The sequence below is a fragment of the Malaya genurostris genome, chromosome 2, assembly GCF_030247185.1.
Source record: "Malaya genurostris strain Urasoe2022 chromosome 2, Malgen_1.1, whole genome shotgun sequence".
NCBI lineage: Eukaryota > Metazoa > Arthropoda > Insecta > Diptera > Culicidae > Malaya > Malaya genurostris.
In genome coordinates this window covers 258,135,816-258,262,001 of record NC_080571.1, presented here as the reverse complement: position 1 = coordinate 258,262,001, position 126,186 = coordinate 258,135,816, and the positions used below count along the sequence as shown (strand labels likewise).

Here is a 126,186-nt window from a genome sequence, read left to right as displayed (position 1 = left end):
AAAGAAGAAGAAGAAGACAAATTGACAATTCAGTCCGCATCTTCTCACTCAATTCCGACTAATTTCCGAATCAACCGGTTGTAGGCGAAATTCATTCGGAATCGGTTGTTGCACTGGAGTTGGAAATGATTCGGAATTCATTATGATTTCCACATGAAATTCCGAATGAAAATTTCTCGCCGATTCGGAATTGATTCGGAATCCATTCGGATCTGATAATGTGGGTAATTGCCAAGCGGTTTCCACGTGTATCACTCAACTCTTTGCATAAAATGATACACGGAACTTTCGACTTTCAAACAGTCCGAATGAACCGGAATGATTCCGAATGAACCGGTTCGCCTACAACCGGTTGATTCGGAATTCATTCGGAATTGAGTGAGAAGATGCGGACTGAATTGTCAATTCGTCTTCTTCTTCTTCTTCTTCTTTCCTGATTTTGCACGTTTTCGTGCTGACTTTCAGTTTATTTTTAAATGAAAACATTACATAACTGATTATACACATTGAAATCTTAACATGAGAACTAAGTGTGGAATCTGTTCAAACCAAAGTATTGTTATCTTTTTATAGGTATTTGTCCAACTTTTAATTTGTAAGTTTGAATATGAGGTTTAATACATTTGAAATATATCTACAGTTTCGTTGATAAAATTTAAGTTTTATAACTATAGATTTCAATATGATTTCATTTAAATTTAATTTGAAGTGATTTGCACTTGGAATTTAAGTGTCGAGTCATATGCGGCAAAATTAAGTGTAAAACACTTCTGTATAACGTGTCGATTTTTATCAGTGTACTAATAAACTCATGTCATTCCAAAATAATTTTCTCTAATCTCATTTAATCCCAACTAGTCTAGATAAGTTTGGGTAATTTAAAACTAATCCAACCTAGTTTTTCCTAATCTTGTTTGAAGTGTATCTGTCATTCGAGCTCCCACGCAGAGATGCCATTTATACAGATGCGCATACAGATTTAATACAGAGTACAGATTTTATACAGATTTCTCAATTAAATACAGATTTATGCAGATGATGATGAACGCTGAAATACATTTATATCATAATTTGAAACCAATTTGAACTGATGTTCAAGGAAGTCATGGCGTCATGAAACGTTATTGTCAGACTGAAAAGTTGTATGACCTGACTTGACGTTGCGTATTGGGCGTTTGAATTCCATGTTTGAATTCCAAGTCATCATTTTCAAACGAAAAAAGTATATGAATTTACAATTCAATTGTGATTGATAACAAAAACAATTAAATTTCGGCGTTGAATGCAATGTTGCAAATATTCTTCGTGTAACTAATTCATTCACGCATCCTTGCTGTGATTATACTGCCTTCGAATATGTCAGTCTCGAACAACGTTGAACCAGGGTTGCCACATATACAGATTAATCTGCATTTTACAGATTTTTCAGATAAATTTGTGACCAAGATTCTGTATATGCAGATTACAGATTTTTGGCAAAAAATACAGATTTGTACAGATTTTTGATAGCGTGGATTAAAAATTGCTTATGCTTTCAAAAATTGCTTCTGATAAGATGAAAAGATGGCCATAACGTAAGGTAGTAAAGAAGAAAGATTACTAATTGATCAATCAGATTAAGTTTCACTTTCAGATTGGATTTTGAAAGTTTTTCGTCAAATCATTATTTCGAAAGACTCCAACGCAAAAACAACTTCCAGCGTTTTTTCAACTACAAAATCATAAAATTCAGACTAAGAAAAGTTTTGGTTTCTTTAAATTTGGGTTCTAAAGACTTTTTCATTACGTTGTGCTTCGATTTCTTAGCACTTTTATATACAGATTTTCAATACAGGTTTTTGAGCTCCCGATACAGATTTACAGATTTTTCTTCTGAAAAATGCAGATTTAAATGTGGCAACCCTGCGTTGAACTATTCACTGCTCGAAAGAGAGAAGGGTGCAAAAGGAATAAGCAATAATCGTAGAGAACCCGAATATACTAATCCATTCTTCGCTGCTGGTACACATCGTGCATGTTCGTTTTATACATTCGTTTGTCATTCGTTCATTTATTTTATTCTTCGAATTGGTTCGAATAGCGTCACGGCGAATATCGTTGGTTTCCATTCTTCGCGAAGCATTCTTCATCTAATAAATTCATCATATCTCGTTGGGTAGCAGTAATAGGAGAATGCTTGAATATGGTTCATCATTCACACATAAGACTATGGTAATAGTGCGGGGGGAAACATCTTAATTTGCATGTTTCAAAGACAGCACGAACGATCATCGCGAATTAGGTTTGGCGATGATCGCTGTATGAATATTCGTTCGATATTCGCGTTAAGTCACTCGGGGGTATGTCCAATGCGAATAGCAACTGCAAGGAATAGATATTCGTGCAAGTAACGAAGCAGCGTCGGCTTCGTTCGCGCCCGAATACACGGACAAGTCCGAATACCAGAACGATTATCGAACAAATGCGAAGGAAAGCGAGCGATGATCATAGACATTCGTTGTATTTTTGATATTCGAGCAACATTGGTTGAATGTTCTTGTCAGTGCGGCAAGGACTTACGATATAAAGGAATGCTCCTTGCATCTGCCATTCTATAACAATAATCTAATGGAATAACATCTTTAAACATCATTTTATTTCCGAAATTTCCTTTCATTAGTGAATACAGATAAATACAGATTTTTTATACAAATCAATACAGATTTTCTATGAAAATATCTGGCATCTTTGCTCCCACGTTTACAGCTTCACTCAAAATAATAATCATATTATAGTTACGTGAAAAGTTATGTGAATATTTTTCACCCTACTTTTCACGTAGGTTTTAATGGACTGGCATTTAAAAGCTGTTTAATGCATAATCCAGTAAATGTTACGTGTTCCATAGGTAAAATGTAATGTACTGTTCATATCACATTTATCTATCAGTTCATATCAAATTTAGATACCAGAAAATTACTATTTTATATATTGGTTGAAGTCAAAAGGGAGATTTCAGATTTTGATATAAATCTATGAAATGAAAAATGCCATGAAATATAAAACATTTATTTCAGAAAATTGTCATATAATTCCAATGGCTTAAAAAGCAACTAATAACGTCGTGGTATCTCAAATCGACAAGCCTCCAGAAATCGTTTTTGTTGTCACTGCCATCCAACCGAAGCCGAAGTCGAGATCCAAGAACTCCCACAACACTACCGATGCAGGTTGAAGTCGCATTACATGGTTCCAGTGTCTCTAACTTCATACCGACGGCCTGTTTGAAGCATTCGGCAGGAGCGGGTAAACTTCCGGACTCACGCAGGCACTCGGTCCAGTTGAACACATGGAAACTTTCATACTGGAATGGTCCGGTCGATGGAGTAAAAAATTGTAATTAAATAACTTTTCTCGCAAATATTTACACTACTTACACTTCGAGGGCCACTGCTCGCCATTTTCAAAATCGAGTTTTTCACACTGGAAATTCACGTAGATTGTTTGACGTTTGGTCAATTCACGCAAAGCTTATGTGATGACTCTATTCATTTTAGGGGATGTTCGTATAACATTCATTTTCGTCACGTAAAATATTCAATTTGACATTTGAAACCATTCTACGTGATTTTTCAAGTGAATCGAACGTGAATTTTTATTTGAGTGTTAGTATGTCAAAATAATGCTTTTCCAGATCTCGGCTAAACTTCACTAATCCCATTCTAATCCAGCGAGATCCCTGCTAAACTTTTTTACTCCCGGTAAAACTTGATTGAGTTCAGACAAAGTTTAGAGTGATTTGCCCCTTGATTTCCAGTATTAAAAGGTTAGGAAAACATTTACAATAAAGAAAATAAATAGTTTCGCCCTTCTTTACTAGTAATTAAAGTATCGCCTTGGTATCGCCCTATTTGTTGGCATGGAACACGGATGGCGAAACTTACGTAAACAAATGGAATGATAGTCTCGCCTTTTATATTTCTTTGTATTACACAGATTGAGATTTTTGTAGAATTCGAATTTTTAGGCAAATTTGTAGGATTTTGAAGCATTTATTGGTAGGTGAGAGAAACTCGATTTGTTTACTTTTATAAGATTGCCCTACTTTGAAAAACGGCTGAACCGACGACACGACCAGATACTCAGAAGAAAAATTGGAATAAAAAATGTCCGAGAGCGATTTACCACCAGTTACCACAAATATAGCGACTCCTTGATAATGATGAAAATAATCTTCTTGAGCAACACTGTTGTGGTTGTTACGAGTTTGTTACCATAGTGCAAATAAACAAAAACAAATGGAAAAGTTATATATTCAGGGCTTGACGTAATCCAATAATTTATTGTGACGATTCATTATCAAATATTTTGATGAAATCTGGCAACCCTGCAAGCAGCTGATCGGTGTTGACAAACGAGGGGAAACCAACTAGTAAATAACTTTTACGTAACACAAGGGGTGTACCGATAGTAAATAGTTCGCGCAGTACAATATAGGTGGAACTAGTGCATCACTAAAAATGATTTTTATAATAATTAACTCATACTGTCATGTCTGTTAGTCTGTGGAACTGTTATCAACCTCGCCAGTCCTTGGCATTGTGTATGCTCAACATGTGAATCAAATATTAGTAATATTGAGGAAATAAAATGTTATATTAATAAAAACGAAGTTAGTTACGCGTTCTACTCAGTTTTCGAGTAACTGAGAATGTTTTATTTGAATCAAGATAACGAAGGCAAACGATGCTACTCTTGAACTGCAACGAATTTTCAACTAATTTTTTTTTATTTCTGGAAACTATATAAATATACAAATAATTGATCCCAATTTGTTCATATGCTATCTTCTGTAAAGTTTTTCGATGATTGCTCTCGTGCAACATTTACAATGGTGCTTATTGAAACAATCATAATTTAAAATTATGAATACGTCCAGTATATCCAATATGTCATTTTGAAAGAGAACGCTTTAAAATCTTCAAACATAAGTGTTCTCCGGTGCTTATGTACATATTTTTAAATATCTGAAGCATATGAAGAACATGCAATAACTTCTTATCTTCGAATTTTCCAGTTCGGTTCAGTCGTGACATCCCAATAATCAACTGACGATGTTTGTCTACGATAATCACTACCTTTTCTCTCAGTATTGTCCTCAGTTTTATGAACTATTGTTCAAACATTAAATCATTTTATTTTGTCTGTTGAACGTTCATGGTTTATCTCAACAATACTATTCTTCGAATTTCGACAAAATTAATTTGATTTGATAATAAACACCAGTTTCTACGGTGCAGGTTTTACGAACTATTGTTCAAACATTAAATCATTTTATTTTGTCTGTTGAACGTTCATGGTTTATCTCAACAAAACTATTCTTCGAATTTCGACAAAATTAATTTGATTTGATAATAAACACCAGTTTCTACGGTGCAGGTTGTGATGCCATAAGTTAGTAGTGCCATTTTTCTCGGAAAGTCTCCCGGTGGAAAGCTTTTTTTTATCGCCAGACAAGACTAGTTCCCGTAGTTCTCCGTTGATAAATTCAAATTTCTGTAGGAAAAATTCAATTTCCGTAGATTTTGTCTACGGATCCGTAGGTCCGTAGAATATCTTCGAATCCGTAGATCTACGGAAATTTCCGTAGATCTGACATCGCTGTGCAGGTAACTGTTAATAGAAGAAGAGTTGTTCATTCTTAGTTGCCAGTTTTTAATATTTTTCGAACGAGTTACTAGCGTCCCTTATACGAGCATTATTTTTGTCATTTTTAATCATAACTAAGTAATGATGTATTTATTTCAAATTTGATAGAAATCTCGTCATAACTGCACCATTACACGTTCATTAAAATGATATTATTTTTTAGTAATGACATTTTTAATGACTCGTGTAAGGACCGCTGGGGGGTAGTTAAATTTGCCTAACAAAAACCAAAGACATCATATTAACAAGATATCCATTTCTCACATTTCCCGAACAAGTTATTGACAACATCCTTTTTGCAAGCATGGCGCCCTCAGGCGAGTTCGCATCGCATCTCGTACATTGAAGCAGGGGAGAGAAGTGTCAAATTCGTGCGCGTCAAAATAGCAGCACTGCGCACCCATACAATTGACATGATATGTTGAATGTGATACCGTGCGATGGCGTTGCAGAACTGAAGATTGGTTTCGCTACAAGCTGACAGCACAGACTAACAGACATGACAGTATGAGTAATTTCTTATATAAAATAATTTTTCGTGATGCACTAGTTCCACCTATATTGTACTGCGCGAACTATTTACTATCTGTACACCCCTTGTGTTATGTAAAAGTTTTTTTACAAGTTGGTTTCCCCTCGTTTGTCAACACCGATCAGCTGCTTGCAGGGATGCCTGATTTCATCAAAATATTTGAAAATAAATCGTCACAATAAATTATTGGATTATGTTGATAATATATTTAACTTTTTCGCGACGTTGGAAGGTAATCATTTATTTGACTCATCGTTGTTCATCTAGACTATTTTTTATTGTGTTGGTAGTTTTCAACCGAAATTAAGTGGCGGCAGACCAGAAGCAAGTAAATATTGTAACAAAGCGGGTTCGATTTTGTATTGTGTTGGAGGATGAGAAGTAGGCAAAATTATGTACATAGTTTTGGCAATATGTATTAAATCTGTATCCTGCATGAAATTCGCATGGACGTATCCAAATCAATACATTACAGGTAATTCCGTATAAATGGCAACTCTGTTAGTAAATGAAAAAAATCAACACAGTCTAGATGACAGACAGGATGTTTTTGATAGGATAACGTAGCGCCATCATGACACATGTGAGTACTGTCCCAAATAAAGGAATATTCAAAATGACCGTTAAAATGATTGAAGAATCTAATTTGAGTGTCCTGTCTGTTAGTCTGTGCTGACAGGGTCTGCAAAAACTCAAAATAGTTACACACTTATTTTACTTCATAAGCTGCCCTTACACGAGACAATATTATTGTCAATACAAGGAGTATTGACAATACTTTTGATCGTGTAGTGGAAACTTCATTAGTGGCCCTTACACGATCATTAAAAGTGTCATTCCTAAGTAATGACACTTCTGCTCAAACGCTCGTCATTACTGCATTACTGTACATCATTACTTTTTAGCATTACACGTTCATTATTAATGATGAGTATTTGTAACTACTCCAGCAATAGCAATATTTTTATTTTCGTTTAGCTGAAAATAAATTTGATTTGCCATTGAAACGTTAAGGTTAATGAAATATTAACAATTTAAATCTACACTTTGTCATTTTTTCGCGTATAGTTCTAAAGATATTCATCACTTCCACAAAAAAAATAAGAAGAAGAAATAATGTTGGTAATAGCGGCCCTTACACGATCATTAAAAGTGTCATTACTAAGTAATGACACTTCTGCTCAAACGCTCGTCATTACTGCATTACTGTACATCATTACTTTTTAGCATTACACGTTCATTATTAATGATGAGTATTTGTAACTACTCCAGCAATAGCAATAGCAATATTTTTATTTTCGTTTAGCTGAAAATAAATTTGATTTGCCATTGAAACGTTAAGGTTAATGAAATATTAACAATTTAAATCTACACTTTGTCATTTTTTCGCGTATAGTTCTAAAGATATTCAGCACTTCCACAAAAAAAAATAAGAAGAAGAAATAATGTTGGTAATGATGGAAAATCCGGAATTCCATCATTACTCGTGTCATTACTGAACTCGTAGACCTTACACGTTCATTAAAAGTGCCATTACTTTTTAGTAATGACACTTTTAATGATCGTGTAAGGGCCGCTAATGATGGAAAATCCACAATCCCATCATTACTGAACTCGTAGACCTTACACGATCATTAAAAGTGCCATTCCTTTTTAGTAATGACACTTTTAATGATCATGTAAGGGCCGCTATTGGATTGACGAAAATATTGTCAAGAAATCAAAACTGCTCATCAATCCGATAATACTTTCTCTACAGAGAGGAAACTGCCAAATATGTGCAATGAACTCATCTCTCAATATTTCAATGTTCATTTGCAATATTTGAAGCTCCAAACGCTTGATTTTCTCGAAAAATGCGGACTCAAGTTACCAAGTCAATTGGATTGACGGTATTGACAATACTTTGGATTGACAATAATATTGTCACGTGTAAGGGCTGCTATATATACGACATCGGAAGATTTTTTTCAGCAGGGCACATAATTCAATAGGGTAAAATTTAAATAACCTAGATTAAGCTCTTCACTGTTGTGCGTGGAATTAAAGTTCTTGTTAAAACGTGAAATAAATAAGGCGATCCGGTGGATACTTCGATTTTTAATTTTTCAGTTTTTTCGATAAATGTGGTACTACTTGTCACAAGCTATATACATACATTGAAAATGGCTAGAAATAAGGTATTTCATTGAGATTCGTTGTCATATGAATCATTGTAGTTTATTTTAGGAGGCTTGCATGATAATACTTGATATAGGAGCAGACACTTCAATTAAGAGCGGTAAAAATGACCAAACATTCTTTGAAAGAGCTAAACACTGTGTTTCGAAGATAATTCAAAGAAAGGTAAATGTCTTTTGTGATTATAAGTGATGGATTATCTAATATGTTGACCAATTTTCGTTCAATCTAATAATAAATCGAACACTTTCTATTTAGATATTTAGTAAACCTAATGATGAAGTAGGTCTAGTTTTGATGGGTACTGAGCAGACCAATAATCAATTAAATATCGAACATGGAGGCTATGGTAACATTTCAGAAGCTTTCGAGCTTGCACCAAGTAACTGGCAGATGCTCAGAATTATGGATAAACAAATCCCTCATCCCTCGAAAGTCAATGCGGATTGGTTTGACGCCTTAGTAGTTGCGATGAACTACTTGAAAATCGGTGCACAGTAGTTATCATCAAGTGTTGTACCATAAATATAACAATAATTGGAATATTCTATTTCAGAGCGAAAAAGTTTGCTTCGTTAAAAATTATACTTGTATCTAAACTTTCAGTATTTTCACATATAGATCAAGAGCAGGTTGAGTCTGTCGCAAAAAAACTAACTGACATGCCTTGTGATTTAAATATCATAAATGACACCGTTGTACACCATTCCGAAGCCAACAATGAAGCGGAAGATAATGTATTATTTAATACACAAGCTGTATTCAGTGAACATCAGAAAACCAACGAACAACGTTCTAACGAAAAACTTATTGCTGATATTGTGTCCCAATCAAACGGTGCTCTTTGTAATATTGATTGTGCAGAACTGCTTTTGGTACATTTTGAGAAAAAGGCAACAACTGCGATTCCATGGAATAGCATACTTTCAATTGGAACTAAGATACAAATTAGCATTTCCGCATTCTTGATGATTACCGAGGAGAAGGGATTGGGTTCATTCAAAACAGAAAGTGTCGATCCTAACGTTTCCGTGAAATTGAAAACCGATTATTTCAAAAATGATAAACCCTATGAGCCTGAATACGATAACTTAATTAAAGGCTACATGTATGGGACCACCGTTGTGCCATACGACAGTGAAATGGATATGGATTACAAGTCGGGTGAACAGAGATTATCTTGTTTGGGATTCACTGCGGCGGAAAATATATTAGAAGAGTATTTATGTGGAGATGGAACATACGTAGTAGTATCCAAGGATGAATGCACAGCATCTGAGGCAAAATTAACTGCTTTAGTAAAAGCCATGATCGAACTGGAGGTAGTCATGATAGCTACTAGGGTATATAGACGTGATACTCGCCCGAAAATAAATGTTTTGATGCCAACTTACCGTAGAAGCTATCCCTGCTTAATAATGCTGGAATTATGTTTTCAAGGTTAGTGCTAAAATTGATAGAAGCTGGGTTAATAATCTTTAAATTATTTAAATGTTGTATTTGAGAAATTTCTTTTCTATCAAATAAATAAAGCATATTTTCAGAGGAGCTTGCTCTATTGAAATTTCCACCTTTACTTTCCAATAAATACAAGCCCACGGAGGAGCAGTACAATGCTGTCGACAAATTAATTGATTCGATGGATCTGATGGATGCACTGGAGAATGACGGAGAAAGTAAAGAAGGGTTTGCATTGAACGAAACTTTGAATCCTATACACCAGCATGTGTATAGATCAGTAGCACATCGAGCACTGTATCCTAAAGCTCCTCTCCCTGCTATGGATGAAGAACTTAAGGAGCTGATAAGTGTTCCGCCAAAAATACGTGACAGATCAAAGGCTTATTTAGAAGAAGTGAAACATTTGTTCCCTCTAAAACAAAACCAAAATAACGCACGCCTCAAGTGGTTACAGCGTGCTGCTAAAATAAATATCCAAAGCGATGCTTCGACTCATAGTTCATCACTGATCGATTTGGGCGATGAATTGGATGATCAAAGGACAATTGTAGAAGTAGGTACCGTTACTCCAGCCGAAGATTTTGCTTTACTGCTAAAACGTGGAGAGAAGCTTGCAACTTTATGCACACAAATTCAGAATGTCATATCGGATTTAGTATTCAAATCAATGTCTATTCAGCAAGAGAAAGTAGCTATGGCTTTGATGATGTATCGAGAAGAAGCAAAAATTCTTGGTCCCTATCGATATAATAACTGGATTGTAGAATTCAAGAAGAGCTTGCTTGCTCGCAACAAACATGCGTTTTGGGAACAGGTTATAGTAATGGAACGATTCGGATTGATTGACTTTACCGAAAGCGAGGCGAGCACAGTAACTTCAGAAGAAGTCGAAGAGTTTTACAGTATTCAAGTGGCAAGCAAAGCCAGTACTTCAGGCGACAATGCAGATTATGTCGATGCTGACGAACTTTTTGCGAACATGTAGAAATAATCATAATAAATGTTGATTTTTTAGTTCGTTTTGTTGTTTGTTTTTCGGTTAATCAAGTAATCGAATAATTACTATCATTCTTGTTAACGCCCGTATCGACCATTCGACGAATACATACTTTCGAACGAATCCGAATAAGCTCGAATCGCGAAAAACTCAAAGATATTTTCTAAAAAAAACTCTGTGACTGATAAAATCACTTTCGAGATTTTAATTCATGAAACAACTATCAACAAAACTCTGAACCTCGAAATTTACATGTGATTTTTTGTGTCAGCGAAACTTGATGACGAAAGAAATAATCGAAAGAGAGAAGAGTCTGATGATATTTAGATATTTCTACGTTTTACACACTTAAAACCATTTCTTGAGCTCGGCATAATAAAATGCCGAAACTGATCAGCAACACGTAAATTTGCTGATTGCTCAGTAATCAATACGCATGATTCTGAACTTCGTTAAATGCATTCACTGATATTTCGGTAAAATGCTTCACTTTGCCGAAATTTGGCATAATTGCTTCCTGAATTTATCAGTAAACAACAGAAATGCCGACATCAGCAGAGACGTTTGCCGAGATTTTGGAATAAGCGCTAGCTGTTGCCGAGATTCAGTACAACAGCTGTCATTTATTGCCGCGTAACATTTTTTCTTTGCATTGCGCGATTATTTTCTGATGAAATTCTCTAGTGAAAAAATGGATAAGTGTGGAACCACTTGCAAGTAAAAATATTGAATAAATGACTTGAATGTTTCGCTTTATAAAAAGTGACTTTATCAGAGCACTCGCGATTATAAGGGAAAACACCCAACTCAGAGCTCAAAGCGTCCTTGAGACAAAACTTTGGGGGATATGCGAAAAAATAACCCAATGCATGGAATAATTCAATGGATCAAAGTAAGTTTATTTGAACAATACCGCATATGCATCATTAAATATTGAAAATTTTTGTAAACCAGAAATCAATATATATATATATATATATATATATATATATATATATATATATATATATATATATATATATATATATATATATATATATATATATATATATATATACCCAATGCATGGGGTATATATATATATATATATATATATATATATATATATATATATATATATATATATATATATATATATATATATATATATATATATATATATATATATATATATATATATATATATATATATATATATATATATAATATATATATATATATATATATATTCATATTTCCAGCTCGACTCAAGGCATCCGGAACCGCCGCTGATGGTAGTGATGTCTGAGGAATTTGGCGAAGGAGACTGCTCATTAGTTTGGTGGATGTAATAATTCCCATAGGACCGGAAATACTGTCAGCATTTAAAACTCTGCATGGTTTTTACAGTATTCGGTATCAAATGCGAGCCTTCCGACAAATTTTTTTTTAATTTTTTTGTATACTACATGCTGGAAACAAAATTGTAAGCCTCCTTTAAATGTTTATAAAATGAATTTTTGATCCTAAATGGCGTGTTTATAATGTTGAGAAATCACAAACAAAATTAACCGACTAGATTTTTTATTAATTTATTTTTTCATATTTTCGTTTTATTGGATTGCCGAATATTCAGTGAACGTTTCACTGAGCAAACAGTTAATCTTATGCTGACGATTTCGGCAATATTTGACGTTTGTCAAATTCGAGGGTGCCGAGACGTTCAGTAATTTTATTTTTGCCGAGATGATTGCTGATTACTCGGCTGTGCGAATCTCGGCATATTTTGCCGAGACTCAGCTATAAAATTTAAGTGTGTAGTTCGACACCGAAGTGATTCGTGCAAGATTTAATTAGGTACAGTATACGTCAGAAAATAATGAGACGCAAACATTTTTTATTTCATTGGGACATAGTATCTTTATTATCAACTTTAAACATAACCCATATTAGCATAAAATGTTCGTAGAATATTCAGCTTCATCTTCACTCAATATGTCCGCCATTTGGATTTATGACCGCTTCTAGACGACTGAAGCTTTTGCAAACTTTGGCAATGTAATCTGATGACATTTCTCTCCAATGCTTTGTTATGGAGGTCCGTAGAGATATCAAATTCATGTGAAGATGTTCACATACGCGTGCTTCAATATTCGCCCATCCACTGAAATCCAGAGGACTTAAGTCAGGCGAGCTAGCTGGCCACATATCTTCGGACCAGAATTGGGGCATGTTTTCCCTCAACCACATTTGTGTTTTCTTTGACGTGTGTGCAGGGGCCCCGTCTTACTGGAACACAATATTTGCATCCTTGTCGTAGGTAGATGCAATCCAAGACAAAACATGAACTTAAGAATTCCAGTGTTCACTTTCAGGCCTTTTTGGATAAAAACGGGGTCCATTTTTTGGCCATCGGAAGCAATTAATCAAAACAGCATCACCCCTGCTAGATGCGTGGTCCAAAAGGTGAATTTAATGTTATCAGGTACATCAGATGTTTTGTTCGAACTTATATACCGGCTGGTGCAACTATTGAACACGCTGTCGACAGTAAACAGCTTCTCATCCAAAAAGAGAATGACGGTAGACCTCTTCTTCAGATTACTGCCTTAATTCTGTCAGTAATCAAATGTCTTTTATCTCAAGCTCTAGATTTTCTTTTAAGTCATATTTCACATCTCTTCTAACCATTGCTTCTGATACATTAGCCTACTTTGTCATTTTTCTCATGCTCCGAACGAGATTTCGAATTACTTTCATTTTAATGGATTGTATCAACCCTGGCGTTCTCACAGATCGCTTCCGACTACTTCCAGGTTTACTTGGGAGTCCAAATGACGCCTTGACACGAAATACAGCTCTTGCACATTTTACAAAAGCCATGATATCTGAAACTGACTTCTGGGCGTGAAGTATTCTAAGGATGCCATTCTTGTACATTTTTAAAAAAATCTTCCTTAATAAAAACAAATTCAAATATACCAATCTGTTGGTAAAAAATAACTGACCCCTGGAGCAAAATTTTTTAAATCTAGGTTGAGTGGTAAGGTAGTATTAGCACAGACTAACAGACAGGACACTCAAATTAGATTCTTCAATCATTTTAACGGTCATTTCGAATATTCCTTTATTTGGGACAGTACTCACATGTGTCATGATGGCGCCACGTTACCCTATCAGAAACATCCTGTCTGTCATCTAGACTGTGTTTTATTTTTTCATTTACCAACAGAGTTGCCATTCATACATAATTACCTGTAATGTATTGATTTGTATACGTCCATGCGAATTTCATGCAGGATACAGATTTAATACATATTGCCAAAACTACACTGAGCAAAATACCATAGTAGTTTTTGGGAGCTTTCATCACACCTGCTAATAAGATGTGATGTGCTGAATCCCATGGTAATTAATAATTTCGAACGACTAGTCGAGCTTCGATCTCAAACAAAATTCATGACAGTATATTTTAACCATATGTCACAGGAAATCAACCCTTCAAGATATATTCCTATCCGTGTCAGCCTCCTAAATGTACCTGACTCAACTTTATTTTTCGACACATCCATGCAGCGCGAAGTGCGTGGAATCCCGGACCACCTACGCTCTATGGAAATCCCAAAAATATTTTCAAGTAAGTTCAGGCATATTAACTCTGAGAAAATGTTTTACACGGACGGATCGCGAATGGAAGAAGCGACAGGGTTTGGTATGTTCAACAATAATGTTTCGGCCTCATTCAAGCTTCAAGAACCTGCATCTGTTTATATAGCAGAGTTAGCAGCAGTTCATTATAGCTTGAATGTAATCGTCACATTATCTCCAAACCATTATTTCCTCTTCACAGATAGTCTGAGTGCAATTGAAGCCATTCGCTCAAACGCTGCTGGCAAAAATGAACCGTTTTTCTTGGGTAAAATAAAACAGTGTCTGAACGACATATTGAATAATAATTATCTAATCACAATAGTTTGGGTTCCGGCTCATTGCTCCATTCCAGGCAATGAAAGAGCCGATATTTTAGCCAAACGTGGTGCTATTGAGGGTGAAATTTATGAGAGACCGATTGCTTTCAACGAATTCTATAGCGCGTCTCGCCAAAGAACACTTGCCAGCTGGCAAGCTTCTTGGGATAAAGATGATCTGGGTCGGTGGATGCACTCAATTATTCCTAAAATATCGACAAAGGCATGGTTCAGGGGACTGGATGTGAGTAGAGATTTCATTCGTGTGATGTCCAGACTCATGTCCAATCACTACACGTTAGATGCACATCTCCTTCGAATTGGACTTTCCGAGACTAATCATTGTGCTTGCGGCGAAGGTTACCGCGATATTGACCATGTTGTTTGGACATGCGTGGAGTTTCGTGATGTCAGATCTCAACTAATAAATTCCTTGCGTACCCAAGGTAGACTATCCAATGTCCCAGTTCGCGACATTCTTGCTTGTCGTGACCTTCCATACATGAAACTTCTTTATCATTTCATTAAATCCATTGGAGTTCCAATTTAAATTTTATTTTATGTTAAACTGTTTTCTCTTCCATGAGTTCAACCAATAGCCAACTATAGGATATTGAATATAAGTGGTGAACTGATACAAACAATCCTGAAATAGTTATAAGATCATGTACAAAATAAATGTATTTTATTTAATGTAATTTAAAATAGCAACTCGCTTGATAAAAACAGTGCTAAGATTAACTAATGAGTACCAACATACTAATATGATATTCGAAATGTATTAGGTTTAAACTACTATGTATTGTGGATGCCACGGCGAAGAAAAACTTATGTATATTGCCTATGAAATAAACGTATTTATGAAAAAAAAAAAAAAAATACCATAGTAACCGTAGCCTGTTTTCCATCGTCATTTCAACTATATGCTTAAATAGTAGCAACAATCATGATATATGACTATTCACCATCTGTATTGTATAAATTACTAGACAACAAAGACTACGACTTGACTAAACTATTTGTATTAATGACTTTTCTGGCATAGTCATCCTGACAATGGTAGTCATCTCAAATATAAGAACAAATAGTTAAAATCACAATTTCTAGTAAGGTGAAATTGCTCTCGAGCCTTGATATATGAGGAGCTAAATAGTTATCGCTACCATGTAAATATGTTCACAATATAATAATGTTACCATAAATAGATACATGGTTTAAAAGACGATTATGAAGTTTGAAAACACTATTCATGTAGTCCATATCAACAGAATTTATGTAGGAAGCACATTATCGTATAGTGTTTTTCAACCTACTATGTATTACATTTGTGCTGACTATACAAATTGTCAATGAACGGGTGTACTGTTATTGTCACATACAGTTACAATTTAGCAGAAAATTTCGAACATGGGTAACACATCAGTGATGGATTTGAACAAAATATTCTATATTGTGACTGTGTACTTTGGTAGGTCTTGCAGGTAGGTAAAGTTTGTAGCCTTACTAGTTTCCGTCGTTGAAATTTAATTTTTCAACAATTTTCCGGCAACGGTTATGTTTTCCAGTGAAATCAACATCTCGTATACAGTTTATTATTCATTATCGGTCACTGTAGAAACAACATCAAGCGATTGATGAAAAGGAAGATTATCATTTGATTCCCGGATTCAATTCGCTCGAATCCGACGGAAAATCGCAGGTGGGCATCGAGGTTTGCATCTGGACTTGGCTAATAATTTCTTTCCTGCTGCCAATTCCTGCTTCAGGAAAAACTCCACCGGACAGAGCCTTGGATCAACTGATGCTATCAAGCAATGCTAAGCAATATTTCACCAGGTATATTATCATTTGATTTGATGCGAAAATAAAATAGAGTTTAATGAAATTATTTTGTTGTTCTTATTTTAGAATTTTAATTCATAAAACTTTTCAACATTAGCTCATGTTTTGCTGATCTTCAGCATTGTTGAATCAAAATCACTAGAAGTGAAATGTCAAAAATACCATGACTCTGGTTATAGCAAAAACTACAATGTAAAAAAAATATTCGGTCATGGTTAGGCTAACCATCTCAATCGTATTAGTTATTCATACAATACACTGTTCAATATTACTATTCTAGAGCCGATACCATTCATAGTAAACATGAACTTGACTATTGTTGAAATCATCTGATTTCATAGTCGGCTGAAAACCACTATACGCTCATGGTCAAGTTGGCCCTCTATATAGTAACAGTTACCATACTATTTTTCTGAGTGTATATACAGAATTATGCCTACTTCTCATCCTCCAACGCAATACAAAATCGAACCCGTTTTGTTACAATATTTACTTGCTTCTGGTCTGCCGCCACTTAATTTCGGGTGAAAACTACCAACACAATAAAACTAGTCTAGATGAACAACGTTGAGTCAAATAAATGGTTACCTTCCAACATCGCGAAAAAGTTAAATATATTATCAACGTTATTCAATAATTTATTGTGACGATTCATTTTCAAATATTTTGATGAAATCAGGCATCCCTGCAAGCAGCTGATTGGTGTTGACAAACGAAGGGAAACCAACTAGTAAAAAAAACTTGTACATAACACAAGGGGTGTACAGATAGTAAATAGTTCGCGCAGTACAATATAGGTGGAACTAGCACAGACTAACAGACAGGACACTCAAATTTGATTCTTCAATCATTTTAACGGTCATTTCGAATATTCCATTATTTGGGACAGTACTCACATGTGTCATGATGGCGCCACGTTACCCTATCAAAAACATCATGTCTGTCATCTAGACTGTCTTTATTTTTTTCATTTACCAACAGAGTTGCCATTCATACAGAATTACCTGTAATGTATTGATTTGTATACGTCCATGCGAATTTCATGCAGGATACAGATTTAATACATATTGCCAAAGATAAACTGAAGATTACAATGTTCCATACGTTTCATTGAAAAATGTTGGGTCAGTAATCGTGAACCAGTTGGTTCAGTAATAATGTAATTTTATTGACCCTCCGTTAACAAGCGTCGACTAGTTCCGACAAAATGCCATGGAAACAATACAAGTTAGAAAGGAAGCACACATATGTTTACATTCAGCATATAATGATTTCTTGCCACAACTGATGCTTCATGGGATGAGGCTATAACAAACTAAATAAATTCTAGACAATGGTTCTAAGTAGTTTTCACTTTCTTATTCTAAGAATCACTGATATAAAGCGAAATTTCTCAATATCGTTCATACTGTAACTTGATATTTTTCCAAAGATAAACAATCATTGTCATAGTTACGACGCATCTAGTGATCAGACACTTGTTGTTTTGCTTCAAAATACTCAAATTGACAGTGAACCGAGCTCATCGAGGGGTCCTATTCAAATGATACCTAAGAAATCGCAGACTACTCTATCTTGAGTTTATCTTTGATATTGCCTAAACTATATACATAATTGCGCCTACTTCTCATCCTCCAACTCAACAAAAAATCGAACCCGTTTTGTTACAATATTTACTTGCTTCTGGTCTGCCGCCACTTAATTTCGGGTGAAAACTACCAACACAATAAAAAATAGTCTAGATGAACAAATTTGAGTCGAATAAATGGTTACCCTCCAACATCAAGAAAAAGTTAAATATATTATCAACGTAATCCAATAAATCATTGTGACGATTCATTTTCAAATATTTTGATGAAATCAGGCATCCCTGCAAGCAGCTGATCGGTGTTGACAAACGAGGGGAAACCAACTAGTAAAAAAACTTTTACATAACACAAGGGGTGTACAGATAGTAAATAGTTCGCGCAGTACAATATAGGTGGAACTAGTGCATCACGAAAAATAATTTTTATTAGAATTTACTCATACTGTCATGTCTGTTAGTCTGTGAAACTAGTGCATCACGAAAAATTATTTTTATAAGAATTTACTCATACTGTCATGTCTGTTAGTCTGTGGTATTAGTGAGAGTTTCCAAACTTTTTGACGCATACTGTATATTTAGAAACGTATTTCTTGCATTCAAAAATACTAACAAACTTTGAAATATTTTTTTACACCCGATTTTGGTAGTACTCGGGATTTTTACTTACCTTACCTAACAGCTATAGTCCTGGAGTGTCCTTTGCTGGATCAAGAATACGTTTCCATATAAATCGGTCCATGGCTGCTCGTTGCCAGCCCCTCAAGCCACGGATGCTTCGGAGATCATCCTCCACTCCTCTTCTTCGTGTCCCAGTCGGATTAGATTCAAGAACTATTTTCACTAGTGATGGGCAATACGGCTCATTTCAATGAGCGGCTCTGAACCGAACGCTCTTTCGTAAGAGCCGGTTCAATTGAACGGCTCATTGGCTCTTTTTCAATAAACGTCAATGTGGAGAAACGGTTCGAGAGAGTGAGTGTGAGAGCCATGGAAATGCATTAGCGGTATGTGCGATTTAATATTGTGTTTCACAACTGGAGGTGTCCGTGTGCGAGAAAGCGGGATATTGGAATAAATAAGTTGAAATTCCATTTGGAAAAAAATCTATTTTTCTTCTCCTATTACGACAGAATTCTTTGAAAATTCACTGCTGAATAAATGTTCCTATGTATTTTTGACAGCTTCATTAGAAAACATCATCGTTTAACCACAACGCAAACAAATTTGGGCGTACACAGGTACACAGATTTTCCAAGTTGAAAAGCAGATTTTAAAATGGCAACTCTGCTTGAGAGCCGCGGTTCAATTTTGAAGAGCCGTGGTTCGTTCGCTCATTGCTACGATTCGGTTCAAATGAACGGCTCGTGAGCGCTCGCCCATCTCTAATTTTCACTGGGCTTTCGTCCAATTTCCTTAATACATGCCCAGCCCATCGTAGACGTCTGATTTTAGCTGTCCGTACCTACCGGCCTACCTGACTGTCCGTATCCGGCCTGAGCATGTCGCCGATGACGAGTTTTACATCCCGCCATGGACAGCTGTGCAATATTCTTAATTAGGTAGCTTCCAAATTTTGATTAAATATTGCACATAAATCTTTTTGCAATAACGAACTTTATTGTTTGGGTCCATGGCATAATGATGATTTTATTAAACCATGAATCCACACACCTCTTAGAGCAAATTCAGCAGCTAGAAGTTCTATATGGAAGATCTATAATAGAGCAGAAACTGGAACAAACGTATACCCGGCAAGCCGTTCAAGTTTTATTTATTCGACCAGTTCTGTCAAATTTAAAACGGTCTACGATGCCGTTCTATCACAGACTAACAGACATGACAGTATGAGTAATTTCTTATAAAAATAATTTTTCGTGATGCACTAGTTCCACCTATATTGTACTGCGCGAACTATTTACTATCTGTACACCCCTTGTGTTATGTAAAAGTTTTTTTACAAGTTGGTTTCCCCTCGTTTGTCAACACCGATCAGCTGCTTGCAGGGATGCCTGATTTCATCAAAATATTTGAAAATAAATCGTCACAATAAATTATTGGATTATGTTGATAATATATTTAACTTTTTCGCAACGTTGGAAGGTAATCATTTATTTGACTCATCGTTGTTCATCTAGACTATTTTTTATTGTGTTGGTAGTTTTCAACCGAAATTAAGTGGCGGCAGACCAGAAGCAAGTAAATATTGTAACAAGGCGGGTTCGATTTTGTATTGTGTTGGAGGATGAGAAGTAGGCAAAATTATGTACATAGTTTTGGCAATATGTATTAAATCTGTATCCTGCATGAAATTCGCATGGACGTATACAAATCAATACATTACAGGCAATTCTGTATGAATGGCAACTCTGTTGGTAAATGAAAAAAATAAACACAGTCTAGATGACAGACAGGATGTTTTTGATAGGATAACGTAGCGCCATCATGACACATGTGAGTACTGTCCCAAATGAAGGAATATTCATAATGACCGCTAAAATGATTGAAGAATCAAATTTGAGTGTCCTGTCTGTTAGTCTGTGGTTCTATTATTTTGTATATTTGAAACATGAGTGAAACACTGCTGGGGCTGCAGTTTTTCTTGTTATAAAATTCAGGTTTAAATTTTGTAACTGACCTAAATTATGCATATATATATATATATATATATATATATATATATATATATATATATATATATATATATATATATATATATATATATATATATATATATATATATATTTATATATATATATATATATATATATATATATATATATATATATATATATATATATATATATATATATATATATATATATATATATATATATATATATATATATATATATATATATATATATATATATATATATATATATGTATATATGGATGAGAATTCAGGAGATACATCATCCATCCATCCAGGCGAAAATTTTACGGTTCGGGCCCATGGATAGATCATTTTCGGCGTAAAATGAAGGCATTAAATTTATTCCATATATTTCAAGAATTGACATCACGATTTCCCGCTACCAAAGAGATAGTAAGAGTCCATAAAGACAAGATCCGCGTTGTAGTTGATTCCTTAAAGCAGGCTAACGAGATTGTTGTTTGTTAATTATTTACCCGCGAATATCGCGTATGTATTCCTTCGAAAAACGGAATTATCACCGAAGCGGGTCTTTAAGTTAGAGTTGCTTGAGCATGGAGTTGAACGTTTTAAAAACTCTATGCTTGAGGGAGTAAGGATACTCGAGTGCAAGCAATTGTACTCAGCATCTTTCGAAGAAGGAAACAAAACTTATCGACCATCAGATTCGTTTCGAGTGACATTCGCTGGATCTGCCTTGCCTAGCCATGTCCACATCGACAAGAGTCATGACGGTATATTTTAACCACATGTCACAGGAAATCAACCCTTCAAGATATATTCCTATCCGTGACAGCCTCATAAATGTCCCTGACTCAACTTTATTTTTCGACACATCCATGCAGCGCGAAGTGCGTGGAATCCCGGAACACCTACGCTCGTTGGAAATCCCAAAAATATTTACAAGTAAGTTCAGGCATATTGACTCTGAGAAAATGTAATACACTGACGGATCACGAATTGAAGATGCTACTGAGTTTGGTATATTCAACAACTATGCTGAGTTAGCAGCAGTTCATTATAGTTTGAGAGTAATCGTCACATTATCTCCAAACCAATATTTTCTCTTCACAGGTAGTCTGAGTACAATTGAAGCCATTTGCTCAAATGCTGCTGGCAAAAATGAACCTTTTTTTGGGCAAAATAAAACAGTGTCTGAACGACATATTGAATAATAATTAACAAATCACAATAGTTTGGGTCCCGGCTCATTGCTCCATTCCTGGCAATGAAAGAGCCGATATTTTAGCCAAACGTGGTGCTATTGAGGGTGAAATTTATGAGTGACCGATTGCTTCCAACGAATTCTATAGCGCGTTGGGATAAAGATGATCTGGGTCGGTGGATGCACTCAATTATTCCTAAAATATCGACAAAGGCATAATTCAAGGGACTGGATGTGAGTAGGGATTTCATTCGTGTGATATCCAGACTCATGTCCAATCACTACACTTCGAATTGGACTTTCCGAAACTAATCATTGTGCTTGTGGCGAAGGCTATCGCGATATTGATCATGTCGTTTGGACATGCGTGGAGTATCGTGATGTCAGATCTCAACTATTAAATTCCTTGCGTACCCAAGGTAGACTATCGAATGTCCCAGTTCGAGACATTCTTGCTTGTCGTGACCTTTCTTACATGAAACATCTTTATCATTTCATAAAGACAATTGAAGTTTCAATTTAATAATTGACCCTTTTGAGGGTTAGTTCTGACTCCTACTGCGTCCATTAGTTCATCCAATAGCAGAATTTGATTAAAAATGATGTGCTGATAAAAACAAACTCAAAATAGGTTACGAAATCAACAACAAAATGTATAAAAATTTCAGCTTATTTTACAATTTATAGCAGTTAATCGTTTGGTTCAAATAATGTTCTTAAGCAGATTTAATACTAAATAACGAAATACCTAATATGATATTTAAAAAATAAGAGGAATAGGTTTTATTAAACTCAAATCGTTGTGACTATATTAGTATTATATTAGAATCCTATGTAAAAGTGATCCTACGGCGAAGAAAAACTTATGTAAATTACCTTAAGAAATAAACGTATTTATGGAAAAAAAAAAAACAGTTTTTCTTAGAATCCCAACATAAACTGTTGAAATTCGGTGGAAATTAACAAAACGGCCTACCTTAGTCAGCATCATCCATTCCTCTAGCTGGAGTGTAGTGAAATGGCTTAAGTCGACTAAATTTTACACTAACACATTCATAAAATGAGCGAATATTCAATGACATTTATAATGTCACTGTCAATCGGGTTGATCGAGCAGCCGACTCAGGCTAAAATTCTAGCACCGAACCGATCGAGCACTGAAAAATCATGCAGTCGAGTAAGAACCCACTTAGAAAAAAACGTTCAACGGTGGTCCTTCATTGGTCCAATACGTTGGATCATTGGTCCAATGAAAGTCCAATCAATCGTTCAACGGGAGGCCAACACGGGACCTTCATTTGCCGATTTTGAAACAGACCGTTGAACCGAATGCCATTTTTTTCGTTCAACAAACCCGGCAGACAGAGGTCCATTGTTGAGCCATTTTTAACATGAGAAGTTGGAGCCCCGTTGGACTAGTTTTACTACAGAATTTCTGAAGTTTTTTCCACTTATTTGTTTAAACTAACAATACATACCTACACAATACTTCTACTTCACGTAGAATAACAACAAATTTTCTTTCTATGTGAAGGTAACACTTAATTTTCACACTATTTTTGCAAGAGAAAAAACAACAACAAACCGTTCCAGCAAATTGAACGAATATTTCGTGCAATATATCGTTCAACAAGCGATCAAAAATCAACAAAATTGAACGGCCTGCTGAGAGGGATATGTCGTTCAACAAACCAACAAAATTGAACGGCCTGCTGAGAGGGAATTCATTGCGCATTCCGTCATTTCGATAATATCCCTCTCAGCAGACCGTTCAATTTTGTTGGTCTTTGAGCGCTTGTTGAACGACATATTGCACGAAATATTCGTTCAATTTGCTGAAACGGTTTGTTGTTGTTTTTTCTCTTGCAAAAATAGTGTGAAAATTAAGTGTTACCTTTACATAGAAAGAAAATTTGTTGTTATTCTACGTGAAGTAGAAGTATTGTGCAGGTATGTAGTGTTAGTTTAAACAAATAAGTGGAAAAAACTTCAGAAATTCTGCAGTAAAACTAGTCCAACGGGGTCCAACTCCTCATGTTAAAAATGGTTCAACAATGGACCTCTGTCTGCCGGGTTTGTTGAACGGAAAAAATGGCATTCTGTTCAACGGTCTGTTTCAAAATCGGTAAACGAAGGTTCCTTGTTGGCCTCCCGTTGAACGATTGATTGGACTTTCATTAGACCAATGATCCAACGTATTGGACCAATGAAAGACCACCGTTGAACTTTTTTTTTCTAAGTGGAGTGGGAGCCAGCCTTGTGCCGGTTGCCAGAATTTCTCACAAGCGGGCGGGAGGGCATGAGTACACACTAAATTATTTTTGCTGAGTTTCAGAAAAAATTGGTAAAGTTTGCCAAGCTGGAATTTCAGCAACTACATCCATCAAAAACTATAAACTGACGTTCCAGCCACTTAAATTAAAGTTTGTTAGGTGAGCCATAGTATATTAAGTGTAGAAAATATCTTCTTTTCGGCGAACCAATGCAGACATTAATGACAGCAATATTTCAGCAATTACGAAGTAAATTATAAACGCCTAGGCATTCATTGCTTATTACTGTATTTACAGTAAACAATTTTTACAGAATTAGTTACTGCATATCGTTTTGCTAAAACATAATTAGAAAATTTGGAGTGTAGTGAACCATTACATCTTCCTTCCCAGCATGGAAACGTATAACAACAAGATCCAGTTTCAAGTAAATTTTTTTCAATAAGTAAAATCGGCAATGTTAAGCTTACCAGTTGATTAACTGAAGTTGAAATTTCTTGCGATTAAAGAAAAAACAACAGAGTCGAAGAAACATGATGGAGTTTTTGATGGTGTAGTTCCTTCTAACTTCATTGTGGATCACAAATACTTCAGGGACAGACTGAACTAATTCAATAAAACCTTCTTTCGTTTTCCAAGATTGAATATTTCTGGAGTAAAGTTTTTATAAGTTGAACAAAGAATCATCGAAGCCGCTGAAGTTTTACATAGCAATAATTCAAAATGTACAAAACCACACATGAATATAATTGTATAATTACTGAGTATGTTGTTATGGAGACATATTGATAAGTAATTTTAAGATAGGTGCTAAATAAATAAGTTAACAAGGATTGAAAAAAAAACATGCCTATGATGTTAATTAGCATTCATTGAATAAATGCTCCTATTGCTAGTGATATATTCTAAACTAGACGATTTCAAAGTGGAAGGGAAAACAAATCAGCATTTGCAGAGTAAAGTATATCGCCATCCTTCAACATTGATATTTGTAAAAGTCAAAATGAGTTTCATTAAATTGTTTTCTGAGACTACATTTTATTTTATATTTAGAGCAACTTAAACCCTGATTCGAATCATACGTGTCATCTTTTTCACTCTGGCGAAGTAGGAAATAATTAAAACATTCAAGCTGATAACAAATACTATCAAATAGAATATCCCTAATACGTCATATTCGCATGACTTACTCATAGCTTTTCAAACATGCAGCCAGTCTGTGGTAGTGTTGTACCGAAACTGGAACTCCATCGTCAGTTGCGCTAAGAATTGATAGAAACCTAAACAATCAAGTCACGAAAATGTAAGAGCGCAGATAACGATGATAACAGATTAAATCTATAGGTTTTTAAAATATCTGTCGTGAAAGTATAACCAGTCAATCAGTTTGTTGAGTTCTGTGTGACAGGAATAACTAGTAAAAATTGAATTGGTTCCTTTCAATTCAATGATGGGAATGTCCCCGAAAACATTTTCAAGTATCAGTTGTTTCATTGAAGTACAATAAGCAGATGGATACTCTTGGATAGTCGTGTTAGTAATGATAACATATCAAAATAAATTTTGTGGACGCACCTCAAAATTCGATTCAAGGTGAGGATTATGATAACACTTTGTTGTACAAATTGTAATTTTAAGCCGCAATGCCACTTTGTCACCATACAACATCGCATATTATGTGTTATAGACATATGAATTACAGTGTTGTTTTGGCGAGGTTTACATTGCGTTTTAACTTCTATTTGGATTTGAATTATTGTGCGAATTCAATGAATGTTCGCCTCATGGTATCGATTCTTAGACAATGCTTGCACATAGATTTCATTCTATTATTGCTGCTCATAATTTAGCGAAAAGACCTTAGCGTTACTCAACTAAACTGTTTGCTATTGTCATTTGAATGTAAATTAACTAATTCTAGTATATTCAACCCGTGTTCAATGGTTCAATGTGTAGGGCACTTGTCTTACAAGCCAATCGTCGTATGTTCGAGCTTCGACCTAGAAGGATTCTTAGTGCCAGTAGGACTAGCCATGTAATGGCTCTGCACGCTAAGAATCAGCTGCGAAGCCTGTTGAAACAGAAGGCAAAATTCCACAATAGAAATGTAATACCAAGACCTTTTTACTACGCTGAGTTTTTTTACGCGGCTGTTTTCTTTAAAATTCTTCTCAATCTGAACGTTTCATGCATTTCTAAGATTATTGGCATACAAAATTGTTTCTGCAGTTTTGCAGTTTTTTTGCGTGAGTTTCCGATGTTACTTGGATTTCCGAAGTTACGCGGATTTCCGATGTTCTGTGGGTACGTATCTCCTCGTAAAAAGAAACTTCAGTGTATTTGCATTTTAAATTGATTGAAATGTGAAAATTTAAAGTATGTTATAAAATTTGTGTTCTTAATTAAAACCTTAAATACCTTTAAGTTTCAAGTTCAGCATTCCAACAATGCTCCGCTGAGTACTTATTTTCGAATATTAAATGCTTCTTAATGTATTGTCTTGGTATTAATGCAGTGTGTGTGCATATTTTTTTATAATTGTGAAATCAAAGATTATTTCTAGAAGTCCGAGTTTAATGATGAATTCGGTTGATTTGTAATATTTTAGTTGATTTCGTCAAGCTTTATTCATACAATTCCTATATCATCGCTCGATCGTTAGAAAGTAACGCGAACAAAAAAATAAATATTGCAGATTCACCTGACAATTTAACTCACTTGCATCGAGGGCATTACCATACTGATGTATTACATTCGAGAACGGCTCTCATTGAATCTTCCCGAGAGAAACACTTCAGGTGTATCTAGTACACATGGAACAGATGCGAATAAGAAATCAATCGCCTTTCAGAACACACCGTCGTCAGAAGGAAACAAATTGGATGAAACGGAGTTGTCAGAAGTATCAGTCTCTCCGGCAACGTCAGCATTTCCTGGATCGGGAACTCCGCAATCTACTTATACAACACCTTTTCAAAGTCCCGTGGCTTCTGATAAGTGGTATCCACATAGTCAAGCAGTTCTTCCCCAACAGACGACAAATACAGTTGTTCGAATTGATAAGAGCACGCCTTCACCATCAGGTGTCTTTACTATCGATCATGGACAATTTAGCGGTTATCCACATGGATTTCCAACACATGCTTCGGGTGGGTACTTGAATCACTCGTTCACCAATGACAATGGCAACAATGTACAGAATTCTGGGGTTCCTAATCAACCACAGTAAGTAAAATCAGTATTTTATCTTTTCGATTTTTTGGTACCGTTTTCATATCATATACCTAGCTCACATTTTTTTGTTTCATATTCTGCTCTCTTCTCTCACTTCCATATATGTATGAAGTACATTTTTTGTTTCTGACCAATTTCACGGGTTCGTTAGTTGTTGTTTACATTTTCATTAGGTTTCAACCCTTTATACGGGTTGTTTTACCCGATTCTAGATTATAAATGAATTATGTATCGATCTGTCCCGGGTTGGCAGTTCAACGCATAGGATGCTAGTCTTACAAGCCAGTTGTCGTATGTTCGAGCCCCGACCTGGAAGGTTTCTTAGTGTCAGTAGGATCCATAGTACTAGCCATGCAATGATTCTGTACACTAAGAATCGGCTACGAAGTCTGTTGAAACAGAAAGGCCAAATTCCACCAAAGGAATGTAATGCCAAGACTTTTTTGTATCGATCTACGTCAAAGAACGGATTTTTTTTTAATGAAAATGCTTTTATTTGGCTCATTGCGGTTAGCTTAACGTGACCGTTGGTCTTGTTGTTAGAGAGAGATGGAAGGGAAGCCATATTAAGGAGCGGCTTACTCTCCTAGGATTAGTAAAGGAGTATCGGGAGGGTGGGACCTGATCTAACTTGTCAACAAGTAAATCTTGTCATTAGGTATTCATATTTATGGCACAGCTTGTTTTTGCTTTTCCCGGATGGGGTTTCCATGTTCTTCCGGTTGTGGTGCAGTAGTGGTTGACCAGGACTGTAGGACATTGATGGCGTTTTCTGCAGTCCGAGGAATCGTTCATCGTATGCCATACCGTTCCGTAGAAAAAAAGGATGAGTTGGTACAGTTGGCTGTAGAAGGAAGAGAGAAAGAGGGCACTAGATTTGCACGTCTATGGCTTTGAAGAAGTTATAAAGGCAGGTCCTGTAAAGAGGATCTCGAGTCGCCAAAACGTCACGGACTGGAATATAAGGTGGTCTACCTATGAGATAGGATTTGGATAGCATTACTGATCTCAGGTGCTCGATAGCTGATATATTAGTATTTAAAATGAGAATGTTCGGTAGTTCGGCTGTTCTAAACTCGCCGAAAAATGAAAAAAAAAAATGCCGAATGAAGTTTAGTGTGTACGAATCAGAGCTGCTAAATGTCACTATCAACGAGCAACTTTGCACGACGAAGATTGGAAAGTTTATGTCACTGGACTGCTGCCAACCAGGCTCTACCAATCATCATATATTGAGTATCTGAGAGCCGATCCGTCATAACTTAAATTCTCTTGATATTATGCTCACCAGGACGCTCATTGATTGCCGATGCGATTGATATTATCTTTATTTCTCCTATCACTGTTTCATTACGATGTGACTAAATATTAATCTAGCAGCATAAACATTGAATTATATCCATGTATACCAATAAACTCCGAAATCCGATGACTTTTTACAAAAAACAATTAACTTTATCAATTTATGTTTATGTTAGTACCCTCATGGATTTTTTTTACTTCAACAGGGAATAGGAGAATGAGAGAGAGAGAACAAAATGCGTCACCTGTCACTGTGTGTGCGACGAAAATTGTAACCACACATTTAAATTGGATAATCGATCTCAGCTGTTCAAACTTCGGTAGCTGATTTTTTCAGTAAAAATAACATTTAATTGCAATGGTACTTTAACGTACTTCTGCCAACAAATGATAATATGTGCTGATATATTAGTAAAATGAGAATGTTCGGTTGTTTTAAACTCGTCTAAAGATGAAAACAATACCGAATAAAGTTTAGTGTGCCGTATACACTCAGTCGTTTGGCATGTCTATAGGATGCAGCCCTCCCCAATGCGACATCACCACAATAATTGAAATTATACTAGTTTTAAGTAAATAATTATTTAAAATTAGAAAATTAAATTAAATAAACTCCAAAAAATCAAATCACCCCGGTTTTAATCATTAATCGTTTTCTTAGATTTCACCCAATTTTCTTACAATTTCAAATTTTCTGCATATGAAATACCAGCTATCTCAGTACTATTTAAATAAACTCGGAATAAATGGTTTAAAATAATCGAGAAAGTAGAAAACAACGAAAATAAATGATTGTTAAGACGTTGTGCCACAGTATAATTACAAAGTTCCAAGTAGCGTTAAACTTTATGTCTGTGTAGGGATTCAAGTTGCTGTACACGAGATCTTAATTTACTAACGAGTCGAAGACGAGATCGAAATGCGTGAAAATATTTCAGTGTTGTGGCTTCACATAGTTTAGCGTGAACAGCTAATCTCATTTATCGCTTCTGTATAAATTGCCAGATATTTAATCAAGGAACGAAAGAGTCTCATATATATTGGTGTTGTTTAACTAGTGGTGACTCACATTCAAGTGGCGTTTGTCTGAACTGATAAAACCTCAGTAGAGGCATTTAGTTATCGACCGATTAGTTTACATCGAGGAATCCCTAAGTGATTCATTTAGGTTGATATAATATTAGAACATAGCCCTATAGCAACGAAAATTGTAAATCTAAGAGAAAATTCAGCAGCTGCAAGATTCATATGGGTGGTCTGTAATATAACTGAAACTGAAACAAACGTATCCCAGCAAGCCGTTTTAGTTTTATTTATTCGAACTGTTCTACTGTCAAATTTAAAACTGGTGTACGCTGCCGTTCTTTTTTTTTCTATGTTTGAAACACAGATAAAACGCAGCTGGGCCTGCCAGTTTATTTTGTTATAAATTCTAGATTTAAATTTTAAAACTGACATAAATTATGCATCTAGAACTAGAACACTCCTGAACATGCCCTAAGAGCAAATTCAGCAGCTGCAAGATTCATATGGGTTATGCCCCGTTTACACTTCTGCTGGCTGCCAGCATGCTGGTGTCAGTGTACTGCCCTCTTAGGAAAAAACGTTCAACTGTGGTCCAATGATCCAAAGTATTAGACCAACGAAGGACCACCGTTGAACGTTTTTTTCCTCAGAGGGCAGTACACTGACACCAGCATGCTGGCAGCCAGCAGAAGTGTAAACGGGGCATTAGAGTGACTATAATCAGAGTGGCGACAGCTGTTCGTTTGGAATGACAGCTACCAGTTCCAAACGAGCAAACGACCTGTAAAATCAATGTAAAGCTAATGGAATGTTTTTAATTGTTGCCAGCATTACGGATGAGATGTCGTCACTCTGGTTATAGGCACTCTAATATGGGTGGTCTATAATGTAAATGAAACTGAAACAAACGTATCCCCAGCAATCCGTTTTAGTTTTATTTATTCGACCAGTTCTACTGTCAAATTTAAAACTGGTATACACTGCCGTTCTATTTTTTCTATATTTGAAACACAGATAAAACGCTACTGGGGCTGCCAGTTTATTTTGTTATAATTTCTAGATTTAAATTTTAAAACTGACATAAATTATGCATCTAGAACTAGAACACTCCTGAATATGCCCTAACTGTAAGCTTTTCGAAAAGTAAAGCCTCGCACGTGGCTCAAATTTACATTACAATACACAGTACACCACTGTTTGTACACTTTGATGTTATTTGAGCCAATCGCGTTGATATATTTGAAGATCTTCGACTAGAGCATGCTAATCGCAACGCTGAGATCTAGTTCTATTTTTCAAAGCCGGCGAACGACCGTAACTAGGTTAAAGCCGGGTGTAAATAAACGATATAAATTAATTAAAATTATTTTGTTTCTGATTTGAAACATCATCATTGTCACAACACCAATATATTTAAAGAAACATATAGAAAATATTTGAAATCTTTGCGGTCAGATCATCAAGCTCGAGTTTTATTTTGAACAGTTTTAAGTTAGTTAGCTGTTTATTTTAGCCCGGTTTCAATTTATCGGTCATTTACCGGGTGAACAGTTTTAAATTATGCAATAGTCTGTCATTTTAGAACAAATATTTATCACAGCGTTGCGAATAACCTTATAAATTTGAGCTGGACTTTCCAGCGAATTGCCTGTTAGTGCTGCAGTGGTAGTTGTGCATTTTATAACTATTAATCGGAAACGGAATCACCCAGAGCGGTACACTTCTTACCTGTAAGGTTGTTCGTGGTGAAATGTGCAAAGCAATTCTGTTACAGCTCGCTTGACCTGGTGCAATGATGTCTACCGCAATTTGTCATGGCATACTATACATTAGTTATTATAAACTCGTTTGCACCCACACATCCACCCTCTTCTCAAAAAAAAAATGAAATACTAGTTCTCTTAGCTTTACTTCTAATAAATCAAAATAAAAACAAATAAATAAATCTTATAGGTCGATATACGAGAACTTATGTCAGAGAAGGAATAACGTTTCAGTGTAATCATACAGTTTCACTCAAGTTTTCAGATTTTTCGCAATGCACAGATTTTTTTTTTAACCTTTGGCATCCCTGGGTGTATCGAGTGGTATATCGCTCGGATCCACGATGTAGAATTAACACTGCACACTTCGAAAAAATCCTGTGATTTTATATTTTATCAAATGCACATAAATGGAGCAATTTTACGTGCAAGAACATTCAATATTATACCTAAAATTCCATGACATGAAATTCATTGAAATAAAAAGAAGGTTATGATTGCGACCGCTGTGACTTGAACTGAGAATAATCGGATTACAAAGTACGTCCATTGATCGACTGAGCAACAGAAGAACACATCTGTATTCATACAGTCTAACCCGCTAGCCGAATGCACACTACAATCAAACTAGTAAAATATTAAGCCATTATTTGGAGGCCGCAGAACAAGCCCAAGCTGGTCGTATTTTCAAGACAGCATGATCCCGCGCAGCTTCAGCTTCATATGATGGGAAGAATTATCCAACAGGTTTTGACTTTCAAATACCTCGGAGTGTGGTTTGATTCCAAATGCACGTGGGGAGGACACATTAGGTATCTGATAACAAAATGCCAACAAAAAGTATATTTTCTTCGAAAAAAAACAGGATTTTGGTGGGGTGCTCATCCGCAAGATCTAATAAAATTGTATCAAACAACGATACTTTCAGTGATGGAATATGGATGCGTTTGTTTTCGTTCCCCTGCAAACTCTCATATTATCAAACTTGAGCGAATTCAGTACCGTTGTTTGCGAATTGCCTTAGGCTGGATGCATTCGACACATACAATGAGTCTTGAAGTTCTGGCGGGAGTTCTTCCATTGAAAGATCGTTTTTAGGAGCTTTCATCGCGACTGCTAATAGCATGTGAGGTACTGAATCCCTTAGTTATTAATAACTTCGAAAGGCTAGTTGAGTTTCAATCTAAAACAAAATTCATGACAGTATATTTTATCCATATGTTACAGGAAATCGACTCTTCAAGATATATTCCTATCCGTCACAGCCTCCTAAATGTCCCTGACTCAACTTAATTTTTCGACACATCCATGCAGCGTGGAATTCCGGAACACCTACGCTCGATGGAAATCCCAAAAATATTTTCAAGTAAGTTCAGTCCTATTGACTCTGAGAAAATGTTTTACACGGACGGATCGCGAATTGAAAAAGCAACAGGGTTTGGTATGTTCAACAATAATGTTTCGGCCTCATTTAGGCTTCAAGAACCTGCATCTGTTATACAGCAGAGTTAGCAGCAGTTCATTATAGTTTGAGTGTAATCGTCACATTATCTCCAAACCATTATTTTCTTTTCACAGATAGTCTGAGTGCAATTGAAGCCATTCGCTCAAACGCTGCTGGCAAAAATGAATCATTTTTCTTGGGCAAAATAAAACAGTGTCTGAACGACATATTGAATAATAATTATCAAATCACTTTAGTTTTGGCTCCCGGTTCATTGTTCCATTCTAGGCAATGAAAGAGTTTGTCCAAACGTGGTGCTTTTGAGGGTGAAACTCATGAGAGACCAATTGCTTTCAACGAATTATATAGCGCGTCCCGCCAAAGAACACTTGCCAGCAAGCTTCTTGGGATATAGATTATCTGGGTCGGTGGATGCACTCAATTATTCCTAAAATATCGACAAAGGCATGGTTCAGGGGACTGAATGTGAGTAGAGACTTCATTCGTGTGATATCCAGACTCATGTCCAATCACTACACATCTCCTTCGAATTGGACTTTCCTAGACTAATCATTGTGCTTATGGCGAAGGTTATCGCGATATTGATCATGTCGTTTGGACATGCGTGGAGTATCGTGATGTCAGATCTCAACTAATAAATTTCTTGCGTACCCAAGGTAGACTATCCAATGTCCCAGTAATAGTAAATCGCTTGATAAAAACATACTAATATGATATTCGAAATGTATTACGTTTAAAGTACTATGTATTGTGGATGCCACGGCGAAGAAAAACTTAAGCATATTGCCTATTAAATAAACGTACTTATGGAAAAAAAATTAAGCCATTACAAATGAAATTTCCCAGGTCTTTATGAGTACACCTGTAAAATACATTTTTTTTTTGTGTGTGGTGTATCATGATGGCGAAGCGAAACTCCTACATTATTTGTTTGTACATTTTCTAAATCATTGTCAACATGTTTCCGAGTTCGATTTCACTACCTGAAGCATAACATGCTCAAATTGCACGGCGTTACTGAAATCGTTGACTCCTCGTCAGTCTGATCAACAGATGCGTCAAATGTCGTCTGATTCTCTGCATTGCTCGTACCGCTGACCCATCGGACATATTTTCCGTTATTCTCCATATATCTTGCTTTTAACACTTTTTTTTGTGGTCTGGAATTGCACGCAAAAATATGCGCGTAAGATTACTTACGAAGCAAATGTGCGCGATCTCAAAATCCGCTTTGCAATGCACGATTATTCAAAATCCGCTCATTAATTTTCTTTTTTTTTTTCATTTGCACGGCCACGTAGCCTGCTTCCTTTATGCGCGACGTTTTCGGTTCGCTCGTTTATATTTAAATATTTGCGCGACCTTCCAGATCCGCTATGTGATGCGCGATTTTATGAATCCGCCTTTTTCAATTAAAAAAATCGTCAACATTTTTTGAAATGTATTTTAATGCGCGACCTTCTTGGTCCGCTTTGATGCGCGACCTTCCTGGTCCGCTTTGATGCGCGACCTTCCTGGTCCGCTTATGATGCGCGACCATAATGATCCGCTTGTTCCAGTTATTTTCAACGTTACGTAATCTCCACCGACGCTTCTTTTTTTTTTCATTTGAAAATGAAAATCTTTGTGCCAAATATTTGAATAATTTTCTGTTGCTTTAGGTGATTCCGTTTCCGTTTTGAATAACTATGCTATTTGAATTGCAACTCCTGGCAGGATCGCCATTGTGCATTTTATAACTATTAATCGGAAACGGAATCACCCAGAGCGGTACACTTCTTACCTGTAAGGTTGTTCGTGGTGAAATGTGCAAAGCAATTCTGTTACAGCTCGCTTGACCTGGTGCAATGATGTCTACCGCAATTTGTCATGGCATACTATACATTAGTTATTATAAACTCGTTTGCACCCACACAGTAGTATTCCTTAATTCCACATATATTCTGTTATAATGCAAGTTCTAAAGCCACATGTAATCGCTTGAATATGATTGAATATTTTCAGAAAAAGATTTAAAATGTTCACTGTAATAGGTTAGCAGGTTCAAGGAAAAACTATAGTCTTTGTAAAGAAAAGTTATATGTGAAAAAATTTTCGCAGAAGATCAGTTTAATGATAATTTCGTTCAGTATTTTTATATTTGAATGTAATAGTTTTGCAATTTATGAAACGTTTCCTATGAGATAATTTTACCTGACCGCCATCTAAGTTGCAATATTTGAAGCACTCTTTGGATCAGCATTGAATTTTACATAGGCTGCTATGGGGAACTCATATAATTTCAATTGTGTTGTAGAATTTTAGGATGTGTTAAAAAAACTGTTCATTTGAAAATGAAATAAAATTATTTTTCTTTTAAAACTAGAACCGTAGCTAACTCCTAACCGGGGAAATCGAGTCTCGTCTCTGCGATAACATTTTCGCGGTTTTCATTACATAATTGCATTCACATGTCAGTTTTCCAATTTGTTTTCCCGTTAGATACTGATCATATTTAAAACAAGCTCAAGACAGCTCTACGCCCTAATAAACACTAAAACACAAATCGTTATTTTTCTTTTGTTTCGTGTAATCATTTTTGATTTTATAAGATGATATGTTGACAAATTTCAAGATCCGTTTTTTCGGTTCGGTTGAGGTGGAAAATGATTTTTCTCGCACTAAAATTAACTTTTCGCTTGAACAAATGACGTTGTAAATTTGGAAATTTGTATTCCTTTGCATTTTGACAGATAAACTTGCAATCATCATCCTCGCACACGTACGCTTCTAGAAGTGAAACACAACGTTTGATTGCCCATAACCACAATAACTTAAACTAGGGTAAAATAAAACATTATAATTGATCATAATATGAGAAAAAACTAGAGTAAAAATCAGATATTGCTTGGCAAAAAATCGGAAATAATTTCACCTAGTGTATTAATAAGATTGTACGATTAATTTTTTGGCTATTCATTTATACATATATTAACCTATTAGAGGTGTTTCAATATAATGCCGAATAAAAATCGGAAAAATTTGTCTACTATAATTGTTCAGCATTTAAAAAAATTTAATTTAATCCTCGTTGAAATTAAACAGTGTGCTATTATTCACGTTACGTAGAATATTAACCTTTTATGAACTAATGACAGAATATATTTGAATATATTTTAGATAGTACACCTAAACCTCCATTTACGAACCTTATATATGTATGTATGTATGTATGCTTACACACTCACCCGTCTGCATATATGTGTATATATTTATACATATAAATGATCGCTTTTACTTCACCAATATTTATATGTATTAAGAAATACAAATCCTTGCTCACATGCGTACGTATAAGAATACAAATATACTTATATAAAGTACGTAAATGGAGGTTTGGGTGTACATATATATTTCGATCATCTACAACCTACTATTTCAGAGTTATCCGTGAGCAGTATTGGAGCTGGTCTTGCAGATGTAGACGTCAATTCAGCCACCGTGAAAAAGTACTACTTTTGATCATAGGCTTTCTTTTACTAATTGTTGGCGGGCTAGGCGCTTATCTTGGTATATCAAACAATTCGAATCCGCTTCATGGTGAGTACAAATCGGGAGAGTAATAAGACAGTTGAATGAATATTTGCGGAAGCACGCAATAATTACATATGAATAATCTACTGAAACCGTAAGAGTTTGTGTAATTTGCAATATTCAAAACAAAGGCGTGGCTTTATTCTACTTATTAGCATTTATTTTCCAAACGACTGAAAATTTTGGTAACGAACAATTTCTCTTCCATACTTTATATCGCTATTGTTTTGGAGATATGTTTTGGAAATATGGACCCAGCTGGTTTATTTTCGTCGTATTAACGAAAATTGAAAACCTGTGCTAGACATAAGAGAGGACGAGGTAAAATGCACACATTCGGAAAAATTGGCATAAAAGCATCACACCAAGCATTTTTGGAAAGCTTGTATAGTAAGAGAAAAATGAATCTAGAGAAATAAAATAAATAATTAAGTAGTATTGCTGGCTTCATTAAGCGATGAGACTTTACGTGATGTTGAAAAAAAACGAGACTGCAAAGGACACGAAGTGATTGAAATTCAACAACTTACCATATATTTTGAATATTGAAAAATATCATTCATAAACTTTTCATAAATGTCATTCGGTAGTCAACAACACATCCAAAACTAACCCAGTTCTAATCCCAACTACTATACAGCTCCAATAGTATTTTGTTTGTGCAAAATGTCTGGAGAATTGATTCCATGTATTGAATTTCCATCACGCTCGTTTACTCCAATTTCCATGTGAATACGGGATTGTTTTCAAGTTTATCTATATTACAAAAAACCAAGCAACTTAATATAGTTTAATTTGATAATTTGAATGATCACATAATACTTACCCAATATTTTTCTATGGTAGAATTTTTGAATAATATAACATAATAGTATAATATAATGTTATACAATATAATATAATATAATATAATATAATATAATATAATATAATATAATATAATATAATATAATATAATATAATATAATATAACATAATATAATATAATATAATATAATATAATATAATATAATATAGTATAATATTGCTATTAAAAAACTACAAGGGACGCGGATGAAGTGAGCTCACCACCACCCTATGATTTCTTAGCAGAAATAGTGGTCAAAAACTACAAAATCGAACTAACTCACTTATCACCGCAACTAATGGCGCAACCGATTTATTCAAACGTAGATTGAAACAAAAGTGCGGTACTGGAATTAAAAGGTGATGAGTGTTTGAAATTTCAAGCTGTCGTATCGTGCGGCAATGCAAAATAATGAAACATTCTTCTAACTTGGGCCCAAAATTTCCAACTTGGTCATGTTAGTTGCTATTCAAACGAACCCAATTCTGATATACCGGTCTCTGGAATCTGGTTCCGGAAGTACCGGATATCGTGGCCAAAAACTCCAAAACTGGACACACTCACTTTTCTCTGTGACGGCTCAACCGATTTTTATGAACAAAAGCCTTAAATAAAAGGCCAGTTTATCTACTCGTTCACAATCGAACAAACTTCAATAAGCAGTTTCTTTTAAGAATACCACAGTAATATTGCTGAAAATACAAGTTACATGAGAAAGGCACCATCACTTGGTGGTTTAAAACAGTTTTTTTATTTGGGAAATTTGTTTCAAAATTATCATTATTTTGTTTATTCTACCCCGGCTTTATTTCAACATTTATTCTATATTCTAGGTGGAATTTTATCGCCTGGTGTTTTGAGTTACAAAACCGGAGAGTGAACACAATTTCGACTCGTATATATAGCACAATGACTAATCTGTGAAAGTGTGAACGACTGTAAATACAATTTTAATGCAATGTTTTAGTAAGAATGTACATATATAAAATAATTGTTGATGTCTAGTTTTGTAATGAAGTTTATTTTTCAATAAATCGCAAAATCCTTGTAGAGATTTTACATTTCATGTTGTTACTATGCTTTAACAAATAATCTTTCGGGCACTGTACAGTGGGTAACATCCGAGTATATGATACCCGAAACCATGTATTTTACACATTTTCAATTCATCAAATTTCTGGGAATTTTGATGACAATACTATTCTTGAGTTTTTCAGCAAGTAATGTAGTAATGTCACAAACAGGCTCGAAAAAAATATTTCAAAATCCTGTGTAAATCAAATTTGCTATACGTTGGAAACACTACTGCCACCTACTCAACCATTCGTCGTGATCTTTTAATACCTTCCATTACGTTTCAGAGTGATAACAAAATTCTTTTGCTTGTTTTGGAAGTATTCCAACTACAACAACATGAACACTTCTCACACAATTTCCCTAAATGTAAAAGACAACTTTATTTCCATGTCGCATGAATCACAAGTGAATTCGATCGAAATAACACAAAAATAAACTTGTCATTTTAACCAATAGTAAAACAAAAATTTAGCGTTGAATGTGAATGCTGCATCGAAAATAGCGTCGATCCCGGTGACATCTGCAAAAGTTCGTTACACTGAATGAGAAGATTTTACTCATAGTTCATATGTGAGCCCAGGGCTGCCGAAAGGGGAGAGGAAAAGGAAGGAATCCCTCTCGGACCTGGACTTTTCAGGGAGCATGGAGATTCGAAGCTTCAAAATTGTTATTTCATTCTTCATAATAAAACAAAATATCAAAAATCGAAACAAAAATTTGTCTTGCGAATTATTTTGTTAAAATATAGTTTTTAAAAATCCTTTGATATGATGATATTCCCATCCTCACAATTTTTTTAAATTCTCATGTTCAGGGGCCCGTGATATTGCAGTCCCTCGGGCGCGATTATTCTATCGGCGGCCCTGTGTGAGCCTGGAGATCTGTTTTCTGTGGCAATGTTCATTAACTTTACTCGTTTAGTGCCTTTCGAAAGTTAGATTGATTCTTTTTGGCTTCACATTTTGCACGACCTTTGATACACTCAGGTAAAATATAGATGGAATTTGATAACGTAAGGTTTTTACCCACAAGAATATCGTATGCGAATCATAAGACCGCCTTATGAAGTCACGAAAATTGGAATTCCAATAAAAAAGCCTTATAAAATTTCTTCAGTTTCTCTTTGTTTATTTTTTCTTTCACGATTTACCGAACTGATTTTATATTTGACGCTTTACTCTTCGCAAAACTTTCAAGGTAAAACTACAATCTTTCGATTTATATTGGAAATATTAGATAATTTGCAATAATGGCTCCGTAATAATCAAAAGAGAAAGTAAACAAAGAGAGGCTCTCATTTACAGTTAGGCCCTTTTGTCGTGGGACTATCGAATTGATTGGCGATGGTCGCACCTGCGGTTGTACCATTGCAATTACCTTTATCCTCAGAAAATCTGCAAAATAAGAGTCCGAATATGTTTCCGAAAGTAGTTATTGGCAGCCTTGGGAACCAAACGATGTCTAGGATCGCCCGTATTTCAGTTAGCCGCGTGAATCCACTGATAAGAATATATCTTTTTCATTCAGCTAATAACTCATATAAATTATTTTTGCGTAAAAATAATCCTGATAGTTCCCACAAAAATTTAAAAAAAAATCATATACAATACTTACTGTATCCCAGTAAGCAGCCAAAATGTCCACCTGAAGTACTCCACCTAAGACATAATCAGAGTTACCATATTCACAGATTTTTCTCTAAAACCATAGATCTTTTGTCTATTTATTATTCTGTGTCACAGAACACAAAATTCACAGATTTCTACAGATTTTTATGAATATTTCATAAAAATGGTAGATTTTCAAAATGTTTTTCGCAGATTTTCACAGATTACGCTAAAACTGTACTGCCCATACTCGCATATCAGTCCCAAATCGATTTTCGCCAATATCGTGTTAGCTATCTCCCACATTATCAGATCCGAATGGATTCCGAATCAATTCCGAGAAATTTTCATTCGGAATTTCATGTGGAAATCATAATGAATTCCGAATCAATTCCAACTCCAGTGCAACAACCGATTCCGAATGAACCGGTTCGCCTACAACCGGTTGATTCGGAAATCATTCGGAATTGAGTGAGAAGATGCGGACTGAATTGTCAATTCGTCTTCTTCTTCTTCTTTCCTGATTTTGCACGTTTTCGTGCTGATTTTCAGTTTATTTTTAAACGAAAACATTATATAACTGAATATACAAATTTAAAACTTCATTCAGTAATAGCCGTTCAACCGAGAAGGTTGTGTATAGAAGCGTACAGTTTAATAACGCTGGTTGGTTTACACGCGTTAAATACGACAACGGTTGAACTACAGGTAGAAACCTGTTGGCAGCAGCCGTTAAAACGTATAGTCGTGCTGCATAAGAGAGCCCTAGTGCTGGGCCAAGCTGGTGAAGGAAACAACAAAGGGCGTTTCCCAAACTCTACCCAGGCCGCAATATACAGCCACAAGTGCTGAGCAGGAGAGTGCAAAGGCACATCGAAGAGGAAGAGTGCAAAGGCACATAGAAGCAGGAGAGTGCAAAGGCACACCGGTGCGAAGGCACTTCGGTGCAGAAGCATATCGGTGCGGAGCACTAGGAAGAAGGAGACAAGACAACTCGGTCTTTCCACTGCCATACAACACGCAGGTATACACCGGTGACCTGCGCTGGTTACAGCTGGCGAAGACGAAAGCAAATCGGAATTCGAGTGGTGCTGGATGTCAGGTAGCAGTAGCATCACATCATATTCTATCGCTACAGTGAGCTTCAGCATTGTATCAACGTCCAGATACATCCAACAAGAACATCTAGAGCAACGAGGATCTACACGGCAGTGCAACGGAGATAGACAACAATTTAAGGTAGAAGGTTTTTCTTTTCCTTTTGATTGAGTACTGTGTAGTGTTGGTTTCAAATTTTATTTTAAAGTTTTGTTAAAAATTTTAATGTAATGGATGAATCCATGGACGTAAATCCTAGCATGAATCCGATACCCCCACGAACGAAAAAATATCAGGAGAGCTCTTCTGGGCCTTGGATAGTCTTTTTTAGACGTATATCAAAGCCATTAAACATTTTTCAAATTAATAAAGGTTTGACATCACGATACTCTTCAATCAAAGAGATCATAAAAGTAAATAACGATAAAATTCGTGTTGTGGTAAATAATTTGAAACACGCGAATGATATTGTCTCTTCGGAACATTTCAATAAAGAGTATAAAGTTTACATACCCTCCAAAGGTGTCGAAATTGACGGTGTTGTTACCGAAGCGAGTCTTTCGGTAGATGATTTACTCAAGCATGGTGTTGGTCGTTTCAAGAACTCTATGCTTGAGGGTGTGAAAATACTGGAGTGCAAACAACTGTACTCAGTAGTTCATGAAGAGGAAAAAAAAGTTTATCGCCCATCAGACTCGTTTCGAGTGACATTTGCCGGGTCTGCGTTGCCGTCCCATGTCTATGTCGATAAAATTCGCCTCCCTGTTCGGCTTTTTGTTCCAAATGTAATGAATTGTACGAACTGCAAAAAATTCGGCCACACAGCTACTTACTGTAGTAATAAACCAAAATGTATTAAGTGTGAAGGGCCTCATAAAGATAATGATTGCAACAAGGAAATTGAAAAATGTATTTATTGTGGGAATAGTCCTCATGATGATATTTCAGTATGCACTGCATTTAAAGTGCACAAAGACAAAATTAAGCTTTCTTTAAAAGCACGGTCTAAGCGCACATATGCAGAAATGCTTAAAACGGTCATTGATGTCCCCCCTTTGGAAACCGAAAACGGGTTTTCAAATCTAGAGGAACCAGAGGACTCTGACTCTGACGAAAATAGTGAAGGTAATTCGTTTATCACTACCCAAGGGTCAGTTAAGAGAAAGAAGTCTTCCTCCAAATTACCAAAAAAGACACCTAAAATTTCATCTTCAAAAAAAGATCCCCGTGTTAAACAAAAAAAGTCAAAACCAAAGACTGTGCCTCCTGGTTTGTCAAATTCACAAACCAATCCAGGATCTAGTACAGAAAAAGATAATAATCCAGTGGGCTCCATTTCACAGCCACCAACAGGATTACTGAAGTTTTCGGAAATTGTTGAATGGATTTTCTCAGCATTCAATATATCTGAACCCTTAAAGACCCTCATAATGGCATTCCTTCCAATAGCTAGAACCTTTTTGAAGCAAATATCAGCTCAATGGCCAATTGTCTCAGGTTTTGTATCTTTTGATGGATAATTTATCACCCGTCGCAAATGATACAATCACTGTCCTGCAGTGGAATTGTCGAAGCATCATGCCAAAACTTGATTCATTTAAAATATTATTGCATTGTCAAAAATGTGATGTATTTGCTTTATGCGAAACATGGCTTACTTCAAACATAGCTTTAAATTTTAATGATTTTAACATTATACGTCTCGATAGAGACTCTCCGTATGGTGGAGTGCTTTTGGGAATTAAGAAATGCTATTCCTTTTATAGATTAAACATCCCTTCAACTTCTAGTATAGAAGTTGTTGCTTGCCAAATAAACATTAAAGGCAAAGATATTTGCATAGCTTCGGTTTATATTCCTCCAAAAGCACAAGTTGGACAGCAACAGCTTAATGAAATGGTTGAAGCCCTTCCTGCACCACGATTGATTCTGGGGGATTTAAATTCGCACGGTATTATGTGGGGTTCCGTTTACAATGATAGCAGATCATCTTTAATACAAAACATTTGTGACAATTTTAGCATGACGGTATTAAATATGGGTAGCATGACACGGATCCCAAGACCTCCGGCACGCCCAAGTGCATTAGATCTATCTCTTTGCTCAACATCAATTCGACTAGATTGCACCTGGAAAATACTGCCTGATTTACACGGTAGCGATCATTTACCAATCATCATCTCAATTAGCAGTAGCAATTGCATTGCTACTTCCGCTAGTATTCCATATGATTTGACAAAAAATATCGACTGGATTAAATACCAAAGTAGTATCTCTAGTATTTTGAATTCAATGGAAGAGCTCCCTCCACTTGAAGAATATGACTTCCTCATTTGTTCGATTCTGGAGGCAGCAGAACAATCCCAAACTAAACGCTTTCCTGGGCCAACGACTAACAGAAGGCCTCCCAACCCCTGGTGGGACAAAGAGTGCTCAGAGGCTAAACTCGCAAAACAAAATGCTTGCAAGACGTTTCTAAAACGGGGAGGAGGAACTCCTCAGAATTTTGAAAAACTTATGGTTTTAGAAACCAAGTACAAGAGCATACTTCGAGCCAAAAAATGTAGCTATTGGAGACATTTTGTCGAAGGTTTGTCAAGAGATACCTCAATGAGCACTCTTTGGAACACGGCCAGACGAATGAGGAATCGTAACGTGGGCAATGAGAGTGATGAATACTCGAACCGATGGATATTTGACTTTGCTAGGAAAGTTTGCCCAGATTCTGTTCCTACGCAGAGCATTATACGGGAATCTCCTCCAAATAATGGTTTTATTAATAACCCATTTTCAATGATGGAATTTTCTATAGCACTCTTGTCTTGTAACAATAACGCTCCAGGGTTGGACAGAATTAAATTCAACTTGGTGAAGAATCTGCCCAACCTCGCAAAAAGACGTTTGTTGGAATTGTTCAACAAGTTTCTTGAGCAAAATATTGTTCCACCTGACTGGAGACAAGTGAAAGTTATCGCCATTCAAAAACCGGGGAAACCAGCTTCCAATCACAACTCATATAGACCCATTGCGATGTTGTCCTGCATCAGAAAATTGTTCGAAAAAATTATTCTACGACGTCACGACACTTGGGTCGAGACGAACGGTTTGTTGTCAGATACTCAGTTTGGCTTCCGTAGAAATAAAGGGACGAATGATTGCCTTGCATTACTTTCGTCTGACATCCAAATTGCCTTCGCTCAAAAGCAACAAATGGCATCTGTATTTTTAGACATTAAAGGAGCATTTGATTCAGTTTCCATTGATGTTCTTTCAGACAAGCTTCACCAAAATGGACTCCCAGCGGTTATAAATAATTATTTGCACAACCTTTTGTCAGAGAAACACATGCATTTTTCACATGGCGATTTGGCAACACTCAGAAATAGTTACATGGGTCTCCCGCAAGGCTCATGCCTCAGTCCGCTCCTCTATAATTTTTACGTAAATGACATTGACAGCTGTCTAGTAACCCCATGTACACTAAGACAATTGGCAGATGATGGCGTGGTTTCAGTTACTGGACCCAAAGCTATTGATCTGCATAAACCATTGCAAGATACCTTAGATAACTTGTCCGATTGGGCTGTTCATCTTGGTATCGAATTCTCTGCGGAGAAAACAGAGTTAGTCGTCTTTTCAAGAAAGCATGATCCCGCGCAGCTTCAGCTCCATATGATGGGAAGAATGATCCAACAGGTTTTAACTTTTAAATACCTCGGGGTGTGGTTCGATTCCAAATGCACGTGGGGAGGACACATTAGGTTTCTGATAACAAAATGCCAACAAAGAGTAAATTTTCTTCGAACAATAACAGGATCTTGGTGGGGTGCTCATCCGGAAGATCTAATAAAATTGTATCAGACAACGATACTTTCAGTGATGGAATATGGATGCGTTTGCTTTCGTTCCGCTGCAAACTCTCATATTATCAAACTGGAGCGAATTCAGTATCGTTGTTTGCGAATTGCTTTAGGGTGCATGCATTCGACACATACAATGAGTCTTGAAGTTCTGGCGGGAGTTCTCCCATTAAAAGATCGATTTTGGGAGCTTTCATCACGCCTGCTAATAAGATGTGAGGTGCTGAATCCCATGGTAATTAATAATTTCGAACGACTAGTCGAGCTTCGATCTCAAACAAAATTCATGACAGTATATTTTAACCATATGTCACAGGAAATCAACCCTTCAAGATATATTCCTATCCGTGTCAGCCTCCTAAATGTCCCTGACTCAACTTTATTTTTCGATACATCCATGCAGCGCGAAGTGCGTGGAATCCCGGATCATCTACGTTCGACGGAAATCCCAAAAATATTTTCAAGTAAGTTCAGGCATATTGACTCTGAGAAAATGTTTTACACGGACGGATCGCGAATTGAAGAAGCGACAGGGTTTGGTATGTTCAACAATAATGTTTCGGCCTCATTTAGGCTTCAAGAACCTGCATCTGTTTATATAGCAGAGCTAGCAGCAGTTCATTATAGTTTGAGTGTAATCGTCACATTAATTCCAAACCATTATTTCCTCTTCACAGATAGTCTGAGTGCAATTGAAGCCATTCGCTCAAACATGACTGGCAAGACTGAACCGTTTTTCCTGGGCAAAATAAAACAGTGCCTGAACGACATATTGAACAATAATTATCTAATCACTATAGTCTGGGTCCCGGCTCATTGCTCCATTCCTGGCAAAGAAAGAGCCGATATTTTAGCCAAACGTGGTGCTATTGAGGGTGAAATTTATGAGAGACCAATTGCTTTCAACGAATTCTATAGCTCGTCTCGCCAAAGAACACTTGCCAGCTGGCAAGCTTCTTGGGATAAAGATGATCTGGGTCGGTGGATGCACTCAATTATTCCGAAAATATCGACAAAGGCATGGTTCAGGGGTCTGGATGTGAGTAGAGATTTCATTCGTGTGATGTCCAGACTCATGTCCAATCACTACACGTTAGATGCACATCTCCTTCGAATTGGGCTCTCCGAGACTAATCATTGTGCTTGTGGCGAAGGTTATCGAGATATTGATCATGTCGTTTGGACATGCGTGGAGTATCGTGATGTCAGATCTCAACTAATAAATTCTTTGCGTACCCAAGGTAGACTATCCAATATCCCAGTTCGAGACATTCTTGCTTGTCGTGACCTTTCATACATGAAACTTATTTATCATTTCATAAAGAAAACTGGAGTTTCAATTTAATAAAGGCCCCTTTCAAGACTTAGTTCTGATCCCAGCTGCGTCCATGAGTTCAACCAATAGCTAAATTAGAATAAAAATAATGTAATGATACAAACAAACTCGAAACAGTTTATGAAATTATTAACAAAATGTCTGAAAATAACAGCTTATTTTATAATTTATAGAAGTTAATCGTTTGGTTCAAATAATATTTCCGAGTAGATTTCATAATTAATGACGAGTTACCTAAGATGATATTTAAGTAATAAGAGAATATGTTTTAATAAATGCAAAACGTTGTGACTATGTTAGAATTAAATTAGGATAAGAATATTATGTAAAAGTGATGCTACGGCGAAGAAAAACTTATGTAAACTGCCTTAAGAAATAAACGTATTTATGAAAAAAAAAACAAATTTAAAACTTCATGTTTTTCGGATATATAGAACTAGTAAATAACCAGTTCTTCTTAGAATCCCAATATAAACTATTGAAATTCGCTGGAAATTAACAAAACGTCCTACCTTAGTCAGCATCATCCATTCCTCTAGCTGGAGTGTAGTGAAATGGCTTAAGTCGCTTAAATTTCACACTAACACGTTCATAAAATGAGCGAATATTCAATGACATTTATAATGTCACTGTCAATCAGGTTGATCGAGCAGCCAACTCAGGCGAAAATTCTAGCACTGAACCGATCGAGCACTGAAAAATCATGCAGTCGAGTAAGAATTCATTACGCATTCCGTCATTTCGATAATGTGGGCTATTCTGTTCTTAATACACTCTCAAAAATTGCAATAAGAGTTGAGGGTTTGTTCAAAAAAATGTGAAAAAAATATCAACTCATGTCTGTCCCATATGCAAAGTACCCGCATATCAGTCCCATTCAGTGCAAATTTCAATAATTTCATTTGTTGCAATATTGGAATAGCAAAGGTGTATTACAGATATTTCATGTAAAAATACCATGATTTAGCGTTAGGTAGCACAAAAAATAAAACAACTCGGAAATAAAATGTTGATCGTCGTTTTCTCGACATGCTGATTTTCCATATGGGACTGATATGCAAGTATGGGCAGTGTAAAGCCGATTCAAAACGTTTCTGCCAGTTTTGTAAGGCAAGGGAATTCGGCAGAAACAAAACCGATAATAATCGCTAGGCGAAATTCTTTGCCGGCAACGGTTGTTGCGATGATATCAGTATTTCTCGTGAAAATTGGAATGTCATTACTTATGTCGTTTTCGCTTGAGAAAACTGAAACTGACCCAGGGTAGTTTCATCGAATAAACTCTTTTCGCGAAACTGAGTTGGGTTCACACTTAGGAAAGGGGGTGTGAGCAAACTCAGGCTGTGAACCATTTCACGGTTAATTTTAACTTTTGGTTAAAATCTGACACTCGAACGGGTAATATAATGTTGTCAAAATAACCCTTCTCGAGAGCATGGTTATTTTTGACAGATCGATGGTTATTTTCCGACACTAAAAAAAATGTTGCAATGTTAATTCTAATATTAATTCCATTGGAAAATAAACCCAAATATCTTTTCATCCGTCAAATTATGAAATGAGCCGCTATTTTTGTTAAATTTAACTACTCGACACAAAATAACCACTCAAGTGTTAAATTTCAACCAAAAGTTAAAATTAACCGCGAAATGGTTCACAGCCTCAATGTACAAAATCAGATTCGAAACTGACTCGATCGAGCTCACGTCAACTTACGTTGAAACTAGGTTAGAAACATGCTTCAAACAGTCCCACATTATCGAAATGACGGAATGCGCAATGAATTCTTACTCGACTGCATGATTTTTCATTGCTCGATCGGTTCAGTGCTAGAATTTCCGCCTGAGTTGGCTGCTCGATCAACCCGATTGACAGTGACATTACCCTCTTAGAAAAAAAGGTTCAACGGTGATCCATCGTTGGTCCAATACGTTGGATCATTGGTCCAATGAAAGTCCAATTAATCGTTCAACGGGAGGCCAACACGGGACCTTCGTTTGTCGATTTTGAAACAGACCGTTGAACCGAATGTCATTTTTTTCGTTCAACAAACCCGGCAGGCAGAGGTCCATCGTTGAGCCATTTATAATATGAGGAGTTGGAGCACCGTTGGACTAGTTTTACTGGAGAATGTCTGAAGCTTTTTCCACTTATTTTTTAAAACTAACAATACATACCAGTACAATACTTCTACTTCACGTAGAATAACAACAAATCTTCTTTCAATATGAAGTTAACATCTAATTTTCTCACTTTTTTTTGCAAGAGGAAAAACCACAACAAGCCGATCCAGCAAACTGAACGAATATTTCGTGCAATATGTCGTTCAATGAACGCTCAACGACCAACAAAATATAATCGCATACTGAGTGGGTATAAATATCATTGAATATTCGCTCATTTTATGAATGTGTTAGTGTAAAATTTAGGCGCCTTAAGCCATTTCACTACATTCCAGCTAGAGGAATGGATGATGCTGACTAAGGTAGGCCATTTGGTAATTTCCAGCGAATTTCAACAGTTTATGTTGGAATTCTAAGAATAACTGGTTATTTACTAGTTCTGTATATCCGAAAAACATGAAGATTCAAATTTGTATATTCAGTTATGTAATGTTTTCATTTAAAAATAAACTGAAAATCAGCACGAAATTCCGAATCAACTGGTTGTAGGCGAAATTCATTCGGAATCGGTTGTTGTACTGGAGTTGGAATTAATTCGGAATTCCACATGGAATTCCGAATGAAAATTTCTCGCCGATTCGGATCTGATAATGTGGGGTTTTTGTTCGATTTCAAAAGCCTTTGAATTAGCCTTTCTGACAGCTCATTTACACCACAAATTGAGATTGATTTGTTTTCATTCATAATTCTCGGTTAATTTTTCAAAAGGGCGTAAAAGCAAGTGGCAGTTTCTCTTTAATCTCTCTCTCTTTTGATTATTGTGATGTGATTAAAAAGATTTTCTTTGATATCACTATTCTGTTTGAAAGTCGAAAGTTTCGGGTATCATTTCATGCAAAGAGTTGAGTGATAAACGTGGAAACCGCTTGGTAAATAATAGAAGAGAAAGTAAACAAAGAGAAACTGTCACTTGCTTATACGCCCTTTCGAAAAATTAAAAGAGAGATTTTCTGCACAGCTTTTAAAAATGACACAGATTTCTGAAAATAATCACAGATTTTCACAGATTCTTGAATAAATCACAGATTTTTGAAATCGAGCACAGTGTAGCACCAAAAAGTACAGAGCGGTTGAGGAAAAAGGTACACAGCGTGTTGGTAGTGAGACCAGTTATTTTTTGCTCATCAATTTGATTTCGATCTGCAATTAAGGATGTCGTATTATCGATCGATTAATCGAGTAATCGATTAATAACCCAGATAATCGAGTAATATTTAATCGATTAACTTAAAACTAATATTCGATTATTGAGCTAATCGAATAATTAAGAAAATCCCATAGTAATAATCGAATGAATAATCGAGTAATCGAATAATAACCCGGATAATCGAATAAATTTCAATCTATTAGTTTCAAAATTATACTCGATTACTAAATAATCGAGTAATCCGAAATTTCCGACATCCCTATCTGCAATTATGGTACAGGAAACGGGGCACAGATTTTCACAGACACACTGAGAAAAGAACCATAGTAACCGCAACCTGTTTTTCATTGTCATTTCAACTATACGCTAAAATAGTAGCAAAGAGCATGATATATGACTATTCACCATCTGTATTGTATAAATTACTAGACAACAAAGACTACGACTTGGCTAAACTATTTGTATTTATGACATTTCTGGCATGGTCATACTGACAATGGTAGTCATCTCAAATATAAAAACAAATAGTTAAACTCACAATTTCTAGTAAGGTGAAATTGCTCTTGAGCCTTGATATATGAGAAGCGAAATAGTTATTGCTACCATGTGAATATGTTCACAGTATAATAATGTTACCATAAATAGATACATGGTTTGATAGACGATTATGAAGTTTGAAAACACTATTCATGTAGTCCATATCAACAGAATTTATGTAGTAATCACATTATCGTGATTTTTTTGTTTTTTAACCGACTATGTATTTCATTTGTGCTGACTATACAAATTGTCAATAAACGAATGTTCTATGTTATTGTCACATAAAGTTACAATACAGCAGACAATTTCGTAACACATCAGTGAATGATTTGAAAAAAAAATTTATATTGTGACTTATATTGTGCAATTTGGAAGGTCTTGCAGGTGAGTAAATTTTGTATCCTTACTAGTTTCCGTCGTTGAAATTAAATTTTTCAACAATTTTGCCGGTAATGGCTGTTTTCTAGTGAAATCGACGTCCTGTATAATTTTTATTATTCGTTATCGGTCGCTGTAGAAACAACATCAAGCGATTGATTAAAAACGACGAACATCATCCGATTCCCGGATTCAAATCGCTCGAATCCGACGGAAAAAATAACAATATATGGCAGGTGGGTATTGAGGTTTGTTTCTGGACTTGGCTATTAATTTCTTCCATTTCTTCTTCAGGAAAAACTTCACCGAACAGAGCCTGGGATCAACAGTTGCAACCAAGCAATGCTGCTCCGTGTCTACGTTGATAATCAATATTTCACCAGGCACATCATCATAATAAAATTGTAATAATTGCAAAAATAAAATAGAATTCAATGAAACTATTTTGTTGTTCTTGTTCTAGAATTCAAATTCATAAAACTTTTTAACATTAGCTCATGTTTTGCTGATCTTCAGCATTGTTGAATCAACCACTGCCTTCAGTTTCGAAATAACTAGAAGTGAAATGTCAAAAATACCATGGCTCTGGTTATAGCGAAAACCACAATGTAAATAAAGATTCGGTCATGGTTAGCCTAACCATCTCAATCGTATTAGTTATTCATACAATATACTGTTCAATATTACTATTCTAGAGCCGATACCATTCATAGTAAACATGAACTTGTCTATTGTTGAAATCATCTGACTTAATAGTCGGCTGAAAACCACTATACTCGCATGGTCAGGTTGGTCCTCTATATAGTAACTGTTACCATAATATTTTTCTGAGTGCAGGTTTTTGACTTGATCGCAGACTTTTTGTAAAAATTACCTGGCATCCCTGAACTCAAGTATATTTTTATAACCGTGTTCGTCGAGCCGCAGGGATGTCAGGTTCACAGATTACACAGATCTTGAATAAATCACAGATTTTCACAGATTTTGGAAATCGTGCACAGTTTAGCACCAAAAAGTACAGAACGGTCGAGGAAAACGGTACAGAGCGTGTGGGTAGTGAGAATTTTTTTTGCTCACTAAATTGAATTCGATCTGCTATTATGGTACGGAAAATGTAGTGAGGCCTTTTTTTTTTGCTCACCAAATTAATTTTGAACTGCTATTGGGGTACGGAAAACGGTCACAGATTTTCACAGACAGGTTTTGGGTTTGATCACAGATTTTTGAAAAAATGACCTGGCATCCTTGCGTCGAGCTGGGCGCGAATTTTACTGTTGTTGAAATAGTTGATTATACTATTCGATTTAAGAATAAATATTATAAGCGTAGTTTTACAAACCATATTTATTCTCCAAAAATTGACGTATTCTGCAATCAAAGCGCTGAGAATAGATTTCAGTGTGTTAAATATGGCACCTCGCCGTAAACGTGGTTCTTCAAAAACGGAGGTAAGTGTCGAACGAATATATGTTGAATGCCTGTAACAATATTTTGTTATTCCTTGAATAAAACCAATGTTTAATTTAAATCAATGGAATTTCACGAATCCGTAAATTGAAATTTCAACTTAGTATGCATGTTGATTGGGCTTGGTGGCTTCACTCAACTTGGAATCAATTCCCACCAATTCAGTATATTTCAATGTATAAATTCGGTTCGTAGGATTTCATTCTACCTACGGAAACTAAAATATATTTTGTACAGGCATACGACTTATCGCGTATTGAATGAAATGAAATATTGATTAATATTTTTACTAGGTTCCTGTTCCCATCAAGAAAATTTCGAAGGATCCAGAACTCGACAACAAATTGGATAAACCACCTACAGATAGTTTGAATGAGAATGGACCTATTATTTTCATTGAACATTGCAAATCATGACAAGTGTTTAAGCGCAAGGCAACACAGATCCACGCAGAACTGTGTCAGCTTGTGCCAGAACAATCACTTGGGTTAGTGTTAAATGAAAATGGTAAACCACGCCGAGGGGCATTTGAAATCGCTGTTGCCAAAGCTAGAAACACAGAACAAGTGCTCGTGTGGTCTGGCCTGCCGAAAGGTCCGCCACGCAAGGACAAGTTTCCGGATGCGAAAAAACTGCTCTCGGATGTTCTGAAAGTCATAGAATAAAAGTGGCATATACTGGATAGCGTCGATTATGGGTTTTACTTATAATTTATTTCAAGTTCTGCTGTATGAAAATGCGGGGAGAAACCGACATCGGATTTCTGTGTTTGAAGTGTGCAGAACAGAAATTGGTTATAAGTGATTTCAAAAGAGATTTGTCCTATTGCCTTTATCTTTTTAATTAATAAACAAAGAAATTTTGAACACCGCGTTATATTTGATGAAAATGACACTACCGGAGTACGTAATCTTTGGGATAATCCATAATGTTGGGGAAATTTTTAACTAGTTCTGCGTCCATATGATCTAACCGCGAAGGTACCCGCCTTGGTTGCCGTATTTGATTTGTAACGTTCTCTAGTATTTCTTTTGGAACGTTCTCATCTTTGAAAAGATGAAGTCTTTGCATGGTGTAGCGACGCTGGAGGTTTCCATGCATGGATCGGTATACTGCTTTTTTCATTATCTGTAAGGAAAATATATCAATATTGATTGATATCATTGATAGACATTTCAACGTACAATAGTTGGATCCTTTTGATGTAATTCCCAAGCCAACGTCCAGCTCGCACCACCTGCGTAGCCGGTATGGTGAAAATATGCTCGTTTCTTCCATTCGTCTCCAGGCAATGCAATCTCCGCAGTGTTAATCAATACCACATGGTCGCCGCAATCATCTGTGTAAAATTAAAATTTTATGACCCTAACTTTGATACCTTTGGTAACACTCAAAACTGCCTCACTTACTCATTGGATGATAAATAGGTTTGTGAAGACCCATGAGATGTTTTCGAATTAAACTGGCTGATTCAAAAGGATTTTGCCATGCACAATCATAGATATGCCAAGTACGAGCGAATGTTGCCCATTGCTAAAACAATGAAGAATAAATTATGTAATCTATTAAACTATGTTTACATTTACATACTTGAACGCGCTTTACTGCAGACATCGATTGAAATGAAAAATTGATAATGTAAAAATGTTCACTGTATGTGTACAGTTCACGACGAATCAATGCTTTTAAATATTAAACCCGAATTCTACCATGAATTTCTGTTTGCATCGGAGATGACAGGTGAAACTTTCGAATATCTTCACATCCTTCACATAGTCTGAGTTCAGACAGGGTTGCAAAAGTCTGTAAATCCGACAAAATGTCTGCGGGCAAAGGATGCCAGGTCATTTTTTCAAAAGTCTGCGTTCGAGCCAAAAACAGTCTTCAAAATCTGTGTGCACAGTTTTCCACTATCTGAAAGAAAACGCCAGCCGCATTTTAAATGAAACTTCATTCAATGCGATAAATAACTGAGAATCCCGACTATTGAATGATAGAACAATTTGTATGATCATATGATCATTATTCATATAAAGTTTTACTCAAGGTTTCACTTCCTTTATGTGTGGTTTCCATCCAGATGTTATAAAGCTGTCAGTTACTTTTGAAATGTTAGTGAACTGTGTGTTAATCGTCATGAATCAGACTGAATGTATATTACCTAGAGTGACTATAATCAGAGTGGCGACAGCTGTTCGTTTGGAATGACAGCTCCCAGTTCCAAACGAGCAAACGACCTGTCAATTCAATGTAAAGCTAATGGAATGTTTTGAATTGTTGCCAAAATTACGGATGAGATGTCGTCACTCTGGTTATAGGCACTCTAATATTACCAATTGTCATTTTAATCTTTCAGAAGAGTTTATTCCTAGAAATAAATTATGGAACAGTTCGAATAATTTTATGTTGAACAATGAAGGAGTTTTATACACGTTTCTTCGTATCCTCTTCCACTATTTATATGAATGGCAAAAAAATATGGAATTGTATTATAATTGTATGAATGTTCTATTGATTCGAAATTAATATCGTATTCCCGTTACAAAAATCATTTCATGCAAGCAGTATTTTTATTTTGCAATTTTGCATACAATCGAACACACACGAACTTTTTTCTCCCTAAAGTTTAATGAAGCTTTGATTATCAGGGCGTTTTCTTCACATTATAAAATATTTTTGTCCGTATGTTGCATGACAGCTTCAGATGAGCTTGATAATTTTATAATTGTAAGTATGTCATCTATAATCATACCAAACATTGAATAACTTGTAAGAAAACCCAATAACAGAGTGTAAACAAATGCGTTTATTTTAACCGGAGTTGTTTGAAGTTTTTTTCGATACGTATTGTGGTGGCGATATGAAATTGATTTTTCAGTGATTAAGAATTGTGTCAGAGTAATTTGGTGAGTATTCATTGAAGTGAGAGTCTTAGAGTTCATGTGGTTATAGTGCAATTTCAACTTTAGACAAACAATTATTGCGGGAAATTTTGTTTTGCTAAGATTGTATATTGCACATTGATGTACTAAATTCAGAATCTTCTAGAATCATATCCATATACCGGATAATTGACATTCTATTTGTATCTATCAGTATCATTTATTTTGTTTGAACGGATTTCATGTCAAAGAATTTTCCAACCACATAATATTACATGTTCTTGGACATTAATAATAAGCGTTTTTCGAAGTGTGTAGTTTTTGGCTTGACATGACAAAGTACATTGAATTGAAATTTTATTTCACTTGATTCGACCATCTCCATTATCACCAGTGTAGTGTAGTTACAATGAATCTTATTGATTTTTTTTCGGTTAAGTAGCATATATGAAAACTTATTAATTTATTATTTTCACTGCCATGACGTGAGAAGGTAAGATTCTTGAGACATTATCAACTATTCCACCAATTGTCTTTCTGTTATTTCAGTCAGGGGCGAAATACGAAGAAATTTACTTTGAGGCCGCATACAGCCAATTATTAGAAGTTTATCGATAAATAATACGACCAATGTTGGGACATGTTTTTCAGTTCGAAACTTATTTCATAGAAAAATAGCTCACTCGGTAATTCCAATGTGTGTAAGTGGATTTTCATAGATTTGATTATACATCATTCAATTATTATAAACCGTTCTATCAACAGCAAAAATACGGATCAAAACTCTAAAAAACTATCGAAATTTCAAGAGTGCCCAAATGATTAGAAGCAATAGCCTACCTGATGAATCGGGTGATAGTGCTGATCGGTTCAAAATATGTATATATTTTAATTATAATAACACGTATGTGAAAATTAACGAAATTAAAGTTTGAATAAATTTAATTTTACTCTTGCTATTTTAAAGAAATTGTTTTCATCTTCAATAATCAGTATTCTTTTTTTGATATAAAATACTTATTTTATTAAAATATATGTTAAATATTCAAATCTATTAATGGAAAACAAATTGCAGCTTCAACCAGTTCAATTCATTAAAGTAAACCTGTTATTTTTATAACTATTTCAACGAAATAAATTGAAGCTGCCCAATATATTCGCACAATATTTTACAGTATGTGTGAAAAAAACTACGTACAAATATTTGCGTTCAGGCATAAAGTTTTCAATAATACAAATGGCAATTATCATTAAATTTTGTTTGGCATCCTTCGATTCTAATCCGAAAAGACTCTTACAAATACTCTTAACATATTGTCCCAATGTTTGTGAATCTTAGTATGAATAGAAATTCTTTCCGTCATCTTGGTTGACGAAAATGTGTGGGACATTAATTGTCAAAATTGTTTCATCAAATCTGATCTTTTCGGCCTTTGTTAGGAACACTTATATATCAATTAATTCATTTTGTAAAATGTGGAACCTATTTAGACATTTTAAAAATTTCTAATTCATACTCATTAAATACAATTTCAAAAAGATTTTTCTGTATATGAAATGTATCGAAATTGAACTGGAGCAAAATCAGAGCTTTTAAATGTAGATCATTTGCATATTAAATTATTTTCTTTTCTAGCTGCATAATTTCAATCTTTATTTATCCTAATAGGATGCGCATTATAAAGACTACATAATACAAAAACTCAATGAAAATCGAAACGATTGGTGTAGATAAAATTCATTCGGTTTATGGTATGCGATTACATGTACGAACATCATACGCACTACAAAATGAATAGTATTTCCTATATGGCTGCTGTGATGATTAATTTTGAAACGAAAATCATCTACATTTTGGATTCATTCAATTTATAAGTGTATGTGCTTCAAACAAATTTTCAATGATATTCATACAAATCAATTTGTTTTTGACAGAGGGGAGATTGAATGGCCGACTTATTAAAACCATCTGAAAATCGTTATGGGGATCGGATGAAGCAAAAACCATTCAGCTTGTGGCCGGTAAATTCTTACATATAATAGCTGATCGGAGTCATTCCGGTTAGCAAAAAAAATCAACCGCTCTGTCGGATTCATTTTATCACAGTTCTCCCTAGCAAATAGAAGATTTTTTGGGGCTCATTATCAGCCTGTGGTCGATTTCAGAAATCTGTGAAAACCTGTGTCATTTTCAAAATCTGTGCAGAAAAATGGAAATCTTTTAAACACAATCTATGAACCTGGCATCTCTGCTCTGGCTTTCATTTCTCTATATACAGTATGAAAAACTAAACCAGAGATGCCATTTATACAGATTTATCTGTATTATACAGATTTTTACATGCGCATACAGAATACAGATTTGATCTTTCAACATCATTTTATTGTTAAAATTTTATTTTGTTAGCGAATACAGATAAATACAGATTTTTTATAGAGAGTAATTCAGATTTCCTATGAAAATATCTGGGATCTCTGATACAGTATGAAACACTAAACCAGAGATTTATAGATTTACATTATACAGATTTTTACATACGCATATAGAAAAGATTTGATACAGATTTTCTTAATTTAATACGAATTTCCCAAGAAGTAGAATAAAAACTTTTTCGTATGAGCAATCTATTAGTATTTGATTGCAGTGACGAGAAGCAAAGTCTTGGTCTCATTGAATCTACCATTCTACAGCCATAATGTGTTGGAATAACATCTTTTAACATCATTTTATTTATAGAGAGTAATACAGATTTCCTATGAAAATATCTGGCATCTCTACACTAAACTGTTTCGGTGAGCAAAAAAACGGCTCGGCCATTTCAAAAGTCTCGGTTGATTTTTCATTAGGACGTATAAGCAAGTGACAGTTTCTCTTTAAACACTCTCTCTTTCGATTATTGTGATGTGATTAAAAAGATTTTCTTTGATATCATTATTCTGTTTGAAAGTCGAAAGTTCTGGGTATCATTTCATTCAAAGAGTTGAGTGATAAACGTGGATACCGCTTGGTAATTAATAGAAGAGAAAGTAAACAAAGAGAAACTGTCACTTGCTTATACGCTCTTTTGAAAAATTAATCGAGAAGTTTGTAAATTTTGCACTACACTGAAGATCATTTTTACCTATTTTTTAGGGGAAATCGCTCATTATCGAGCTCTTCTATAAGTTACCCAAAATTAGGTCGTTATTTACATTTACCTAAAATTGGGTAGGTTTTGACTCAAAATTAGGTAGCGGCTGGTAAGAGTGTATATAAGAAATCTGCAGATTTGCAGACAAACAACCCAAGTAACAATTCGAATGCCTTATGGTTTTGATTATAATTTATAAGAGTTATGTAATTGATTATTCAATCACTACTTGTTTTATAACAACTATAATAAGTGTCGCTTTTGACAAGTAATATCATAGTTTTTAAAGCTTCTATAAAACCTTTTACCTAGACTAACAACTGGACTAAAAATAAATCAATTTGTACTAGAATAAAACCATGCAACGTTAGTTAATATTTCTTTAAAAATTTTTCTTTAAAGCATTATTGTCAGTAAAATTCTTTGTGTGTGCGCGTGATCATTGAATGACAGTTTCACTCAGAGCAAATTTGAGGGTTCTAAAGTACATTTATGACACTCTTGTTGTGGGCTATTTGATTCATTGCTTCTTAGATTAAGTCAGACCCTGTCAGCTTGGAGCGATTTCAATCTTTAGTTCAGCAACGCCATCGCACGGCATCACATTCAACATATCATGTCAATTGTATGGGTGCGCAGTGCTGCTGTTTTGGCGCGCACGAATTTTACATTTCTCTCCCCTACTTCTATGCGGACTCGTCTAAGGGCACCACGCTCGCAAAAAAGGATGTTGACAATGATTTGTTCAGGAAATGTGAGAGCTGGATATCTTGTTAATATGATGTCTTCGATTAAGTGTAATTAAGTGTTTTGGCGCGCACGAATTTTACATTTCTCTCCCCTACTTCTATGCGGACTCGTCTAAGGGTACCACGCTCGCAAAAAAGGATGTTGACAATGATTTGTTCAGGAAATGTGAGAGCTGGATATCTTGTTAATATGATGTCTTCGATTAAGTGTAATTTGCATTAAAGAAAATTTCATGGCCGCCATTATGATGTTCTTTGCCGTAGCCTTTATTGACATCAAATAAACTTCGAAATGCAAAAACGAGGAAGTATGATGAACTTTTATAATTCATTTTCAGAACGTATGCACAAGTTTTATCGCCACGAAATAGTATTGTACAATAAAGACGATGAATCAAAGAGAATAATTTTCATAAATCATGGAGACTTTCGCAAAAACCGTATTTATTTCTAGGCGATTAGTTATAATTCTTATTTTCATCCATACATTCACGATAAAAATAAAAGCGCATGAAGTTTTTACGTTCGGTGAAAACCTCAAACTTGTAAATAAAATCCAATAAATTCTTACTGATTGCGTTCAAAGCAGACATGACACACATATAGTCAAGAAAAAGATTATCAAAACGACAGTTTATTCATAGCGGAATTCATTCCATCCAAATAAATTTAATGTTGATCTTAAAGCTGGTTTCAAAATTTTCTTGAATTTGGAGTTTTAACGCAGGTTTATGCTGATTCTTCACTTTGCTTCATAAGCATGCTCTTATAGAGGTTTTCAGTTGGCTTTCGTGGAGTTTAAAGTTTTAATGCAAGATTCGTTATGTAGCATTTGCTCAGGCCATGAGTTCTCTCGCATTTATTCATACCATAGAGTAAGCGTTGAGTTTTCAAACATTTGAGTGAAAAAATACTTCTAGCAGTTCAATGCGTTTTCTTTATCGGAATATTCTTATCGAGTTTGAGGATGCAAGAATACGTCGTTTTTCATTGCCGTTTCTAAATCTGGTTTTTGAAACCATAAATCATCAATCATAGATGTTTTCATTAGAAATTTTGTGGTTTGAATTATGTTAAGTGAGAAGTACAACATAAGGATATAAACATCGTTCAATTTCGATTCTAAACCGGTCAAAAGGAAACGGTTTTGAATCACTCTTCTGGGCTTTCCATTAAAAATAAAGAAGAATGAATATGTATAAACACATTTACGAATGAGAATGTCTTTATTTTGAGTGCAAGGAACTCAAGTTTTGAGTTAAACTCACTCATTTTTTGAAAAAAAATATTTTTTCCATATTTTGAGTAAATAACACTCAATTTTTGAAAGCTTTATCTCTTAACTAACAAATGAGTAGATAGGTGGTAACTCAAGTTTAGAGTACGTGCACTTTTTGTGAACTTGAGTGGTGTGTCACTCAATTTTTAGTTATGTTGAATGAGGGTGTGGAATAACTCTACTATGGAGTAACTTCTTAGTTACTCAAATTTGAGTTCTTCCACTGTGAACGATGTTTGGGTAAAATTTACTTCGATTTATTTATTTTAGTTTGACGTAAAGCCACCATAACTAAGTTCAGTTTTTGCAATGACTGAGCGGAAACATATATTGGAGAAGCCAAATGAAAGAAAAACTAACAGTGTTGGGTCTATTTCGGCTGTATGAGATAACACCAAGTGACTTCTCTTCCTACTCTGATCTGACAGTTCGGTTATGCCAATTGGTTTAAATGAACGTAACTATCGATTTATCGTCATATCGGCAGGGTTGCCGGACCTTTGGCTGCGTCTACAAACAGAAAAGATGAATTTTTGGAGAAAGATACGCTCAGAGACAGGACTCGAACCTGCGTTCTTATGCATTCCGTGCATACGCGCTACCATTTCGCCACTCTTGGTGAGCATGGAGCCTCAGGCGATTCCGCATCGAAACTAGTACATATAAGTAGGGGAGAGAAATGTCAAATTCGTGCGCACCAAAATAGCAGTACTGTGCACCCATACAATTGACATGATATGTTGAATGTGATGCCGTACGATGGCGTTGCTGAACTGAAGTTTGATTTCGTTCCAAGCTGACAGGGTCTGGTGAAACCCAAATTCGATTATATTTACAATTTTTTTCTCTGCGTGCATGCAGACAACAAAATTTGATTCGTTCGGAAGAAAAAGTCTGGCATCATCTATGTTTGACAAAAATAAGTTCCTGTTGCTTATTAACATCTCGTCTTCGATTCGTTAGTAATTTAAGATCTCGTGCATAACAACTGGAAGACTCGCACAGACGTATAGTTTGATCACAGACTAGCAGACATGACAGTATGAGTAAATTTTTGTAAAAATATTTTTTCGTGGTGTACTAGTTCCATCTATCTTGTACTGCGCGAACTATTTACCATCGGTACACTCCTTGTGTTATGTAAAAGTTTTTTTACTAGTTGGGTTCCCCTCGTTTGTCAACACCGATCAGATGCTTGCAGGGATGACTGATTTCATCATAATATTTGAAAATGAATCGTCATAAGAAATAATTGGAATACGTAGATAATATATTTAACTTTTGTAGCGATGTTTGATGGTAACCATTTATTTTTCTCAACGTTGTTCATCTAGACTAATTTTCAATGTGTTGGTAATTTTCACCCGAAATTAAGTGGCGGCAGACAAGAATCAAGTAAATATTGTAACAAAACGGTTCGATTCTGTATTGCGTTGGAGGATGAGAAGTTGGCACAAGTATATAGTTTTGGCAATATGTATTAAATCTGTATCCTGCATGAAATTCGCATGGACGTATACGAATCAATACATTACTGATAATTCTATATAAATGGCAACTCTGTTGGTAAATGAAAAAAAAAATAAACACAGTCTAGATGACAGACAGGATGTTTTTGATAGGGTAACGTGGCGCCATCATGACATATGCGAGTACTGTCCCAACTAAAGGAATATTCGAAATGACCTTTAAAATGATTAAGAATCCAATTTGAGTGTCCTGTCTGGTAGTCTGTGGTTTGATCTACTTGAGCGAAACTTTGTAATTATACTGTAGCGCCATGTCTTTACAGGCATTTATTTTCGTTGCTTTCTACTTATTTGACGATTTTGAATCATTTGCTCCGAGTTTATTCAGATAAAACTGAAAAGATTGCGTTTCATATGCAGAAAATTTGAAAATCTGGCAAATGATCTGGTTTGTTCAACACGCTCTTTGAACATAACTCATGGTTTGAGTTGCGATTACTCAAAGACATTATATTAACAAGATATCCTGCTCTCACATTTCTCGAACAAATCATTGGCAACATCCTTTTTTGCGAACATGTCGCCCTCAGGTGAGTCCGCATCGAATCTCATACATAGAAGTAGGGGAGAGAAATGTCAAATTCGTGCGCGCCAAAATAGCAGGGCTGCACACCCATATAATTGACATGATATGTTGAATGTGATGCCGTGCGATGGCGTTGCTGAACTGAAGATTGATGTCGCTCCAAGCTGACAGGGTCTGGATTACTCAAATTCATAAACTGGAACAATATGTCAAAATTTGAGTATGGATTTGAGTAAAATAAACTCGTTGCCATAAGTTCTCTCGCATTTATTCATACATTAGAGTAAGCGTTGAGTTTTTAAACATTTGAGTGAAAAAAATGCTTCTTGCAGTTCAGTGCATTTTCATTCTCGGAATATTCTTATCGAAATAAGGAATGCAAGAATACCTCGTTTTCCATTGCCGTTTCTAGATCTGGTTTTAAAAACATGAATCAACGTCAATCATAGATGTTTTGTGGTTTCAATTATGCTTAGTGAACAGCGCAACATAAGGATATCAAAAGGAAACGGTTTTGAATCACTATTTTGTGCATTCAAAAGCAAGAAGAATAACTTTGTATATGAAAATTAACGAAAAAAAATTTCTTCATTTTGAGAGCAAGGAACTCAAATTTTGAGTTGAACTTACTCAAATTTTGAACAAAATATTTTTTTCTTATTTTGAGTAAAAATTACTCAAGTTTTGACAATTTCGTCCCTTAACGCAAAAATGAGTAGATAGGTGATAACTGAAGTTTAGAGTACATGCACTTTTTATGAATATGAGTGACGTGTCACTCAATTTTGAGTTTTGTTCAATGAGAGTGAAGTGTCTGTCGAAATGAGAAAAATCTGGCAAATGCTAGATCAATCTGGAACATTGGCAACTCTGCCCGAAATTTAGGTAAGAAGTATACTCAAAACTAGGTAGTTCTGCGGTTCCGTGTAGAGAACGCATTTCTCGGTTAATTTTTCAAAAGGGCGTATAAGCAAGTGACAGTTTCTCTATGTTTACTTTCTCTTCTATTAATTACCAAGCGGTTTCCACGTTAATCATTCAACTCTTTGCATGAAATGATACCCGAAACTTTCGACTTTCAAACAGAATAGTGATATCAAGGAAAATCTTTTTAATCACATCACAATAATCGAAAGAGAGAGTGATTAAAGAGGAACTGTCACTTGCTTATACGCCCTTTTGAAAAATTACTCGCGATTTCAGGGAAACCAGGATTACAGATTTGTGTGTCTAATAACACAGTTTCTAAAAATTTGTGATCGGCAGCTTTTCACTGCTTTTTAAGTGGTTTGAAGACAATAGAAATTTGTACAAAAATTTGCCAATATTTTTAATCGTCGCTTCCATTACTTATCTCTAATTACTTACAAAATTTACTACTTTCTTGGTAGCATTGATCGATGATATTTGAAAATTTGATCTGGCACCTCTGAAATTATTATTTTGATTTAAAAAAAAAATAAGATGAATCAGCTTAGTTTCGACCTGTTGCAGTGGTAAGTTCGCGGATTTTCAGGAAGTCTCCCGGAACATTGATAAATTTCCCTCTGGTTAGTTACAATATTGAATGTGGTATCGTATATACATTATTACTAGATTACATGTTCCAGGCTCTGTTGAAAATATGTGTGCAAATTATGTTGTTATATTGAAGTTTAACAGGACACTTTATCAAATTAGACTAAATTAATGTTCAACATTTCAGATTAGTATATTTTACAGGAAATCAAGAAGAATATATAAAACTAATCGTATGTTTGATAGAAGAAGGAATAAAGGTTTTTATATATACATACTGTCCATAAAAACATTTGCTACTTATACCGCCTACGGTAGATTCAATTTTGATGATATCATCAACTTTGTTTCAGGTTAGCGTCGAACAGATTTTATGAAGATAGTTCACACAACTGCATTTATTATCTTAATTAGTGCCTAATTTGGTGCCACTATATTTATATCTACTATTTCGCCACTAATTTCATCAGATTGTAACATACATAGATACCAGTATTTCTGTGTGCTATTTGCATCCTTCACCAGTGTATCGCTTCTAAGTCTTTTTCATAGCACAAATATTTTCAAAGAAACCAGGGGAACGTGCTATTTGCGCCATTTTGTTCTCATTTTCTTAAACCTTAAATTTTGACATTTTATTTTGTCTCGATTTATCTCTTCTGTTATCAGTTTGAATTGTTCTATTATGTGTGTTTTTTTTCATATGGATTAGATAGGACTTTGTGTGGGTTAAAACATCATTCATCAGTGTCTACAATCAAAAGTAATACACCATTAAAATGCGTTTGAGTCCGATAGATCCTTGTTCGTATTCAAATGCCCGTAAGTTCGGTCGATAAAATCTTATATATTGCCTATCTTAAGTACTATTGATTCGTTTTTTGTTACCTAGACGAGCTGATTATTCATCACGTTGAACTCGATTGGAAAATTGATTTTGAGAAATCAACAATCTCGGGAAAAGTTTTACTATATTTCAAAACTCTGAAAGATGACGTCGAGGAAATCGTAAGCTTTTACTGAAACGAATGTAGTAGTGCATGCATACATTTTCTGTTTTTCAGTTTCTAGACTCTAGTGAACTGAATATCTTATCCGTACTAGCTAAAACGTCGGCTGGGGAGATACCTTTGAATTGGGATATTGGAGCGCATGTTGAAAATCTTGGCTCGAAGCTTACAGTGTACTTGCCCACGAAGACAACCGGTGAACTGATTGTAGAAATTCAATACGAGACAGACCCTAACGCAAGCGCTCTCCAATGGCTAACAGCGGAACAAACGTGTGGGAAGCAGTATTCGTATTTGTTCAGCCAATGTCAAGCGATTCATGCTCGATCAATAATTCCTTGTCAGGATACACCTGCCGTAAAATTTACATACAAGGCAACTGTAAGAAAAAATTTTCATCTCTTAAGTTTTATTTTCTGATCACCATGTTTCGCAGGTCCACCACCCGCCGTACTTAGTCGGTTTGATGAGTGCGGTTAAAAAGAATTCGGATCCTGGGGTTTCGTGTTTCGAACAAACGATTCCAATTCCAAGCTATTTACTGGCAATTGTAGTAGGGGCACTTGTGGAAAAACCAATAGGACCGATGTAAGTTATTGTAAACCGGGAGTCAGCAAACATTTCGTATAATTTGAGTTTGTTTTTGTATTATTGGGGAACTTGCAAGAATTGGAATGTGACAAATTTGTATATATATAGTGAATACTTTTAGCTCCAGCGTTTGGGCGGAAGAAGAACAAATTGATGAGGCGGCCGAAGAATTTTCTCAGACGGCAGATTTTATTGCCAAAGCTGAAGAAATATGTGGACCGTACGTTTGGGGTCGTTATGATTTATTGGTAATGCCTCCGAGCTTTCCATTCGGTGGAATGGAGAATCCGTGTCTAACATTTGTGACACCGACTCTCTTGGCTGGTGACAAATCATTGGCTACTGTCGTGGCACATGAAATCGCTCACAGCTGGACCGGAAATTTGGTGACCAATAGAAACTTCGAACATTTCTGGTTGAATGAAGGATTTACGGTGTTTGTTGAGGGAAAAATCGTTGGTCGATTGTTTGGCAGTGCATCGCGAGACTTCCACGCTTTACATGGATTAAGTGAGCTAACGGATTGCGTAAGCAACGGTCCACGGATTGTATACTTTGATTATATGGAGCAGTTTATTTTCAATTGTAGATTAAAACACAACTTGCAAACACTCCTGAACTGACGAAATTAATAGTGGATCTAAGTGATTGCAGTCCCGATGATGCCTTTTCAACAGTGCCTTATATGAAAGGCTCCACTTTTTTACGATATCTCGAAGATCATTTTGGTGGTCCAAGCAAGTTCGAACCTTTCTTCAGATCTTACTTGGATAAATTTAAGTATCAATCTGTTTTAACCACCCACTTCAAGAAGGATTTATACGAATGGTTCCGTGGCGATCCAGCAAATGAAGTCTTATTGGATCGTATCGATTGGGATAAATGGCTCTTCGAACAGGGTATGCCACCCGTGATTCCAAAGTAAGTATATATTATTCACTATATTAAAAAAAAATTAACATTTACTAATTACAGCTACAATCGCTCTTTACTGGACACCTGTAAAAAGCATGCTGATTTATGGGCCGAGAATGAGCTTGAAAACGTCAAGTCATCGCCAATACTCACAGAAAAAATGACCAGCATTCAAACCATCGAGTTCTTAGCTCAACTTTTGGAGAAGAAACGAATTGTAGATTTGACTCAGGAAAAGATTGAACTTTTGGGTCAAACATATGGTCTACAAGCAACCAGAAATGCTGAACTGCGCTTCAGATTTGTTCGGTTATATATTCGTGGAAGATTGATTGACAAAATGGACTATATTCTGAGCTTTTTGAATAGCAATTTCCGCATGAAATTCGTTCGACCAATCTACAAGGAACTAGCCGGCTGGCCCGAAGCCAGACCAATTGCTATTGCAAACTATTATAAGGTTAAAGATCAAATGATGTCAGTTTGCGCGTATGGCGTTTCGAAAGATCTAGACATTTGAATTTTCTTTTGTATATTAATAAACTACATCGAACTTGTTAAATAAGAATTGATTTTCTAGAAAGATTTGCATTTGGACGCTGTTGTGGATCGCGTGGAATATTCATTTGAATATCATCTATGTGTTCCTTAGAGCGCCAATCCAGAAAAATTAGGGTGCCTCCAATCGCAAGAAGAAGGGCTCCAATGATGGTCAGTGGCTGAAATAAACGTAAAGCTTGAACAGGTATTGTAAACATTTTAAAGTGATTTTCCAGATTGCCATCGTTCATAGTATACTACAACTATAATAAAAGACATCGTTCCATGTGTGTTTGAGTCTATAATGCTCTTTAAATACAAAATTTACCTCAGGAACACGATCGATAGGAAGTTTTTTGTTTGTACATTTCGTCATCGTGATAATTGACACGATCAGCATCAGTAAGAAAACTGTATAGGCAAACGTTATCTCTGCTATGTGTTGTACATTAATGGAAGTACGTGATTTTATCACACCCAATGCATATATAGTGTATGATAGCATTGCTAAAATTGCACTTGCGGTTGTCGAAATTATGTACGTATCAGCCCTGTTAGGAAGTTAAAATGTTTCATAAAAATCATAAGCTTTAAACGAAAAATGTACCAGAATTGTGATTCTGTACAGTCACCGTAAGTAACGAATATCAGTCCTCCGATGATCATGCATAGCTTTTTGCGAAGAAGCGAGTAGAATACATTAGTTTTAATATGTTTTCAATAAACAGTTTTTTTACATACAAGTGAGATTATCTTCAAAATTCCTGGCGGAGATAATATAAACCCTGCACCACTTAGCATATCTGAGCTAAGATTTTTAATAGTGCACAGAGCAATAACTTAGTGCCAGCGCAGAAAATGTTGCATTTTCTCAGTTGAACAATTTTCACCAAACTGAGTAGATATTTCATTTGGTTCGACGTTTGCTGATTTTAAGTTATTGATATTTCTGAAATAGATAATGGAACATGTTGTCCAGAATCAGAGATAAGCATGAAGGTTGCTTCATTTATGTTATATATGACGAATTGTCATTCTTTGAAATAATTCATACAAATGTGCAGTAGGAGTGGGAATTACATCTTTTTCTTTTGAAATCAGCGATATATTATAAGCACTATTTTTGATTCTTTGAGAAATTTTTTGAAGAATTACATATTGTAACTATGAAATTCAGTGTTATTTTCATTGCAAACAATTTTTTTATTTCTTATCTTTTATTACATATAATATTATTTGTATTCAGTTATAAAAATTGATCGCACCTTATGCCATGCATACGCTTTATCGCTGTTTGAATCCGTATTTTTTCCTCTCGTAGAAAAGATCTGTTTTTGAGCTACCTAGATTCACAATTTTTGGACAACCGTCTCTCTACAAACAAATACTGTTAATTAATCTCTCTATAAAAGAAAGTTTACTTTTATAGAAACTCTACTTACATCTTTCTCTTGAATAGTGCATTCTTTACAGTAGTAAGCGTCAGAAACACCCGGCCCGCCGCAGATTACGCATCGTCCTTGATAGGAACCGTAATTGCATTCATCGCATATGCGTACCAGTGTACATGGTCGTACATAGGAATCACAAATAACGCATTTTCCGTCGCATTTCTCGCAGAGTCGACCTATAGCTATTCAAACAAGCAGAAATTATTTGAACTGGTTCTGAACCCTAGGCGTACTTACCCACGCCCGGCTGCTTTCGGCAGAAAATCAAATCCGGATGATGCTTAGCCATTACTTGAATATGTTCTGTTCAGAATATTCTTATGTCAAATCTGATTGATTTGAGCTCTAATCAATTGCAAATAGAATAAACAATTGCAGTACATAGACTAAACGTCGAATCGAACGAAAGCTACCAGACGATACTTTTAGGAAGCAGCGATGCCAGATAGTAGTAACGTTATTTCCGTAAATTAGCATTTTTCTCGGAAGCTCTCGCAGAAACCTTTTTTTGTTCGCCAGACAAAACTAGTTTTCTTAGTTTTCCGTTGATAAAATCAATTTTCCGTAGAAAAAAATCTAATTTCCGTAGATTTTGTCTACGGATCCGTTGGTCCGCAGAAAATTTTCGGATCCGTTGATTTCCGTAGATCTGACACCGCTGCTAAGAAGTGAAGCAACTCGATCAAATCAAAAAAAATTCTCGGGTAATTTTTCAAAAGGGTGTATAAGCAAGTGACAGTTTCTCTTTAATCACTCTCTCTTTCGATTATTGTGATGTGATTAAAAAGATATCACTATTCTGTTTGAAAGTCGAAAGTTTCGGGTATCATTTCATGCAAAGAGTTGAGTGATAAACGTGGAAACCGCTTGGTATATAATAGAAGAGAAAGTAAACAAAGTGAAACTGTCACTTGCTTAACCTAGCATTTAATGGTAACCTCTATACGCTTAAAAATAATTACTTAAAAATAAGCAAGATTTTACTCATATTCAGAAGATATGAGTAAATCCGTAGCTACTCAAAAATTGATTGACATATCGTTTGCTCGTTTGGAACTGGAGGCTGTCATTCCAAACGAACAGCTGTCGTCACTCTGGTTATAGGCACTTTAATTATAACAGGACCTCTACGGTCTCCATGCCACAAATCATTTTCTAGAATAAGAAATCCAGAGCTTCTCTTTTTAAATCAATTTTTACCAATTTACTTGTATTCATAATTTCCCTTCATTTTTCGTATATTTCGTTTTATTTTATGAACTATTTATATTTTCTCGATTATTATAATTATTAAGAACCTTATATTGTTGCTCAAAATCCATGCCATGGCTCGATCAAAATAACTTAAATAGTCACTTAAAGTTGCTCATGATAATTAATGGTAGCCAAGGACGCCAGTTATCTTTTTTCAAAAGCTGTGGATTGTGGTAAATTTATGTCGATGTCTGTATGCCATAAACAGAGATTGTGTGCAAAATAAGTCCAGACAATTTCAATCGTCCTGTCGGGATACATTGCCATTGGGTTTTTCCTAGCAAATAGAAGACTTTTGGAGGGTTACTGTCAGTCTGTTATCGCTTTCGGAAATCTGTGGGAATCTATGAAACACAGATTAATATGTGAACCTGACATCTCTGATGGTAGTAGCTGAGGAGTTACTCATGTTCAGGATTATAGCACATTTCCGAATATTAGTAAGATCTTATTCACTTTGGATTAACTCTTTCTGAGCGTGTTTACGCAAACATCATATTAGAGATGCCAGATATTTTCATAGAAAATCTGTATTGATTCGTATAAAATATCTGTATTTATCCGTATTCGCTAATAAAATGAAATTTCTACAATACAATTATGTTAAAAGGTGTTATTCCAATAGATTATGGTTATAGAGTGGTAGATTAAATTTCATATCTTATATTATATTCATCGACGAAATTTTATAGTTTTTTACTATCAACAACAATTGAATTATGGTGCCATATACTTGTCTAATTTGAAAATGTTCACTTCATAAGTTGAGATGTTTTTCCAAAACCCAATATGCAACGTCGAGTCAGGTAATACAACTGTCAGTCTGGCAATAATGTTTCATGATGCCAAGATTTGTCTAACTTTTAAGTTCAATTTAGTTACAAATTTTAATATAAATGGATTTCAGTGTTCTTCATTAAATATCTGCAAAAAATATATATTTTAAAAAGTGATTTTTACGTTGATTCCTAAACGTTTATCTCGTCATTGCAATCAAATACTAATAGATAGCTCAAATACTAAGAAAAAGTTTAATTTTTTCCTTAATACTTTTGGTGAAATCTGTATAAATCTGTATTAAATTTAAGAAATCTGTAAGAAATTTGTACTCTGTATTAAATCTGTATGCGGATGTAAAAATCTGTATAATACAGATAAATCTGTATAAATGGCATCTCTGCATCATATGTACTATATTTTGTAAACGTGTTGAAAAATTTAAGAATAGGGATGTCGGAAATTTCGAATTACTCGATTATTTAATAATCGAGTATTATTTAGAAACTAATCGATTGAAATTTATTCGATTATCTGGGTTGTTAATCGATTACTCGATTAGTCATTCGATTATTACTATTGAGCAATTTGACGTCTCAGTTACTCACACCAATGCAGAGTGCGCAGATCTATTCATATACGAAATTAGAATGTGTGCGAACCGAAGTCAAAGTTTGTTGTGGGTTGAATTTTACACTGAGGTAAAACATTTTAGACTCATAATCATACACTGCGAAAAATGCATATAGAATCTCATAAGCTATGAACTAATTAACCAAGTAGAAGACAGTTCCATTACATTATTATGATATAGAGTTTCATGAACGATTTTATGTCTTTCTCAACTGTTATCTTGGCATTGCAGTGTTTTTTATTGCATATATGTCTTCAATAATTGACACGATGCGGCTCGACAAAATTCACTGGGTTATTCGACATACTCACACTAGCATTAACCTTTCAACTGCTGAGAATAGCCACACCAACACATTCGCACGTGGATTGGACTATGGGAGTTTTTTAATTCGATAGTCCCACGACAAAAGGGCCTAACTGCAAATGAGAGCCTCTCTTTGTTTACTTTCTCTTTTGATTATTACGGAGCCATTATTGCAAATTCTCTAAAGTTTTCAATATAAATCTAAAGCTTGTAGTTTTACCTTGAAAGATTTGCGAAGAGTAAAGCGTCAAATATAAAATTAGTTCGGTAAATCGTGGAAGAAAAAGTAAACAAAGAAAAACTGTCATTTGCAGTTAGGCCCTTTTGTCGTGGGACGGTCGAATTACTCGATTAGCTCAATAATCGAATATTAGTGTTAAGCTAATCGATTAAATATTACTCGATTATCTGGGTTATTAATCGATTACTCGATTAATCGATTGATATTACGACATCTCTATTTAAGAAGCAAACAAACGTCAAATTCATTTGTTTTGTTTGTTGAAAAGTCGTATTTAAAAAATTTTGTATAATTTTTCATTGTTTTTTATTCAATGCAATAGAATAGTACTGCAAAACTTTTGATTGCGTAATGGCGGAATCAATAGAAAACGTTACATCAATCACGTCAGCTTCTACAGCAACGACTTCCGATTCGACATTATTGTCGTCTGAATCTCACAACAATGGCGACGAAAATAAACAGGGTCATTCACAAGAGAAAACTGATACAGAGATCGGTAATTATTACATGAAAATATTTTCTGTCAAACACTCATTGAAAGATTGATTTTTGATTTTACTTCCAGCAATAAAACTTGAGTGTCCTGTGTGCTTACAAACATGCATTCATCCTGCCAGACTTCCCTGTGGCCACATCTTCTGTTTTCTTTGCGTCAAAGTAAGTAATTATTGATAATTGTAAGATAGAATGATGAAAATTTGTGTAATACTAGGGAGTTGCCTTCAAAAATCGTCGCTGTGCAATGTGCCGTCGAGACATTCCTACGAGTTATCTGGAGCATCCTCATCTTGTGAACGGGTTAGTAGAAGTAGAAAAGGCAGCAAAAGCTAGTGATGGAACCGAATACCAATGGTATTACGAGGGACGAAATGGTTGGTGGCAGTACGACGAACGAACCAGTCAGGAACTGGAAGAATTCTACCAGAAAAAGGAACGCTTTTGTAAAATCATGGTGGCAGGATTTCTGTACGTTGTAGACTTTGAGCACAAATGTCAAATTCGGCAGAACGATCCATCAAGAATACGCCGTGTCAAAAGAGATTTGACGACAATTCCGAAGAAAGGTGTGGCTGGGTTACGTTTGGAAACAAACGATCTCACGTCTGGAGCTGCATCTAGTTCCAATTTGGATGGTACTTTGAGCTCGGATGATTTGCAAGCTGAAACAAACTTATTACAAATGCATAGAAATATTGTAGTCGAGGAAGCAGAAGAAGAAGAGACAGAAGAGGAAATTCGTCGGATCAATTTGGATGGTAGTTTCAGTAGCGACTCTTATAATGACATCAACAGATCCACTGTCAATGGTCTTGTGCAAAGCCATGATGTGGAATTAGCCGAAACGATCACTCATCTTAGTTCCTTGACGTTAGACAGACAACGGTTGAACCAGTCAATGGAAGAACCGATTACTATTAGAAGAAACATGCGTGATCTATTTCCACTGAGTGATAGCGATGATGATAACGAGGACAACAACCATGCTGTACTTTAATTGATCTTCACTTTTAATTTGCTTGAGAGCATTACTTCTATGCGTATTGAATTTGCACGGAAAAGTTCAGATTGGATTTGCTGAACTCAAATAAAATTTAGTGTGATGTAACAAGTGTTGCGAGTTTTTTCATCAGAGAAAAAACTGCATATTTACTCAATATGATCTATCTTTTGATAAATATCTCTATAAGCAATGAATATCATTATTTGTTGGTTAGCTTTTGGTTTGAAGGAGGATATGAATTCTAACATGTTCAATGACCTTTATATTTTTCATTGCAATATAAGCGTTAGAAATGAGCGCATATGAAGAGGGTTATTGCATGAACAGATAATCAGCCTGGTTTTTCGAACGACTACAATAGAATAGACGTACAATAAGAAAAACGTATGTCTAATACGACTTGTTATACAATTCAGTATGCTTTATTTACTAAGAATTAGTCTAAAAACAATAAATTTCGAGCAAATTAATTACAAAATCTAAGTCGAAATAAAGAGTTTTAATTCATTTTTGTTGAAGCCTTTTTAACTGATTAATGAAGCCAACATTTGGTTGCACACAAGGCCTTTTATGTTTGATTAATTCTAGGGCTTGTGAGAAACTGTAACCGTGATTCATCATAAGATATCCGATTACGATCGATGTGGATCGTGACACTCCAGCATTGCAGTGAACCAATATTTTGCCGCCCGTAACGCGACATTTTTCAATGAAATTGTTGGTTCGCTTTAGTACTATAGATAAATCTGTTTCAGGTAAGTCTAAACATTCTATAAATTTAGTTTCGATACCGTTGCAATTTTCCAATGGAGGCGTGTCGATACCAACACTAAGGATGTAATTGATTTCATATTTTTCAAGTACGTCTGGCCGAACGCAGTCTTGCGAACCTAGGTACAGAAATTGGCTCATAATACAAGCGGGTACTTGATCAGGACTATAGTCAACAACGTATCCCAGTTGTGCAGGTGCAACACGTTCCAATTCACCTTGGAAAATTTTTCGACTGCCATCACTGTAAGTAACGGTGGTTTCAGTTGGTTGTAATGCTTGTTTGCTTTGTCGAAGTTGGTCTAGGAAGCTCATCTAGGGGTATTGTTAAATCCGCTGGATCGTACTCAACCTGGCACAAATAAAGTGCATATGCCGGCACTACTTGCGATTGTTCACACCATGAATGTGACGATGGAACTGTTAGCATTTCATATGCATCTCGTTCTGTTATACGTCCTTCTGCTACCGCTATCCAGGCACCTACCATACGACGAACCTGAAAAGATAAGTGGAAAAACATGAAACTGTTTAGAATCGATTTTTTGTTAGACTAGTTGCTCTTATATGTGCTTCGATGCTTGTACCTGTTTGTACAAAAAAGATCGCCCTTTAATTCGAATATCCCAATAATCGTAAAAATGTTCCACTAAATCTCGATTAAATGACAATGTCATGCATGTTCCACGCTCCACTGTGATAGACTGAATACTTCTTAGGGTATGTGATGGTTCTAGCTGTTTTGGATTCCCCTTTGAAATCGCCATAAATGTTCTGAAATCGTGATACCCTACGAATATACTTGCCACACGTTTCAGTTTTTCAATATCGAAGTGTGGATGGCTGAAATTCAGAAGACTAATTTCATACTTGACTTATAAATATCATACTTAATTACGCAATAAAATAGCACCGGTCATTTTCTTCGATCGGTAAAAAACGATTGAAAGGATGTGCGTCAGGTTTATCACAAAACTGTGGCTTCAGCACGCCCAATCGATAGATATATGTACGTGATTTAGCATGTAATCGCGCACTGAAGGACTTTGGAACTAATCGGGTGCTAAGTATCCTAACTGGAAGAGCCTGTGATTTGAATGATCTGTTTAACTGCCGCGTAATTGTATCCTCGCTATACAGTTGCCCATTATGTCGTTCTAGGTCAACGTGGATAGCGTTATGAAGTGCGTGGACACCGGCATCAGTCCTGAGAAACATTGCAATAATCAGTAGTTGAACTAACACTTTTATAACTCTAATAAGTAGATGTACTGATATACATTTCAATGAATATCTATAATTAAGTGTACATATTATGAAGAAACAGGGAGCAGTCTCAAAATTCAAGAGGCGGCAATTGTAAATGTATTTTAACCGGAAATCTCAGTAATCTCTTTCGATAATGAAAAACTATTTACCGACTAGATATCTTTATCTTAAAATCGTTGATTGGATGCAGTTTTTTTAATGCAATTTCAAGAGCGCCTTCTACAGTGTGGGGGTCTTCTATCACGCTTCCTTTCAATTGACTTTTTTGAATGCCTCTGCAAAGAAGCAATTAAATATAAAAGGAATATCTAGGTGATTCTATATATCTACCTGAACTGAGTTCCAATATACGATAAATTTATTAAGTAACGATTCATTGATAAATTTTAATACTATATACCTAAGAAAAGACGGAACAGCTGGCTTCTTAGTCTTATTTTGTTTGCTTTCCATGAGCCCTGCTAGGGATGTCGTAATATCGATCGATTAATCGAGTTTGAAACTAATATTCGATTATCAAACTTATCGAATAATTTTAAAAAGTCAGCAACAATAATCGAATAATTAATTGAGTAATCGATGAAAAATCCAGATAATCGATTAAAATATAATCGAATAGTTTGAAAATTATACTCGAATAATGCATAATCGAGTAATTCGAAAATTCTGACATCCCTATGCCCTGCTGAATAGTTGACTGCTACCCGCATAGCGTTTTGGTTACATGGGCAGCCATGGCCATCAGACGGCTACCAAAATTGATTCAGTGACGGTTGTCAAATCCAATTTGACAAAACAAAGTCGCCTGTATCTAATGTCGTTTTCGTTTTTAAATTGCACTACACTGGAGTAGCGAAAGCTGCACTGAAACCGTTCGTTTTTGCAAATTGCACTACACCAGTGCTACACTTTTTCTGCACCGATACCACTGGTGTAGCACTCATCAAAAGTTTGGTGTAGCTCTGTGCAATGGAATCGTTTATTGTAGTCAATGGTTACTGTTTATGTTTTTGTCATTTTTGTTCGTTTATTCATGCCTCAGTGTAGCACTGCACCGGTGTAGTGCAAATTAAAAACGAAAACGCCATAAGTTAGCCGAGCGTTTTCATCTTTTCACCTTTGCTGAAAATGTCAAAGATTTCAATGTGGAAAAATCCTCCCGCATACGCATGGCTGCCAGATGGCTGACTAAACGCTGCCAGCTGGAAAAATATGGCTGGCAGACATTCTGGTGACCGACTGCCTCACCGCTGCCAGCTATACAACTCAAACGATACAACTGTATCTACCAGGACTTTTCCACAATGAAATGTTTGACGTTTTCAGCGAAGGTGAGAAGATGAAAACGCTCGGCTAACTTAGATACAGGCGACTTTGTTTTGTCAAATTGGATTTAACAACCGTCACTGAATCATGTGGCCATGGCTGCACAGGTAGTCAAAACGCTATGTAGGCTGGTGCGGATACGGTTGTATCGTTTGAGTTGTATATCTGGCGGCGGTGAGGCAGTCGGTCACCAGAATGTCTGCCAGCCATATTTTACCAGCTGGCAGCGTTGAGTCAGTCATCTGGCAGCCATGCGTATGCGAGTAAGAGAAGACAAGACAGCTCGCGTTACGAGCTTGGCAACAGGGATGTCAGGACGTATTTTCAAAAATCTTTGCCAAAATCAAACCAAAAAACTGTATGTGCGAAATCTGTTCACGTTTTCCGTTACATAATAGCTGATTTAAAATCTGTGCAGAAAATTGAAAATCTGTGCAATACAGATTATAATATGTTCACACTATCAGAAAATAAAATGTTTTAACGAAAGTAATATAATTTCATAACCCAACCGACGACACGACCTGTCACTCGTCTATCAAAACTGTATCGCAAATTTAACTACCCCTCAGTAACTGGCAACAAAGGCCAACAATTGTTGATTTAAAATAACAGTTATTTTAGTGTCCAATGTTATCATATGACGATACAAGTTTCGTGTGTGGATGACTAAATTGCATATGATTGAAAAAAAAAAGTATTTGCATTTATGATTGGGTGTATTGTGCATTGTCATTGTAAACGCATCGTGAAGGCGACTCATCTTTACTTCTCAGATCCGAATCCGATGGAGAACAATCGAATATCGCATTGGAACTGGTGGGTGTCTAGCGGACATTATCGTAGGCTTGCCGGTAATGCAAAACCATATCCTAGTGCAGATGCAACTGGAATTATCTGCTCAACATCATCTGACCAGCTCTCGCAATTATATGCTTTCAAAATCAAATGCGAAATTAATTCTAAGACTTCCTACTGGGACCCACAAAATTTGAGCCTATTAGTTCTGACAATGATAACCCCCTGTTCCACTCTACCAGCGGACGTGAATGCCCCACAAGCAGAAGGTTGGTCTGATGCGATAAAACATCACAGTGATTCTACATCTAACTCTGATTATTCTAGAAAGTGCATTTAACTTTGACCCACGCGTCGTAGTTAGTTACAAAACGATTCACTCGCCACTGCAGCATGGAGCATTGCACACATCAACACAACACTGGCAAGGACTGGTCCTCAATCAACATCACCAGTCCCTTTGGAAGCTAGTGATATGATTTGGACAAGAGTAAAAACTACAAAGATGTCGGTACAGTAGCCGGAAGCGATCCACACCTCAGCATGGTCTCCATGATGATCAATATCTCGTCGATGCGCGAGCAGCTATCGCAACACAATGACATTATTTCAATACTTACATCCCGAATTGGAAGTGTTCACTTTGTATAATTAATGAAAAATAGACATTGATACAACTTTTTCTTTGTTCTTGTACTGAAATTTAAATTCCATTTCTTGTGAAAATTCATCCGATTTAATTGCTAGACATTTCTAGGTAACAGGAATTTTTATTTCATTAAAATCGCCATCAGAGAATACTCTCATCAGGCGGGGAGGTCGTTTTCGTCTCGTACTCTTGGTGCAAGTCTTTTTCGAAAAAATATTCATTGTTGCAACATACAATTGATTTTCCGTAAATTTGTAGAGATTAAACAATCATTTTGCCCTGAAAGAAAAAGTTTCAGAACCGATTCGTCGTTAGTATGATACCATTTTATTATTTACCTGCAGCAAACCCATGTTCTGTTCCGCAAACTGTTTGTTTATTTGTATTGGGAATCCTTGGTAACTAGTTCGACACAACTAAACAGTGTTGTTCGAAAATATAGTTTTTATCAAATACGAGGGATCGTCAATTTTTGGTAACTGATGGTAAATCATCAATGAACACTTTTCGAACCATTTTTTGTTCAGAGTGTCTGGTCGTGTCGTCGACCCCACTTAGAAAAAAACGTTCAACGGTGGTCCTTCATTGGTCCAATACGTTGGATCATTGGTCCAATGAAAGTCCAATCGATCGTTCAACGGGAGGCCAACACGGGACCTTCGTTTGCCGATTTTGAAACAGACCGTTGAACCGAATGCCATTTTTTTCGTTCAACAAACGCGGCAGATAGAGGTCCATTGTTGAGCCATTTTTAACATGAGGAGTTGGAGCCCCGTTGGACTAGTTTTACTGAAGAATTTCTGAAGTTTTTTCCACTTATTTGTTTAAACTAACACTACATACCTGCACAATACTGCACAATAGAATAACAACAAATTTTCTTTCTATGTAAAGGTAACACTTAGTTTTCACACTATTTTTGTAAGAGAAAAAACAACAACAAACCGTTCCAGCAAATTTAACGAATGTTTCGTGCAATATGTCGTTCAACAAGCGCTCAAAAATCAACAAAATTGAACGGCCTGCTGAGAGGGACCTAACTGTTCACACACGGATTACGTTATACACATGACATACTGATTGTTATTGAAATTGATTAGAAAAAAAGTGGCAACATGTCTATGTCTTAGAAAATAAGCACTTGTGCTGCGTTTTCTTTATTAATCAACGATTTAGTGCTCCACCTTTTCTTCTGTTTGAAGCGTGATCTGATGAGAAAAAGAAAAACGTAAATGTCCCGGGTTGGCGGCTCAATGCATAGGGTGCTGGTCTTACAAACCAGTTGTCGTATGTTCGAGCCCCGACCTTAAAGGATTCGTAGTGTCAGTAGAATCGCAGCAACAGCCATGTAATGGTTCTGTTCACTCTGAATCGACTGCGAAGTCTGTTGAAACAGAAGGTCAAATTCCACTACAGGAATGTAAAACCAAGGCTTTGCTTTTTACATTGGCAACATTCGAAAGATTAGAAATAAACAGTTGCTTCTTCTACGGACGGACCGCCTGAATCGTACATTATGCTCATCGTATTTCATAGTGTCTGCAGCAAGATTAGTAAAAATGATCAAAGACAATTTCAACTCAAAATAAACTAAATTTTGATATCAACTTGTTGGTAAACAAACTACCGCCATTGTTGTTGTGCAGATAGCTCAATTATTTTTGTCTTTTTCGAGTGTTTTTGATCGTTCTGTTTTCGCTTTTTGCTCATATTCGATACACGGACTTGCCGTTTTTGATCTAGTTTTGGAGTGCAGTGCTTAGAAAGTGTTATTGAGCAGTTTCACCGCCGTTAGAAATTCAGTTATCGAGTAGTATTATTGATCATAGATAACGCATCAATAAGATATCTCGTTTTGCGCGTCATATTTACCGTTCGTAGCGCCTACTGTGTTTCAATGTCGGCTGGCTCAAATTCGAGTGCTATGGCTGATGCATGCGATCGTTGTGCGAAAACCGTCAAACCTGACGAGGATTTTATCTCTTGCTCAGGGTTTTGCCATCATGTTGTCCATATGAAATGTGGAAAATTAAATAAGCCTTTCTTGAAGGTACTAGCCGATAGTCCCAATTTGCTTTGGATGTGCGATGAATGCTGTAAATTAATGAAGCTAGTTCGTTTTCGGGAAACGATCTCATCACTAGGATGCGCAATTTCAGCTGTCTCCGAAAAAATGGAATCGGTCTGTGCTGAGCTGAAAGCCGAAATCACGAAAAACAGTCAGCAAATATCGCGCCTTACTCGAAAAGTTTCCGTTTCGACTCCGAGGCGTAATAGTGATAGCGATGTAAAAATCAACGACGTTTCTCGTCCTGCTGCAAAGCGTCGTCGCGAAGAAGGATCGGAATCAACTTATTCACTTATTTGCGGGCGGAAACCAGTTGAAAATTGCAGCATTTCTACGGTTCCAACGTCTTCCTCTCTGGTATGGATATATTTGTCTCGGTTTCATCCCAGCGTCACCAAGCAAATGGTCGAACAACTAACAAGAGACGGTCTTCAGTGCAACGAAGAGGTTAAGGTTGTCCCATTGGTGAAAAAAGGAATTGACGTCAATAGTATGAATTTCATTTCCTTCAAAGTCGGGGTACTACCCCAATATCGCGACGCTGCACTCGATCCCGATACGTGGCCTCAAGGTGTCCTTTTCCGCGAGTTTGAGGACAATCGCAACAAAAACATTTGGTGCCCACCGATCGATGTTTCACCACCAACACCCGAAGAGCCTACCATTCCAGAATCGTCTCCCGGTACTTCGTCGCAGGCTTTATTGAATACACCCGACTTATGATCATGTGATGATGTGAGAAAGCTGGGACGCGCTGAAGTTGGTGCTATGGAAGCTCTCGTAACCCCCATCACAGTCGAGCCACTGCCGCCAGCGTTCTCCAGCCGTCCCGGTCCTGTGTGTGGGTGTGCTACGAGAGTCTTCCAAACGCCTTCTCAAGGCAAGTATTGTTTTGTATCGTCGCCTTCTAGTGTTCACCCGCTTCGCACTTCCAGAAGTCAGCATCCTGAATTCATTCAACAGCCGTCTTGCTCTAGCGCAGAGCATAACGCATCGATTTATGCCACACCGGGAAACACCAAAATTCGCATTCTGGAAGCTCCTGATACGTCCCCCACAGTAGAGCTTCCGCAGTCTGCGTTCATCAGTCGTCCCGATCCTGTGCGCGGTGGCGTGGAAGGAGTCTTCCAAACAACAACAAACGGCAATCATACATCCAATTTGCACATCTACTACCAAAATGTAGGCGGCATAAGCACGTGTATTGACGATTATCGGCTAGCATGTGCGGACGATTGTTACGACATCATCGCTCTCTCTGAAACGTGGCTTAACGGAAATACGTTATCCGTTCTAGGGTACGGATCTAATTACGAAGTCTTCCGTACTGATCGTAGCATTCGTAACAGTCCCAAGAGCATAGGAGGTGGAGTACTTATTGCGGTACATCGTCGTCTGAAGGCTCAGCTGGTTGAAAACACACCAGGATTTTGTATCGAGCAGGTATGGGTGCGCATAAAACTACTTGATTTCTCACTTTTCGTTTGTGCGATTTATCTTCCTCCGGACCGTTGTCGTGACTTACAGCTTATTAATGCACACATTGAGTCGTTGAACGAAATTTCGTCTGCTCAAGCGCTGCCCATTGACGAAATCATGATTGTCGGTGATTTCAACTTTCCCGGCTTACATTGGTGTGCCACTGCCGATGGATTTTCGTTTGCTGACCCCGTATTATCTACATTCCATATTGGGATTACCACTCTGCTCGACGGGTACAATCTTAATTTGTTACGACAGTTAAATAATGTCGTTAATGAGAACGGCCGAATGCTCGACCTCTGCTTTTCCAGCAAATCTGACGTCGCACCCAGGATCAGTGCTGCAACATTTCCTCTTGTCAAATCTGTTCGACATCATCCTCCGCTGCATATTATTCTCGAGACTAAACGTTTGTCCAGCAACTGTGACGCACTTGCCATCATCAGCTATAATTTTAAAAGAGCCGACTATACTAGCATGACTGATTTCCTATCGAACATCGACTGGGATGAAATTCTTGACAACGATGATGTCAACGCCGCTGTTCAGACCTTTTGTAATGTTTTGATGTATGCGATTGATTACTTCGTACCAAAACGGTCCAGACGAAATTCTCGGAATCCGCCGTGGCAAACTGTCGAATTAAGACATTTGAAAACTTCCAAAAGAGCTGCTCTGAAACAATACTCCAAACATGGTGGATATGTTCTGCGAAATCGTTATGTGAAGATAAATCAGATATACAAAAAAACCGCGAAGCGTTGCCATGCACGTTATTTAAATAATATACAACGTACAATGAAATCTAACCCGAGAGCTTTCTGGAAGCATGTTAATGAGCAAAGGAAAGAATTCGGTTTGCCATCACAAATGCAATTCGGAGATCGTATTGGTTCGTCTACTCAAGAAATTTGCCAGCTGTTCTCGGAAAGGTTCGCAAGTGTTTTCTCTTGCGATTTTCTATCTCCGCAGGAAATAGCACGCGCCGCGAATAATGTTCCTGTATCCAATTATGCTTTGCACTAGACGTCAATATAGACGAGGAATCGATACAAACGGCAATCGTTGGTATGAAGGCTTCCACCTCTGCAGGCCCAGACGCCATACCAGCAGTCATCTTAAAGAAATGTTCAACCGGGTTAATTGCCCCCCTTTGCCGTTTATTTAATATGTCACTAGCTACGGGAGTATTCCCCAACTTATGGAAAGCTTCATTCATGTTTCCGGTCTACAAGAAAGGAGACAAAAGAGATATAAACAACTACCGTGGTATAACTTGTATAAGCGCTATCCCCAAGCTGTTCGAAAAAGTAATACTGACTCCAATTTTCAATCATTGCAAGCAGTATATCGATGATTCCCAACATGGGTTTATGCCTAAGCGCTCCACAACCACCAATCTATTATCCTTTACATCTTACGTGACCAACGCCATGTCAAATGGTTTTCAGACGGACGTAATCTATACCGATCTTTCCCTCGCCTTCGATAAAATTAACCATGACATCACAATAGCAAAACTGGATCGACTTGGTTTTGGTACAAACGTCCTTCGATGGATACAATCATATCTCAGGAATCGTCATCTTGTGGTTAAAATTGATGATTGTACTTCGGAAGAATTTGTTGCAACATCTGGAATTCCGCAGGGGAGCCATCTCGGCCCTTTGATCTTCTTGCTTTACTTTAACGACGTTAATTTTTCTCTGGAAGGACCGCGCATATCTTTTGCAGATGACCTCAAGATCTACCGTGTTATTCGCACCTTAGAGGATGCGACGTTTCTTCAGCGACAATTGGCAATCTTTTCGGATTGGTGCAAATTGAATCACATGACCGTTAATCCAGAAAAATGCTCGATCATAACGTTTACGAGAAAAAAAGTACCTTTGAAATTCGAATACTTTATTGAGCGATTCATGATTGGTAGATCGACGTGCATCAAGGACCTCGGCGTTTTTCTTGACGAGCAGTTAACATTCAGGCAACACACCAACTACATTGTGGCTAAAGCTTCTCGCTGCCTTGGATTCGTGATGAGAATGGCTAAGCATTTTACGGATGTTTACTGCTTGAAATCCCTATACTGTTCACTCGTTCGCTCTACTCTGGAATATTGTTCAGCTGTTTGGAACCCTCACTACCTCAATGGCGTTAATAGAATCGAGTCGATTCAACGTAGATTCGTTCGATTCGCTCTTCGCCGTTTACCTTGGACCAATCCTCATCAACTACCGAGCTATGAAAGTCGCGGATTGCTAATCGGTCTAGACACACTGCAAATAAGACGGGAGCTATCGCGTGCTTTAATGATAGCAGACGCTTTGACTGATAGAATCGACTGCCCCACTTTGCTCCGTGAAATCAACATCAATGTTCGTCCTCGAGCTCTCCGCAATAACGCTTTTCTTCGACTTCCTTTACGCCGCACTAACTACGGGATAAACGGTGTGATTATCGGCTTACAACGGTCATTCAATCGAGTGTCATCTGAGTTCGACTTCAATCTTTCACGGCATAAAACAAGGACCAAATTCTTACATAGTATTAGAATTAATCATTAGGACCACATCGTGTCTGTTGATTTTACAATAAATAAATAAATCAAAGAAATTGAACAATGCAATAATTGTTTTCGTATTCTGAAATTATATCACAGACTAACAGACATAACAGTATGAGTAAATTCTTATAAAAAATAATTTTTCGTGATGCACTAGCTCCACCTATATTGTACTGCGCGAACTATTTACTATCTGTACACCCCTTGTGTTATATAAAATTTTTATTACTAGTTGGTTTCCCCTCGTTTGTCAACACCGATCAGCTCGTAACAATAAATTATTGGATTACGTTGATAATATATTTAACTTTTTCGCGATGTTGGAAGGTAACCATTTATTTGACTCAACGTTGTTCATCTACACTCAAATAAAAATTCACGTTCGATTTACTTGAAAAATCACGTAAAATGGTTTCAAATGTCAAATTGAATATTTTACGTGACGGAAATGAATGTTATACGAACACCCCCTAAAATGAATACAATCATCACATAAGGTTTACGTGAATTGACCAAACGTCAAACAATCTACGTGAATTTCAGGTGTGAAAAACTCGATTTTGAAAATGGCGAGCAATGGCCCTCAAAGTGTAAGTACACTCAAATAAAAATTCACGTTCGATTTACTTGAAAAATCACGTAAAATGGTTTCAAATGTCAAATTGAATATTTTACGTGACGGAAATGAATGTTATACGAACACCCCCTAAAATGAATACAATCATCACATAAGGTTTACGTGAATTGACCAAACGTCAAACAATCTACGTGAATTTCAGGTGTGAAAAACTCGATTTTGAAAATGGCGAGCAATGGCCCTCAAAGTGTAAGTACACTCAAATAAAAATTCACGTTCGATTTACTTGAAAAATCACGTAAAATGGTTTCAAATGTCAAATTGAATATTTTACGTGACGGAAATGAATGTTATACGAACACCCCCTAAAATGAATACAATCATCACATAAGGTTTACGTGAATTGACCAAACGTCAAACAATCTACGTGAATTTCAGGTGTGAAAAACTCGATTTTGAAAATGGCGAGCAATGGCCCTCAAAGTGTAAGTAGTGTAAATATTTGCGAGAAATGTTATTTAATTACAATTGTTTACTACATCTACCGGACCATTCCAGTATGAAAGTTTCCATGTGTTCGACTGGACCGAGTGCTTGCGTGAGTTGGGAAGTTTGAGGCTCCTTCCGAATGCTTCAAACACTGGAGAACTGGAACCATGTATTTCGACTTCAACCTGCATCGGTAGTGTTGTGTGAGTTCTCGTATCTCGACTTCGGCTTCGGTTGGATGACAGTGACAACACGATTTATTAAGGCTTTCCGATTCGAGATCCCACGTTATTAGTTGCTTTTTATTTTCAGCCATTAAAATTCTATGCTAATTTTCTGAAATAAATGTTTTATTTTTCATTTCCTAGATTTATATAAGAATCTGAAATTTCCCTTTTGACTTTAACCAATATATAAAATTATAATTCTCTGGTATCTAAATTTGATATGAACTGATAGGTAAATGTGATATGAACAGTATATTACATCTTACCTATGAAACAGGTAACTCTTACTGGATTATACATTGAACAGCTTTTAAATGCCAGTCCATTAAAACCTACGTGAAAAGTAGGGTGGAAAATATTCACATAACTTTTCACGTAACTATAACATGATTATTATTTTGAGTGTAGACTATTTTTTATTGTGTTGGTAGTTTTCACCCGAGATTAAGTGGCGGCAGATTAGAAGCAAGTAAATATTGTAACAAAACGGGTTCAATTTTGTCTTGCGTTGGAGGATGAGAAATAGGCACAATTATGTATATAGTTTTGGCAATATGTATTAAATCTGTATCCTGCATGAAATTCGCATGGACGTATAGGGTAACAGAGGTATTTTGGCCACTTCATATATTTTGGCCCACCTAACAAACTTTATCGATTTTATCGGATTTTATCCATGTTAAGTACCCCATGTTGCATCAATTTGATTACCTATCAATATTAAATTACCTATTGCGGGAGGGTTTTTCAAAGATATCACAACATTTGGTGGATATTTGTACAAAGTGGGCCAAAATAAAATCAATCCTAAAGTGGGCCAAAATACCTCTGTTACCCTACAAATCAATACATTACAGGTAATTCTGTATGAATGGCAACTCTGTTGGTAAATGAAAAAAATAAACACAGTCTAGATGACAGACAGGATGTTTTTGATAGGGTAACGTGGCGCCATCATGACACATGTGAGTACTGTCCCAAATAAAGGAATATTCGAAATGACCGTTAAAATGATTGAAGAATCTAATTTGAGTGTCCTGTCTGTTAGTCTGTGATTATATCATCCAATCTTTTCAAATGTAACCTTTTCTATTCAATTATTAATACATTCGACACAACGCTTTTAAAGAATCCACTAAAACTTTTCAACCATTAATGAGTTAAATTTTAACAATTTTATTTGCGAAATAGGGTATTATTGATACTCATTAATGAGTAGTTTCATTTAACGTGTAGAGAAATTAAGCCGCCATTTTGTCGGATTTACAGACTTTTGCAAACCTTACGTGAAGATATTTAAAAGTTTTATTTGGCATCTCTGTATGTTTGTCAACTTTTCACATGTGGTTTGGTGAGACAAATGCAGTTGCATCGAGTTCCAAAAATTGTATAGTTGCTGAAATGTTATTAAATTCAAATATAAAATATAATTGATAAACATTTGGAATATTTGTACTCCTGACAGGTATACTTTTTAAGATATAAAAATTTTGAAAGTTTCATTTAAAGATCATCTTACCAGGCATCAATGATGGACACGATCAAAGTTGGCGAATATCTTGTTATCAAGCGGCAAAAATACACCAAATTGCAGAAATTTACCGGTTTGGATACCGTGGTGCATCTAGGGAAGGACCAGATAGAATTGCGTTGTGCTGCAGGGCAACATTATCACACAACATTTCAATTAATCGCAAAGGAAGGTAGAAATAAACGACTCTTCATATTGGATCCTGTGCCAACTGCTTCGGAGATACGAAATTTGAAAGAACTGCTAATAAAGGAAAGTGGCGTGGATAATAGAAATATTGTAGATAATCGAACCACACAAAATTTATCAACGGAGGAAATTCTAAAATTACGAGAGGAATGTGAGTCTTCCTCGGAGGTAATCGGAAAATTGGTAGAGAATTCGAAAAGTTTTGCGACGAAAACTGAATATTCGCAAGAAAAGTATTTAAAACGGAAGGAGAAGAAATATTTTGAATATGTTCAAATTAAACGACCGTCGATTAGACTTATTGCCGACATTTATTGGCGATTGGATGCTGATAAAATTATGGCAGTTCGGTTTGATACACTCTCTCAGATTATTTCCTACAGTGGAGCGTGTGGATTAGGTAGATTTTTGCTTTATGAGTCTGGCACAAATGGTTTACTTCCTGCAGCATTTCTAAATGCTCTTGGATCCAATACAGAGGCAAAACTTGTTCACATGCACCCAGGAAACGTAGCTCAAAAGCAGGCCATTCAAGCGATGAACTTTACATCTGAGCATTTGGCCAGATGTATTTCTGTCAATATTTATTCGGTGTTGAGACATTATTATCAGGAAGGAGAAAAGGAAACAGGCGAAAAAGACGACACACGTGTTATCAAAGTAGAAAACAACGAAAATGAAACAGAATTCGGTGCCGGCGATAAACGGAAAATTGATTCTGCCGAAGACATTGGTCCAGATGCGAAGCATCCCAAAATCGCCAACAATAAGAAACAGCTATGGGAATTGGAAAACGAGAATGCTTGCGAAATAATGAGGGAAAAGTTTGATTCGTTGGTTGTTATCGCCAAAGAACATCCCTACAACATCATTAAATCATTACTTCCGTTCGTGAAGTCCGGCAGACCGGTTGTGGTGTTCAGTACAACGAAAGAAATATTGCTAGAGTGCTTCATGGAATTGAAGGTCAGTGCGAATGTCACCTTCTTACGAGTTACATCCAACTGGATGCGAGAGTATCAGATTCTGCCCAATCGCACACATCCGAACGTTGTTATGTCCGGTAATAGTGGGTATCTGCTTACTGGGTACACCATTCGATAGCCGGATTATGGCATTCATCGAAGATAGTTTTAAGCCATATTGTTTGAACAATATTTCAAAATTATACTTTCTATAGATAAAAGTACATGTATAATACTGCATAGATTTTTTTCTTTTTTTGTCAATATGGTGGCTCTGAAAACAGCTGCTCAAACTCGTTCAATTTGTTAGTAAATATCAATTCTTGGTAACCAATCATTGGAAAGCAAACATCAAAACAGTTTCATGTTCTGTATCGAATTGGCTATGGTCAGAATTAGAATGAAACATTTCCACCTAGAAAACACAGTGTTTGCACTTTTAATTGTTAATACCTTTTTCAACTAACAATGAGTGGTTGTAGTTCCGACCATAGAGAGGCATCTAACGAGTTAAATGCCGTTTGGTTCAACGTGATACGTGCAATAGTTTTGGAATTCGAGTTACGCCCGGTTAGAAAAACGTGATTTCGAGAAAAAGCCGAACAAAGTTTTTCTTCGCGACTAATCGTGCCTGGGCGCGCACCGTATCCCATTTTTTCTACAAACTTCTCGGTCGCGTGTACCCTCGGGATTAACTCTATATTATTTCTAATAGCATTTTCTAGCAATTTACGGAAAAATCGATTTTTTCATAATTGTTTGGTTAACCGGGCCTTAAATCAGTTATTTATGTACATTAAGGAGGAGTTACACAAGAAAAATAGTAGACAGAAAGAATTGAAAGCATTCAGATGCAGAAAAAATAGAACTTTTTTTTAATAAATTCAAATACATTTGATGCATTTTTTTGCTTAAAAAAAATGTTTCTCCCTCACATGGTTTCTTCTGACAATAATTACATTATACGGATTTTATATCAATAAATTATCATAATGTATTATTCGTATAAGTATTCAAAGTATAATTTAGAAATTCTAATATTCATCACTTTCTTACTTTTTTTTCCCGCACAACTTGCATTTTCAGGTGCATTTCAACCAAAATTGAATCTGTTTTTTCGATTCTCTATCAGCAACTGTTCGACTTTGAAGCTCTCTGAAGTAGTTCAGCTTGTCTCTCTGTTTCATTTAATATCCTTGCGCCATCTTATGCTCGTTGATCATCGCTTGCAAATAGAAAGTAAACTCACAGTTCATATTATTCTTATTTCAATCTACTGTGTGGCATAAAATTAGTGCAAAAAAGAGAAGGCGGGATCATGTTACATAGAAACTAGTCAATGTTCTTCCCTAAAACACAGTGAGCATGGTATTTTGTTTAGTTTTTTTCGTATGGAAGCTGCTTTCTGCTTGGCTCAATGCGATTTATCTGTCTTCCAGCATGTAACTAGTTTTAGAGCTTATGAATAAGGATGTTACTTGCTAGTTATCTTTTGTTTCGTGTTATTAACATTTTTATTACGGGTAAACTTTCAAATATGATTTGTATAAACGGAGCTCCATGATGAAATGTTCCATCTCAGCCTTCTTCGTGTGCTGGCTTCAGCATTTTGACAACATGCCTTTTTACATTCATGTTTTATACTGCGAGACAATATATGAAAACTTCGTACGGAATTTTTGCGATGGGCTGATAGTATATATCGATCTAAGTCATAAAAAAAATTTTTATAACTCATACTTCAATATGGTAAAAATCTAAAAAGACTTTTTGAATTAATTGTATGTGGATCTTTCTCAGATTTTACGACAGAAGAAAGTATAGCTACAATTTGTAATTAATGATTGACTTTCTTGATACAATTTAGATTGAGGAACGGCAGAGGTGAAAGTATTTGGTTTTGAAATAGCAATTGATTTGCTTACTTCATCGTGTGCTAGATGCATATCACTAGACTGAGGTTTTCAATTGAAACAGAACTTCAAAGCGATGAATATAGTTGTGCTGATGTGCAAATGGCTGATGATACTAGTTGGACGTTTGGTCCTGGTTGATAATAAGAGGGCGGAAATGAAGGCAACATTTAGTGGAACAAGGAATTGTATTCTGCCTTACCAGCTTGTCTCTAGGTTCAAGAAGCAAAATAAACCGAAAATTAAATGACTTAAGAGTCTGTCCCCATTGTAACATCCGGGTTAGTTGTAACACTCTCCTCTTTAACTGCATCTGTCGGTGCTGTTGGTGGTAACGTAATGCTGTTTCCATCGACTATACCTGTTGATTCCCCTTCCGGCTCGTTGTCCGGATCCTCCCCCACCACATGTAAGCAGTTTCCTGTAGGAGATGAATTATTTTTCGAGTTGCGAAGCTGCTGCAGATAATGGCGCTGAGTTGGTTTATGTAAAGCTAGTTGCGTGAGAGCATCATCAATCGAAAACCACTGTCGTTTGCGACCAATGGTTTTGGAATCCTCCCATTCTTCGAGCTCCCTTGTGACTACCATAACGAAAACCTCTGTTCGATGCATGTGTTCTGTATTCTGAGATTGTATATATTTTGTTGAGTATAAAAAAAATCTAAGGCAATAGTCGGTACTCACTTCAAAAATTCCTAGACATCTTCCTAGCTCACCAACCACACCAGCTTCCTCGAGAACTTCGCGACTAGCAGTTAGTGAGGATTCTTCTTCTGGTTCAACACCGCCACCTGGAACAATCCACAACTCTGGACGGCGTGATGATGTTACCAATAAGACCTATAAAAGAAAACAATTGCAATAACGAAATGAGTCTATGTTTGAGCGAAATTGTCAGTCTACAAATATGAACATATATTTTAAAACTAACGTTATTTCGACCTTTTCAATTTCAAAAGAAAAGATTTGGAAAGAAGTATGGTTGGATCATGGATCAATTACGTTCTTATTTTACTTCAGATTACTATCTTATGGACTTGGAACAAAGCTGCAGTCAATCGTGCCAGTGGTTGCTGAAAATTTCAAATTCATTCACTGGTGATTGGAAGTTTATGTTAGTGACGTTTTTGGAGTCTTAACATCTTTGCAAACGATGCCACAAAAGTGTACCCGCTTTAAGGTGTAGGTTTGAAAGTAAGCGGTGTCAATTGACAATAGAATATTCATTTTTGAATTTAGAACTACGACTTACCTCTGCCTCCGCCTCAGAACGTACGCAGATACAAGCTGCTCGACGTCGATACCCGTCCTTGTCGTAGATTCGAGTTGAATTTGGCTTCTCTTTGACCATTCTGGGCTAGGAAAATGTCCTATGCAGCTGACGGACTTTTCTACGTAGTTTCTACTATATTACTATTGTTATCACTTCAATTGATGTGCACAAACTATGCAAGAGTCGAGACCGGTGGTTTTCCCGGAAAGTTTTACCATCCGAAAGATATTTCAAAAGTTACCCACTTATGCACGTTGGTTTCGGCTCGGGAACTCCAAAATAATAATTGATTATTTGCACTAATTCCTTTTTTTCTAAAAACTGGAAATGAGAGCAGATGAGAAAAAAATACGCATTTATTATGGCTAATTTCTAGAACTATATGAATTAATTTCAAAACAAAGCTACACTCTACGTAATGTTAGGAGACTATTGCAAGACTATTGATAAACAAGTCGAGTGCTCATCGGCGTTGCATGGCGGTATCCAATTGATTTTGTATGCGGCGCGATGCAGTCTAAAAGCTGTACTTTACTATAATTTCCGTTAACCCTACAAAAATTGCCCACAGACTTGGGTAACAATACTTGATATAGCTTAAAAACTACTTCAATAATTACTTTGGCAAATTGGTATCACAAAACCTTGATCTGTTCTAACGTACTTTGTTGTCCTATCTCTGACCACTTCCAATATACTTCATATGTTGGCTAAACTTGCTTTTCTTTCTCTTCAGTAGCAACTGACTTGTAGTGAAACGGGTACGTGTTTTCTTACTATTATTTTGTTATTTCCTGACTTATTCTTGACGCACCTTTCGTTCGTGATGCGAACATGAAGTAACAATGGTATGACAAATGTCGTCAATGACGATTTTGGGGCTAATGGATTATACCATCACCGGCGTTTACTGTACACTAGAGTGAGCTCTCTTCAACTAACTTTCGAAACAGTCCATCCGGCTCGAGTAATATTCAAGTTAGAAAATGATCCTAGGTCAAGTTGGACTGTTATCAATCACATCCGCATGGTATATTACCTTTAATCAGTGAATAAGCTATAATTTTACTATTTGTCGTAAATATTCACTATTCCTTCGCACCTGCCGTCATAGTTGGAGAATTGCTGTATTAAATTTAATTCACACTCACCACCTAAAGAGGGTTCCTGTTCCCTCGTTCGATAAAAAAAGCGGCTAGCTACAAATCACGTTCAGTTTGTTTTTACTAATGTGTGCTGACCCCGGCAAAGCATCCATCTTAAAAGGTTATTTTCGGTCGAGAATTGCTTCTCTTTGCACTTCGCAAGGCTCTGAAGTATTATCTTTTCAGGAATGCTGATCTGCTTCGAACTCCAGTATCTAATAGCAGGAATCAATTATGGCAAATTCAGCGGCTAAAGGCTCAGTGACACAATTTTTCACCGAAGTTGACACTTCCGGAAAATGCTTATTCAATAGCGACAGATTTTTGTTGATGGCAATAACTGTTCATTGATTACAAACAAGCGGTGTGGATTTGCAGTAAAATTACGCTCTACACTTCATCCACCAGAACAGGAAAAGTTCTTGAATTATTTCGGCGGTGATGGAAAAAGTACACACACAACACGGGCGAGTAGACAACACCGTCCGTCCGTTGTTTCGTACTGCGCGATCCGTTCCAGCGTTGCCAGGTCATTTTTCCAAAAATCTGTATTCGGCGCAAAAATCTATCTGTACCATATCGGTATCAGAATCTCATCAAGTTCACGGAAATGTCACCAATGCATATTTTAATGAGCAAAAAAAAAAACGTCTCGTAGCAACCTTTTCTCCTGTCTATCTGGGCTGTAAACGAAAATCGGTATTTATCTGTACGATCCGTGAATTATCGGTATTTTGGGAGTACATATCTGTATTGCGGTATACAGGTCAAATATCTGTATAAATACCGATAAATCGGTTTACCTGGCAACGTTGATCCGTTCCGTTCCGGTCACTGTCAAACTCAATACGACATTATTTGACAGTTCGATGACATTTTTTGATACACTGAAAAAAATGTTATGAAATGATAAGCTGTTTTTCAAAGAAGGGCGAATCTTGCAAAAATGAACAAATCGATTTTCTCTCTCCTACGAATAAATGCTTCCACTAAGAAAAAAACCACAGTAACCGTAACCTGTTTTTCATGGTCATTTCAACTATATGCTTAAATAGTAGTAACAATCATGATCACCTACCATCTGTATTCTACAAATCACTACATAACAAAGACTACGACTTGACTAAACTATTTGTATTCATGGCTGTTCTGGCATGGTTAGTTAGTTATCTCAAGTATAGGAACAAATAGTTAGTTATCTCAAGTATAGGAACAAATAGTTAAAATCACAATTCCTAGTAAGGTAAAATTGCTCGCTAGCGTCTACGAATACGTGTAGCTGAATATCGTTGGATTGTATTGACGATGTTGTTTTCGTTCGATAGCACCGAGGAACGGAGACCTGTTTTCAATACGCTTAACCATGTTTTCCTCTTTGTAAGCTGTTGACCGGTTATCATCTCATCCCAATCAATGTTAGAGCGCCAAATATCTTGAAGGAGGACTTTAATGAACATCAACACGTTTGCGAGAAGGCCTAGCGGATCGTAAACCGACATGAGTGTACGCAGAACTTCACGCTTTGTGGGGGCTTGCTCTCCAGATAATAACTCCTGTCTGCATCGTTTGGGGATTCTGAAGGTAAATGTGTCACTGACGGTGTCCCACCACATACCCAGAACTTTCTCTGTAGCCAACTCGCCTGACTTGTTTAAATCCTTCTGTGATGAGGTTTGCGCGCCCATAGTGCCTACCACCATCTCCGAGTTTGACAGCCACCCTCGAATCTCAAAGCCACCTTCAGAGTGTATGAATTGTACGTTTTGCGCCAGAGAGACTGCCTCTTCTTCTGATTCTGCACTGTATAGCATATCATCCACGTACGTTCCTTTACAAATTGCCTCAACTGCTTCCGGAAACTGGGTTTTAAATCGTTCTGCGTTTAGGTTTATTACATACTGTGCGCTGCTAGGAGAGCAGCTTGCACCGAACGTCATTACCTGCATGACGTAAACCGTCGGAGTTTTTCCTGGTATTCCTTCATTCCAAAGAAATCTCTGGCAGTGCTGATCTTCGCTGTTGATTCGAACTTGATGGAACATCTCGCGGATGTCACCTGATATTGCTACACGATATTCGCGGAACCGTTGCAGAACGTCCGGAAGCGATGTGACCTGATCAGGTCCCTTCAATAGAAATGAGTTGAGAGAGATTTGGCCTACCTTGGCTGCAGCGTCCCATACAATCCTAAGCTTCCCCGGTTTGTTGGGGTTGACTACCGGATAGATCGGCAGATACCATGAGCGTTTCTTGTGCGTAATTTCTTCTTGCGCTGACAGCTGACGAATATATCCCTTCGTCTTATAGTCTTGAATTTTCTCATGAAGACTTTTTGCCAATTCTGGTTCACGTGCCATGCGCTTTTCTAGGCATTTATGACGCTTCAAAGCCATTTTTTTACTGTCTGGCAATCGAATATCGTCATACCGCCACAAAAGACATGTCTCGTAACTTTTCTCTAGTCTCTTCGTACCTTGATTAAGCAACATAATCGCTCGCTCGTCGTCTTTAGAAAACAGAATCCTCCCATTACGCTGTATTCCGAGGCTGTCCAAGGCGAAATAGTTTTCAACGGTCGAGTGCAGCAGCTCACACTGACAGATATGGTAGCTGTGAACACTATCTCTGTTGGTTGTTGCTGGTTCTACTACCGAACATGGCCCGTAGATTAACCAACCTAGCCGTGTCTGTACAGCGGTGGGTTGATGGACACTTCCTTCTCTCGACTCAAGTGGATATTCTAACCTACAGTTATCAACTCCCAGTAATATACGAGGTTTGACTCCGGTACATGATTCGATAGGCACTCCAATTAGATGCTTGTAATGCTTAACCAGGTCCGAAGTTGCTATCGATTGAGGTGGTAGATCTAGACTTCGTACAGTGTGCACCTTCTGTAGACGAAATCGTTGAGCTGGGCTTTGCGCGCCGGCTATATCTACTGTACACTTTACTGAATCTTCTTCGTATCTACTTTGACCACCAGTCCAAGAGATACACAAAGGGGTCTTTTCACCCTTGAGGTTCAATTCTTCCCACAAGCTGTGTTCCATCAATGTAGAAGTTGATCTAGCGTCGAGAAAGGCGTATGTGGTAATTGACTTCTCTTTTCCGTGTATGGTTACTCGGATGTACTTGAGCAGAACTCCTCCAAGAGAACAATGGTGAGTGTTGCAGGATACGTTAAGCGATGAGCTACTAGGATTCCGTCCACCGTGCTTGCTGTCATCGTGCAGCAACGGGTGATGGAGAAATCTACATCCATTCTGATCGCACGGAACTCTCCGATCACAGGATCTAAAATGCTTAAACAGACATTTCCGACAGATCTTCTTCTCGTTCACCAACTCCCATCGCGCTCTCAAAGACATGTTTAGGAAACTACTACATCTCTCGAGGCCTTCTCAATCTTTGGCACAAGCCATGCATGTTTTGCGATTCTCCTCCAGCGGGTTTTCCAAGTGTAAATGGACAAAGGCTTAATCTTTTCGGGTTCTCTTCTCGATCCTTTGCGGTTTAGACCATCTTTGTGGTCGAATAACTCCACTTAAAACTTCTACCATTTGCCCTAGCCACTCGTTGAACTCTAGCAGCGTATTTCCACCTCTCTCCCTCCGATAAAACGCCCAGTTCATCTTTAACGTTGAAGGTAAAATGTCAACTAACTCTTGTAGCAACGCGACGTTGTATAACCGTTCATCCATCTGACACACCTGGATCATTGCACAAAGATTTTGTACTTCTACGCCAAATTCAACGATCGTTTCCATTTTGTCAGCTTTCGGTGGAGGCAAAATCCTTACTCTGTGTACCATCGATTCCACTATCGACTCAGGATTACCGAAAAGTATTTTCAGTCGCTGCAGTGTTACCGGAACGTTATCAGGGTGAAGAAGTAAACTTTTAACGGAGTTCAATGCTTTGTCATAGAGACTCTTCTCAAGTCTATCAAGCAACTCGTCGTTTCGAAAACCACACATCCTACAGGTCCTTTCGTACGCTGCGATGAATCGTGGCCAATCTTCAGGATCACCACCAAATTTTGGCAAGTCTTTTACTGTCTGTCTCGCTGCCAAATGACTACTAGTTAGCGGTATTTCGTCAATATTACATCTCTGTTGATTCAGGTATGTATTTATGCGCGGGGTAGTTGTTACCATTGGAGATTGTCCAACAACTTGATAAGTGGGTATTGGAAACTAAAGGCTCGGAACTAATGGACGTGAATGGCATGTTGTCGGAAACGTTGTCGCCGTGGTTGGTTGATGAGACGTTCGAATATAAGCCGGAATCGTAGGTGAAGTAGGTTCTTTCGGATTATGGCCAAAAAACGAGTTTTGACAGGGCGCGGTTACCAGTTTAATACCGCTAGAAAGATTACATTCGGTATATCCAGTACCTGGTAAATGAGACTGCTGCGTATTTCTATTCTCAAGTAGGACAGCATTACTGACACTCTGCTTTACAGCAGATGGATTTCCTTGGGCATAACTGTTAGGCACATGCTCATGACATGACACTACTACTGATTTTTTTGAAGGTTTATCATACACCGGCACTGTTTCAAATCCTTCTTGTCCTATGTCTTCTGTTCTGCAAAGCCAATCTTCGACTTTCTTCAAGCTTCCAGTCGTCATAGACTCCGAATCACTCATCTCCAACAGCTCAATTTCTAGAGCCAGCTGCTCTTCTAGTTGCCTTTTTTCTAGCGCCTGCCTTGCATAAAGCCCTTTCTTTTGTAGCTCCCGAAGTTTTGCGGAACGCTTTGATGTTTTGGAATAGGTCTTGCTACTTGAGTGGATTGAGTTCTCTGTAGGTATTATACTACTCTGCTTATCCATTTTTGAGATATTGACTGTATTACCCGATATAACGAAATGTTGCTTTGACGGCTTCGGAATCGCGATTTTCCAAGTGCTCTGCTATAGCTACATCCGACTGGGAACTACACTGTTGCAACTGTAACTCCCCTTTCGAAGACTTATAGAACTGTTCCTGCTCTTGCCGCTGTAAATCTTGCTGCTGCTCAAGCTGTTTTTGATGTTCTTCAGTCTCCTTCAGGCGTATTTGCTGCCACTGTGCATGCTGCTGTTCGAAACGCTTTAGCTGGTCACGTAATTCGCACCTTTCCCGTTCCAGTGAATTCCTCACACAACCAATACAGCTCCAATCTCGGTCCTGTATACTGTCCTCCACATTAACACACTCGTAGTGGAACCACACGTCACACTCATCGCACTGCACCATACGGCTATTATCCAGCCGTTGGCACGTACCACATCCGGCCCCCTCAACATTCGGAGAATTACTTCTTGGGACCTGTTTGTCCGCACTTGCTACGCTTCTGTTGGACATTCCGGAATAAACGAAAAATTTAATTTGTTCCCGAATAGGCAACAATACGACGAATAATGATATTTCCGAAAATTTCAACAAACTCTTTTATTTATAATTAGGTTGGTTAAATTTTTCCTGCCGATAATATTTTTATCAGTAAACGTACGACAATCAATTCACAGTTCATTCTAAGCTACTTACGTTTAGTGATTTTCTTGAGTTCAAATTTTGGTCCTACCGGTAAATGATAAGGTACGGTGCAAGTATCAAACTCCTGCATAGTATAATTTAATTTAGTGTTGGGTATATAATTCATATTTTTATACTTATATTTGAAGTTCTACCTTAGATCTGTGATTACGTTCACCTGTGTTATTACAGTTGAACACCCGAGTGATGCAGAAACTAGCTGAGATACAGTCCTGCGATACATCTTAGATTAGGTTCAACAGTTACTTTTTACATATTTATTATTAACCAACCTCTATGAATTCACTCAGCCGTACTATTAGTTTTAGAACTTCTATTTTAGCGCACTATAAATATAACTATACGTTTTAATAGCCAAAACTATCAAATTGAGAAAACAGAACTATTACGGCTTATTCTGCTGGTTCACCCTTCTTGGTTTTGTTTTTTAATCTATACCGTTCACTGCATCAGACTTTGCCACTGGCGTCGTTTTTAGATGGGGTTCAACAGACGATGGAGGCGTGTTCGCACCTTGCGTAACAAGCCTCGATATATATGAGAAGCGAAATAGTTATTACTACTATGTGAATATGGTATAATAAATATATGGTTTGATAGACGATTGTGAGGTTTAAAAACACTATTCATATAGTCCATATTAACAGAATTTATGTAGTAAGCACATTATCGTATAGTGTTTTTTCGAGTGATTTTCAACCGACCATGTATGTCATTTGTGCTTACTATGCAAATGGACAATAAACGGATGTACTATGTTATTGTCACATAAAGTTACAATATATCAGAAAATTTCACACGTGGGTAATACATCAGTGATTGATTTAAAAAAATATTTTATATTGTGACTTTGTGTAATTCGGTAGGTCTTGCAGGTGAGTAAAGTTTGTCTTACTAGTTTCCGTTGTAAAATTGAATTTTTCAACAATTTTGCCGACAACGGCTATGTTTTTCAGAGAAATCGACGGACTATTCATTCATTATTGGTCGTTGTAGAAACAACATCAAGCGATCAAAGAAAAAAAAAAGAAAATCATCCGCTTCCCGGATTCAAATCGCACGAATCCGACGGAAAAATAACAATATATCGCTGTTGGGTATCAAGGATTGTATCTCAATTTGGTTATTAATTTCGTTCATGCTATCAATTCCTGCTTCAGGAAAAAACTCCACCGGAAAGTGCTTGGAACAACAGCTGCTACCAAGTAATGCTTCTCCGTGTCTACGTTGCCAATCAATATTTCACCAAGTATATCATCATACTTTGATTAGATGCGAAAATAAAATAGAACTCAATGATACTATTTTGTTGTACTTGTTCTAGAATTTAAATTCATAATACTTTTCAACATTAGTGCATGTTTTACTGATCTTCAGTATTGTTGCATTAACCACCGTTTTTAGTTTTGAACTAACTAGAAGTGAAATGTCAAAAATACCATGCCTCTGGTTGTAGCAAAAACTATAGACTGTAGAGGATTCGGTCATGGTGAGGATAACCATCTCAATCGTATTAGTGATTCGTACAATACACTGTTTAATATTACTATTCTAGAGTCAATACCATTTATAGTAAGCATGAACTTGACTATTGTTGAAATCATATGATTTCATAGTCGGTTGAAAACCGCTATACTCTCATGCAGTGCTGTAGTTGCGGTTAGTCACAGTTAGTCAGTGACTAACCAGCTCTTGAAACTGCAACCGAAAAATTTTTTTTTGGAAATTTTGATAATGACTGATTCAAGTAACCTGAAGGGTGCAAAAGAAATAATAATACAATTGAAAAAGGTGATTGCTCCCAGGGCGCAGGATGAAAGTAATCTTGATTATAGTAAAATATCCTTCTGAGGGCGCAAATCAATATTTGTTTTCAATCTAAATAAATAATATCTTGTATGGATAATTTGGAAGGGCGCCTTGGAAATGATTCCAGGGCGCAGACTCACGGTAGGAGAACTGGAAAAGGCGCCCACATAATTGCTTCCAGGGCGCAGTTTGAAAGTAATCTTGATTATAGTAAAATATCCTTCTGAGGGCGCAAATCATCATTTATTTTCAATTTAAATAAATAACACCTTGTATGGATAATTTGTGAAGGGTGCCTTGGAAATTATTCCAGGGCGCAGACTCACGGTAGGAGAATTGAAAAAAGGCTCCCACATAATTGCTTCCAGGGCGCAGGATGAAAGTAATCTTGATTATAGTAAAATATCCTTCTGAGGGCCCAAATCAATATTTGTTTTCAATCTGAATAAATAATATCTTGTATGGATAATTTGGAAGGGCGCCTTGGAAATGATTCCAGGGCGCAGACTCACGGTAGGAGAACTGGAAAAGGCGCCCACATAATTGCTTCCAGGGCGCAGGATGAAATTAATCTTGATTATAGTAAAATATCCTTTTGAGGGTGCAAATCAATATTTATTTTCAATTTAAATAAATAACACCTTGTATGGATAATTTGTAAAGGGTGCCTTGGAAATTATTCCAGGGCGCAGACTCACGGTAGGAGAATTGAAAAAGGCGCCCACATAATTGCTTGCAGGGCGCAGGATGAAAGTAATCTTGATTATAGTAAAATATCCTTTTGAGGGCGCAAATCAATATTTATTTTCAATTTAAATAAATAACACCTTGTATGGATAATTTGTAAAGGGTGCCTTGGAAATTATTCCAGGGCGCAGACTCACGGTAGGAGAATTGAAAAAAGGCTCCCACATAATTGCTTCCAGGGCGCAGGATGAAAGTAATCTTGATTATAGTGAAATATCCTTCTGAGGGCGCAAATCAATATTTGTTTTCAATCTAAATAAATAACACCTTGTATGGATAATTTGTAAAGGGTGCCTTGGAAATTATTCCAGGGCGCAGACTCATGGTAGGAGAATTGTAAAATGCGCCCACATAATTGCTTCCAGGGCGCAGGATGAAAGTTATCTTGATTATAGTAAAATATCCTTCTGAGGGCGCAAATTATCATTTATTTTCAATCCAAATAAATAACACCTTGTATGGATAATTTGTAGAGGGTGCCTTGGAAATTATTCCAGGGCGCAGACTCACGGTAGGAGAATTGAAAAAGGCGCCCACATAATTGCTTGCAGGGCGCAGGATGAAAGTAATCTTGATTATAGTAAAATATCCTTTTGAGGGCGCAAATCAATATTTATTTTCAATCTAAATAAATAACACCTTGTATGGATAATTTGTAAAGGGTGCCTTGGAAATTATTCCAGAGCGCAGACTCACGGTAGGAGAATAGAAAAAGGCGCCCACATAATTGCTTGCAGGGCGCAGGATGAAAGTAATCTTGATTATAGTAAAATATACTTTGAGGGCGCAAATCATTATTTATTTTCAATCTAAATAAAGAACATCTTATATGGATAATTTGGAAGGGCGCAATAGGAATGATTCTAGGGCGCAGAATCACGGTAAGAGAATTGAAAAAGGGACCCATATCATTAATTCCAGGGCGCAGGATGAAAGTATTTTAAATACATTAAATAGTCGTAGTGAGGGCGCAAATTATAGCTTATTTTCCAGCTAAAAAAAATCTTGTAAGGATAATTTTAATGGGCGCCTCAGGAATAGTTCCAGGGCACAGAATCACGAGAGGAAAATGGAAATAGATTTCAGGGCGCATAATGAGAGTATTTTAGAATACATAAAATGACCCCAGTGAGGGCGAAAGATTTTATTTGTTTTCAAGCTTAATAAATAACATCTTGTAAGGACAATTTGGAAGGGCGCACTAGGAATGATTCTAGGGCGCAGAATTATGGTAAGAGAATTGAAAAAGGCGCCAATATATTTAATTCCAGGGCGCAGGATGAAAGTAGTTTAAATACATTAAATAATCGTAAGAAGGGGGCACAAATTATTACTTATTTTCAAGCTAAAAAATAACATATTGTAAGGATAATTTGGAAGATTGCCTTAGCAATAGTTCCAGGGCGCAGGAAATGGGAAAAGAGCGACCTATACAATAGATTACAGGGCGCAGAATGAAAGTATTTTTGAAAACATTAATTGATCCAACTGAGGGTGCAACTTATTACTTATTTTTAAGCTTAATACATAACATTTTGTAAAGATAATTTGGAAGGGCACCTCAGGAATGATTCCAGGGTGCAGAATCACGATAGGGAAATGAAGGAGTAAAGGATGAAAGTGTTTTTAAATACATTAAATAATCCTAGTGAGGGCGCAAGTTTTTATTTGTTTTCACGCTAAATAAATAACACCTTGTAAAGACAATTTGGAAGGACGCTTTACTAATGATTCCAGGGCGCAGGGTGGAAGTATTTTAAAATACATCAAATGATCCAACTGAGAGCGCAAATCACTATCTATTTTCAAACAAAAACAATCTTGTACGCCTAATTTATAGGGATGCCTTAGGAATGTTTTAAGGGCGTAGAATCACGGTAGGAGAATTGAAAACGGCGCTCTTAAAACTTATTCCAGGGCGTATGGTGGAAATCATTCTAAATACTTTATATAATTCTACTGAGGGCGCAAATCATTATTTATTATCAAGCTAAATAAAAAGCATAAGTATGGAGTGCCTCAGGATTGACATCAGGGTGCAAAACGAAATTTTTTTACCTAATACTACAATGCTTTCGAAAGCATAAATGGAGCGCAAATTATTTCTTTGTTTGTGAGTTATATAAATACAATCTCGGGAGGAAGCAATGCAGAAGTCAGCTTTGAGCAGTGCTGCCTTAACAACAATTTTTCTAACAGTTATTATATTCAAACATAAAATATACTAGCATTTATGACTGTTTGTAATCTCCATTAACAGCTTTTAATAGTTTTAAGTTGACTTTCTGGAAAAATTTGACAATAATGAAGTTTTGAATAAGAAATGATGAATTTCAATAATTTTGAACGAGATGAATTAATATAAATACTGGCATCTTTTCTTAAAACTCAGCCTTGTATAGTGGAAGGTCGGTATAGTAGAATTAATTACCACATGATTTCAACTGATGGGGGTTTCATTAGTATTTTCCAATTTCTGCTTCTATATGCATCTGAGATGAGACTTTATGAAATTTTATCATTTTGATTAAAGACCTACTCAATACATAGTGATGTAGTTCACCATTCGATAACATGAACAAAAGCATTAAATTCCCTTGTGAAGAAACAAATAAGAGCAGACTTCTTAGACATTTTCATCACGAGGAAGACGGAAAACTTATCCTTTTTGATATATAGAAAGCCAACTAATACGGAAAGTATTATACGTTATACTTCTAATCATTCTCATCAGCATAAAATGGCAGCTTTTCACCATGATTCATTGAATGCATAACCTAGCTCATGGAGAAAATGCGGTAAGAAACGAGAAAAAATACATTCTCGATATTGGAAAGCTCAATTAATATTCGGAGCAATTAATTCAAACAATTTTTGATAAAAAGAAATACTGTTGAAAAACAATCACTTACTACTTCAACCCAACCATCAGAAAAATTAAAAATAGTTTCAATAGATTTCAGCCATGATATTAAACATCTGCCCAAAACAAAACTAAAAAGTTTTTGTCTGGATTTGGTATTCCGTAAGAATAATACTAGGATCTACATAAGACCATAGAGATACTTTGAAAATATCCGGATCATATAAACAAAGTGCACTTCGGAGAAATTAGATAAAGTTATCATTCCATTAAAATTATATGTTAAACATGTAACCGATGGAAACTAAACGTAACTGAAAGTTTAAGAATATATGTAAATATAAACATTCCAATCTACCATTTATTTAAATGTAACTTAGCATAATGAGTTATCTGTAAGATGTAAAAGGATTCACCTGTACTAGTACAACAGAGATAGCACCGCACTTTCCTCCCACTATTAGTATCAGTGTCTGTTACTATTTCGTGACATTAGTGGGAAATAGTTAGGGAATTTTTAATATTGTAGAAATAAATGGAATTTATTTTCTTAAAAAGCTATCCACTAAGCGCTAAAATAAAAATTTTCTTCTGAATTTGATGTGATATTCGTATTTATCGGTTACTCAATTTGCTTAGTATTGGTCGCCTTAAAAGTTAAAAAATCAAAATCGGAAGCAGATAAATATTCCTATAATATCGAAAAACATACTGAAATCGAACAGAGATATGGAATTTCTCTAGTTGATAACAAAACTTATTCTCACTTTAATTTTACTGCCAAATAACAAAATTGAAAAGCATAATCAGTTACTGATCTGCTCTGACATTACTGAAAACACCGCGAACAAAGGCTAAAAATAGAATGGGCAAAACATCATCGGGAATTTACATTTTAGTGATTTTATTCGCAACAACGAAAAAAAATTCTATGGTGATTTCCATAATCGGTTTCGAACTTCGATCTCCCGATATCTGAACATCTAACACTTTTATCGTTATAGACTATGATAGCCACTTGAGGACGTTATGATTTATTTCAATGATATGACAAGCTGTATTAATTCGAAAAGCTGTTTGCTGGTATTTTCTGTCAATGTATACTCGTCGTAGTACGAAATTGCATACATTTAGGCAATTTGACTAAAATGGAAAATAATCAATCGCCAAAATATTGATAATGAACTAGAGTAGACTGGATTATAATATTGTGCCGCGTATACGTTAGCTGTACCCAGCATGTATTAAATGACATTTTTATGAATAAAGTTGTCAGTAGATAGATTCTACCGGCATGAGCTCCATTCGTCGTTGCCATTAGGGTATGAATAGATACTGTATTTCATGGATAGTGAGACGTGCTTTTTGTTTTTCTCATTTTGAAAACTATGCAATAATTGCATCAACCATCTTTTAAAACGAGGTTGAGTTTCATAGGGTATCTGTACCCTAGATCACCTCAGGTTTACCACTAATTTAACATTTTAGGATCATTACTAATAATGATATCTGCTGTCTTTGATTAATACATTGCACTGTGGGGAAAAAGGATGAAAAACGCGACTTTACTCAATAATTTCATAGAAATGATTGAAAATATTTTCAAAGTAGGTTTATCTTATGTAGAATTGACCGTAGAATCGATTGATGACAACTAGAATAGCCGCAAAATTCACTATCATGGCCGTTTTGCCCAATTTTTTCTTTTTTCCTACCTCACTAACTGTAAAACCCTGAAAAATGTATTCGACTAATGACTCCTGACATTTTTATTAGTTCTATAAATAGATTGCTGTTTGTCAGAACGATTGCAAAAAACTGTTTTCTGTCTTACTCCAAATCATTTTCTCCAATCAATTATGTTAAACCAAGATAGTTCGATGTTACGCACATAGCCCTACAAATTAATTAACAGGTAGTTTCCATGATCCCATGAATCGTGCAACATCGTTCTACCCCAATTTTCCTTCAAACTTAATTTTAAGTTCAATTCTGATTTACGATCCTGAAGCAGAATCAATCCGACCTTGCCATAGTGGTCCATATTACTTAGAAAACTTCAGTGATCCAAGTACATACAATGGGAATAATAATACTAGTTCGTTTAACCCGTTTTACTCCAATTAATTCCATAAATCGTACCATTAATTAAACTTTCTTTCGCATTTCAAAAGAAGGCTTACTGCGGTTGATCAAAATCGACTGATATTGTGTAGAATACCATAAAAAGTAGATTACAAATAGATTCGATGACCGCGCATGTTATCCCAAGTAACAATTCGAATGCCTTATGGTTTTGATTATAATTTATAGGAGTTTTGTAATTGATTTTTCAATCACTACCTGTTTTATGCCAACTATAATAAGTGTCTCTTTTAACCAGTAATATCATAGTTTTCAAAGCTTCTATAAAACCCTTTCCCAACACTAAAAATAAAATAAAAATAAAACAATTTGCACTAGAATAAAACCATGCAAACACTCTTAATATTGCTTTCAAACATTTTCTTTAAAACATTATTGCCAGTTAAATTCTTTCATAAATCTAATTTTGTGTGTGTGCGTGTTCATTCTATGACAATTTCACCCAGAGTAAATTTGAGGGTTCTAAAGTACATTTATGACACATTAGTTGTAGGCTATTTGATTTATTGCTTCTTAGGTTAAGTGTAATTTGCATTAAAAGGAATTTCATGGCCGCCATTATGATGTTCTATACCGTAGCATTTATTGACATCAAATAAACTTCGAAATGCAAAAACGAGGAAATATGTTGGACTTTCATGATTCATTTTCAGATCGTATGCACAAGTTTTATCGCCACAGAATAGTTTTATACAAAAATGACGATGAATCACAAAAAATAATTTTCATAAATCATGGAGACTTTCGCAAAAACCGCATTTATTTCAAGGCGATTAGTTATAATTCTTATTTTTATCCTTACATTCACGATAAAAATAAAAGCGCATAAAGTTTTTACGTTCGGAAAAGGTCTCAAACTCGTAATTAAAATATAATATATTCTTACTGATTGTATTCAAAGTAGACATGACACACATAGTCATTCAGTAATAGCCGTTCAACCGAGAAGGTTGTGTATAGAAGCGTACAGTTTAATAACGCTGGTTGGTTTACACGCGTTAAATACGACAACGGTTGAACTACAGGTAGAGACCTGTTGGCAGCAGCCGTTAAAACGTATAGTCGTGCTGCATAAGAGAGCCCTAGTGCTGGGCCAAGCTGGTGAAGGAAACAACAAAGGGCGTTTCCCAAACTCTACCCAGGCCGCAATATACAGACACAAGTGCTGAGCAGGAGAGTGCAAAGGCACATCGAAGAGGAAGAGTGCAAAGGCACATAGAAGCAGGAGAGTGCAAAGGCACACCGGTGCGAAGGCACTTCGGTGCAGAATCATATCGGTGCGGAGCACAAGGAAGAATGAGACAAGACAACTCGGTCTTTCCACTGCCATACAACACGCAGGTATACACCGGTGACCTGCGCTGGTTACAGCTGGCGAAGACGAAAGCAAATCGGAATTCGAGTGGTGCTGGATGTCAGGTAGCAGTAGCATCACATCATATTCTATCGCTACAGTGAGCTTCAGCATTGTATCAACGTCCAGATACATCCAACAAGAACATCTAGAGCAACGAGGATCTACACGGCAGTGCAACGGAGATAGACAACAATTTCAAGGTAGAAGTTTTTTCTTTTCCTTTTGATTGAGTACTGTGTAATGTTGGTTTCAAATTTTATTTTAAAGTTTAGTTAAAAATTCTAATGTAATGGATGAATCCATGGACGTAAATCCTAGCATGAATCCGATACCCCCACGAACGAAAAAATATCAGGAGAGCTCTTCTGGGCCTTGGATAGTCTTTTTTAGACGTATATCAAAGCCATTAAACATTTTTCAAATTAATAAAGGTTTGACATCACGATACTCTTCAATCAAAGAGATCATAAAAGTAAATAACGATAAAATTCGTGTTGTGGTAAATAATTTGAAACACGCGAATGATATTGTCTCTTCGGAACATTTCAATAAAGAGTATAAAGTTTACATACCCTCCAAAGATGTCGAAATTGACGGTGTTGTTACCGAAGCGAGTCTTTCGGTAGATGATTTACTCAAGCATGGTGTTGGTCGTTTCAAGAACTCTATGCTTGAGGGTGTGAAAATACTGGAGTGCAAACAACTGTACTCAGTAGTTCATGAAGAGGAAAAAAAAAGTTTATCGCCCATCAGACTCGTTTCGAGTGACATTTGCCGGGTCTGCGTTGCCGTCCCATGTCTATGTCGATAAAATTCGCCTCCCTGTTCGGCTTTTTGTTCCAAATGTAATGAATTGTACGAACTGCAAAAAATTCGGCCACACAGCTACTTACTGTAGTAATAAACCAAAATGTATTAAGTGTGAAGGGCCTCATAAAGATAATGATTGCAACAAGGAAATTGAAAAATGTATTTATTGTGGGAATAGTCCTCATGATGATATTTCAGTATGCACTGCATTTAAAGTGCACAAAGACAAAATTAAGCTTTCTTTAAAAGCACGGTCTAAGCGCACATATGCAGAAATGCTTAAAACGGTCATTGATGTCCCTCCTTTGGAAACCGAAAACGGGTTTTCAAATCTAGAGGAACCAGAGGACTCTGACTCTGACGAAAATAGTGAAGGTAATTCGTTTATCACTACCCAAGGGTCAGTTAAGAGAAAGAAGTCTTCCTCCAAATTACCAAAAAAGACACCTAAAATTTCATCTTCAAAAAAAGATCCCCGTGTTAAACAAAAAAAGTCAAAACCAAAGACTGTGCCTCCTGGTTTGTCAAATTCACAAACCAATCCAGGATCTAGTACAGAAAAAGATAATAATCCAGTGGGCTCCATTTCACAGCCACCAACAGAATTACTGAAGTTTTCGGAAATTGTTGAATGGATTTTCTCAGCATTCAATATATCTGAACCCTTAAAGACCCTCATAATGGCATTCCTTCCAATAGCTAGAACCTTTTTGAAGCAGTTATCAGCTCAATGGCCAATTGTCTCAGGTTTTGTATCTTTTGATGGATAATTTATCACCCGTCGCAAATGATACAATCACTGTCCTGCAGTGGAATTGTCGAAGCATCATGCCAAAACTTGATTCATTTAAAATATTATTGCATAGTCAAAAATGTGATGTATTTGCTTTATGCGAAACATGGCTTACTTCAAACATAGCTTTAAATTTTAATGATTTTAACATTATACGTCTCGATAGAGACTCTCCGTATGGTGGAGTGCTTTTGGGAATTAAGAAATGCTATTCCTTTTATAGATTAAACATCCCTTCAACTTCTAGTATAGAAGTTGTTGCTTGCCAAATAAACATTAAAGGCAAAGATATTTGCATAGCTTCGGTTTATATTCCTCCAAAAGCACAAGTTGGACAGCAACAGCTTAATGAAATGGTTGAAGCCCTTCCTGCACCACGATTGATTCTGGGGGATTTAAATTCGCACGGTATTATGTGGGGTTCCGTTTACAATGATAGCAGATCATCTTTAATACAAAACATTTGTGACAATTTTAGCATGACGGTATTAAATATGGGTAGCATGACACGGATCCCAAGACCTCCGGCACGCCCAAGTGCATTAGATCTATCTCTTTGCTCAACATCAATTCGACTAGATTGCACCTGGAAAATACTGCCTGATTTACACGGTAGCGATCATTTACCAATCATCATCTCAATTAGCAGTAGCAATTGCATTGCTACTTCCGCTAGTATTCCATATGATTTGACAAAAAATATCGACTGGATTAAATACCAAAGTAGTATCTCTAGTATTTTGAATTCAATGGAAGAGCTCCCTCCACTTGAAGAATATGACTTCCTCATTTGTTCGATTCTGGAGGCAGCAGAACAATCCCAAACTAAACGCTTTCCTGGGCCAACGACTAACAGAAGGCCTCCCAACCCCTGGTGGGACAAAGAGTGCTCAGAGGCTAAACTCGCAAAACAAAATGCTTGCAAGACGTTTCTAAAACGGGGAGGAGGAACTCCTCAGAATTTTGAAAAACTTATGGTTTTAGAAACCAAGTACAAGAGCATACTTCGAGCCAAAAAATGTAGCTATTGGAGACATTTTGTCGAAGGTTTGTCAAGAGATACCTCAATGAGCACTCTTTGGAACACGGCCAGACGAATGAGGAATCGTAACGTGGGCAATGAGAGTGATGAATACTCGAACCGATGGATATTTGACTTTGCTAGGAAAGTTTGCCCAGATTCTGTTCCTACGCAGAGCATTATACGGGAATCTCCTCCAAATAATGGTTTTATTAATAACCCATTTTCAATGATGGAATTTTCTATAGCACTCTTGTCTTGTAACAATAACGCTCCAGGGTTGGACAGAATTAAATTCAACTTGGTGAAGAATCTGCCCAACCTCGCAAAAAGACGTTTGTTGGAATTGTTCAACAAGTTTCTTGAGCAAAATATTGTTCCACCTGACTGGAGACAAGTGAAAGTTATCGCCATTCAAAAACCGGGGAAACCAGCTTTCAATCACAACTCATGTAGACCCATTGCAATGTTGTCCTGCATCAGAAAATTGTTCGAAAAAATTATTCTACGACGTCTCGACACTTGGGTCGAGACGAACGGTTTGTTGTCAGATACTCAGTTTGGCTTCCGTAGAAATAAAGGGACGAATGATTGCCTTGCATTACTTTCGTCTGACATCCAAATTGCCTTCGCTCAAAAGCAACAAATGGCATCTGTATTTTTAGACATTAAAGGAGCATTTGATTCAGTTTCCATTGATGTTCTTTCAGACAAGCTTCACCAAAATGGACTCCCAGCGGTTATAAATAATTATTTGCACAACCTTTTGTCAGAGAAACACATGCATTTTTCACATGGCGATTTGGCAACACTCAGAAATAGTTACATGGGTCTCCCGCAAGGCTCATGCCTCAGTCCGCTCCTCTATATTTTTTACGTAAATGACATTGACAGCTGTCTAGTAACCCCATGTACACTAAGACAATTGGCAGATGATGGCGTGGTTTCAGTTACTGGACCCAAAGCTATTGATCTGCATAAACCATTGCAAGATACCTTAGATAACTTGTCCGATTGGGCTGTTCATCTTGGTATCGAATTCTCTGCGGAGAAAACAGAGTTAGTCGTCTTTTCAAGAAAGCATGATCCCGCGCAGCTTCAGCTCCATATGATGGGAAGAATGATCCAACAGGTTTTAACTTTTAAATACCTCGGGGTGTGGTTCGATTCCAAATGCACGTGGGGAGGACACATTAGGTTTCTGATAACAAAATGCCAACAAAGAGTAAATTTTCTTCGAACAATAACAGGATCTTGGTGGGGTGCTCATCCGGAAGATCTAATAAAATTGTATCAGACAACGATACTTTCAGTGATGGAATATGGATGCGTTTGCTTTCGTTCCGCTGCAAACTCTCATATTATCAAACTGGAGCGAATTCAGTATCGTTGTTTGCGAATTGCTTTAGGGTGCATGCATTCGACACATACAATGAGTCTTGAAGTTCTGGCGGGAGTTCTTCCATTAAAAGATCGATTTTGGGAGCTTTCATCACGCCTGCTAATAAGATGTGAGGTGCTGAATCCCATGGTAATTAATAATTTCGAACGACTAGTCGAGCTTCGATCTCAAACAAAATTCATGACAGTATATTTTAACCATATGTCACAGGAAATCAACCCTTCAAGATATATTCCTATCCGTGTCAGCCTCCTAAATGTCCCTGACTCAACTTTATTTTTCGATACATCCATGCAGCGCGAAGTGCGTGGAATCCCGGATCATCTACGTTCGACGGAAATCCCAAAAATATTTTCAAGTAAGTTCAGGCATATTGACTCTGAGAAAATGTTTTACACGGACGGATCGCGAATTGAAGAAGCGACAGGGTTTGGTATGTTCAACAATAATGTTTCGGCCTCATTTAGGCTTCAAGAACCTGCATCTGTTTATATAGCAGAGTTAGCAGCAGTTCATTATAGTTTGAGTGTAATCGTCACATTATCTCCAAACCATTATTTCCTCTTCACAGATAGTCTGAGTGCAATTGAAGCCATTCGCTCAAACATGACTGGCAAGACTGAACCGTTTTTCCTGGGCAAAATAAAACAGTGCCTGAACGACATATTGAACAATAATTATCTAATCACTATAGTCTGGGTCCCGGCTCATTGCTCCATTCCTGGCAATGAAAGAGCCGATATTTTAGCCAAACGTGGTGCTATTGAGGGTGAAATTTATGAGAGACCAATTGCTTTCAACGAATTCTATAACTCGTCTCGCCAAAGAACACTTGCCAGCTGGCAAGCTTCTTGGGATAAAGATGATCTGGGTCGGTGGATGCACTCAATTATTCCGAAAATATCGACAAAGGCATGGTTCAGGGGACTGGATGTGAGTAGAGATTTCATTCGTGTGATGTCCAGACTCATGTCCAATCACTACACGTTAGATGCACATCTCCTTCGAATTGGGCTCTCCGAGACTAATCATTGTGCTTGTGGCGAAGGTTATCGAGATATTGATCATGTCGTTTGGACATGCGTGGAGTATCGTGATGTCAGATCTCAACTAATAAATTCTTTGCGTACCCAAGGTAGACTATCCAATATCCCAGTTCGAGACATTCTTGCTTGTCGTGACCTTTCATACATGAAACTTATTTATCATTTCATAAAGAAAACTGGAGTTCAATTTAATAAAGGCCCCTTTCAAGACTTAGTTCTGATCCCAGCTGCGTCCATGAGTTCAACCAATAGCTAAATTAGAATAAAAATAATGTAATGATACAAACAAACTCGAAACAGTTTATGAAATTATTAACAAAATGTCTGAAAATAACAGCTTATTTTATAATTTATAGAAGTTAATCGTTTGGTTCAAATAATATTTCCGAGTAGATTTCATAATTAATGACGAGTTACCTAAGATGATATTTAAGTAATAAGAGAATATGTTTTAATAAATGCAAAACGTTGTGACTATGTTAGAATTAAATTAGGATAAGAATATTATGTAAAAGTGATGCTACGGCGAAGAAAAACTTATGTAAACTGCCTTAAGAAATAAACGTATTTATGAAAAAAAAATGACACACATAGTCAAGAAAAATATCATCAAAACGACAGTTTATTCATAGCGGAATTCATTCCATCCAAAGAAATTTAATGTTGATCGTAAAGCTGGTTTCAAAATTTTCTTGAATTTGGAGTTTTAAAGCAGGTTTATGCTGATTCTTCATTTTGATTTATAAACCTTATGAAGAATGGTCCACTTTGCAGGAACATGCTCTTATAGATGTTTTCAGTAGGTTTTCGTGGAGTTTAAAGTTTTATTGCAAGATTTATTATGTAGCATTGAAGACAGCTACAAGTATTTAATAATATTAAAAATGTTACTTGGGATACCGTGTTACTCCAATTTATCCTATCAACATTGGTGTGAAACGGTATAACATGATTTTAATTTTTAGTTCTTTCTAGTTCTATTTTTTTATTGACTGCTATAATTTTAATCAACCGCAATAAGCCTCCTTTCGGAATGCGATAGAAATTTTAACCAATGATACGATTTATGAAATAAATTGGTGTAAAACGGATTAAAAGGGCTAGTACTACCAATCCTATTGTATGTACTTGAATTTCTGCAGGTTCCTATGTAATGTGAACCAATATTGATAGATCGTATTGGATCTGCTTCTGGATTGTAGATTAAAACGGTACAACGAGTTTCCTGCTGTCATTAAAACTATATGCCAATGATTTGTCAGACCTTTTTACATCAGAAACATTCTATTCGGTCTTCTGAAACTTCTTCTATGATATGTTATATAGTTAAACTTTATTACAATCCAGTACAAAAAGAAGGGTGGGTAATGTCGGAGACATAACTGGATGACTTGAATAGGAATTAAACTGGTACACTCCCGAATATCAGTTAGTGAATCGATTATGTGAATTGTGCAAGCTTTCTCCTTCTTTACTAGAGTTTGAAACGATGCACTGCACTCAAGTACGGATTAGTTACATCAAACGTTCTGACATACAGTTCAATATTATGAAATAATTTAAATAGTTCTTCATGATAAAAAAGGTAAAAACGGAGGACTTTTTTTTATTCAATACGAACAATTTTGAAATTTATATTAATGCAAATATAATGAACATTAAAACATCTGACATTACCAAAATCCAAATAAAATGTCGAGAAAAAATGCGAAAATCAATCAATTAGAATCAATTAAACTGTAAACCTTCACTAAACTGGTTATATTAACTTCTGATTTGCATAGGTATTTCACCAGATAAGTATTTCTAATAGTTCTTTAGATAATATTTAAATCCATTAGAAGGGCTGATTTTGCGTAATGTTCCCCATCGTTTTCCACTTATTTTGTTAGAATACAAACGATAAGCAGCAGGATGACGCAATCGATCTGCTTTGAAGGGATTTGATGAAATATCGAACTGAATTCTTGATACTTGAACCTGAGCTGAACGAAATATATCAAGTATTAACGTTTATACCTACCCAGGTACGAGAAAGACGTCATGACTTTCTTTCGTTTATACCAAAAATTTCAGAACATTTTAATTTTGAATTATTTGTGATTATGTCATACAACTGAAAATGTTATCAAAAATTGATGATGATATTTCTGATGGCATGTAGTAAAAATTATGTCGATACGTTAGATACAATAAGAGATATTCACGATCAAAAACTTATTACTCTCTCAGAGGGGAAATTTGTAAAAGGCGCCTTTTAGTCGGCGACAAAAGGGACCTTGAGGTAAAATGAACATGATAGCATTTAGTGCGGTCCTTCTAAGTACGTAGAATCGATTTTACTGACCATTTTACACCAAAAAATGCTTTGTGGTCATCTGCCTCCAAAAAGTCGTATCGTTTTTGATCCATTTTTCCCTACTGTGCAATGGTTCAAAGAATAAGAAGAAAATATATGCATTCTGCTCCGATTTTCACACTAATTTTGATTGTTAGGGCTGCTTCGGCGAAGATATTGGCTCCGAATGCATCATATGTGTGCTGAAGACCGAGTAATCGGATAAATACTGTGATGTCCTGACTAATGAGACGACTATTGGTTCAACAGCCCTATATCATTTGAATTAGTCTATATTGCAAAATGTTCGTGTAGGTGTGTGTCAAAATATTTGACAAATTTTTCACAATAATTGCTTGGCTAATTTGCATAAATTTCAATTCAAACGAAAAGTATTATAACAGTTTAACTGAAATTTCAATTGAATTTTATCTGAATCTAACAACGGATTCTGGGATAATAGGGTGATAAGTGTTAAATGTTTCAATTTCCACGAATATTTTATTTGAAAGTGACAGTGCAAAAATACGCAAAATCAATTTGCAGGTTTTGTTAGTTCATGGCTATATACAATTCGTTGAAACAGCTGTTGCGTTCTTTATTCTTTTATTTCTGATAAATTTCTTAACCAAGAAGACTTCCGGATCCAGATAAAGGGTAAAGTGGGTTAAAAATTTTATACCATCACTGAGAAAAGGGCGAAAACCCGTAAAAATTTTCTAATTCCACCTCAAATTTTCTCCAATTGATAGTTTTTATCAGTAGACGGTCAAACAAACCGATTTCGGTTATTCTTTCAAGATTTCGAAGAATACTACATTATTATATATAATTGGTATGAGAAAGGCGAAAATACACCAGTAGGTGGATTAAAACAGGTTTTTGGTATCGCCATCACCGCAATCACTTTTTCAGAGGTGGCCGAACCGATTTTCACTAACTTAGATTCAAATGAAAGGTCTTATGGTCCCATAGCTTGCTATTTAATTTCATCAGGAACCGAATTTCGGAGTTACAAGGTAATATGTGAAAATGAAAAACCTAATGGTGTAATGATGCCTTTTTCATATTACTTATATTTTCAAAAACATGACTAGAAGATTCTGTCAAGTTTCTTTTTTTCTAACTTGAATAAAATTAAAAACTTCCTTCGGTATAAACTACCATCACCTTTTCAATTTGTAAACAGTTATGTCAGATTAACCAAGATCATCTTATTTAAATTAGAAATTAATCTTAAGCACGCAAGATTTATCTGGAGTAGTAGATGAAAATCTTAGGCGAGAACGACATAGCAAAAAGTTTCATCGAGTTAATAACAATTGATCACAGCCTCCACAGTTTCGCTTCTGCATTGATTGACCAATTCTTTCCAACTTATGTATCCCCCGTTCTTTCAAAATCATCGTCTCCGTTAAGGGAAAGCCAGTAAGCTAGAATAGTGTCTTTGATTTTTAGCAGAAAAAATTGGTGGGTAACGTCAGACATAACTGGATGACGTAAATACGAATAAAACTGACATCCTTTTTCTACATATCTGAATATCGACAATCACACGTACTAGTTGATTTGCCAACTTTCAATGCGTCACTTGCATAATTGTAACAGTAAAATTCTACGGCAGACCACATGAGAATAATATGACATTAATTACAATAACTTACTTGTCAAACCTGTTTCGAAAACACTAATTGTATAACGAGTTGATAGAATATCCACAAACCAAAAGCCGTCATCTTGGATTTTATGAATAACAACTTGTCAAGCGCGGAAAAATGCCAGTTGTAATTCCTAAAAAAAAGATTTTGGGCCATGAACCGTGGAATTGAAACATATGCTTGATACAGTGAAGAACAATCCGGGACAGCTGCTAGGAATGAATGCCGTCTTCAATCTACAATTTTAAACAAACTAAGATTGAAATAAGTTTTCACAGAATTATCAAAACATGCACTATTTAATGCTTCACGCAAACTTACGTGAAAAACATGTAATGTTGTGAGTGTTGAAAATTATATGGCATGAAATTCAACGATATGAACAAAAAATAAAAACTCATAGAGCAAACAATGGTAACTTCAACCAAGAATCATTAAATGGCAAAGTATTTCCGTTAGTTGACTGAGTAAATGGTCCACACAAATTTATATAGTCCCACTTGCTAACCAAGCTCAAATTACGTCAATTTTTACGTCATTTGACAATTTATACAGTAAAAATATCTAAAAATTTCTCAGTTCAAAAAAATCTTGTGATTTTACATCTTATAAGATGCACATAAATGGAGCGTCATGTTTCAAACTAATTTATATGCAAGAACATGTAGAATTGTGTGATATGAAAATTACATGGCTTGAAAACGAATGAAATAAAATACAAAATATCGATAGAAACTGCGCGAGACTTGAACAAAGAAGCATCAGATCTCAATGCGCTCCAGTTAATCGACTGAGCCACAGAAGCACATATCTGCTTAGTGAATAATTGATACCTCTAAACGCATACAGCGTCACTTGGTAGCCAAGTGCAAATTACATTAGGAGCTAGTAAAATTCAGCTCGAGTGGAATATTGCGTCAATTGACATATTAAGTTGTTATGAATCGTATCGTTTGTAGAATCGTGCCACCTGTAAAATTTACAATTTTTTTCTGTGTTTTTTTCACGAGTAACTAGTACGACTGTATGAATTTATATATACGATTTACCCGAGTAGCAGATACGTGCTTCTGTGGCTCAATGAATAGACGGACGCTCTGTAATCAAATGGTTCTTGGTTCAAATCCAGTTGTTATCAATCAAACTTATCTTTTTTATTTCGATAATTTCTTGCATCATTTTTTTCAAATCACATGTAAATTTTTGTAATTTCTGATAGATACTTTTTGTTACATCTGATTCAATTCAATTTTACAGGTTTCTTCCAAACTGTGAAGTGGTATCGGTGCAAAAAGTGTAGCACAGGTTTAGTGCAATTGGCAATTGGTTTCAGTACATCCTCCACTACACACGGGGCCTTTTACGTTATCGATGAGTTCTACATCAGTTTAGGTTGCACGTTAGGCATGATCTAATATTCTCAAGTATCATGCATTTGGTGCAATATGCAATTTCAAATGGTTTTTGATGATAGACGGAAACATTAGATCACAAAGCACACCAGATAGTCGACTGAGTCACAGAAGCACATATCTGCTTGGCTGTAAATTAGTAAGAATTATGTCACCTGTAAAATTCATAATTTCTGTCTGTGCAGTTTTGAAGAAGTAGATTTTGAACTCTATCTCAAAATCATACAATCGGAACTATTATTTGAAAGAATAATAAATACAGAAAGTGGAAATCTCAACACCTGGGTACTTAGAAACATTAACATTCAGATTATGATAACACTTATGTTTGTTGCAAATGAGTTTTCATGGTTGATTGTAGAGCTTCAGGAAACTTACAAAAGAGTTAACAATGAGTTGTTGAGGAAAATACGGTGCCTCGCTCGCAACAAATAAGTCTGATACTAGAACTATATAACTGGTGTATACAAAAATACGAAGATGAAGATACAGCAAACCCCGTAAAAAAATCTAACTTCAATCAATTGCAATGCGCCCCTGTACCACGGAAATCCAGGCGCCCCATCAACAATGTCAACGACTAATCAATTAAATATGAACAACTACGGCACTGCTCTCATGGTCAAGTTGACCCTCTATATAGTAACAGTTACCATACTATTTTTCTGAGTGTACAATTTTGCCTAAAAATTCAAATTCTACAAAAGGCTCAATCTTAGTAATATAAATAACTATAAAGGACGAAACTGCAATTCCTTTTGTTTACGTAAGTCCGTTTTTTTCAATTTTTGATAAGACGATAAACTGTTGTTGTATCTTCAAAAGGTATATAATGTTTCTTTTCTTCTATATCCACTGAATAAATAAACATAAATCAAAGGCATCATATTAGCAAGATATCCAGCTCTCACATTGCCCGAACAAATCATTGGCAACATCCTTTTTTGCGAACATGGCGTCCGCACTTCAAACTACAAAAAAATTGTATAGAAAAGAGTCTTTTGAAAAGACTAAAAGCATATCTCTCGATTCAACAATGAAGGTGTTCGCTTTCAAAATAAATTTTTTTGAACCAATCCATATCATTTCCGGTGTTCCACAAGGTTTCCATTTAGATAAAAAGCAATCTTTCCTAGTGGTGTACCTAGGAAAATTTGAGCCCTGAGCAAAACTTGATTTGTCAACCCCATCGTTAGTTTAGTAAACAAAAAATAAGTTTCCTCAACTTCATCGCTGGAGGGTTCGATTTGATGAGCAACACAAAAAAGGTCCCAAGGATTGATTTGCCACCCCTAAAAAAAGTTGCACTCTACACAAAAGGAATGTAGTACCAAGACTTTGCTTTAATCATAATCGTTAAATATAAGTACAAAAGTATAAACTGTGCGTGATTTAGGTATTAGATACTCTAGACTCTAGACTCTTTTGACACTACACAAGCATGGTTACCGAAAAAAAGTTAAGAAAGTCAACGAAAAAATACAATGCCTAGGCATTTGACAATGAGTAGAAAAGAGGCAAAGAAGAAAATAAACAAAACCATATTATCCTTTCTGACCAGGCCCGTGCGCAGGAATCATTCAAGGGGGGGGGGGGGGATTTCAATGGAGAGTTCAAGGGGGGTGGGGGGGATCAAAAGAATGGTGGAGGTTCAAGGGGGTGGGGATTCAAGGGAGGGAGGGGGTTTCAAAAAATGGAGAAGGTGCAAAAATTTGAAAGGAAAGTCAAGTTATTTGCACTTTCATATAACCTTCCCCCCTGTGATATACTTCAATTCTACAGGGTGATTTTTTAAGAGCTTGAGAACTTTTTTAAACAATAAAACGCATAAAATTTGCAAAATCTCATCGGTTCTTTATTTTAAACGTTAGATTGGTACATGACATTTACTTTTTGAAGATAATTTCATTTAAATGTTGACCGCGGCTGCGTCTTAGGTGGTCCATTCGGAAAGTCCAATTTTGGGCAACTTTTTCGAGCATTTCGGCCGGAATAGCCCGAATTTCTTCGGAAATGTTGTCTTCCAAAGCTGGAATAGTTACTGGCTTATTTCTGTAGACTTTAGACTTGACGTAGCCCCACAAAAAATAGTCTAAAGGCGTCAAATCGCATGATCTTGGTGGCCAACTTACCGGTCCATTTTTTGAGATGAATTGTTCTCCGAAGTTTTCCCTCAAAATGGCCATAGAATCGCGAGCTGTGTGGCATGTAGCGCCATCTTGTTGAAACCACATGTCAACCAAGTTCAGTTCTTCCATTTTTGGCAACAAAAAGTTTGTTAGCATCGAACGATAGCGATCGCCATTCACTGTAACGTTGCGTCCAACAGCATCTTTGAAAAAATACGGTCCAATGATTCCACCAGCGTACAAACCACACCAAACAGTGCATTTTTCGGGATGCATGGGCAGTTCTTGAACGGCTTCTGGTTGCTCTTCACTCCAAATGCGGCAATTTTGCTTATTTACGTAGCCATTCAACCAGAAATGAGCCTCATCGCTGAACAAAATTTGTCGATAAAAAAGCGGACTTTCCGAATGGACCACCTAAGACGCAGCCGCGGTCAACATTTAAATGAAATTATCTTCAAAAAGTAAATGTCATGTACCAATCTAACGTTTAAAATAAAGAACCGATGAGATTTTGCAAATTTTATGCGTTTTATTGTTTAAAAAAGTTCTCAAGCTCTTAAAAAATCACCCTGTACTAGTATGTCAAAAAATCAGTTTAAATTAACCTTCGAAATAATGCCTAGTATATAAGTTGCTAATACCATCTGATAAACAAACTTTCTTGCCTCTCCTAAAATAATAGATTTCTTATTCATAAATTAATACCATACTTTGTAGTGTTGCTTCCATTGATTGATAAGTCTTATTTATTTATTTTTTGCTGAATTACCCGGAGATGCTAGGAAATGTTTCGTGAAGGCAAGACTGAAAAAGTTTTACGATCACCTCTGCAGTGTAGAAAGTACCAACTTTGGTGATAATCCACTGATTTGTTCCGGAGTTAAGCTGAAACATACAAACAATAAGAATATAGATCCTTTTTGTTACAGGCACTGACTACACACTTAGAAAATTTCGCAATATTCGGTAATTTTTTACCGACTTATCAACTGCTGTCCGTCCGGGAATCAGTTCCGTAATTGAATTATTAACAGAGCGTTCGGTAGGGTAATTTTCGACGATATAACATACCGATTCATCCGGTAATTTCAATAAAAATAACGAATGATGCGGTTATTAACGCTAATTAACTGAGGGTAGCTTCCTTGAGGGGCGGCAATTCATATTTTGCCCCCGGTGCGAATTTTCCTAGGTGCGCAACTGAGTTTGCCGAAGTACGATTAAAACAAATACAAATTATTTGTATATGGTTACAATCAGTTGATTTTACTATTTATTCGTTTTTTACCGCACTCGATGACTTTTCAGATTTACCGTACACATTGTGTTTGTATTAACATAATGCACTAAAACGGAATGTCAACATCTACTTTGGAGAGGAACTGCAAGCGACCCAAACGGGTCAGAATATGTGAAATTGCCCAGAAGGAAATGACTATTTTTAGTTTTTCTTCAAGTGTTGATAATTTGGTTATATTCGATCATTAAAATGACTTTTAAGAAAAAGTGTATTTTTTTTCGTAAGAGGTCTAGTTAAATGAAATATTTTGTTACGTTCTCACTAAAATCATGCCATTCTTTAACAAATAAACAGATATGAATGAAACTTTCACAGATCGCAGATAATACAATAAACCTAAACATATTGTATAAAAATTTCGAAAAAAAATTTTTTGTCATGATTATTTTATACAATTTTTGATAATAATTGATATTTTGCTTTCTCATATAGAAAGGTTATGCAATCACTTGAAAAACCGACTAGTGAAAATTGTGTGTATGTATGTGTGTGTATGTGTAATCTCACTAGGTTTTCTCGGAGATGGCTGAACCGATTTTGACAAACTTAGATTCAAATGAAAGGTCTCGTGGTCCCATACGGAATTCCTGAATTTCATCCGGATTCGATTTCCGGTTCCGGAGTTATAGGGTAAAGTGTGTTAAATATTGTACACCGTCACTTAAACCAGCGAAACAAAACACGTAAAAAAATTTCTAAACTGGTCTCAAAACTACACAAATCGATAGTCATTATCAGTGGGCAACTAAACAAACCGATTCCGGCTATCCTGGTTCCCGGTATCTGGTTCCGGAAGTACCGGAAATAGTGGTCATATATACCAAAATGGATCTCACTCACTTTTCTCAGCGATGGTTTGACCGATTTTCACAAATTTAGATTCAAATGAAAGGTCTTCCGGTCCCATATGGAATTCCTGAATTTCATCTGGATCCGACTTCCTATTCCGGAGTTATAGGGTAAAGAGTGTTAAATATTGTACACCGTCACTTAAACCGGCGAAACAAAATACGTAAAACAATTTCTAAACTGGTCTCAAAACTACACAAATCGATAGTCATTAGCAGTAGGCAACTAAACAAACCGATTCCGACTATCCTGATTCCCAGTATCCAGTTCCGGAAGTACCGGAAATAGTGGTCATATATACCACAATGGATCTCACTCACTTTTCTCAGCGATGGCTTAACCGATTTTCACAAACTTAGATTCAAATGAAAGGTCTTCCGGTCCCATATGGAATTCCTGAGTTTCATCTGGATCCGACTTCCGGTTCCGGAGTTATGAGGTAAAGTGTGTTCAATATTGTACACCGTCACTTAAACCGGCGAAACAAAATACGTAAAAAAAACTAAACTGGTCTCAAAACTACACAAATCGATAGTCATTATCAGTGGGCAACCAAACAAACAGATTCCGGCTATCCTGGTTCCCAGTATCTGGTTCCGGAAGTACCGGAAATAGTGGTCATATATACCACAATGGATCTCACTCACTTTTTCCAGCGATGGCTGAACCGGTCTCATATGGAATTCCTGAATTTCATCTGGATCCGACTTCCGGCTCCGGAGTTATGTATGTTCAATATTGTACACCGTCACTTAAACTGTGGCGGAACAAAAACCGTTAAAAATGTTATAAACTGGACTCTAAACCGTTATTCCCAATCTTAGAGTCAATTGAAAGGTCTTATGGTCCTACCAAAAATTACTGCATATTTTCGGATGCAACAAACATTTAAATCGTAATTTAGAGTGCGTACTAGTAGAGTTTCCCCGGGTTGGCGGTTCAATGCATAGGAAGCTGGTCTTACAAGCCAGTTGTCGTATGTTCGAGCCCCGACCTGGAAGGGTTCTTAGTGTCAGTAGGATCCATAGTACTAGCCATGCAATGATTCTGTACACTAAGAATCGGCTGCGAAGTCTGTTGAAACAGAAAGGCTAAATTCCACAAAAGGAATGTAATGCCAATACTTTGCTTTGCTTTACTAGTAGAGTTTGTATGTCATGTTAGTTGGTGGCCGTACAAACCGACTTCGATTATATCGGTTCTCGGGTTCCGGTGCCGGAAGTGCATAAAATAGGGAACCCACTTCGTTTTCTCAAGAATAACCTACGCGAGCATAGTATTGTTTCATTCTGTATGTTATACTAGTTCATGCACAAACAATCCCTTGGTTTTTTCAAAAATCGAAGAGAAAAATTTTGAATAGAATACCACAATGTTATACATGAGAAAGGCATCATTACACCACTAGGTGGATTAAAACAGGTTTTTTTTTATTGTTCTGGACCTATGAAAAATCGGCCAAAATATCAGAGTACAATAAAATATTCTAGAATCCAAATCCGTTAAAAAATTCGTGGGCGTGCAAATATTTCAAAATTTATGATGAAAAGTATAACTCACGGCATGGTGTTCTCATGCGCACATTTTTCAACGCTTTAGGATTTTTTCAGCACGTTGTTTTATTTCACTATGATATTTTTAAATGTCCAGAATTAAAAAATTGTATAAAATAATTACGAAAATAATAATTTTTTTTCGTAATTTTTGTGCAATAAGTTTAATTGTAAGTAATGCCATGATTTTGTTGAAAAAGTGACAAAAAATTTCATTTTTTTTATACATTTTTTTTATGCAGGCCATTTTGCGTACAAGCTTTACGTGACCGATTGAGCCATTGAGTTTTATTAGATAAAATAATTTGTTTACCATTGGATCTCGTTGTCACCCTTTTTCTAGGGGGAGAGGAGCTTCCATTTTTATCTTGCGATGATTGAGGCTCGTCTCGTCATCCATTGCCGCATCGGTGGTATCGTTGTTGGTTCCCGTTTTTTCTTCGTTTTCCTTGTAATTCGCAGTCTTGTGTTCGTTGTTAGTTGCTGTAGACGCGCCTTATTGTACATTAGTTGCAGTTGCTGGATGGTTTGATAGTGAAACAGGAGTACTGCGCTCACTAGTTTCCGTTGTTGAGTGGTTGTCCTTGTTTTTGTTTGAAGATGTCCTTTTCACAGTTTCAGTGCAAGGTTTACCGTAGTGTGCAGGTTGTTCACAAAACTGACATGTAACCAGTTGATTTTCATACGTAATCAGCGTTTTACACGGATGTATCCCGTCTTGATCACAAATTATGTAAGATGGAATTGCTTTACGTAGTTGCATACGTACCACTCGCACGCCATTCCGGATACCCGGAAAAAAATCCACCATGCTTCTCTTTCGATGGAAAGAACTTCACCGTACTGCGGCATACTTTCCTGAACAAACCCATCGCTGGTCTGCGGGGAAGGTCATGCACGCGTACTTCTATGGCATTGTCCACCATGTACACAGTGATTTTATATTTAACATTGTCATGATCAAAACTGTGCACCCCTTTATTAACCGAAGCAAATGCAATTGCATCTCTTTCACGTTTGAACATAATGTACACACAGTTAGACGCCTTGTTGAATTGAATCTCATTTACATCATTAACGTTTAGATGCATTCGTTCCTTAAGCAAGATTCCAATTTCGGTTGCTGTTGGTCTAACTTTGCAGCGATTGAAATCAATACAAATTGAATTTGGTCTTTCCGGCTGCTCGGCCATCCATGGAAGTTGACCATCAATGTTAACTTCCCTCTCTGAGCAGCCTAGATAGCCGTGTAGTGTCGGTAGCGGTTTCCCAACTGCTAAGAATAACGCTACGGTCCACCTGTACCGGTGGTATAAGTCCACCAAACAGGTAAGCCGTGTGGCATCCGGCGGAATTATTTTTTACCAAGAATTGATCCACTGGTTTCCTATTCCATGTCGTAAAAGGCCACAAAAATAGGAACTCCTAAGTCAAGGTGTATTTCCGTGCCGATGGCTGAATGGCTGCAGGAGGTTAAACATTGCAGTCGTGAACGGAATATCTTGGGTTTTTCCCTTACTGGATACACGCAATGCTTAGCAATCAACTTCTTTGATCATCGCTTCGGCAGGCCAGAGATTAGAAAGCTGAGTGTCTGTGGGTGTCCTCAAGGTGGTGTACTATCCCCACTTTTATGGAACCTAGTCGCTGATAGTTTGTTAAGGAAACTTAATAACCTTGGATTTCCGACTTATGGTTTTGCCGACGATTATCATATATTGATGACCGGTATAAGCATTAACACTCTCTTTGATTTAATGCAGCAAGCCCTGCGATCTGTTGAACAATGGTGTTGTCAGGTTTGGATTATCTGTAAATCCGGGCAAAACATCAATGGTGCTTTTCACTCATCGTAGGATAATTACAGGAGCTCGTCCGTTGCAGTTCTTTGGTTCAGGGGTCACTGTGGTCGATCAAGTTAAATACGTCGGGGTTATTCTTGACTCAAAACTGAATTGGTCTGCTCACATTGATTTCAGGATTAAAAGAGCTTGCATGGCTTTCGGCCAATGCAGACGAGCTTTTGGAAAATCATGGGGACTCAAACCCAGATATATTCATTGGATCTACACAACTATCGTTAGACCAATTTTAGCATATGGATGTCTTGTATGGTGGCAGAAAGGAGAAGTCGCGACAGTTCAGTCAAAGCTAAATCATCTCCAAAGGATGGTCCTAATGGCGATGACAGGAGCATTCACGACAACTCCTACTGCTGCTCTAGAGGCGCTACTGTGCATTAAACCACTACATGTGTTCCTAAAACAAGAAGCATTATCTTGTGCATACCGTCTTAGGGTTACAGGGCTTTGGAACAGTAACCCATTAGAATATGCTACCAGTCACACTCGCTTGTGGTCTCAAATGGTTCCGTGGGATGAGTATTTACTCGCTCCTAGTGACCTAACTCTCACATGCAGTTTTCCTTTTAAAACATTCAAAGTGAGCTATCCTCTTCGTTAGGAATGATTGTCTGGTTGTCTGGAACGACAACTTGATGAACACATAGTTTGTTTTACGGACGGTTCTCTGTTGAATGGTCGTGCTGGTATCTACTGTCGTGAAATAGGCTGGAGCAGTCTCATTCACTTGGTAGATACTGTACTGTGTTCCAAGCAGAAATCTACGCAATTCTGTGTGGAGTACAATCGGCACTTCAGCAGAGGATCTGTGGTAAACGTATTTATTTTTGTTCCGACAGTCAGGCAGCCTTAAAAGCACTCAGTTCGAATGACTCACGGTCGAATCTAGTGATCGCATGTCGAACTCAAATTGAAGACCTCAGCATTTCAAATGCTGTTTACTTCTTATGGGTACCCGGCCATTCTGGTATTACTGGAAATGAATGGGCTGATGAGTTGGCTAGAGCTGGTGCAACGAATGATTTCGTTGGTCCTGAACCAGCTTTACCACTTTCAACTAGTTGGATAAAGCACAAGATACGTTCTTGGGCTGCATCCAAACATGCCAGCTACTGGCGCAGCTTGCAAACTTGCGCTCAGACAAAAGCATTTCTACCAGATTTAGATCTGAAAATGTCAAAGTGTCTACTGCATTTCTCCAAGTATCATTGATGTGTTCTGGTCAGAGCTCTGACTGG

General features: G+C 36.4%; 12 protein-coding genes and 1 long non-coding RNA gene across 26 annotated transcripts; 7 read left to right on the top strand and 6 right to left on the bottom strand.

The window, feature by feature from the left end:
* Positions 1-8,258: 8,258 nt before the first annotated feature.
* LOC131429651 (X-ray repair cross-complementing protein 5) lies at positions 8,259-10,880 on the top strand. Of its 2 annotated transcripts, none has more exons than XM_058593922.1 (5): positions 8,259-8,400; positions 8,450-8,566; positions 8,660-8,898; positions 8,958-9,841; positions 9,946-10,880. In XM_058593922.1, exons 1-5 carry the CDS (start codon positions 8,386-8,388, stop codon positions 10,845-10,847), a joined length of 2,157 nt encoding a protein of 718 aa, XP_058449905.1. In that variant the 5' UTR covers positions 8,259-8,385; the 3' UTR covers positions 10,848-10,880. The 2 variants fall into 2 exon arrangements, with proteins under 2 accessions (XP_058449905.1, XP_058449906.1); XM_058593923.1 differs by having other exon boundaries at positions 8,277-8,400; positions 8,478-8,566.
* A 5,535-nt stretch (positions 10,881-16,415) lies between these two features.
* On the top strand, positions 16,416-16,691 carry LOC131429658 (uncharacterized). Its single transcript, XR_009229448.1, has 2 exons — positions 16,416-16,505; positions 16,573-16,691. It is a non-coding gene; the product is annotated as an uncharacterized LOC131429658 (long non-coding RNA).
* Positions 16,692-25,562: 8,871 nt separating this feature from the next.
* Positions 25,563-38,541, top strand: LOC131429656 (uncharacterized). Of its 2 annotated transcripts, XM_058593929.1 has the most exons (4): positions 25,563-25,920; positions 27,023-27,552; positions 36,539-36,696; positions 38,371-38,541. In XM_058593929.1, the coding sequence occupies exons 2-4, from the start codon at positions 27,071-27,073 to the stop codon at positions 38,415-38,417; spliced, it is 687 nt and encodes a 228-aa protein (XP_058449912.1). In that variant the 5' UTR covers positions 25,563-25,920; positions 27,023-27,070; the 3' UTR covers positions 38,418-38,541. The 2 variants fall into 2 exon arrangements, with proteins under 2 accessions (XP_058449912.1, XP_058449913.1); XM_058593930.1 differs by lacking the exon at positions 36,539-36,696.
* Positions 38,542-51,925: 13,384 nt separating this feature from the next.
* Positions 51,926-53,096, top strand: LOC131429648 (selenoprotein BthD-like). The gene is made up of 2 exons (XM_058593915.1): positions 51,926-52,211; positions 52,524-53,096. The coding sequence occupies exons 1-2, from the start codon at positions 52,173-52,175 to the stop codon at positions 52,893-52,895; spliced, it is 411 nt and encodes a 136-aa protein (XP_058449898.1). The 5' UTR covers positions 51,926-52,172; the 3' UTR covers positions 52,896-53,096.
* LOC131429647 (large ribosomal subunit protein uL13m) lies at positions 53,090-54,015 on the bottom strand. The gene is made up of 4 exons (XM_058593914.1): positions 53,821-54,015; positions 53,640-53,763; positions 53,415-53,569; positions 53,090-53,358 (listed from the first exon to the last, which is right to left on the bottom strand). The coding sequence occupies exons 1-4, from the start codon at positions 53,842-53,844 to the stop codon at positions 53,125-53,127; spliced, it is 537 nt and encodes a 178-aa protein (XP_058449897.1). The 5' UTR covers positions 53,845-54,015; the 3' UTR covers positions 53,090-53,124.
* Positions 54,016-63,750: 9,735 nt separating this feature from the next.
* Positions 63,751-67,643, top strand: LOC131429644 (leukotriene A-4 hydrolase). Of its 7 annotated transcripts, none has more exons than XM_058593907.1 (9): positions 63,787-63,876; positions 63,937-64,197; positions 64,557-64,666; positions 64,737-64,852; positions 64,909-65,235; positions 65,291-65,442; positions 65,567-65,972; positions 66,035-66,366; positions 66,421-67,643. In XM_058593907.1, exons 3-9 carry the CDS (start codon positions 64,624-64,626, stop codon positions 66,878-66,880), a joined length of 1,836 nt encoding a protein of 611 aa, XP_058449890.1. In that variant the 5' UTR covers positions 63,787-63,876; positions 63,937-64,197; positions 64,557-64,623; the 3' UTR covers positions 66,881-67,643. The 7 variants fall into 7 exon arrangements, 6 of the variants coding, with proteins under 6 accessions (XP_058449892.1, XP_058449891.1, XP_058449890.1 ...); XR_009229446.1 differs by lacking the exon at positions 63,937-64,197 and having other exon boundaries at positions 63,790-63,876; positions 64,514-64,666; positions 66,421-67,071; positions 67,137-67,643; XM_058593909.1 differs by lacking the exon at positions 63,937-64,197 and having other exon boundaries at positions 63,751-63,822.
* Positions 66,914-67,779, bottom strand: LOC131429646 (uncharacterized). The gene is made up of 4 exons (XM_058593913.1): positions 67,642-67,779; positions 67,508-67,572; positions 67,229-67,451; positions 66,914-67,079 (listed from the first exon to the last, which is right to left on the bottom strand). The coding sequence occupies exons 1-4, from the start codon at positions 67,699-67,701 to the stop codon at positions 66,918-66,920; spliced, it is 510 nt and encodes a 169-aa protein (XP_058449896.1). The 5' UTR covers positions 67,702-67,779; the 3' UTR covers positions 66,914-66,917.
* A 300-nt stretch (positions 67,780-68,079) lies between these two features.
* Positions 68,080-68,774, bottom strand: LOC131433020 (PHD finger-like domain-containing protein 5A). Its single transcript, XM_058599742.1, has 3 exons — positions 68,589-68,774; positions 68,343-68,533; positions 68,080-68,274 (listed from the first exon to the last, which is right to left on the bottom strand). Exons 1-3 carry the CDS (start codon positions 68,638-68,640, stop codon positions 68,185-68,187), a joined length of 333 nt encoding a protein of 110 aa, XP_058455725.1. The 5' UTR covers positions 68,641-68,774; the 3' UTR covers positions 68,080-68,184.
* Positions 68,775-71,801: 3,027 nt separating this feature from the next.
* LOC131429642 (E3 ubiquitin-protein ligase rnf146) lies at positions 71,802-73,585 on the top strand. Its single transcript, XM_058593903.1, has 3 exons — positions 71,802-72,062; positions 72,132-72,223; positions 72,279-73,585. The coding sequence occupies exons 1-3, from the start codon at positions 71,915-71,917 to the stop codon at positions 73,059-73,061; spliced, it is 1,023 nt and encodes a 340-aa protein (XP_058449886.1). The 5' UTR covers positions 71,802-71,914; the 3' UTR covers positions 73,062-73,585.
* Positions 73,586-73,960: 375 nt separating this feature from the next.
* LOC131429643 (tRNA pseudouridine synthase-like 1) lies at positions 73,961-75,573 on the bottom strand. 2 transcript variants are annotated; one of them, XM_058593904.1, is made up of 5 exons: positions 75,438-75,573; positions 75,257-75,382; positions 74,737-75,045; positions 74,426-74,681; positions 73,961-74,337 (listed from the first exon to the last, which is right to left on the bottom strand). In XM_058593904.1, the coding sequence occupies exons 1-5, from the start codon at positions 75,482-75,484 to the stop codon at positions 74,101-74,103; spliced, it is 975 nt and encodes a 324-aa protein (XP_058449887.1). In that variant the 5' UTR covers positions 75,485-75,573; the 3' UTR covers positions 73,961-74,100. The 2 variants fall into 2 exon arrangements, with proteins under 2 accessions (XP_058449887.1, XP_058449888.1); XM_058593905.1 differs by having other exon boundaries at positions 74,201-74,365; positions 75,438-75,559.
* Positions 75,574-86,543: 10,970 nt separating this feature from the next.
* LOC131429640 (tRNA (adenine(58)-N(1))-methyltransferase non-catalytic subunit TRM6) lies at positions 86,544-88,731 on the top strand. Its single transcript, XM_058593896.1, has 2 exons — positions 86,544-86,751; positions 86,809-88,731. Exon 2 carries the CDS (start codon positions 86,815-86,817, stop codon positions 88,108-88,110), a length of 1,296 nt encoding a protein of 431 aa, XP_058449879.1. The 5' UTR covers positions 86,544-86,751; positions 86,809-86,814; the 3' UTR covers positions 88,111-88,731.
* Positions 88,732-88,899: 168 nt separating this feature from the next.
* LOC131429641 (diphosphoinositol polyphosphate phosphohydrolase 1) lies at positions 88,900-92,826 on the bottom strand. 5 transcript variants are annotated; one of them, XM_058593899.1, is made up of 5 exons: positions 92,311-92,826; positions 91,139-91,480; positions 90,571-90,726; positions 90,087-90,510; positions 88,900-90,017 (listed from the first exon to the last, which is right to left on the bottom strand). In XM_058593899.1, exons 2-4 carry the CDS (start codon positions 91,235-91,237, stop codon positions 90,136-90,138), a joined length of 630 nt encoding a protein of 209 aa, XP_058449882.1. In that variant the 5' UTR covers positions 91,238-91,480; positions 92,311-92,826; the 3' UTR covers positions 88,900-90,017; positions 90,087-90,135. The 5 variants fall into 5 exon arrangements, with proteins under 5 accessions (XP_058449882.1, XP_058449885.1, XP_058449881.1 ...); XM_058593902.1 differs by having other exon boundaries at positions 88,900-89,196; XM_058593898.1 differs by having other exon boundaries at positions 88,900-90,510.
* A 734-nt stretch (positions 92,827-93,560) lies between these two features.
* LOC131429196 (uncharacterized) lies at positions 93,561-95,675 on the bottom strand. The gene has a single exon (XM_058593247.1). The coding sequence runs from the start codon at positions 95,673-95,675 to the stop codon at positions 93,561-93,563; it is 2,115 nt and encodes a 704-aa protein (XP_058449230.1).
* Positions 95,676-126,186: the final 30,511 nt, after the last annotated feature.

Excerpts from the sequence above, each read along its gene's own strand:
- LOC131429647 (XM_058593914.1), bottom strand. The coding sequence starts at position 53,844 with ATGTCTGCAGTAAAGCGCGTTCAA. Across the intron at positions 53,764-53,820 it reads CTGCAGTAAAGCGCGTTCAA|CAATGGGCAACATTCGCTCG; the intron begins GTATGTAAATGT and ends TCATTGTTTTAG. Across the intron at positions 53,359-53,414 it reads ATCAAAAGGATCCAACTATT|ATAATGAAAAAAGCAGTATA; the intron begins GTACGTTGAAAT and ends TTTTCCTTACAG.
- LOC131429656 (XM_058593929.1), top strand. The coding sequence starts at position 27,071 with ATGTATTACATTCGAGAACGGCTCTCATTGAATCTTCCCGAGAGAAAC. Across the intron at positions 27,553-36,538 it reads GGGGTTCCTAATCAACCACA|AGTTATCCGTGAGCAGTATT; the intron begins GTAAGTAAAATC and ends CTACTATTTCAG. Across the intron at positions 36,697-38,370 it reads CAATTCGAATCCGCTTCATG|GTGGAATTTTATCGCCTGGT; the intron begins GTGAGTACAAAT and ends TCTATATTCTAG.
- LOC131429642 (XM_058593903.1), top strand. The coding sequence starts at position 71,915 with ATGGCGGAATCAATAGAAAACGTTACATCAATCACGTCAGCTTCTACA. Across the intron at positions 72,063-72,131 it reads GAAAACTGATACAGAGATCG|CAATAAAACTTGAGTGTCCT; the intron begins GTAATTATTACA and ends TTTTACTTCCAG. Across the intron at positions 72,224-72,278 it reads TCTGTTTTCTTTGCGTCAAA|GGAGTTGCCTTCAAAAATCG; the intron begins GTAAGTAATTAT and ends GTGTAATACTAG.
- LOC131429643 (XM_058593904.1), bottom strand. The coding sequence starts at position 75,484 with ATGAATCGTTACTTAATAAATTTATCGTATATTGGAACTCAGTTCAG. Across the intron at positions 74,682-74,736 it reads GACCGGTGCTATTTTATTGC|CCATCCACACTTCGATATTG; the intron begins GTAATTAAGTAT and ends TCTGAATTTCAG. Across the intron at positions 74,338-74,425 it reads GATCTTTTTTGTACAAACAG|GTTCGTCGTATGGTAGGTGC; the intron begins GTACAAGCATCG and ends TTATCTTTTCAG.
- LOC131429651 (XM_058593922.1), top strand. Across the intron at positions 8,899-8,957 it reads TACTTGAAAATCGGTGCACA|AGCGAAAAAGTTTGCTTCGT; the intron begins GTAGTTATCATC and ends ATTCTATTTCAG. Across the intron at positions 9,842-9,945 it reads GCTGGAATTATGTTTTCAAG|AGGAGCTTGCTCTATTGAAA; the intron begins GTTAGTGCTAAA and ends GCATATTTTCAG.
- LOC131429646 (XM_058593913.1), bottom strand. The coding sequence starts at position 67,701 with ATGCTAAGTGGTGCAGGGTTTATATTATCTCCGCCAGGAATTTTGAAG. Across the intron at positions 67,573-67,641 it reads TTTTGAAGATAATCTCACTT|CTATGCATGATCATCGGAGG; the intron begins GTATGTAAAAAA and ends CTTCGCAAAAAG. Across the intron at positions 67,080-67,228 it reads CTATCGATCGTGTTCCTGAG|CCACTGACCATCATTGGAGC; the intron begins GTAAATTTTGTA and ends CGTTTATTTCAG.
- LOC131429640 (XM_058593896.1), top strand. The coding sequence starts at position 86,815 with ATGATGGACACGATCAAAGTTGGCGAATATCTTGTTATCAAGCGGCAA.
- LOC131429196 (XM_058593247.1), bottom strand. The coding sequence starts at position 95,675 with ATGTCTTTGAGAGCGCGATGGGAGTTGGTGAACGAGAAGAAGATCTGT.
- LOC131433020 (XM_058599742.1), bottom strand. The coding sequence starts at position 68,640 with ATGGCTAAGCATCATCCGGATTTGATTTTCTGCCGAAAGCAGCCGGGC. Across the intron at positions 68,534-68,588 it reads CCGAAAGCAGCCGGGCGTGG|CTATAGGTCGACTCTGCGAG; the intron begins GTAAGTACGCCT and ends TTGTTTGAATAG. Across the intron at positions 68,275-68,342 it reads GCACTATTCAAGAGAAAGAT|AGAGACGGTTGTCCAAAAAT; the intron begins GTAAGTAGAGTT and ends ATTTGTTTGTAG.
- LOC131429644 (XM_058593909.1), top strand. The coding sequence starts at position 64,624 with ATGCGTTTGAGTCCGATAGATCCTTGTTCGTATTCAAATGCCC. Across the intron at positions 64,853-64,908 it reads AAGATGACGTCGAGGAAATC|TTTCTAGACTCTAGTGAACT; the intron begins GTAAGCTTTTAC and ends TCTGTTTTTCAG. Across the intron at positions 66,367-66,420 it reads ATGCCACCCGTGATTCCAAA|CTACAATCGCTCTTTACTGG; the intron begins GTAAGTATATAT and ends TACTAATTACAG.
- LOC131429641 (XM_058593898.1), bottom strand. The coding sequence starts at position 91,237 with ATGGTCAAAGAGAAGCCAAATTCAACTCGAATCTACGACAAGGACGGG. Across the intron at positions 90,727-91,138 it reads GTTCTGAGGCGGAGGCAGAG|GTCTTATTGGTAACATCATC; the intron begins GTAAGTCGTAGT and ends TTTCTTTTATAG. Across the intron at positions 90,511-90,570 it reads GATGTCTAGGAATTTTTGAA|AATACAGAACACATGCATCG; the intron begins GTGAGTACCGAC and ends ATACAATCTCAG.